This window comes from Hordeum vulgare, chromosome 1H (genome assembly GCF_904849725.1).
Source record: "Hordeum vulgare subsp. vulgare chromosome 1H, MorexV3_pseudomolecules_assembly, whole genome shotgun sequence".
Classification (NCBI taxonomy): Eukaryota; Viridiplantae; Streptophyta; class Magnoliopsida; order Poales; family Poaceae; genus Hordeum; species Hordeum vulgare.
The window spans coordinates 31,800,979-31,945,157 of NC_058518.1; the positions used below are offsets into that span (position 1 = coordinate 31,800,979).

A 144,179-nucleotide genomic window follows, 5' to 3' on the forward strand; every position below is an offset into this window, starting at 1 on the left:
ATCCTTGTACAAAAGGATTACTCCTACAATGATGATTATCCATGTTTGTGTGTCTGTAATGATGACACATGTAATCATCCAAATGATGGAGTACAAAATGAAGGATTTGGGTAAACCAAAATACCGCTCGTTAGTACAACTTGAGCACCTTCATTCATATATTATGGCATACTATGTTGTCTATATCTATAATATATCGGAGAAATTCATTGTGAACAAATCTTATCCATCCATAACCCTCATGGTAGTTCATTCTCTAGACGTAGAGAATGGTCTATTTAGACCAAGAGATGATGGAAATGAGATATTGGGACTGAACGCTCCATAAAGCCATTGGATCCACCAAACACAATTGGTTGGTACTCAATAATATCTTTCGATATCTCCAAGGCATCAAACATCTTGTCCTGGTTTTTCAGTTTCACATAAATGTGAACACCGATATCATTGGATACATCAATCAGATCCCCACTATGTCAGGTCATAAACAAACTTAGTGTTCCTACTAGGTGTGGTATCCCTCTCTTGAAGAGTCTTCGAAACAGACCTCATGGCTACATCCACCAACCATTATCTCAACGATAATGTTTCTTGTGTTCCCCGGATGCAAACAGGTTACATAATAAGCAATACCACTATATTGCATATCTTGCAAGTCAAATCATGCGACTGATTTGTTCATCGGGTCTCTACCAACTTCTATGTTCCAGAAATGTGTTCATGGAATTGGTATGTGACGGCTTCGAATTTTGCAAGAATCAGGGAGAGTATCTTCCTGAATTGTTCCTGTTCAATGCATCATATTATACTCTTTTTTCCTTCGTGAGTTTACTTTACAGGTTCTCATAAAGGTTTTTAATGAGGTAATATCAACACAAGATCGTATGTCATACTTTCAGTTTTCCCCACTCGGGTTCTTAGGAAAGTATATACGACATATTTATTGACCTCTTAATTCTATGAGTTTTCTCGTATTGAGTTAAAAGACAATAACCATTATATGTTGCATCATTTTCTTCTTATTTTTCCAATGGGTTTGAAGGAGTTTTAGCAACATATCAACAACTATCTCCTTATATTTTCCCACAGGGTTTTTGAAGGAGAATCTTTATCAAGATGAAGTCTGCTCACAAAATCAAGCATTCATTAGGGGGAGTGTTAGAATTAATTAACTAATGTTAATTAAGGGATAATCCCTGCTTTCTTACATCTGCCGCGTCGGTTTCTACCAAATAGCATCTCCCTGAACAGACACCTTTCTACTAGTGTCTCTTCCTTTTGTATAAATAGCAGAATCATCTAATAAAGAGTAGAAAGTTTTCGTTTAACAAGGAGAACTCGTCCCGCAAGCCAAAGACTTTTGGGCACATAAAGGAGCTGGAGGTCAAGCCTGCGATGTTGGAGGCCAGTTGGGGGCCTATTGAGGGAGTCCGGGACTAAGAGCAACTCTAGCAGACCCCGCAAAATGGTCGGCCCGTAAAAAATCTAGCGACTATACGGGTTTGGGCTCATTTTCCTGTCAGAGCAGACACTGCAAACGCGGCCCGACCTGAATTTTTTTATGATGGTCCATAAACGCGACCCCTTGACCGGTATAACTGCGGGTTCGACCGCTCAATGCGGGTTGAAACCCTATCCCTCCGCCGCCGCGAAAAGCCCCCCCTCACCGCCGGCGCCTCCAATCCGTCGCGTTGCGCCTCCATTACACCACGTAGCCGCTCCAATCCACCGCCGCGCATGGCCAGCTCCGGTAGCCGTAGGAACGACGACCCCGAGAGGGCTCGTCGCGCCAAATTCGACGCCGCGCGTAAGCGCGCCGCCCGCCGGTACACGCGTTGGGGCCTGACGCCGCCGCAGTCGTTCCTCCATCGCGAGACAGAGGAGTACGAGCACGCGCGCGGCCGCCTCTTCTCCGGCAGCAGCTCAATCGAGGCATCGAGCTCCCGCTCGTCCTCCTCCGTCCCACCGGTGAAGAGGGAGCTCGAAGAGCTCCCGTCGATGAAGATGGATCCGGAGGCCGAGGCGGTGCCGGAGAATGTGCCGGGCCGTCGTCGGACCAGAGGACTTCCTCCCTCCCGCGGAGGCGGATAGCCTCCTGCCCGTGCTGCTGGCGCGGAGTGCACGAGAGGCGGAAGAGGACCAGCAGCGTCGCCTGAGGGAGGAGGAGATCGACACCGTGCTCTACGAGAAGGGTGTCGCATCGGCCATCTCCTTCGGCCACAAGGTGGAGGAGTGGCGCCGCGAAGCTACTGCGCAGAAGCACATCTACGTCGAGCTCTCCTCCGACGAGGACGATGAGGACGACGACTGAATGTAGGCTATCTACTACTGCACGAGCTCGACTCCGTTGAGCTCCATTTTGCGTAGTGCGGTAGTATAGGTAGTAGCTCTCGTGAGCTCCGATGAGCTCCAGTAGATGATGTCCCCCTCTAGTACTGAACGTAGTGTTGTATGACCATGAATGTAGTGTTGTATGATCATGACTGTGGTTCTGAACATGCCTGCGAATGTTTATTTTTCAAATTATGTAGTTTCATTATGCAGGTTCTGTTCTGCAATGCAACTTTTTGTCCCGCCAAACCCCACTTCGTCGAACTGCAAAACGCGTTTGCATGTCGTGATTATACAAGGTCTGCTAGAGTTGCTCTAAGAGGTCCTTGGACCGCCTACTTATTTCCATCGGCCAGACTTTTGGGTGTGACGCCCTCGGCTTAATCGTACGCTAATCATACACGCAAATGCGTACGATCAAACCCAAGGACTCACGGGAAGATATCACAACACAACTCTAGACACAAATAAAATAACATCAGCTTCATATTACAAGCCAGGGGCCTCGAGGGCTAGAATACGAAAGCTTGATAAGCACACGAGTCAGCGGAAGCAACAATATCTGAGTACAGACATAAATCAACATGGGGTGCCTTAGAGAAGGCTAGCACAAAAGATACAATGATCGAACGAGGCGAGGCCTCCTGCCTGGGAACCTCCTAACTACTCCTGATCATCAGCGGCCTCCACGTAGTAGTAGGCACCGTCGGGGTAGCAGTCGTCGGTGGCGGGGACCTCCATCTCCTGGGCTTCATCATCTGGTCGCAGCAAACGGATCAAGGGGACAAGGGGGGAGCAAAGCAGCGGTGAGTACTCATCCAAAGTACTCGCAAGTCTTACATCAGAACTATTCTAATGATGCACCAGTATCAAAGAAGGGGGTTATATGTGGACTGACTGCAGCAATGCGAGAATAGAGGGAGAAGGCCTAGTCCTATCGAAGACTAGCATCTTCAGAGTCTTGCAGCAATAGACGAGAGTAGAACAGGGGGTAAAACATTAATAGTCATATTGTTGCAGCAATATTAAAGTGAGGTCACGCCTAAAGATCCTCCCTCGACTCCCTGCGAGGAAGCAATCCCGAGGCAAACTAATTCCAGTTAAGTAACAATTGTAGTTGTAAAAGATCGGGGCACAACTCCAAGTCGTCCTGTAACCGTGGACACGGCTATCCGAATAGTTAATTTTCATCCCTGCAGGGGTGCACCACATGTCCCGTCACGCTCGATAACACTCTGGCCGGACATACTTTTCTGGGTCCTGCCCGGCCTCGGAATATCGACACGTCGCAGCCCCACCTAAGACTAATCAGAGAGGCCAGCCCGCCGGTCTAAATCCTAAGCACAAAGGGTTCATGGGCCCAGTTCCCCTTCACGCTCCTGCACGTGGCGTGGGCGGCCGACGTCAGTCCTAGCATCCCTTAATCACAAGCGCGATGCATCTCGGGACCACTCGGGCGCGCGCCGCTACACTGCTGGCATCTGAAAAGCTTCGGCTGATACCGCGACGCCGAGTACCCATAATTCTTCCCGCGTAGCCGGTTAGTGCGAAAAGGTCTCCGACCAACCCAGATCAAATACCCAAATCCATTAGCATTTTAATTAGGCCAGCAACACAGTCTCGCGGGAATCCACCCGTCTTACAACTAATCACCGAAGATCCCAGTAACATGGTCGAGTAACTGTGTGGTCGTAACATCGGGGGGAATCCGAGGTATCACCCTCGTTGGATTCCAAACGATGTACCCGTCAAGGTGGGCTTAGAGGAATCACCCTCGGGGGTCCCACACTCGCGGGGTGGCACGACAGAGACGTCATCGGGAATGGTGAAAGAGGAATCACCCTCGATAACCACGACCGACTAGCTATACTACAGAGATATCATCAGGAGTACTTAGCGAGGTGTCACCCTCGGTACCCGACAGTATCCCTGTAGCGTCGTACAACGAAGGGGGGGTGAACGTGCTGTGTCGGGTCTGGCTCGTCGATCAGAGATCGAGATTTGAAAACAAGCGGGGCAACTGATCTACGGGGTCAGAGGGGATGACTGCTCCACCTATACTAAGCAGGTTAAAGGTACAGGACTGAAAGTAGCAGTTCATCAAAAACAGGCTATGCATCAGATATAGGAGCTAACTACAACAGTAGCAAAATACTAATGCAAGCAGTAGGAAGAAAGACATAGGCGATATAGGAATGATCAAGGGGGTGTTTGCTTGCCTTGCTGCTCTGCGGCAAAGGACTGATCGGCAGGGTCGTAGATGTACCCGGCAGCAGCGTCAATCTCGGGGTCTACCGGTAAGAAGAGGGGGAAGAAACAATAAATAAAGCACCAATGCAACACAAGGCATGACATGAAAAGATGCAGGCTAGACATGAGCTAACGTAGCAACATCCGTCATAGACGGGTCGGAAGAATATCTGACGATATTTTCCGGGTCTCGGGCTACTACCGGTTACACTGGAAACGAAGGAAAAGTTCCAAGTTTGCTATGCTAGGGACGCGTGACAGACGAACGGGCCGTGTATCCGGGTTCGTCTCGCTTTGCTGATCAACTTTCATGTTGAAATTATTTTGATCTGACTTAAGGATTATTTAATATTAATTTTCAAAGTTTTATTAATTATTTAGGAATTAAAAACAAATTTAAAATATTTAATAAAATCCTATTATGACATCATCGCGATGTCATGCTGACATCAACATTTGACCGGTCAACTGACCAGCGGGTCCCGAACGTCATAGGCACAAGTTTTTATTAAGATTAAATATTTATTAATCAGATTAATTCAACGAGGGACCCACGTGTCATACTCCAATTATGTTAATTAATTATTTTAACTAATATATCTATTTATTTATTTATTTAAGAAAAACATTATTTTTATTTATCGCGTGGGGCCTCCCCGTCATAGACAGCGGGTGCATTGGCCCCACCGGTAAGTGGCCTAAGGTTATTTTCTCATTTATTTTTATTAGATACCTAACCGTGCAAATACCGTATTCCTCTAAATATCCATATACGCAAATACATACATTGCATATCATACTTACATGCATACATACATACATACATACATACGACATCTAATACATCTCTTGTTTCTTTTTATTTTCTCTTTCAACACTCATCTCTCTCTCTCTGTTACCAGAGAGACAGAGAAGTCTCTCTGCTAACACAACCTAGAGGAACCAAATATTCAAATCCTCCTACCGGAGTCTACCGTCGACGGATCGAGGCCCCGTTTGCCGGAACGGAACCGGGACGGCGAGGAAATCGACACGGTGGGAGGAGCCCGAGGAGGGGCTCACCAACCATGACGTGACGGCCCGGTGAAGCCGGAGTTCGCACGAAGGTGACGGTGGAGACGGCGTGGAGGCGGTGACGGTGACGGTGACGATGGTGGTGACGTGCCGGCGAGGGGGAGCCGGTCGGATCCGGCGAGGAAGAGGCGTAGGGGAGGCCCGGTGGAAGAGGGGCTCGCCGGCGTGGTGAAGGGGCCGAGGGAGGCCGGCCGAGGTGGAGGCCGAGGCAGCCGGGGCCCCCTGCCGGCGGGGTGGAGGCCGAGGGGCGGGCGGCTCGCCGGCCAGGAGGATGAGGGGCCGCCGGAGAGGAGGATGAGGGGAGGGGTCGCCGCGGGAGGGAGGGGCCGTGAGGTGGGGGCCGCCGGGAGAGGAGGGTCAGTGGAGGGAGGAGGCCGGCGGGGGAGCTCGCCGGCGGGGGGGGAGGCCGCCGGCCGAGGGAGGGGGCGAGGTGGAGATCTGGGGCGACGGGAGAGGAGGGAGAGGACGGCGACGTGGGAGGGAGTTGGGGGCTCGGCAGGGGAGGGGCGGTCTCGGTTGGTGTGGGGGGCCGAGAGAGAGATCCACGGGATGGGGAGGGAGTGCTGTCGGTGGGTGGGGTGGGGCCCCCCACGAGGGGGGGGGCTAGCGGCGGCGGTGGGAGTAGCGAGGGAGGGGCTCGCCTCTCGCTAGGGTTTGGCGGGAGGGGGCGCGGGAGGTGGCCGGCTAGGCCTTGAGCCCAATTGGGCCAGGGGGCTTGTTTCCCTTTTTTTTTGATTTTTTTTATTTTGTTTTCTCTTTTTTTTTATTATTACTTCTTGTAATCCCTTTTATTATTCTATTCTTATTTATTTTCTTTCATAATTTATTACTTATACTTTTAGTCCTTTCTATTGTTCATTTATTTTCATTTACTATATTTCTTTACTTATTTTGTTAAAGTCCCTTTCTTAATATATCGGGATCATCAATGATTCCTAAAGTACCCGACTTGATATTTATAATCTGTTAGGGAATCTTTATAACTCCCCGACGTTGTTATCTCAACAACACAAAAATCTTTTCACGTTTGACTTAATCCCGAAGCTTCGAACTATGATTCGGTTTCAACCATCACGAGAACATTGATAAAGTTAACGGTGACGTGGCATCATTAGCGCAGGATCACTGTAGCTTAATTACAATAATCACTGTAGCAAAAGTCGAGGGTGTCACAATTCTCCCCTACTAACAAGAATTCTCGTCCCGAGAATTAAGAGGTAGAGGGAAAGAGCCCGGGGTATTCATCACGAAGGTGATCCTCGCGTTCCCAAGTGGCTTCATCTTCAGAGTGATTTGACCACTGCACCTTAAGGAACTTAGTGACCTTGCGACGAGTCTTACGTTCAGCTTGGTCGAGAATGCGGACCGGATGCTCTTTATAAGAAAGGTCTTGTTGTAGCTCAAGCATATCGTGATCCACTGCTCGAATAGGGTCCTTGAAGCAGCGACGGAGCTGAGAAACATGGAAGACATCGTGAACCTGAGAAAGGTTCGCCGGCAGTTCCAATTGATAAGCCACTCTTCCACGCCTTTCGAGAACAGTGAAAGGACCAATATAACGAGGAGCTAACTTGCCCTTGATTCCGAAACGGTGTGCACCCCTCATTGGTGTGACACGAAGATAAGCCTTTTCGCCAGGTTGATAGACCATATCTTGATGATGACGGTCATACTGACTCTTCTGACGAGACTGAGCAGCCTTCAGATTCTCATGAATAATGCGGACTTGATCTTCGGCATGTTGAATAATATCCGGACCGAAGAGTGATCGTTCCCCAGTTTCTGACCAATTCAGAGGAGTCCGACACCTTCGCCCATACAATACTTCGAAAGGGGCCATCTTCAGACTAGCTTGATAGCTATTGTTGTAAGAGAACTCGGCATACGGGAGAGATTCCTCCCATTTCTTACCGAAAGAAATGACACAAGCTCGAAGCATGTCCTCGAGAATTTGGTTGACTCGTTCAACTTGTCCCTGGGATTGAGGATGAAATGCAGTGCTGAAGGACAGATGAGTCCCCATAGCCTTCTGAAAACTTTCCCAGAATTTTGAAGTGAACAAGCTGCCACGGTCCGAACTGATTACCAACGGAATACCGTGAAGTGAAACAACTCTGGACATATAAAGATCTGCCAGTTGAATAGCATTAATCGTTTCTTTGACGGACAGGAAATGTGCAACTTTGGACAGTCGATCAATGACGACAAGAATAGCATCATTACCTTTCTGAGATCTGGGAAAACCAGTGACGAAGTCCATTTCAACGTGGTCCCATTTTCACTCGGGAATAGAGATAGGTTGCAGAGTTCCAGCAGGCTTTTGGTGTTCTGCTTTGATACGCCGGCATATATCACATTCTGCCACATAGCGTGCAATGTCTTGTTTCATATTGGGCCACCAGAATCTCTGCCGGATGTCTTGGTACATCTTGGTACTACCCGGGTGAATAGACAATGGTGTGTCATGAGCTTCTTCCATCACCTTCCCAGTCATCCTGAGATTTTCCTTCTTATTTGGGACGAATAGGCAACCCTTGAAATACAAGGCGCCACCTTCATCAACAGTGAAAAAGGAGGGTTTACCCTTTGCAATATAGCTCTTAATCCTGTCGACATCATCGTCAAAGTTTTGTATATTCTTTATGGAGCTCACAAGATCTGGTTCAACCACTAGGTTACTGAGGGAACCCTGATTAACAACACGGAGGTTCATCTTTTGATACTCTTCAGGAGATGGAACAAGGTAACCCTGAGGAACAATGTGGAGGTTCAGCTTACGGAATTCCTCTTGCAAACGATCGTGAACCTGATGAACCTGGAGGTGGTTGCAGTATGACTTGCGACTTAAGGCATCAGCCATTACATTAGCCTTGCCAGGGGTATATGATATACTACAGTCAAAATCTGCTATACGCTCCATCCATCTTTGTTGACGCAGGTTCAGCTCCGGTTGGGTGAACAAGTACTTCAAACTTTGATGGTCGGTGTAGATTTCACAGCGATTACCGACAAGGTATTGTCGCCATTCCTTCAATACATGAATGACTGCGGCAAGCTCGAGATCATGAACTGGGTAGTTCTCTTCATGAGCACGCAGTTGACGTGAAGCATAAGCGATCACCTTGCGATCCTGCATTAGGACACAACCTATTCCTTGACGAGAAGCATCACAGTATATGACGAAATCCCTTTTCGTATCTGGAGGAGCAAGTACTGGAGCGGACGTCAGTTTGTCCTTGAGTGCCTGGAAACTTTCCTGGCATTTATCAGTCCATTCATACTTAACACCTTTGTGAAGCAGGTTGGTTAAGGGCTTCGCAATCTTGGAGAAGTTCTCGACGAATCGACGGCAATAGCTGGCGAGTCCGAGAAAACTTCTGACTTGCTTGACATTCTTCGGGGGAGTCCAGTCAAGAATAGCTTGAATTCATTCGGGGTTGACCGCAATACCATCCTTGGAAATCACATGACCAAGGTAAGTCACTTCGTCTAGCCAGAACTCACATTTGGAATACTTCGCTTAGAGTTTATGCTCCCGAAGCTTATCCAGTACAAGACGAAGATGTTCAGCATGCTCTTCTTTGTTCTTTGAAAACACCAGAATATCATCTAGATATACCACGACAAATTTGTCGAGGTAGTCCATGAATATATAATTCATCAATCGAGAGAAGGTTGCCGGTGCATTGGTTAAGCCGAAGGACATGACGGTGTACTCGTATGATCCGTATCGAGTAACAAAGGCGGTCTTTGGAATATCCTCCTTGCGAACACGGATTTGGTGGTATCCCAATCTCAAGTCGAGCTTAGAGAAAATGGTGGAACCAGCAAGTTGATCATACAAATCATTTATCCGAGGGAGAGGATATTTGTTCTGAATAGTGGCCTGGTTGATAGGACGATAGTCTTGAACCAATCGATTTGTCCCATCCTTCTTCTTAACAAAGAGAGAAGGTGCTCCCCAAGCAGAGGAACTCGGACGGATGAAACCCAGACGGAGCGAGTTTTCAATTTCTTGCTTAAGTTCAAGGAGTTCATGTGGTGGCATTTTATAAGGACGCTTGGCAATAGGAGTGGTACCGGGTACCAAGTCAATGACAAACTCGACAGCTCGAGCAGGGGGAATCCCCGGAAGTTCTTCTGGAAACACATCTTGGAACTCTCGGACCACTGGAATGTTTTCAATCCCTTCAAGAGGCGACGCATTTAATGCATTCAAAGCATACAGCCGTGCCTCAGCATTACGGACGAGATGCGCATGGTAGCTTACTAGTTCATCTGAAGGGTGTAGGAGGTGGACGGTCTTGGTGGCACAAACGATCGATGTCGTATGAGCTTTCAACCAGTCCATCCCCAATATGAGGTCAATGTTGGATGACTTTAGTAGGATGGGGTTGGCAAGGAATTCTAATCCTTCAATTTCAACTGGAACATGGGGGCAAACCACAGAGGTTCGGCATTCGCCCCCAGGGGTGTTTACCACTATCGGGATGTTCATCTCTTCGCTCCTAATGTCATGCATGTATGCAAAATTTTCCGACATAAAGGAATGCGATGCTCCTGTATCAAACAATACAGAAGCAGGTACTGAGTTAACGAGAAGTGTACCCATCACGGTAGCAGGCTGGTCTTGAGCTTGACCCATATCAATGTTGTTGGCCTGACCACGAACATAAGCAGGCTTAGTGTTGAAGTTGCGGTTCTGGTTGTTGCCACGGCCAGTTGCGGGAAGTGCCAGCTGATTCGGATTCTGCCTGCAGTCTCTAGCACGGCGACCTGGACGGCCACACTTGAAGCACAGCCCGTCCTCAGGACGGGAAGGAGGAACTCGAGGCGGTGGAGCTGGGAGCCTCGGCTGCCTAGGTGGTGGAAGAGGCAGGCGAGGTGCAGCATAGGACGGCCTCGGAGTAGGAGCAGGTGCATGGTACATGTTGTTGGGAATCCAGATCTTCCGCTTCTGTGCAGATGAGCCCGAAGATGAGCCCATGTCACGGTTGCGCTTGCTGCTATCTTTGTATTCCTGCAGACCAGTCTCAACCTGAATAGCCTTGTTCACCAGGGTGGCGAAATCAGCATAGTCCTGAACGAGGAGTGTCAGCTTGATATCAGGGTGGAGGCCTTCACGGAACTTCTCCTGCCTGCGTGCATCAGTCGCAATGTCTTCTTCAGCATAGCGAGATAATTCCAGAAATTCCCGCTGATAAGCATCCACAGTCTTGTTGCCGTGGACTAAGTTGCGGAACTCACGCTTCTTCCGGTCCATGATTCCCTGGGGAATGTATCGAGCACGGAAAGCAGCCTTGAACTCTGCCCAAGTGATGATAGTTCCATCGGGCTGAGAGCATCTGTGGCTGTCCCACCATTGAGCAGCGGGACCCTTCAGAAAGTAGGCGGCAAAGTTGACATAGCTCGCCAGGGGCACATTGGCAGACTCTAGCTCATAGGAAATGTCACGGAGCCAGTCATCAGCATCTAGAGGCTGAGTTGAGCTACGGTAGATCGCAGGGTTGAGACGGCAGAAGTCTTGCAGTGTCACGCCTTGTGGTTGGTTCATGTTTGGCCTTTGGAACTGATCCATGAGCCCTTGCATAAACTGGCGGTTCAGCTCAAACTGTTGGATCATCCCCGCCATATACTCAGGAGGCGGGGGTGGTGCATCGTTGGTAGGGCCACGCGGGCGGCCAACTGGTCTAACCATCCTGTTAAATATTTAGCAGGGGTAGTTTAGCTTAAAGTAATTGAAAGGCATCGCACGCATTCATGAAGTAATCAAGCATAATGAAAGGGAAATGCGATAGATACTCCATAGTAGTTCAGTTCGACATACAGACCCATACATAAGTTCGATTACAGACTAACGATTAAAAACTCGAAATTTGGCGATAGCCCGGACGCATTTGACGATACCCTGGACTCACTAGGCGGCGCGCAGGCATGCGGTGGAAGAGTACCACAACGAGATGTAGCGATAAGGCTACATCAACGTCGGAGAGGACGATCGAATCTTGGTAGCTGGCGGTGATAGAAGGTAGGGACAGGACCCTGTGTCCCGTTGTGACTCTGGTGAGGGTATCGCATCCAGTCGAGCAGCTGAGGTCCAAGTGTAGGGGTTCTACCCCCAACATCAGTCCACTCGAGAGCTGATGGTAGCTCTGTCCTGCTCGGCTCGCGGATGCGCATAGGTGGAACCCTCGGATAGTGTGATGGCTGTAACTCTGTCAACGCGTCGTAAAGACGAGCGCGCGTAGCATACAACTCCACAGTCAGAGCTCGGAAAGCACGATCCATTGCCTCAGTGTACTGCACCAGAATACGCGCGTCGTACCGACGCGTCACGTAGGGGGCGCAGACAGCGACGTAGGAACGGTCGCCGCGCTCCCGAACGTCAGAAGCGTAGGCAGTGAGATCAGACCCAGTCTCATCCCCAGCAGGAGCATGCGGGATGTATCTGAAAGGGCTCTCCTCCAGGTGAGGGTACGCTCCACGGAGACGGGTGATGGCGATGTAGGCCGCATCATGGACGGCCATCTCGACCGACACTCCAATACCACAGAACACGTGGCGCTCGAGGGTCTCGCCGCCCCTCTGGTCGAAGATGCGAACCTCAGCCTGGTACTGGTACTGGTTGTACTCGCGGAAATCCTCGAACACAGTGTACTCGGGGTACCAGCGATATCCCAGCCTGGTCAGGAGATCGACCAAAATGGCCGGGAACCCAGTCGTCTCGGTGGCCTGCGTCAGGCGCACGTGCTGTCTTGCGGGACGCATCTGAAATTAAGATTGACGGATGTCAATGACAGTGTGTGTAATACATATTCAGGAGAAAAAGAGTAGATAGTCCAGCGCTCCGGATTGATGTGATTCGAGAACCTAATGTTAGAGTTAGTAAAATCTTTGACCCGAAAGAGAAGAGAAAGTAGAGCCCAGAGTATAGGAAAGGAGTAAAAGATACTAATACCACCCAATTGAGATGTGGGCCCGTAAGCCACAACATCAGTGTTAGTAAAGTTTTCCAAACACTAGACTCAACTTCGGCCAAGGAGTTGGGAAGGGGGCTACCTACAGGCAGTTGGCTCTGATACCAACTTGTGACGCCCTCGGCTTAATCGTACGCTAATCATACACGCAAATGCGTACGATCAAACCCAAGGACTCACGGGAAGATATCACAACACAACTCTAGACACAAATAAAATAACATCAGCTTCATATTACAAGCCAGGGGCCTCGAGGGCTAGAATACGAAAGCTCGATAAGCACACGAGTCAGCGGAAGCAACAATATCTGAGTACAGACATAAATCAACATGGGGTGCCTTAGAGAAGGCTAGCACAAAAGATACAATGATCGAACGAGGCGAGGCCTCCTGCCTGGGAACCTCCTAACTACTCCTGATCATCAGCGGCCTCCACGTAGTAGTAGGCACCGTCGGGGTAGCAGTCGTCGGTGGCGGGGACCTCCATCTCCTGGGCTTCATCATCTGGTCGCAGCAAACGGATCAAGGGGACAAGGGGGGAGCAAAGCAGCGGTGAGTACTCATCCAAAGTACTCGCAAGTCTTACATCAGAACTATTCTAATGATGCACCAGTATCAAAGAAGGGGGTTATATGTGGACTGACTGCAGCAATGCGAGAATAGAGGGAGAAGGCCTAGTCCTATCGAAGACTAGCATCTTCAGAGTCTTGCAGCAATAGACGAGAGTAGAACAGGGGGTAAAACATTAATAGTCATATTGTTGCAGCAATATTAAAGTGAGGTCACGCCTAAAGATCCTCCCTCGACTCCCTGCGAGGAAGCAATCCCGAGGCAAACTAATTCCAGTTAAGTAACAATTGTAGTTGTAAAAGATCGGGGCACAACTCCAAGTCGTCCTGTAACCGTGGACACGGCTATCCGAATAGTTAATTTTCATCCCTGCAGGGGTGCACCACATGTCCCGTCACGCTCGATAACACTCTGGCCGGACATACTTTTCTGGGTCCTGCCCGGCCTCGGAATATCGACACGTCGCAGCCCCACCTAAGACTAATCAGAGAGGCCAGCCCGCCGGTCTAAATCCTAAGCACAAAGGGTTCATGGGCCCAGTTCCCCTTCACGCTCCTGCACGTGGCGTGGGCGGCCGACGTCAGTCCTAGCATCCCTTAATCACAAGCGCGATGCATCTCGGGACCACTCGGGCGCGCGCCGCTACACTGCTGGCATCTGAAAAGCTTCGGCTGATACCGCGACGCCGAGTACCCATAATTCTTCCCGCGTAGCCGGTTAGTGCGAAAAGGTCTCCGACCAACCCAGATCAAATACCCAAATCCATTAGCATTTTAATTAGGCCAGCAACACAGTCTCGCGGGAATCCACCCGTCTTACAACTAATCACCGAAGATCCCAGTAACATGGTCGAGTAACTGTGTGGTCGTAACATCGGGGGGAATCCGAGGTATCACCCTCGTTGGATTCCGAACGATGTACCCGTCAAGGTGGGCTTAGAGGAATCACCCTCGGGGGTCCCACACTCGCGGGGTGGCACGACAGAGACGTCATCGGGAATGGTGAAAGAGGAATCACCCTCGATAACCACGACCGACTAGCTATACTACAGAGATATCATCAGGAGTACTTAGCGAGGTGTCACCCTCGGTACCCGACAGTATCCCTGCAGCGTCGTACAACGAAGGGGGGTGAACGTGCTGTGTCGGGTCTGGCTCGTCGATCAGAGATCGAGATTTGAAAACAAGCGGGGCAACTGATCTACGGGGTCAGAGGGGATGACTGCTCCACCTATACTAAGCAGGTTAAAGGTACAGGACTGAAAGTAGCAGTTCATCAAAAACAGGCTATGCATCAGATATAGGAGCTAACTACAACAGTAGCAAAATACTAATGCAAGCAGTAGGAAGAAAGACATAGGCGATATAGGAATGATCAAGGGGGTGTTTGCTTGCCTTGCTGCTCTGCGGCAAAGGACTGATCGGCAGGGTCGTAGATGTACCCGGCAGCAGCGTCAATCTCGGGGTCTACCGGTAAGAAGAGGGGGAAGAAACAATAAATAAAGCACCAATGCAACACAAGGCATGACATGAAAAGATGCAGGCTAGACATGAGCTAACGTAGCAACATCCGTCATAGACGGGTCGGAAGAATATCTGACGATATTTTCCGGGTCTCGGGCTACTACCGGTTACACTAGAAACGAAGGAAAAGTTCCAAGTTTGCTATGCTAGGGACGCGTGACAGACGAACGGGCCGTGTATCCGGGTTCGTCTCGCTTTGCTGATCAACTTTCATGTTGAAATTATTTTGATCTGACTTACGGATTATTTAATATTAATTTTCAAAGTTTTATTAATTATTTAGGAATTAAAAACAAATTTAAAAGATTTAATAAAATCCTATTATGACATCATCGCGATGTCATGCTGACATCAACATTTGACCGGTCAACTGACCCGCGGGTCCCGAACGTCATAGGCACAAGTTTTTATTAAGATTAAATATTTATTAATCAGATTAATTAAACGAGGGGCCCACGTGTCATACTCCAATTATGTTAATTAATTATTTTAACTAATATATCTATTTATTTATTTATTTAAGAAAAACATTATTTTTATTTATCGCGTGGGGCCTCCCTGTCATAGACAGCGGGTGCATTGGCCCCACCGGTAAGTGGCCTAAGGTTATTTTCTCATTTATTTTTATTAGATACCTAACCGTGCAAATACCGTATTCCTCTAAATATCCATATACGCAAATACATACATTGCATATCATACTTACATGCATACATACATACATACATACATACATACATACATACATACATACATACATACATACGGCATCTAATACATCTCTTGTTTCTTTTTATTTTCTCTTTCAACACTCATCTCTCTCTCTGTTACCAGAGAGACAGAGAAGTCTCTCTGCTAAGACAACCTAGAGGAACCAAATATTCAAATCCTCCTACCAGAGTCTACCGTCGACGGATCGAGGCCCCGTTTGCCGGAACGGAACCGGGACGGCAAGGAGATCGACACGGTGGGAGGAGCCCGAGGAGGGGCTCACCAACGGTGACGTGACGGCCCGGTGAAGCCGGAGTTCGCACGAAGGTGACGGTGGAGACGGCGTGGAGGCGGTGACGGTGACGGTGACGATGGTGGTGACGTGCCGGCGAGGGGGAGCCGGTCGGATCCGGCGAGGAAGAGGCGTAGGGGAGGCCCGGTGGAAGAGGGGCTCGCCGGCGTGGTGAAGGGGCCGAGGGAGGCCGGCCGAGGTGGAGGCCGAGGCAGCCGGGGCCCCCTGCCGGCGGGGTGGAGGCCGAGGGGCGGGCGGCTCGCCGGCCGGGAGGATGAGGGGCCGCCGGAGAGGAGGATGAGGGGAGGGGTCGCCACGGGAGGGAGGGGCCGTGAGGTGGGGGGCCGCCGGGAGAGGAGGGTCGGTGGAGGGAGGAGGCCGGCGGGGGAGCTCGCCGGCGGGGGGGAGGCCGCCGGCCGAGGGAGGGGGCGAGGTGGAGATCTGGGGCGACGGGAGAGGAGGGAGAGGAGGGCGACGTGGGAGGGAGTTGGGGGCTCGGCAGGGGAGGGGCGGTCTCGGTTGGTGTGGGGGGCCGAGAGAGAGATCCACGGGATGGGGAGGGAGTGCTGTCGGTGGGTGGGGTGGGGCCCCCCACGAGGGGGGGCTGGCGGCGGCGGTGGGAGTAGCGAGGGAGGGGCTAGCCTCTCGCTAGGGTTTGGCGGGAGGGGGCGCGGGAGGTGGCCGGCTGGGCCTTGAGCCCAGTTGGGCCAGGGGGGTTGTTTCCCTTCTTTTTTTTTGATTTGTTTTATTTTGTTTTCTCTTTTTTTTATTATTATTACTTCTTCTAATCCCTTTTATTATTCTATTCTTATTTATTTTCTTTCATAATTTATTACTTATACTTTTAGTCCTTTCTTTTGTTCATTTATTTTCATTTACTATATTTCTTTACTTATTTTGTTAAAGTCCCTTTCTTAATATATCGGGATCATCAATGATTCCTAAAGTACCCGACTTGATATTTATAATCTGTTAGGGGATCTTTATAACTCCCCGACGTTGTTATCTCAACAACACAAAAATCTTTTCACGTTTGACTTAATCCCGAAGCTTCGAACTATGATTCGGTTTCAACCATCACGAGAACATTGATAAAGTTAACGGTGACGTGGCATCATTAGCGCAGGATCACTGTAGCTTAATTACAATAATCACTGTAGCAAAAGTCGAGGGTGTCACATTGGGTCCTTCTATCATCGCTATTGGACTACGGACAAATAAGGTGGTACTGTATTCAAGATGAACTCTTTCAAAGACTTGACGTGTATTCCAAGGCCACGTAGTGATCGACATATTCCTTCCTTGATGTAACCGACGTTGTGTAACCCAAACAGCCCCCCCCCCGACCCCCACCACGTATCTATATAAACCAGGAGGCCTTAGTTCGTAGGGTAGATTTAGGCTCATTACTATTACGGTTTAGACCACAACATCCCATCTCGAGGTAGATCAACTCTGTACTCTGTGCAACCCCATTAATATAACAAGAGGAGGATGTAGGATTTTATCTCCATCAAAACGGTCCGAACCTGGGTAAACATCGTCTCCCTTGTCCCTTGTTACCCATCGATCCAAGATCCATAGTTCAGACTGCTTACTCGAGATCTATCGGTTATGACACGGACAAAGACCGAATGCTTAGCAACTTAAACAAAGAAAAACTTACAGTCTTCATGTCAGGGAATAATAGATAAAAAAGCTTGGAGCCTTTTGAGCTGACGAAAATTACTCAAATAATTTGTCATAGGAACTTCAAGTCAGGTAGATATGGATTTCTTTTTCTGAGATGGGAGATGTGAAATTTAGTGGGAAATAGAACACTTAATGATAAACCAAACATCACTTTCACCAACATGTCCCCACTGTCGAGATTTCATAATGCAAGCATTTCCCAAATTGTTAAATAGACATACAAAGGAACAAAGATATGCCCCATACACGGTACACCCCCTGGGGTTTTCCATCTATGGGTTACATAGTAAAACTATTCGGCATTAAGTGAGAATAAAATGAACTACAAGTAATCAACCTATGCACTAATTGCTTCGGAATTTAATTATGCGACTGTGGTGGGGTTACATTTACTATACCTTGTGAAAATGTCGGGAAGAGATGAAGAACACCACAGAGGTAGCACGAGCGAGTAAAAGTTAGAGCGGGATGGGCGACCACATGTTCATCGACGAGACATGGCGTGTCAGGACATGCTGCAAATCTGTAGCACCAGTAGGGCTTGCGTGTTGGAAATATGACCTAGAGGCAATAATAATTAGTTATTATTATATTTCTTTGTTCTTGATAATCGTTTATTATCCATGCTATAATTGTATTGATTGGAAACACAATACTTGTGTGGATACATAGACAAAACATTGTCCCTAGTAAGCCTCTAGTTGACTAGCTCGTTGATCAAAGATGGTCAAGGTTTCCTGGCCATAGGCAAGTGTTGTTAGTTGATAACGGGATCACATCATTAGGATAATCATGTGATGGACTAGACCCAAACTAATAGACGTAGCATGTTGATCGTGTCATTTTGTTGCTACTGTTTTCTGGGTGTCAAGTATTTGTTCTTATGACCACGAGATCATATAACTCACTGACACCGGAGGAATGCTTTGTGTGTATCAAACGTCGCAACGTAACTGGGTGACTATAAAGATGCTCTACAGGTATCTTTGAAGGTGTTCATTGAGTTAGTATGGATCAATACTGAGATTTGTCACTCCGTATGACGGAGAGGTATCTCGGGGCCCACTCGGTAATACAACATCACACACAAGCCTTGCAAGCAATGTGACTTAGTGTAAGTTGCGGGATCTTGTATTACGGAACGATTAAAGAGACTTGCCGGTAAACGAGATTGAAATAGGTATGCGGATACTGACGATCGAATCTCAGGCAAGTAACATACCGAAGGACAAAGGGAATGACATACGGGATTATATGAATCCTTGGCACTGAGGTTCAAACGATAAGATCTTCGTAGAATATGTAGGATCCAATATGGGCATCCAGATCCCGCTATTGGATATTGACCGATGAGTCTCTCGGGTCATGTCTACATAGTTCTCGAACCCGCAGGGTCTGCACACTTACGGTTCGACGTTGTTTTATGCGTATTAGAGTTATATGGTTGGTTACTGAATGTTGTTCGGAGTCCCGGATGAGATCATGGATGTCACAAGGGTTTCCGGAATGGTCCGGAAACAAAGATTGATATATAGGATGACCTCATTTGGTTACCGGAAGGTTTTCGTGCATTACCGAAAAAGTTTCGGGCTCATCGGTAGTGTACTGGGAGTGCCGAGAGGGGTGCCGGGGACCATCAGGAGGGGTGTCACGCCCCAAGGGGTCTCATGGGCTATGGGAAGAGATAAACCAGCCCCTAGTGGGCTGGAATAAGTTCCCACTAAGGCCCATAAGGTTTGAGAAGGAAAAAACACAAGGTGGAAAGAGTTTCCAAGTGGGAAGGCGGAATCCTACTCCAAGTAGGATTGGAGTAGGACTCCTCCACCTCCAATTTCGGCCAAACCTTTAGGTTTTGAGTCTGCCTCCTCCCCTCCCTCCCTCCTATATATAGTGGGGTTTTAGGGCTGATTTGAGACAACTTTTGCCACGGCAGCCCGACCACATACCTCCACGGTTTTACCTCTAGATCGCGTTTCTGCGGAGCTCGGGCGGAGCCCTGCTGAGATTAGATCACCACCAACCTCCGGAGCACCGTCACGCTGCCGGAGAACTCATCTACCTCTCCGTCTCTCTTGCTGGATCAAGAAGGCCGAGATCATCGTCGAGCTGTACGTGTGTTGAACGCGGAGGTGCCGTCCGTTCGGCACTAGATCGGAGCGGATCGTGGGACGGTTCGTGGGACGGTTCGCCGGGCGGATCGAGGGACGTGAGGACGTTCCACTACATCAACCGCGTTTCTTAACGCTTCTGCTGTGCGATCTACAAGGGTACGTAGATCAGAAATCCCCTCTCGTAGATGGACATCACCATGATAGGTCTTCGTGCGCGTAGGAAATTTTTTGTTTCCTATGCGACGTTCCCCAATAGTGGTATCAGAACTAGGTTCATGCGTAGATGTAATCTCGAGTAGAACACAAAAAATTTTGTGGGCGATGTTGTGCGTTTTGCTGCCCTCCTTAGTCTTTTCTTGATTCCGCGGTATTGTTGGATCAAAGCGGCTCGGACCGACATTACTCGTACGCTTACGAGAGACTGGTTTCATCGCTACGAGTAACTCCGTTGCTCAAAGATGACCGGCGAGTGTCGGTTTCTCCAACTTTAGTTGAATCGGATTTGACCGAGGAGGTCCTTGGATGAGGTTAAATAGCAATTCATATATCTCTGTTGTGGTGTTTGCGTAAGTAAGATGCGATCCTACTAGATACCCATGGTCACCACGTAAAACATGCAACAACAATTAGAGGACGTCTAACTTGTTTTTGCAGGGTATGCTTGTGATGTGATATGGCCAACGATGTGATGTGATATATTGGATGTATGAGATGATCATGTTGTAATAGTTAATATAGACTTGCACGTCGATGGTACGGCAACCGGCAGGAGCCATAGGGTTGTCTTTAAACTAACGTTTGTGCTTGCAGATGTGTTTACTATATTGCTAGGACGTAGCTTTAGTAGTAATAGCATGAGTAGCACGACAACCCCGATGGCGACACGTTGATGGAGATCATGATGATGGAGATCATGGTGTGACGCCGGTGACAAGAAGATCGTGACGGTGCTTTGGTGATGGAGATCAAGAAGCACATGATGATGGCCATATCATGTCACTTATGAATTGCATGTGATGTTAATCCTTTATGCACCTTATCTTGCTTAGAATGACGGTAGCATTATGAGGTGATCTCTCACTAAAATTTCAAGAAGAAATTGTGTTCTCCCCGACTGTGCACCGTTGCGACAGTTCTTCGTTTCGAGACACCACGTGATGATCGGGTGTGATAGACTCAACGTTCACATACAACGGGTGCAAAACAGTTGCACACGCGGAACACTCGGGTTAAGCTTGACGAGCCTAGCATGTGCAGACATGGCCTCGAAACACATGAGACCGAAAGGTCGAGCATGAATCGTATAGTTGATATGATTAGCATAGAGATGCTTACCACTAAAACTATTATCGACTCACGTGATGATCGGACTTGAGATAGTGGATTTGGATCATGTACCACTCAAATGACTAGAGAGATGTACTTTTTGAGTGGGAGTTCTTAAGTAATATGATTAATTGAACTAATTGTCATGAACATAGTCTAATGGTCTTTGCGAATTACGATGTACCTTGCACTATAGCTCTACTGTTTTTAATATGTTCCTAGAGAAAATTTAGTTGAAAGTTGATAGTAGCAAACTTTGCGGACTGAGTCTGTAAAACTAAGGATTGTCCTCGTTGCTGCGCAGAAGGCTTATGTCCTTAATGCACCACTCAGTGTGCTGCACCTCGAGCGTCGTCTATGGATGTTGTGAACATCCGACATACACGTTTCTGATGACTACGGGATAGTTCGGTGCAAAATACTTAATGGCTTAGAAGCGTGGCGCCGAAGACGTTTTGAAACGTCACGGAACATGAGTGATGTTCTAAAGAGATGAAATTGTGATTTCATGCTTGTGCCCTTGTTAAGAGGTATGAGACCTCCGACAAGATTCTTTGTCCATGAAGTAAAGGAGAAAAACTCAATCGTTGAGCGTGTGCTCAGATTGTCTGAGTACGACAATCACTTGAATCAAGTGGGAGTTAATCTTCCACATGAGATAGTGATGGTTCTCCAAAGTCACTGCCACCAAGCTGTGAGAGCTTCGTGATGAACTATAACATATCAAGGATAGATACAATGGTCCTTGAGAGATTCGTGATGTATGACACTGCGAAAGTAGAAATCAAGAAGGAGCATCAATGGTTGATGGTTAGTAAAACCACTAAGTTTCATGAAAGGCAAGGGCTAGAAGGGATACTTCGTGAAACAGCAAAACAGTTGCTGCACTAATGAAGAGACCCAAGTCTAAACCCGAACCCAAGTCTAAGTGCTTCTGTTATGAGGGGAACGGTCACTGAGGCGGAGCTATCCTAGATGCTTGGTAGATAAGTAGGCTGGCAAAGTCGAAAGTAGTACATTTGATATACATGATGTTGATGTGTGCTTTACTAGTACTCCTAGTAGCGCGAGGGTATTGGATACCGGTTCAGTTGCTAAGTGATTGGTAACACGAAATGAAAGCTACGGAATAAACGGAGACTACCTAAAGGCGAGGTGACGATACGTGTTGGAAGTGTTTCCAAGGTTGATATGATCAAACGTCGCACGCTCCCTCTATCATCGGGATTGGTGGTGAAACCCAAATAATTGTTATTTGGTGTTTGCGTTGAGCATGAACATGATTGGATCGTGTTTGTTGCAATACGATTATTCATTTAAAAGAATAATAGTTATTCTGTTTGCTTGAATAATTACCCTCAATGGTTTATTGAATCTCGATCGTAGTGTTACACATGTTCATAATATTAGTGCCAAAAGATAAAAAGTAATAATGATAGTACCACTTAGTTGTGGCATTGCCACTTGAGTCATGTTGGTGTAAAATGCATGAAGAAGCTCCATGCTGATGGATCGTTTGGACTCACTTGATTTTGAATCACTTGAGACATGCAAAACATGCCACATGAAACAAGTAGAGTAACTTGTTGGGAGTAATGCATTTTTGATGTGTGCGGTCCAATAAGTGTTAAGGCACGAAGTGGATATCATTATGTTCTTACTTCACTGACGATTTGAGTAGATACAGGAGTATTTACTTGATGAATCACAAGTATGAAATGTTGAAAAGTTCAGAGCTATTTTAGAGTGAAGATCATCGTGACAAGAGGATAAACAGTCTACGATATGATCATAGAGATGAATATCTGAGTTACGAGTTTTGGTACACAGTTAAGACAATGTGGAAATTGTTTCGCAGTTCATGCCACCTGGAACACCATAGTGTGATTATGTGTCTGAACGTCTTAGCCACGCCCTATTTGATATGGTGCATACTATGATGTCTCTTATCGAATTACCACTATCGTTTATGGGTTATGCATTAGAGACAACCGCATTCACTTTAAATAGGGCACCGCGTATTTCCGTTGAGATGACACAGTATAGAATAAGGTTTAGAGAAATCTAAGCTGTCGTTTCTTGAAAGTTTGGAGCTGCGATGCTTATGTGAAAAAGTTTCAGTCTGATAAGCTCGAACCCAAAGTGGATAAATGCATCTTCATAAGATATCCAAAACAGTTGGATACATCTCCTATCTCAGATCCGGAAGCAAAGTGTTTGTTTCTAGAAACGGGTTCTTTCTTGAGGAAAGGTTTCTCTCGAAAGAATTGGGTGGGAGGGTGATAGTACTTGATGAGGTTATTGAACCATCAATTCGAGTAGTGTGTAGCAGGGCACAGGAAGTTGTTCCTGTGGCGCCTACACCAATTGAAGTGGAAGCTGATGATGGTGATCATTGACCTTCGGATCAAGTTACTACAAACCTCGTAGGTCGACAAGGTCGCGTACTACTACAGAGTGGTATGGTAACCCTGACTTGGAGGTCATGTTGTTGAACAATAATGAACCTACGAGCTATGGAGAAGCGATGGTGGGCCCGGATTCCGACAAATGGCTGGAGGCCATGAAATCCGAGAGAGGATCCATGTATGAAAACAAAGTGTAGACTTTGGAAGAACTACTTGATGGTCGTAGGACTATTGAGTAAAGATGGATCTTTAAAAGGAAGACAGACGACGATGGTGACAAGTCACTATTAAGAAAAGCTCGACTTGTCGCAAAGATGTTTCTGACATGATCAAACAATTGACTATGGTGAGACTTTCTCACTCGTAGCGATGCTAAAAGTCTGTTAGAATTATGTTAGTAGTTGTTGCATTATTTTTGAAATATAGCACATAGGATGTCAAAACATTGTTTCCTCGACGGTTTCCTTGAGCAAACATTGTATGTGATACAACCAAAAGGTTTTGTCGATCCTAAATATACTAACAAGTATGCAAGCTCCAGCGATCCTTCAATGGACTGGTGCAAACATCTCGGAGTTGGAATATACACTTTGATGAGATGATCAAAGATTTTGGGTTTGTACAAGGTTTATGAGAAACTTGTATTTCCAAAGAAGTGAGTGGGAGCACTATAGAATTTCTGATAAGTATATGTGGTTGACATATTGTTGATCAGAAGTAATGTAGAATTTCTGTGAAGCATAAAAGGTTGTTTGAAAGGAGTTTTTCAAAGGAATACCTGGATTGAGCTACTTGAATGTTGAGCATCAAGATCTATGGAGATAGATCAAAACGCTTAATAGAAGTTTCAACAAGATGCATGCCTTGACAAGTTTTTGACGGAATTCGAAATAGATCAGCAAAGAAGGAGTTCTTGACTGTGTTGTAAGGTGTGAATTTGAGTAAGACTCAAAACCCGACCACGGCAGAATAAAGAGAATAGACAAAGGTCGTCTTCTATGCCTTAGCCGTAGACTCTAAAGTATGCCATGCTGAGTACCGCACCTGATGTGTGCCTTGCAGCAAGTCTGTTAAGAGGTACACAGAGTGATCCAGGATTGAATCACTGATCAGCGGTCAAAGTTATCCTTAGTAACTAAATAGACTAAGGAATCTTTCTCGATTATGGAGGTGGTTAAAGAGTTCGTCGTAAAGGGTTACGTCGATGCAAGCTTTGACACTAATCCGAATAACTATGAGTAGTGAAACGGATTCGTATAGTAGAGTAGATATTTGGAGCATTTTCGAATAGCACGTAGTAGCAGCATCTATAAGATGACATAAAGATTTGTAAAGAACGCACGGAGCTGAAAGTTTCAGAACCGTTGACTAAAACCTCTCTCACGAGCAAGACGTGATCAGACCCCAGAACTATATGGGTGTTGGATTCGTTGAAATCACATGGTGATGTGAACTAGATTATTGACTCTAGTGCAAGTGGGAGACTGTTGGAATTATGCCCTAGAGGCAATAACAATTAGTTATTATTATATTTCTTTGTTCATGATAATCGTTTATTATCCATGCTATAATTGTATTGATTGGAAACACAATACTTGTGTGGATACATAGACAAAACACTGTCCCTAGTAAGCCTCTAGTTGACTAGCTCGTTGATCAAAGATGGTCAAGGTTTCTTGGCCATAGGAAAGTGTTGTTAGTTGATAACGGGATCACATCATTAGGAGAATCATGTGATGGACTAGACCCAAACCAATAGACGTAGCATGTTGATCGTGTCATTTTGTTGCTACTGTTTTCTGGGTGTCAAGTATTTGTTCCTATGACCATGAGATCATATAACTCACTGACACCGGAGGAATGCTTTGTGTGTATCAAACGTCGCAACGTAACTGGGTGATTATACAGATGCTCTACAGGTATCTCCGAAGGTGTTTGTTGAGTTAGTATGGATCAAGACTAGGATTTGTCACTCCGTATAACGGAGAGGTATCTCGGGGCCCACTCGGTAATACAACATCACACACAAGCCTTGCAAGCAATGTGACTTAGTGTAAGTTGCGGGATCTTGTATTACGGAACGAGTAAAGAGACTTGCCGGTAAACGAAATTGAAATAGGTATGCGGATACTGACGATCGAATCTCAGGCAAGTAACATACCGAAGGACAAAGGGAATGACATACGGGATTATATGAATCCTTGGCACTGAGGTTCAAACGATAAGATCTTCATAGAATATGTAGGATCCAATATGGGCATCCAGGTCCCGCTATTGGATATTGACCGAGGAGTCTCTCGGGTCATGTCTACATAGTTCTCGAACCCGCAGGGTCTGCACACTTAAGGTTCGACGTTGTTTTATGCGTATTTGAGTTATATGGTTGGTTACCGAATGTTGTTCGGAGTCCCGGATGAGATCACGGACGTCACGAGGGTTACCGGAAGGTTTTCGTGCATTACCGGAAAAGTTTCGGGCTCATCGATAGTGTACTGGGAGTGCCGAGAGGGGTGCCGGGGACCATCAGGAGGGGTGTCATGCCCCAAGGGGTCTCATGGGCTATGGGAAGAGATAAACCAGCCCCTAGTGGGCTGGAATAAGTTCCCACTAAGGCCCATAAGGTTTGAGAAGGAAAAAACACAAGGTGGAAACAGTTTTCAAGTGGGAAGGTGGAATCCTACTCCAAGTAGGATTGGAGTAGGACTCCTCCACCTCCAATTTCGGCCAAACCTTTAGGTTTTGAGGCTGCCTCCTCCCCTCACTCCCTCCTATATATAGTGGGGTTTTAGGGCTGATTTGAGACAACTTTTGCCACGGCAGCCCGACCACATACCTCCATGGTTTTACCTCTAGATCGCGTTTCTGTGGAGCTCGGGCGGAGCCCTGCTGAGATTAGATCACCACCAACCTCCGGAGCGCCGTCACGCTGCCGGAGAACTCATCTACCTCTCCGTCTCTTTTGCTGGATCAAGAAGACCGAGATCATCGTCGAGCTGTAAGTGTGCTGAACGCGGAGGTGTCGTCCGTTCGACACTAGATCGGAGCGGATCGTGGGACGGATCGCGGGACGGTTCGTGGGACGGTTCGCGGGGCGGATCGAGGGATGTGAGGACGTTCCACTACATCAACCGTGTTTCTTAACGCTTCTGCTGTGCGATCTACAAGGGTACGTAGATCGGAAATCCCCTCTCGTAGATGGACATCACCATGATAGGTCTTTGTGCGCGTAGGAAATTTTTTGTTTCCCATGCGACGTTCCCCAACATTGCGGCCTCCACACGATTCCGGCGTTGACAGGCTCGTCGGCAGGGGGTGCGTCCTTCACGCGGTTCCGGCGACGAGCTCGCCCTCCACTGCCGCCCTTCTTCGTCTACCTACCAGCGTCGCCCTGCTCTGTGACCTCCCAGCTCAGCCTGGACGGAACGAGCGGTCTTTTGGACCGGCTCGTGGCCCGCACGGTCCAGGCCAGCTCGTGGCCCGCTCGGTAAAAAATACAGCCGGTCCGGTCCCTGAAAAACAGCCCGAAAAATTCTCGGTCCGGTCCGGTTAAAGCTCGGACCGACCGAGAGAACCGACGAGCTTTGCTGGCGGCATGGCTGGGACGTGGCCGGGGCGCGGTGAGCACCATGTGGGGCTTGGCAGAGCGTGGCGAGGGCGTGGCGGGGCCATGGCAAGCCCATGGCGAGAGCGTGGCAAGGCAGGCGTGGCGAGAGCTTGGCAACGCAGGTGTGGCGGGGGCAAGAGCGGGGGCGAGAGCACGGTGTTCGATCGCCGGAAAAACTTCTGTGTTTGTCTCCCTCTCCTCCGGTCGTGTCTCCAGCGATCACCGTCCACTCGCGATTCCATTTTTGCACTGACAATCGTGCCATCGTGTTCAACGACGCCGGCGCACGGTTCATCGACGCGACGGCCGACGCAAGCTTGCCAGCATCCTCATGCAGCTGACCATGGGGGACAAGCTGCTGAGCATGTTCCCGAGCTGCCACGGCACCCACTAGCTGCATCTGCGTCCCCACGACTCAGCCTGGACGTACGCCTCCTCTCCATCCCTAACTCTAACCTGGTTCAGTCTAGTGTCCCTGCTGCTGGTGGCTGGTGGTGGTGGATGTAGTCATGTAAGAATCTGTTTGTGTAGAATCCGGTGGTGGTGCATGAATGTGTTTGTGTAGAATCTGGTGGTGGTGGTGGTGTATAGTTGGATGCCCATTGCTCTCTTTTTCTGAAGAAAACGCTGCTGATGTAATTGGTTCGGTGGTCAAATACGCTGTCGCTGTCTCTTTTTTCTAAAGAAAACACTGCTGTTGTAATTGGTTCAGTGGCTAAATATGATGCCGCTGTCTCTTCTTTCTGAAGAAAATGTTGCATTTGTACTTTATTTGCTCTCCAAAATCAACACATACCTAAACAACAGCTAACTAGAACTTAAAGTGCAGCTAAATAGGATTAAACGGTAGCTGAAACTGATTCTAGAATCGGTCCATACGGTTCAGAAAAGCTTGACAGAGCCAGCTCTAAAACGGTCCGGTCACTGGAAAGCAGCCCGCTGGAGAGCTCGGTCCGGTCCGGTCCGGACCGCCGGACCGGACCGGACCGTGTCGAGGCCGACTCCCAGCCATGACCGCAACACATAGAGTTGTGTCGCTGGCCCATCGCTCCTCCCCTTGGTACTCCCTCTCCTCCCCATCGGATCCACAAGGATGACGCACGGCAACGTCTGGATAGGTGGGCGGAAATAACCACCAAGCATCAGTGCGTAGACCATGGTGGCAAGGAACGATGCAGGCAATGTTGTTTTGGAGGATGCAGCATGGCAGACGATAGGGAGGCAGCTCGACGAATAACTATGTATACATTCCGTTTCAACGTTAGTGATTTGGCAAGGTGAGAAAAGACATGTAATTTCTTTTATTAGGAAGATTATGATTGTGATTCAATAGTATAGATAATGAAAGAAAATAAATGGCATAGTGCACGGGATTTACGATTTGTTATTGTTGACTAGTTGATTTTATTTTGGAAGGTTAATAGGAAAAATCTTCGCTCTACTTTTTAGGAAGGTGGTCTCACATATATGGATGATTTTTTATTTTTTGTAGTTACTTAACTGATTCAGCACCTGCCAAAGAAAGCATGAAGAAAAAATGAAAGGAGAATCGGATGAATTGATCCGGTTTTTAGTGGGCGGGGAAATCGGAAGAGATGGTGGGAGGTGAGGCAAAATTTTCCTTAAAATCCATTATTTGTTTCCTAAAACAAATTGCATTGATGAAACGGATTAATTGATTTAGATAAGTTAGGAAAGATATTTTAAAATATGTTATTTATTTCCTGAAAATCTGCTATTTGTTTCCTAAAAATATGTTTGTTTTCTAAAACAAATTGCAATAATTAGATGTATCGATTGATTTGAATAACTTAATAAGAAAGTTAGATCCGTAATTTTTTATATGTTAGGAAAGTGTTGGTTTCTAATAAAAGAGTCGGAAAAAAATAAACCGATAGACCACGATAGGAGGGGTGGTGGGAGGAGAGGTGGAAAAAACCGAACAAAAAAAATCCCTCGATGCTATTCTACCAACTGAGCATTTAAGAGTAAAGATAATGCAATTGTCTCAAAAATAATACAATTTCATAACTCTATATAAGTTGGTTCTTTACCCGCTCCCTAATCACTCGTGACACCTAAAATAGATTGTGCACGTCATAAATGTTTTTCATGCTTATGGATTTTTACATGCCATTTAATTAGTAGGAAAGATTGTCAATGTTCATGTTCCTGAGTTCTGCACGTAGTCCAAAATTTTCACTTCCAGATGAAGATCACCAATGATCCGTGTATGCACATATATGTGTAATTATAAATTTGGTGTGCTTGTAACAGCTTTTCAAATGTATAATAATTATACATAACAATGTGCACGGCTACATAGATTTTTTATCATTTTACTTGAGGACAACTTTCAAGACTAAAATCACAAATAATAAAGAAACTATATATAGTTGTATTGTTGTAGTGTTAACAGAATCAGTTTTCATGTTTAATATGGCATATTGCGAGGTGCATATGGACGAAATTACTAATTAAAAAGTACTCCTTTAAAAATAACTCCACAATTTCAGGTTACGACAAGTGGCGCACTGCATGTGTGTCACTTATCGCAATCTGAATTTTTTCTTTTCTTCATAGATTTATATTTTCAAAATGTTTTAGCTCCTAAACCGTGCATCCAAATTTTGAACCGTTTTTATTGTTGGATTCCTTGCGTCGAGATCTTCAAAACTAGATCCCATGTAGATTGGTTTTGACGAACTTGTTTTCACGAAAAAACCGGACGAAAAAAATCGAACAGAAACACAATGCCTATCGATAGAGAAAAATAAAATTATGATTTTTTTTCATTTTCAAGTGCCATGGTCATGCCTCTCGTGAAGTTAAAATTATGCCTTCTGTGGAAGTAAAACCGTGTCTCTCGCGAAAAAAATAGATCATTTCCCTTTCTGAGAGAGGCACGATCATGTCTCTTGTGAAAGTAAAACCGTGTCTCTTATAAAAAAATAGAAAACATATTATTTTTTCCTTTTCGAGAGGTATGGTTGCATCTCTTATAAAAACAAAATTGTACCTCTAGCAAAAAAAAAATTGTACCTCTAACGAAAAAAACAAAAAATATGTTTTTTTTTTCAAAAGACACGACCGTGCTTTTAAGAATGAAAACCCGTGTCTCTCATAAAAATAAAAAATACATATTTTATGCAGGTTTTTTTAAAACAAATCGCCGAAAAACTAAGAAGGACCATTGAAAAACGGGAACACAAAAAACCCAAAAAAAAAATCAATTTAAAAAACCAAAAAACGCATGCGAAAGTAAGTAATAATAAAATTTTAAAAAAATGCTCAGAACATGACACATGACGACGGCTGAAAACACGTCAAATTACGATGCGTGAGAGTGATCATTAAGAAGCTTTCGAAGGAGTGCTCCTCAACTCAACTAGTTGCTCTCGCATACCGAACTCCCTTCTGCAGATTGGAAGCCGGTCGTGCCGCAATAGCTTTTTTTTTTTTTACAATCATGGACCAGTAGCTAACTAGCAGATCTAGTCATCACCTGTTTCCAGCTGTTCCGGGAACTTTTTATCTAGAGCTCGGTCGATTCTAAACCTTCGGTCATTTTTTTTCTATCTTTTTACCGGTTGTTTCAGGTTTTTCTTTCAATTTTTTCTCCATTTTCTTTTTCTATTCATGAACTTATTTAATCCTCCTGATTTTAGTCTATGGACATTTTTTACATGTGATGAACATTTAGAACAAATGCAAATAATTTTTTATATTTAATTGTGTGAACAAATTTTACGTATTATGAACATTTTTCAATTGGCACCGAGATATTTTATATATTTTTTCTATAAGCAACGCACAATATTTTTATATTTCATGAGTGGGTTTTCATATGGCATGAAAATATTTTTAAATGCGTGAAATATTTTTAGAATGCTATGATGTTTTAGAAAATAACGGGAACAAAATATATTTTCAGATTTTTTCTAAAAATATCAAAAAAATCTAGATAAATATTTTCAGAATGTCATGATATTTTTTGAATGGCACAAACGTTTTTAAAAGCCATGTAAAGAAAGTTTTTTATTCCCAGAAATATTGTTTCAAACTTGTGAACATTGTTTCTCAACGCCCGGAACATACTTTTAAAGAAGTGAACATTTTTAAACATCAGGAATATTTATTTGAATTATACAAACTTTTTTATAAAGCAAACAAAAGTTTACATTGACATTATTTTTAATACAGAATCAACAATTCATGTATTCATGATGAACAATATTAATTCATGGATAAACATTTGTTAATACATGATAAACATTATATAGTATTAGTAAAGTCAAAATAGTCTCCCAAATATTGATTTATTAGAACATTTTAAAAAATAGAAAAGGAGGCTGAGCCCCGGCCTCTGCATGGAGTGATGCATGCAACCATCTTTATTACTTATTCAGCAAAGGTCTGACAAATAGATACATCAAACCATCTGAAACCCCCTCTCACACCTACATACCGTGATAATGTGGAGTGCTCTCACTATCCATATCTAAATCCGGTGTCGTCTTCGATCCATCCACATAACATATCGGAACTCACAGCCGGTGCAGCAGACCTAAAGCGTACACCACATGCACACGTTTTAGAAGCCGTCATCATCCTCGAACCGTTGAACCATCTTCAGGAGAGAGATCCGCATAATCCTTGTCAGTCCAGCCATCCATCGACGCCACCACGGCGCCCAACGGCACCACCTCCCCGCGCTCGTCCATCCAAACGCGAAGGCTCGGTAAGATCTGTCGTGCGTAGCACCTGCCAACCAGGCATGACAAAACGTAGCACCTGTCGGCCAGGCATGACCTGACATCACCACTGAAGCTCCGTGCAGGACGAAGACGCTCCACCTCCCGCCACCGTCTTTCAGCACTGCTCCACAAACGATGCTCCCTAGAGAGGAACGAGACAGCAATGCCGCCATCATCCGATCTGGAAATCCAGATCCTAGGGTTTCCCCCGGAGCAGGACGAATGGATCAACAGTAGTTACATAACGAAGCCTTCATCAAGGTAACGGCTCAGAAAGCCGCCATCGTTCGCCGTCGGCACGGTTTTCACCGGCAACCATGTCTCTCCATCATCAGACCCGTCATCCCCGACGGAGGGGACGCCGCCACCACCATGGTCCCAGGTAAGCCGTCGCCATCGGCACCGCCAAGACCGGATTAGATCCGGCCAGCAAGCACCAGGAGAAGGCACCCGGAACCAGGCTGGCGCGGTGGATCATGTTGGATTACCAAGCGACCTGGCCCCGGGAGCCGAAGCCGCCGCCACCCCCGGGCGCCGTCGTCTAGGCTCTGGAACCTCGCCGCCACCAGGAGCCGCCGGCCAAAGCCACCACCTCCCGTGGGCCGTCGTCCAGGCCTGAGACCCCGCCGCCACCGGTAGCCGCCGCCCCTGGAATGAAGCTGCCGCTCCGGGAACCGCCGCCCCGGAAGCCGCCGCCGTCAGGCGCAAGATCCCCGCCGCCCCGGGAACCGCCGCCGTCCAGACGCAGGGTCCCCGCCGCCACCTTCATCAAGGCCACAAGCCAGTGCCGTGGCTCCCTCTGGCAGCGGCGGAGGAGAGGGAGAGAGGGGGGAAACGCGACGGCGGCGGTGCTAGGGTTTCCCCCGAGTCGCCAGGGAGGAGGCGACGCGGGGGACGCGGCGGGTGATATGAATCTGATTGCAGAACATTTTTAAATGTGTATAGAAAGGAAAAGAATGGAAAAGGTGAGCAAAGCTTAGTACAACTAGCGATTACCCAGGAAAGGAAAACAGAGAAAACTAGTGATCAATCTCTATTGAATGGGTAGGCCGCCATGGATAGGCTTTTTTTTTCTTTTCTTTTTTTGTATAGATGAACAAGGGATTTTATTCAATGTTCAAAACAGCGAGAATACAAATAATATCTGGAGGAATCCCTAGCCACAAATGGTGGCCCACCGAAAGCGACGAAGCTGCCTTTGCCAAAGCATGAGCATCGTAATTCGCTTCCCTATTCTCGAAACAGAAAATAACTTTTAAAAAGTCTTTGATTTTGTCTTTTATCTCGTCAAGGACCATTGAAAAAGAGGACTGTGCGCATACAATCTGAGGTGACCTGCATACAATCTCAGGTGCCATCGTGGGTGGGTGTTGTTGGCTTTTGATCCCGTAGACCAAATTACGTGGAAGCTATACACGAACGTGGAAAGCTAGCCAACCAACCAAGCAAGCAGCTTGATGGATGTAGCAATACACACACGTATACACTGCTTGCGATCAATTGATCGATCGTCTCGACGGCTCGGAACTTAACTCAGCAACTTAAGCTAGATAGATGAAATACTTTGTACTGCTTTGATCTGATCTTACAAGAGCTGGGTAGGCGCATATATATATATATGCTAAGCATAGGCTACTGTTAATCCTACTCGATTTGCAATACTACTAATCCTACTCGGTTTGCAATACTAACCAAAATAGGACACATGTGTACGTTTAGACTACAACTAGGTTAATTACTACATTCACCTCCTTAACCTTGTTGATGTGTCTTCATTGCTTGGACTCCGACTTTCTTCCTCATCTCGATGAACTTCTGTCGACCGAGGGACTTGGTGAAACTATCGGCAAGCTGGTCCTTCGTATTCACGTGCAGAACTTCTATTATCCCTTCCTCAACGCACTCCCGGATGTGGTGGAACCGGGTATCTATCTGCTTGCTCCTTTCGTGATGAACCGAATTTTTGCACAATGAGATTGCAGCTTGGTTGTCGATCTTCAATGACACCTTCTGCACCTCCCGCTTTGCAAGAATAGCTAGGAGTCTTCTCAGCCAATCTGCTTGACAAGCCGTCGTGCTTGCCGCTATGTATTCTGCCTCGCATGAAGACAGTGCCACCACCTTTTGCTTCTGAGAATTCCAGCTAATCGGATTCGGGCCAAGGTAGAAAACCATGCCCGTTATGCTCTTTCGGTCATCAACATCACCTGCCATGTCGCTATCTGAATATCCACGAAGGACCAATCCTTCCTTTTCCTTTCTGTACGTGCAGCCAAGATTAATTGTGCCTTTCACATAGCGTAGAATTTGATTGACCGCGCTCATGTGTTCGGTTGTCGGATTCTCCATGAAACGACTCACGATCCCGACTGAATAAGCCAAGTCAGGTCGGGTATGCATCAAGTATCTTAGGCTACCCACAACGCTTCGATACATTTGGTGTCCACCGGCGGATTTGAGCTACGCTTGCTCAACTTGTGACGTTGGTCCATTGGAACTTGTGTCGCGTAGCAATCTGACATGCCACACTTGTCCAATAACTTGACTGCGTAAACCGATTGACATAGGGAAATCTCTCCGGAGCTTTGCTTCACTTCGATGCCCAAGTAATAGCTGAGTAATCCCAGATCACTCATGCTAAACTTGTTCTTCATTTGCGCCTTGAAATGTTCAATTTCTTGTACGCTATCTCCGGTGATAATCAGATCGTCGACATAAACTCCAACTAGCAGGTTTGAGCCTTTGGAGTTCTTTGTATAGACTGCGTGCTCGAGGGGACATCTCTTGAACCCGAGCGAGACCAGACTTCGGTCTAACTTTGAGTTCCAAGCTCTTGGCGCTTGCTTCAACCCGTAAAGTGCCTTTTTGAGCTTGTAAACTTTCCCTTCTTCGCCTTTCTTCTCGTAGTCGAGGGGTTGTTCCACGTACACTTCTTCTGTGAGATCGCCGTTGAGGAAAGCGGATTTAACATCCATATGATGAACCTTCCAACCCTCTTGTGCTGCCAAAGCTAGGAGCACTCTCACCGTCTCGATTCGAGCAACCGGTGCAAACACCTCATCATAGTCAACTCCTTGACGTTGAACGTAGCCCTTTGCAACGAGCCTTGCCTTGTACTTCACAATGGCACCGTGTGTGTCCTTCTTTAACTTGTAAACCCACTTCAAACCTATCGCCTTTTGGTTTAGAGGACGGGTTACCAAAGTCCACGTGCCATTGCTCTCAATCGCCTTCATCTCCTCATCCATGGCGTGCGTTCAGCTAGGACTTTTGCTCGCCTCTACGAAGTTCGCCGGCTCCTCAACTCCGAACAGACATAGTCCGGAGTACTCGAGCGTAACTGGCTTTGTGTACTTGTAGACTTTCTTGAGGGTCTTGTAGCGACGAGGCCCTGAGGAGTCCGTTGTGGCTTGCGAAGGAGGCGACACAAATTCTGTCGGTGTTGATGCACTTGAGGAAGACGGCTAAGACCCTGGTGTGTCATCGACATCCGTGTCGTCGGCGTAGTCGTCGTGACCGTGACCATCATCTTGATTGTCGTCGTCACTATGCGCCTCGTTGTCGATGTTGTCGTCGAGATCTCCGCATGTGTCGTGCGCGGCGTTGTCGCTATCTCCTTGCGACCTATGCGCGTCGTCGTCGGTGTCGGCACCATGATGATCACTACCATTGTGGTCACCTTGGTTGGGCGTCTTGCCAACCACCTGGACATCCTCCCCTGCATCATCATCAGTTGGAAATTCAACCGTGAATATGTTACCGTTTGGAGCACCGTCGGCTGCTGCACTCCAATTCCACACTTTGTTTTCTTCAAACACGACGTCGCGTGAATTCCGTAGATGCTTGGTTTGTGGATCATAGAAGCGGTATGCCTTGGTGCCGGAACTCCTCTCGTATCCGATGAACACCATCTTGGTGCTACGATCGGCAAGCTTTGAGAGATGCGGCTCCGCCGTCTTCACATGTGCCACACACCCGAACGTCCGTAGATGAGACACATTCGGCTTACGTCCGTAAATTGCTTCATACGGAGTCTTGCCGACCACCGCCTTCGTTGGAGCCCGGTTGAGAAGATAGACCGCCGTCGAGACAGCTTCTCCCCAAAAAGTCCCCGACAGGTTCTTGATCTTGAGTAAACTCCTTGCCATGTCAACGACGGTTCGATTGCGCCTTTCAACGACCCCGTTTTGCTGCGGCGTGTAAGGTGCCGTGAGGAACCTTTTTATGCCAATCTTCTCGCAGTAATCGTTGAATTCGTTCGACGTAAACTCTCCGCCGCGATCTGTCCGTAGAGCGCGAACCTTCAACTTGTGTTCCATCTCTGCTGCAGCCTTCAGCTTCTTGAATGCTTCAAACGCCTCATCTTTAGACCGTAGGAGAACGACCCACATATATCTCGAGTAGTCATCTACCACAAGGAAGAAGTACTTCTTTCCTCCGTGAGTTGCCAGGGTGATAGGGCCACATAGATCACCATGGAGCAGCTCGAGTGCATCACTTGCACAATAGGTAGACTGAGCAGGGAACAGCCTGCGGTGCTGTTTTCCAACCAAGCACCCGTCACATACTCGATCAACATGGTCGATAACTGGCATCCCTGATACCATCTCCATCTTTGACATCTTCTTCAAGGCGTAGAAGTTAACATGTCCAAATCTAGCATGTCATAACCACGAATCATCATCACTCTTGGCGAGCCAACACTCCGGTTGAGATTGATCAAGGTTGAGGATATAGAGCCTGTTCCGTGTGCGACTAACACGAGTTAGCACGTTCCGGAGGTTGTCAAAGATCGTCATCACTCCGTTCTCGATATCCACCTTGCATCCATTCTCGTCAAGCTTCCCGATAGAGATGGTGTTGTTGTGAAGCCGTGGGATGTAGTACACTCCGGTGTGTATGCGATGTTCGCCTGTGAGACCCTCGAAGAGGACAGATCCTTGCCCACAAATCTCCACATTTGAACCATCACCAAACTTGACCGAGCCTTCAACATCATATTCCAACTCGAGAAATTTCTCCTTGCATCCCATCATGTGGTTACTGGCACCCGTGTCGAGATACCACGACACGTTGTGATCCCCGAATAACTTAGGTGTCACATTCTTCTAATGAAGTAGCACCTTCCGGCTTGGTTTCACAACCACTCTTTCAGCGAGATCACAAACTTTGGCCATCAGAAGACCTGGACCTTCATATTCCTCCTTTGCCAAATTTGCCTTGATCTCCCGCTTGTCAGGCTCCGGACAATTCTTTGCAAAGTGACCCATCTCGTTGCAGTTATAGCACTTGACCTCGGACATATGCAAGTTCCGTTGCTTCCGCCCTTTAGATTGGTCTGCCTTACCACGACCTTGTGGTTTGCCTTTTCCTTTGCCTTCTCCGGTTTGTCCGCCGCGCGTTGCGTTGCTTGAGCCTTCGTTGCCATCACGCCTTCCTTTGCTACTTGGGGACTCCCAATCTGCACGCGAGTACATGAGTTGGTCACTACCTCCTCCGTTGCCTTTTCGACAGCCACGAGCATTCTCTTCCCACGTCTGCAGGCGTCCGATCGCCTCTGTTATGGTCATGTCATCGATGTCGTAAAGCTGCTCGAGCGTGCCGATGATGTATGTCAATTTATCAGTCATCGAACTAAAAAATTTCTCCACAATCTCGGTCTCCTCGAGCTTTGAAAAAAAGCGCGCGGATCTCTCCCACCAGAGTAGTAAGACGCATGGCGTAGTTGTTCACCGATTCAGTTTCCTCCATCTGTAACTTGTGAAATTGGCGCTTCAGCACTTGTGCCCGAGCCTTGGTGACGCGATCTTCTCCGATCCTCATCTCCTTGAGTGCGTTCCACGCCTCTCTTGCCGTCTCGAACTCCGCCAATGTCATTAGCACGGAATCCGGCACGGACTGGGCTATGGCGGCCATGGCACCTTCGTCGGACTCGTCATCGACGTCGTCGCCCGTGATTGCCTGCCACACTCGAAGGTTTCGGAGAATAATCTTCATCTTCACCACCCACACGCCATAGTTGACGTCGGTGAGCATCGGGTACTGGATGGGGATGTTGCGATGCGCCTGGACATTGGCGCCGCTCGTTCCTTCACCACCGTTTGCTGACTTGACGCCCTTCTTCATCTTGTCGCCGTTCTTGTTCGCCTTGGCACTGCCGTTGCTGGACTTGACCAACTCAGCGTCGCTGTCCGTCATCGTAGATCGTAGATCGTCGAGACTCTAGATACCAATTGTTGGCTTTGATCCCGTAGACCAAATCACGCGGAAGCTATACACGAACGTGGAAAGCTAGCCAACCAACCAAGCAAGCAGCTTGATGGATATGGCAATACACGCACGTATACACAGCTTGCGATCAATTGATCGATCATCTCGACGGCTCGGAACTTAACTCAGCGACTTAAGCTAGATAGATGTAATACTTTGTACTGCTTTGATCTGATCTTACAAGAGCTGGGTAGGCGCATATATATATGCTAAGCATAAGCTACTGCTAATCCTACTCGGTTTGCAATACTACTAATCCTACTCGATTTGCAATACTAACAAAAATAGGACACACGTGTACGTTTAGACTACACCTAGGTTAATTACTACAGGTGTTAGACAACGCCATGCATATTTAACGCCCACGACACTGGGTACAGAAAAAACGAGCACCACCGGTCGAGACTAAACAGGCCCTTCGTATGTGGCGCCTTCAGCGCCGGTTAGGGGAACCGGCGCCTGCAGCGCGCCTCCTCATGGGCCGACCCATGTAGAATGCTTTGTTCATTAAAAATCGAAAAAAAGTTCATAGAATTTCAGAAACTTTAGATTTGCGAAAAAGTTCAATGATTATGAAAAAAACCTCACCGATTTTTGAAATATATTCATGGATTTTAATAAGTTTGCAGAATTCGAAAAAAAACATTCATTAATTTTGAAAAACGTTCACGAACTTTATATTATGTTCAAAGATTTTCGAAAACGTTCACCTATTTAAGAAAAAGTTGATAAATTTCAGAAAAAGTCACCGATTTCAAAAAAAATTATCGTTTGGAAAAAGGTTCATGGACTAAAACACAGACAAGATCTCTAGACGGGCCGGTCCATTGCGGAACTCTGCTGGCGCCGGTTAGCAAATTTTGACTGTAACCGGTGCCCGTGGCTTTAAATAGGGTTTGCGTCGTGTCTGATGGTTTTTTCTTGCATTTTCCTTTTTAGTTCGAATTTAAGTTTTCCTTATTATTTGTTTATGTTTTCAAATTTGTATTTATTTCATAAATATATACTATTTTCAAAATTTATTCAATTTGTTTGCATCTGCGAACATTTAAAATTCACATACATGTTTTTTTATTTTCCCAATATTTTGAAACATTCATGAATAATTTTACAAATTAATGTTTATTCTTTGAATTTTCTATATCTTTAGAATTTCAAAAAAATATTTTAATAACTCTGAACTTTTTTTAAATTCGGAATATTTTTCAATTTCGTGATCATGTTTTGAAATACTTTTAGAAACTCGGAATATTTTTTAAGCTAGATATTGTATATTAAATGGGTAGATATTGTTTAAATTAATGAACATAGTGTAAAATTCACGAAGATTTCTGTAAGATTTTAAAGTGAACGCTGATAAAACTGCCTAAAAACTATCTGAGCACATACACCATGAAGCACTACATGCACATTTGTTACTGGGCCAGCCCATTAGAGCTGGAACTTGTAAGCAGGTGCCCTTTCGTAAGCTATGTTTCGCGCTCAGGCGACATAATATAGCTAGATATATAAATCGACTCTTCGTCAGGCGCCATGGACAACATCACGGCGCCGTCATGCTACGATGCTAGCCCAAGGCCGCTTTGCCTCCCTTATATCCTACCGTATCTTGATCGAAGACTAGTTTAAGGTATATCTTACACATCTTAATACTAGTTGCTAGAGCTTTTTATGAACTTATGAGATCTACCAGTCTGGTTAATTAGTACTCTATGACGATGATTATTTGCACCAAACTAGATAGATTAATTTAATTTTGTTCATCAACTATAACGTGTACAAGGAAATAGATTGATTTCCTGATTATATGTGTTTCAAAATAATATTAGCCCTTGTGAATGAAAGGGTTCTGCATTAATATTATGCAATGGTTGTATCTTGTATGCATCAAGATCCTGGGTCATCCTCTAGAGAGATTTCTTTTTAGGATTTGGTAGATTCTCCCCCCCCCCCTCATGTTTGAATCCTGGTTCCGCCTATGTTCGTGCTATGCTGGAAACATCACTCTCTAATAATTAAGGGGTACCTTTGCAAAAGTCACTCCCCACTTCCTCCGGTGATGACAAGTGGCACAATGCATGTATAACATTGGTCACAAACATGAAATTTTTGTGTTTTTCGTATTTTTTAGAAAGTTTTATCTCTTGAACTGCGCATCCAAATCACGAACTGTTTTACGTTGTGTTTCTTGCATCGAAATCTTTAAAATCAGATTCAATGAGATTTATATGATTTTTTTCCCAGAAAACAAATCATGAACCGAAAACAGGAAACCGAAAAAAATGGAAATTAAAAAAAAGGAAACCAAAATGACTGCAAACAAAAGAATTGGAAGCACATTTTTTTCACTTTTCGGGAAGCACAATTGTGTTTCACACGGAACCACAGTTGTGCTTCACCAGCAAGCACAACTTTGCTTTTCACTTTCCGAAAGGAAGCACATGGGTGCTTCATCATGTTTGTGCCTTTCAGAAACCACATATGTGTTTTCACTTTTATCGAGATGCACAACTGTGAAAAGAACGGATGTCTTTCAGCGTGTACTGCAATTATGCTTTTCACCTTTCAGGAACATAACTTACCCACGGTGTGTTTCACGACAGAAAAAATAATATTTTTTGTTTCTTTAAGAAAACCTAGAAAAAAACATGCAAATTTCAAAATCCCCAAAAAACAATGTGTGTAGAAACAGAAAAATTGTACTCCTGTGGGTGCACCCAATACGCGATATGTGGTGACGACAGGCTCACCATTTCACTTCCTATATGCCGCTCTAAGCGGCAAAAAAGTCAGGTTTTCGCACAGGCAGTCTCCAACTGGGCTGGCCTAGCAAAAAATAGAGCGCTGTAGCTAAAATACATTCCACGGGAACTGGAACCTAGAACCTCATGCTATACATGACACGGTACAACCGTTTGAGCCTTAAAGAACCAACAAGCAGAGCAGAACTAAATTATCTATGAAACTCAAACAATTTCCAATTTCACACAAAAAAAAGAAAACTAAAATATTTCCGAAAACCAAGAACACCTTTCTTGGAACTGGAACTTTTTTTGAAATTCAAAAGGTAAATATGAATACTCCTTAACGAATTTGAAAACATGAAACATTCTTTGAAATTTGTGCGCAAAATTTGAAACGAGCGCAGAGTCAAACGTTTTTAAAATTTTGAACGCAACACTAATTACCAAATTTTTTATTTTTTAAATATGCACATTTTGAAACCGAGAACAATTTCAAAAAATCTTAAACAAATTTGGTTTAGCAAACAATTTTAGAAAGCATGAACATTTTTTGAATCTTGAGAACAACATATTGAAATGATCAAGAACTTTGAAAAAACCCAACCAAATTTGGAAGCACGAACTTTTTTGTATCTTGAGAACAAATTTTGAAATCAAGAACAATTTTCAAAAAAATTGAACAACTTTGGAAAGGCAAACAATTTGTAAAGCATGAACATTTTTTGAACTTTACGAACAAACTTTTGAAACGTAGAACCATTTTGAAAACTCCGAACAAATTTGGAAGCATGAACAAATTTTTAAATCACGAACATTTTTTGAATCTTGAGAACTAGTTTTAAAAATGAGAACCATTTTGAAAAATGCTGAACAAATTTGGAACCGCGAACAATTTTTTAAAGCACAAACATTTTTTGAATCTTGAGAATAAATTTTTGGAACAGTTAACAATTTTGAAAACCCTGAACAAATTTGTAACCGTGAACAATTTTTTAAAAGCACAAACATTTTTTGAATGTTAAGAACAAGTTTTAAAAGCACAAACATTTTTTGAATGTTAAGAACAATTTTGAAAAATCCTAAACAAATTTGGAAACGCGAACAATTTTTTAAATCATGGACATTTTTTTAATCTTGAGAACAAAATTTTGAAAAGTAGAACAATTTTGAAACCCCGAACAAATTTGGAAGCGTGAACAATTTTTTAAAAGCAAGAATTTTTGAATCTTGAGAATAAGTTTTAAAATTTGAACAATTTTGAAAAATCCTAAACAAATTTGGAAACACGAACAAATTTATAAAGCACGAATTTTTTTAATCATGAGAGCAAATTTTGAGACGGAGAACAATTTTGAATAGCCCGAACAAGTTTGGAAGCGTAAACAATTTTTTAAAAGCACGAACATTTTTTGAATCTTGAGAACAAGTTTTAAAAATGAGAACTTTTTTGAAAAATCCGGAACAAATTTGGAAACGCGAAAAAAAATTAAAGCACGAACATTTTTTGAATCTTGAGAAAAAATTAAGAAAACCAGAACATTTTGATAAAAAATATTTCAAAAAAACAAGAATCTTTTTTGAAATTGCATAACATTTTTTTAAAAATCTAGAACATTTTTCGAAAAGGAATTTTTTTTCGAAATTGAAAAGCAATTTTTGAATCCCGAATATTTCTGAAAAATCAGAAAATTTCCTGAAAATCAAGAACCTTTTTTTCAAAAAAAAGTAGAAACATTTTCCGAATTTGAAGAACATTTTTTGAAAACCTGGTACATTTTTGGAAAATCCCGAAGTTTCTTTAAAATTTGAGAACATTTTACGAAAAAAAATTGAAACAGAAACAATTTCTGAATTTGAAGAACGTTTTTTAAAAACCCAGTACATTTTTTGAAAATCCAGAGTTTTTTTCTAAAAAACAAATGTTTTTCCGAACTTGAAGAACAATTTTTGAAAATCCTGAGATTTTTTTGAAAATCTAGAACATTTTTTGAAAATCCAGAACTTTTTGAAAACAGAAAACAAAATAAACAAAAAAGAATAAAGGAAAAGTAAAAGAAAAAAAGAAAAACTGGTTCAGGGAACCTTCTAGAAATTTCCCAAAACCGGAAAAAAAACCGGCTAAGAAAGTCTAAAAGGTTTCCAAAACCGGGATCCCCTCAATGGTAATGGACCGGCCCAGATTGCGTCTCTCCGTGTGCGAAGCCGCGACTTCTTGACACAAAGCGCGGCAAATAGCGTTTTCCTGCTCGGACTCCCTCAAAAGGGGTACTAGTTAGTGAGTTGGCACCCGGTCTGCTCTATTAGGCTTTAGCCGTCCAATGAACTAGCCTAGGAAAATGAAATGAATAGCAATCAGTCGGCGACAGGATGAAGAACATTGCTAGATCATGTGGTCGCGTTTGTTGGAAACATGATCTTCATTTTATTGGTTCATCATGCTCCTGTGGAGGCCAAATTCACCGTTTTGACCTTTTTGCAATAGTTAAACCGGATCTGACCCTTTTGCTACCGTCGAAGCCCTTGGCGATAGAGTATAACAACCTACCGCCGAGGTCCCTCGTGATAGGGTTGCACGCCTACCGTAAAAATAATTCTAAGTTACAAATACAGTGCGCGCATGTGCCAACCGCCGGACCCCCTGGCGGTAGGGTTACATGTGCTACCACCAGCCGCTCTGGCGGTAGGACCTTTCCTAAGGCCAGGGTCCGCGGCGGTAGGTTGTCATACCCTACCGCCAAGGGCTTTGGCGATGGCAAAAATGTCAGATTCGAAAAAAATCAAGATCAGTTCCGGCTTAACTATCGTGAAAAGGTCAAAAGAGTGAATTTTGCCTTCCCTCGAAGTTCAATGGCGGCATGCCACCAGCGCCTCTTCAATCACGCCTCTTCAATCATGTCAGGGACTAGAGGCACAAGCTCTTTGCTCTCTTGGCCTCTTGCTCTAGGAATCACCCATCGTCGTATAGGTAGTATCTTCATGTCATTATGAGTCTACAAATCTACCGAACAATGATTTTTTATGAAAAGGGATTTCCCTTCGAGCCATTTTTGTTAAAACGAGGCAACAACATCGACCAAACTATGTTAGTTGTTAATGTTCTAATTTCTGAAATTGTAACTATATATTTATTTTTCTTGGCAATTTTAAGTGTTATAATGTTTCCTATGAAGCATTTGTTGCAATTTGAGAAAAGGAAAAGAAGAAAAAGGAGAAAATCAATTGACTGAATCACCCGGCGACTCATCTTGTCGACTTCACTCTAGAGCCCTACAAAATATAAAGCCAACACTCGTAAAAATTATGTTATCCGAACGTGATTTGCAAGTCCAAGACCACGAGCTATAACAAATGGTCGAGCCAAACTGAATCCAAAAAAGAAACAGATGTTTAGGACTTCTACACAAGATTCTGAGTAATTTAAAATGATGAATTTAGTGAATTATACTAGTGACTCTCTAGATGAGTGTAACTTACATGCAAACCTGCTTGAATTCGATTGAGAGTATCTCTGTCTATAATCCAAATGGCATATATACTTGGCATAAACATCAAGTGCAACCTCTACACCACAAAATTCATTTCCAGACCCTGGGATCCATAAATGACTCAAAAACTATCAAAACACAATTAGTGTTGCCTTGGTGTGTAGGTCAATCTTCTAGGATGCAAATTGAAATAATTTGGAAATAAACTAAGTGCAAGACACACATAAACTCACAGAAGATAATACATTACTTCTATTCAAAGTATGTTCTTCACTTGCGGGCAATAATTCTTGATGCATTCTGAAGGGTCATGCCGCTATTGAGTTTCTTGCTTCAAATTGTTAAAGACAGGGGAGGGTTATTCAAGGATGTAACAAAATATTTGCATCCTATGGTTGTTGCAATATTTTTGTATTTATATCTATCTCAAATAAAATGGAACCAAATACAACATTCAGGTCTTGAATAGAAGGCAGACATCCTGTTCATCTGATTATATTGACAAGTAGAATAAGAGCAACTCCAACGGGACGACCTATTTCGTCCCCAATTGTCAGTTTGGGTCTGCGCGGACAAAAGTGATGGCCCAACGCACGGACCCATTGCCAAAATGCGTCCGCTTCGCATCCACGCCGACCCATTTGTGGCCTAAATTTGGGGCTGAAATGTGTCGGCGAGGACGCGAAGCGGACGCGCGCGCCCTATCGGTCAACATAATTAATGACGGCCGCCCTCTGCGGGCCCACGCGTCAGCGAACACGGTCGGCCTATTTTAATCCGAGCGTGCGGTGGGGTTCGACCTCATCTGTTTTCAGACCCCCGTCCACATCTCGCCACCTCACTGCTCCCTCTTCGGCGACCAAACCGTAGCCAGCAACCATGGCTGTCTTCTCCGCCCAAAACAAGGGCAAGTCCCCCGCCGTCCATCCCCGCACGCTCCCCCTGCTGGCGTCTTCCCGCCGGCATCGCCATCGTATCGTCGTCCCGGTGCACCAAGCACAATGGCACTGGGAGCACCGCATCCCGCTGCCGTACCCAGACGTGACCCTCCCCCATGACTAGCATCTAGATCCGGAGAGGATCCCGGTGCCATCCGTGTCGCGGTCGGCGCGGGCGCACGCGGAGGAGGTGAGTTGCTAGTGGCGGCAGCTGACATCGAAGCAGCGGCTCAACCCCATCTACGCGGCCGACTCTCCCGGCTGGGAGGTATGGTTCGCGCTCGAGCACGAGGAGCAGTGCCGGCACGACGTGCGCGACGTGCAGTCAGGCCCTCCGCCGCCCTCGCCCGTCGTTCGCGACGAGGACCAGGAGGCGGAGGCCGCCTACCAGGCGGCGCCGGCAGCCGCACTCCATGAGAGCGAGGAGGAAGAGCGTCGCAAGGCCGAGGAGGAGGAGGCGGCGTACGAGGTGCAGCTCGCAGAGGCCACCACGCTGTCCGCCGCCGGCGACTGCGTCGTGCCCCCACCGCCAAAGATCGAGTCGCAGCCGGAGGTCTACCAGTGGACCGGCTGCCTCTGCGAGTGGGTCAATGCGACGCCCATCTGGTTGGGCGCGATACCGCATGAGGAAGCCGCCTACCTCCAACATTGGAAGGCACGGAGCATGGTGGAGGAGGGCGCCGACGGCCAGCGGCAGATGGCGCTGGAGCATCGACTGGAGCAGGAAGCGGAGGCGGAACGGCCGGAGAGGGAGGAGGAGGAGCGCACCTGTGCTGCGCGGCCGATATCGCCAGCACAGCCCGCGCCGATTGGACAGACGACAGAGGCACGTCTCGCCCCCGACATCAACGTTGTGTGGAACACGACATTTCCCTGGGTCGACCCTGCGTCGAAGCTGATCGACCTCACCGGCCTCGACGTCGACAATGACGACGCCTAGGCGAGCGCGTTGTCTCGTATTTTATGTTTAATTAATGTAATGGAGACGCGTGGACTCTCGTCGGCCTTCGTGATCGGCTTTAATGTTTAATTAACATTTATTTTTATTTTTAAAAATATTTGCATTTTTTTACGGTTGTCAAAATAAATTGACCAGCATTGGGTGCATGCGCCGATCCAAACGCGGAAGCGGACGTTCTTATCCGACGGACCGACCAAACGGATAAAAGATAAACATATGCACGGTCCGTTTGGGTCGTTGCAGTTGCTCTAACAAACTACAAGATACGTTAAGTAGACTGGTCTATTTACAGGACACTAGTAACAGTGCACGTGCAACGCATGTATAATCGAATAATGTGGGATGAAAACAATGGACTATAAAGCTAGCCAAGATTTTACTTGTAAGCCTAACGTTGTAATTCGCGTTACACACATATGTATTGTATCGTCAGTTTCTGTCCCATCTTATGTCAAAACTTCAGTTCAATCAGCTTGGCTAGCATGTTGTATATCGTTCTTCTTTCCGGTCAAATGAGTTGTTGTTTAGTTGTTGTCTCCCTCGGTTGCTGTTTGTTGTCTCGGCAAGATAAGCTAGCCCAGAGTTTACCTGTAATCAAGCCTAATGTATGTTGTAATGCATGTGGAAATGGAACCGACGACAGACATGTGCACGTGCGTTGCCACGAAATAGAAAGAATATTCATAGATAAAACGCTTGTGTACAAATAAATGACATGGCCCACACACTCGTAACCCTCGCAATGCATATTCGCTCCTCTACTTCAGCCACTATGAGGTTCTTCAACCCCCCCCCCCCACACACACACCCTGGTGTCCATCGCCATTTCTTCCGTGCGTCTCCTCCCAATCTCATCATGCCATCATTTTCGTATACCCGGTTTTTCTCTTTAGTTTTGATGACTTCTATTAGATGTCTTCAAACCCTGCCCTAACTCTTTAGTCCGAAAGTATATCTGAAAGAAAATATAGTCTCCAAGAATAAGTAACATCTTTGCACACTATCCATTTCCAATAGGCTAACAAAACGTCCCCTCACCCCAAACCGTCCCTCCCCTTTGTGCTATCGCGATCATATATTTCCGCTATCATGATCATATATAGATGTTAACAATCATATGTACCAAAATTCAAGCCAACCAAGTGGACACAAAAATTGTATGATTTGAACACCAATCTAAAAGATACTGAAACCTAGAAATTAAGAGAATCATTGTGGAACTTCATTGTATCCATACCCCGAAAGTCCACGTGCATGAGAATAGAGACAATCTACTTTAAAACAATGGGTGCTTAACCTGTATTGGTCCTTGCGCAGACGGATAACTAATCCTCTAATGGATATATTAACAATTCAAACTTGAGAAAGAATAGATACATAGGGGGGGTAATAACTGACCAAATATTTTTGTATAGTAGACTATCAAAAGTACCTATCCCTATGCGGCTATGCAGAATCAACTCGGTTCAATCAATGACCGAAGGGAAAAGAGTCCATCGATACAGCAAAAGCAATGCAATTGAAGCTGGAGCAAAAGCACCACCAGATAATCACATCAAACAATTAGCTTGTGGAGAACTGTCAATACTTCCACGTTAGTTATTAAAGATGTCTGACACAAACAAATGTTCTTGGTTGTAGATTTTCTAAAATAAGGAGTAACAATTAATCAATGATGATGAAGCTACCGACAGTATCATCTTTATTACCTTACACTGACCCATACTAAGTAAACTCACCAGGAAATGAAAGAGCGTATTTGGGCTCTATGAATCAACATTCTTAAATAGAAAACAAATATAAGTTTGAGTGAGAAATGAATACTTCTCTACATTTAGTTTTGTACAAAGATGAAAAAGGAAACATACATGCATGTGGCATATTAGTCTCTTTGGGTGGTCACTGAATGTCTGAAACATGTTCTCTGATATTCCATCTTGCAAATCAGTCTAAATTTTTGACTCTAATGCAACATCTAAAATCCTGGTTGATGGAACTCCTTCATATATGCATCTAATACTCCTAACATCAACTGTATTGAAAGTAACAGTCCCATGTTATATGCAAAACAAATTGCAGAGTGCAGATCCATCATGAAAGTAGTTTTCTCTCTGTATGTTTCTCTTAAAACTAAGCAAGATACAAAAAGAAGGAAATAAATGCTTGTGATTAGGAAAATGACGCACTAGGGGGGGGTATATAGACACAAAAGATCAAACGATGCAAAATAACTGGAGGAACACAATATGAATCCTGAGATCAGCTACATTGTTACCAGGATGATTCTCGCGGTGACAGGTGGGCTGGTCGAGTATGTGATCGTCTTCCTAGAATCCCAGTCATCAAGGATGTCTGAATGTTCATCCTGTCATTTAATTTGGTCGATTGTTGAGCCATGAACAAAAAGTATAACTGAATAATTACACACGTCATGATTGTATTTTGATATGCTTATAAGATAACACCTGTACCTCTCACATACATCCAACTATGGGTCATCATAAGGTTCATGTTCCTGCAAAAGAATAGGAAAAACAATGAGCAATGTAATCCGAAGAAGGAGAAGATCAACAAAAACTACAGGAAATAAAAAACAACTAGGTGCCATGTCAAGATCCTTAATCAAAAGCGAACTATATATATTAGTTCAATATAAACGGCAATATGAAAAGCATACTGATTAGGAAGCATTAGTTAAGCCAACATATGATTTCTCCTTCCTGACTACTTTATCCTTTCACATTCAGCTCCTTGAGCTCCTCCTCTTTGTCACATGTATCTTGGAAAAGTAGTCATCATGAAAGCTTTAGATGGAGTACAAGGGGATTTCATTAGCTTTAGAAAAATTCTAGTACTCCCTCCGTCTCAAAATAAATTCTAGTACTAAGCTTGAGACAGTTATTTTGGGACGGAGGGAGTACAAGCGAGCGTTCCAGTAGAAGCAGATTAGTTTTGGAATCCACACCATACACAAATTAAATTCTATTTCTGTTATATAACTTATTAAACCTTAGCCAACTTCATTGCATGCTTGCAAAGGTTTCCCTTCCTTGACCAGCTACAGTCACACAATGCAAGCTCAGAGCTTGGGTTCAGAACAGCATGGGACTTCTCCTTGTGTTTCTGGCAGACCACTCTAGCACAATTGCCTTCAATTACAATATCAGAATCTAGAATTTGCAATCCCTGCTGCCATGGGTTTGGGCCGGTTTTCCACTCACTCCTCCAGTAGCGAGAGAAACTGTCCTTCCCAGAAAATTCATCCAACCAATAGTAAGAGTGAACCTTTGTACCCAACTTGTGAACCAACCAGTCTGCACGTTGGTAGATGCTTTCATCTGCCTCATTCAACAGCCGAAGTTTTAGCAGGTGGTGGTACCTCTCAATTGTTGAAGCTACCTCAGCAGTAGCCAACGGGTTGGTCTTCAAGACGCTTGTCCATGCCCCTGGAAGATATTGAGATTAAAAAGTTGGATAAGAGAACTTATCAAATAACTTGTAACAAGTAAAATCCAGGTACGGCCAGAAAAGCAAGGTACATGGACCAACCAAGTCTTGGAAACCATAGAGCTTTGAAGTAGTCTACAAAGCCCGAGCAATCAATAAAATCTTCCAGGAAGGCCTGAAATAATTCTATATCACCGTTTCCTCTGCAGATGCTGGATATTGCCTCCCCAAGTCATTTAGACATCATTGAACGCCTCTCAAAATCTGAACACTTGTTCATCATTTTTTTATGCCAAGCGTGACGGACACGCCATAAGGAAATCAACACCGGGCACAGAAACACTTCCCTGTTCAGCAAGCAACATACTCAGGCACCACAAACCCAGGAAGCAGTACACTGGTAGAGAAGCATGAGTTACCTTATAGTGCGCACATCAGTCAATGGATCATCAATAATGAAGCCACCCAACTGCCATGTCGGGCCTTTTGTACGAACTCGATCATATAGAGCACCCATCCATCTATGTATTTCACCATGTGTAAAATTGAGAGTTATGATCCAAGCAACAGGAATTGCATTTTTCTGCTGGTCGAAAACAAGGATGCTATGTACAGGATACTGCAAAATGGCAAACAACGATACTACTATGAAATCAAGCAAACTAAACAGCTATGAAAAAACAAAAAATGAACCAGATGACATTGACAGACCTTTAACTTGTTTGTTCCAAACTTTGAATCGGAAGCCAGTAAACTGCGGTTGTCATACTGAATCATCTGCTGTAGCTGCCAATCTGTCTGAATGCCCAGGACAAAGGTATCATTATCGGAAAAATATTCAAATAAAAATACACAGTCCTGGTTATTTTCGACCCACCTGTTCATACTAACAACATCGTCAAGCCTGTCGGCACCGTCCCCCGACGCCACTGGCAGCGCACCAACGTATCGGAGGAACGCCTCGCCGCGGAGCGCGTCCCGGGCGAAGCCGGCGTCCACGGCCGTGACGGACGCGCCTCTGCGAAGGCCGGAGTTTTCGAACACTTGCCCCTTGGCGGCGGCGCCGCCGCACCCACATGAGAGGCCGGCGTCAACGCGGCGCGCGACCTCGGCCAGCGCGCCGTCCAGGGCGAGGGCGAACTCGACCTTGCAGTTGCTCCTTAGGCCGACGCCGGCGAGGCGCGGGAAGTCATCGCGGAGCGGGGTGAGGTTCGCCGCGCCGGCCCACACGAAGGAGCCGTCGCGGCCCCGGTCGCCCGCCGCTCGCGCAGCGCGAGCCCCAACGCGTCCGCCGGGTCGAACACCTGCCCCGGCCACCGCGGGTAGCCCCTGACCTTCGCCCACACCATCCGGGGCGGCGAGAACCCGGAGCCCTCCTCCTCCTCGAACGCGCAGCCGTAGCGCGCGCGCCCGCGCCGCTCCTCCTCGGGCGCGACCGGAGGCGGCTTCCTCACCCGCCGGCGGCGTGGGGTGGTGTTGGCGAGCAGCATCTCCGCCACGTCCGCGTGCATGTGGCGGAGCCTCTCGTCCTCGATGTTCTTGGAAGCCGTCGGGGCTCGCTCTGGCGCAAGAGAGGAAAACATGGCGTCGAGTGTTGGGAGGCCGAGCGGGGGGGGGGGGGGGGGGGGGGGGGAGGCGGCGGGCGGGGCGAGCAGGCGGTGGGCGGGGCTGAGTAGGTGGAGGGCGGCGGGCGGGGCCAGAGGGCGGGGCGAGCAGGGGAGAGGCGGCGGACGAGGCGGGCAGGCGGAGGGCGGGGTTGAGCAAGGGAAAGGCGGAACAGGCGACGTGCGGGGCGAGCAGGCGGAGGGCAGGGCTGAGCGGGGGAGAGGCGGTGGGCGGGGCGAGCAAGCAACGAGCGGGGCGAGCGGGCGGGTGCGGAGAGGGGAGGGGAGGAGGCGGACGGGGAGGGGGAGGCGGAGGCGACGACGATGGTGCAGGCCAGGGCGTCTGGCTGCCGTTAATTCTTCCTAAATTTCTGTAGTTGATTGGCTCTTTTTTTTCGGGGAGGTGCAACACTTGTTCGCTGTAGGAGGAGGTGGAGCACGGTCAGCCTTAGTTAATTTGGTAACTGCACACCGTCGGGCTGAATGGATGGTGGAAGGCCGTTAGATTGTAATTTGTTGACTAATTATATGGTGGTGATTGGTGTTTGTTTTTGTGGAGGTAATAGTTGTGTATACTTAGAGAAGTTTTCGTTTGATCTTTTATTAGTAGTATAGAAGATGAAACACACGTGCTACCACATGGATGCTAGCGTTGGTCTATTTCGTCCGGCACGGATGCTAGCGTTGGTCTATTTCGTCCGGCCCCCCACTCGAGATAGTGTGAAAATCCAAGAGGATAAAGGAGTAGGTGGGGGAAACTAATGGGAGTCATTTATACATGTTGCATAAAAAATGTGTAAAATTAATTGGTTACTTCAACACAAAATATTGTTGGAAAATCTGGATTTAAGAAGAACATTATTACATAACATTTATAACCTACACAAAAATATCCAAATGCGCAGAAGCAAAAATAAAATATCAAAATGAATTGAATGAAGAGAAAAAATATATAATTTAATAAAAAACAATAAAAGACTACTATTACTCGCATTGAAAATATAGATACTGATTTAATGAAAAAGAAAATCTAGACCAAAGAAAATATTAACTAAGGATATTTACAACTTACATTGAAAATATATAAATTGATCCAGTAAATAAAAAATTGGGTTTACGAAACATATTAGTGAAGGGTATTTGTTGCTATATGCAAGAACACACACAAAATATGAATTGGTTCATTAAAAGGGAAAATGTAGGATTTAAGAAAAAAGAAAGGTACTTGCTGAAAAGTATTTGAAATGTCGCCATGTACGTACAAACAATATGTATATTGATGCAAGTTTTGTAGAGGCCCTTAGCGTTGCGAGGGTCGGGGTTAGTTATCAGAAACCATACACGAGAAGTTATAATTTCCTCTTGGGATTATATTGATGCCTGCTTTAGCGTCGAGGAATCAGAACTTAGTGCGACCGTTTCTAGTCTTTCTATCGGTATCACACTTCACACGCCCATAATTTTGAAAACTCGATGTTCTTTTGAGGCTTCCATTCTTGTAGATGATAATTTGGACGGGTCAAAGCTTGTTGATCTAAAGAAGGAAGCGTTGAGTGCCTTCAAGGTGATGATGAATTTTAAAATCTTCAAGATTAACATGAACGCTGATATGGTGACGCATGAGATTCCATGGTCAGGAAACCACGATCATCTATTGATTAACGAGTTAGTCAAGTAGAGGCTCACTAGGGACATGGTATGATCTATGTATTCACACATGTATTATGGTTTTCGGTTAATACAATTATAGCATGAACAATAGACAATTATCATGAGCAATGAAATATAATAATAACCATTTTATCGTTGCCTCTTGGGCATATTTCCAACAGTATACTTAACCATTCTAGTGAGGTTGTCAATCTCACATAGCTTTGTGAAATGATCGATATGGTTGACTAGAGGGAAGGAGTGAATAGGCAACTACCAATTTTTAGCTCTGCACGTTGCTGCGGAAAACTTGTTAAAAACATATGGATAAATGTTAGAAAAAACTAATGGTAATGAAAAAATATTATAAAAATGTCTTGCTTAATTACCTAGAAAAAAATCATGCATGAAGATATGTTTTGCATGAAGATATTAATAAAAAAGTAACTTATAACTACATGCATGACTTGATGATGTGGCATTGTTGCATGGAGAGGAAAATTGGATAGTGGGTTCTAGCTATTTAAGAATAGAAGATTAGGGTTAGTAACAAAAGGTTCTCTAGATAAACAACTAGGTGAGCAACCTATATGAAGCTAACAATAACAACGATGAGTGCAAGCAAGAAATACCACACAACAATAATAAGTACGAAGTAAAGGTAACAGATAACCACAAGTGGAACCGGAGGAGACGAGGATGTGTTACCGAAGTTCCTTCCCTTTGACAGGAAGTACGTCTCTATTGAAGCAATGTGGAGGCACAATGCTCCCCAAGAAGCCACTAAGGCCATGATACGTCTCTAACGTATCTATAATTTTGATGGTTTCACGCTATTATCTTGTCAAACTTGGGATGTTTAGCATTCCTTTTATTTATTTTCTGGGACTAACTCATTAACTCAGTGCCAAGTGCCAGTTCCTGTTTTTTCCATGTTTTTGACCCCTTTCAGAGGAGATTTTGAAACAGAGTCCAAACGGAAGAAAATTCCCGAAAAGATTTTTTCTGAAACGGAAGAAGATCGGAGGACTCGGGAGCCAAGCTAGAAGAGCCCCAGGGCCCCCACAAGCCCCCACCCCGCGGCCAGGGAGGCCGCGCCATGCAGGCGTGTGGTCCCCCTGGAGGTCCCCTGACCTAGATCTTGTGCCTATATATTCCCAAATATTCACAAAAAATCAAGGGAGCATCGTGATCACTTTTCCGCCGCCGCAAGCTTCTGTCTTCGCAAAATCCCATCTGGCGCACGTCATGGTGCCCTGCCGGAGGGGGGATTTGGACACGGAGGGTTTCTTCATCAACACCATGACCTCTCCGATGATGCGTGAGTAGTTCACCATAGACCCACGGGTCCATAGCTAGTAACTATATGGCTTCTTCTCTCTCTTGGATCTTCAATACAAAGTTCTCCATGATCTTCATGGAGATCTATCCGATGTAATCTTCTTTTGCGGTGTGTTTGTCGAGATCCGATGAATTGTGGATTTATGATCATATTATCTATGAATCTTATTTGAGTTTCTTCTGATCTCTCTTATGCATGATTTCATATCTTTTTAATTGTCTTCGAGTTGTGGGTTTTGTCTGGCCAACTAGATCTATGATTCTTGCAATGGGAGAAGTGCTTGGTTTTTGGTTCATACCGTGCGGTGACCTCACCCAGTGACAGAAGGGGTAGCGAGGCACGCATTGTGTTGTTGCCATCAAGGGTAAAAAGATGGGGTTTTCATCATTGGTTTGAGATTATCCCTCTACATCATGTCATCTTGCTTAAAGCGTTACTCTGTTTGTCATGAACTCAATACACTAGATGCATGCTGGATAGCGGTCGATGTGTGGAGTAATAGTAGTAGATGCAGAAAGTATCGGTCTACTTGTCTCGGACGTGATGCCTATATGCTAGATCATTGCCTTAGATATCGTCATGACTTTGCGCGGTTCTATCAATTGCTCGACGGTAATTTGTTCACCCATCGTAATACTTGCTATTTTGAGATAAGCCTCTAGTGAACACTATGGCCCCCAGGGTCTACTCCACACCATATTTTCAGCCTTACACTTTTTTACTTCATTGCACTTTCCACCTTCAGATCTCACTTTGCAAACAATCTTGAAGGGATTGACAGCCCCTTTGAAGCGTTGGGTGCAAGCTTGTTTGTGTTTGGCGGGTACTCTGGACTTGACGAGACCCTCCTTTTGGATCGATACCTTGGTTCTCAAACCGAGGGAAATACTTACTGCTCCTGTGCTGCATCACCCTTTCCTCTTCACGGGAAAAACCAACGCAAGCCCAATCTCCGTCAACGTGTCAATTTCTAGCGCTGTTGTTTGAGAAGTAGCAGGCCACCGTATTATCCTCATGCCCTCACACAATACGAGATGTCGTGATTCCACTAGTGGTGCCCTTGAAGGCGGCGACCGAACCTTTGCAAATAAGGTTGGGGCTATCTCCACACAAAGCTTGGAGGCTCCCAACAAGACCATGAAGCTTCACCACAATGGAATGTGGCTCCGAGGTGACCTCAACCGTCTAGGGTGCTCAAACACCCAAGAGTAAAAAGATACGCAAGGCATTAGTGGGGGGAATCAAATATCTCTTGGTGGAAGTGTAGATCAGGGCCTTCTCAACCAATCCCTAGAAAATCAACAAGTTTGATTGGCTAGGGAGAGAGATCGGGCGAGAATGAGCTTTGCAGCAACAATGGAGCTTGGGAAGGTAAGAGATAGTCTTCTTGGAGAAGAAGACCTCTTTATATAGCGGGGAGAAAGAATCCAACTGTTACCCCCAGTCATAGCCCGAGCAAAGTGGTACTATTGCTGCTACGAGCGGTACTACCGCTGCTAGGAAGGGTACTACCGCATGATAGATCCACCAACCACGGAAGTAAAAAATTACTTTCGTGCCTAACACCGCTGAGGCTGCGGTAGTGCAAAAGTCCAACCCAGTAGTACCGGAGGTACTACCGCTGGTACCTGCGGTACTACCGCTGGCAATTTGCACAGACAGGGGAAACAAACTGGAGCTCTATTGAAGCGAAGGAAAGGTGGTGCAAAAGAACAGATGTGAACATGCTGATTCCACCCTAATCTTTCCGAAGAGGACCCCCTTTTAATAGTACGACTTTCCTATGACTCAAATCCACCAAAAGAAACGTAGAAAGCAACCGACTTTGATAGACTCCAAGGGGCACCGAATCGTCTTGTGCCTAGACATGAATAATCTAAAATGCTCAATGCACATGATTAGTCCGCACAAGCATTGTCATCAATCACCAAAACTACTTAAGGAGAAATATGCCCTAACACTTTGGTAATTGCATCAAGATATAAGTGTAAAATGTAGTTGAAATTATTTCTATACTTTTAGAATAAATATGTGATAGCCTGGCTTATTAGGGATGATAGACTACTCATATCAATAAGGAATTCCTTCTTTTCCGGGATCCCATTCAAACAGAACTCTCAGGTTAAGCGTGCTCGGCTTGGAGTAGTTGTAACGACCACCGACGGGTGTGTCTGGGGCGTTACAAAATAGCTACTATAAGTAAAAATGCATATAAAAATAAAGTTGTGTGTGTCCTAATGAGGAAAGTTAGACGGTGACACATAAAAATAAGCAGACATGTGTCTAAGGAATAGTTAAACAATCATAACATGTTTTGTGACAATATTATATAGGTAATGTGTAAAATCCATGGAATGACATCCATCTATATCTATGGCTAATACTCCACCCAAGTGACCGATATTAATTGCAGACATAATTATTAAGTGATAGTATAAAGCTTCTACTCATTAAGATGACATATAAATGATATAATTTCCCCCCTTGACCTAACTCATCACCGTGACAAAGATTCAACTATCTTTATCCTTAGTGAGGTAGATACGTCTAAGGTTTTGCTCTCACACCGTCATTGAAAGTACCTCACAAATAGAGATCTACTCCATCTAATGCACAACACTCTGACTGATGATCTTTAATCTAAGCTCGTCAATGATTAGACTATCGAATCAGAGAGCAATATACATCTAGAACTCACACAAGGAACATGAATAACCTCATCATAAAGTTATAATTCATCATGTAGAAAATATATTCTCTGCATAGTTTACGTCTCGAGGATCACAATCATGTTGGAAGTCTCATGTGACAATCATCTTAGTATAAATATTTTATGGGTCTAAGTTGTACAATCCATCTTTGCTTGCAACCTTTCGTACTAACAATCTATACATACACTTAGCACCAAGCATGATTAGTCCTCAATTCACATGTCATTTGCACAAAAAATTACTCACAGGAACAAATGTTGCAAGTAGAAGCTCCTGCTAGAAACTTCACGCCTTCCAATAGTGATGCTGCTAGTGGTAACAATAACATAAATAATAGCATGTGTTCTCACAAAATAGGTGATGCCAGATCTACCGACAGGGAATGATCAGAGAAAAGCACCATGACAAGCTCTAGTTACTCCATCTCGTGGGAATTTATCTCGCACTAGTACTAGCCAATGTGTTTAGGATTTCCTTGACCAGGCATCTGATCACAATCCAGGTCCTTTTCTTGGGTCACAACTAAAAGACAAGTTTCCTACCTCTTTGCATACTGCCAGGCATGATCTTCTGAATTTGGTTGTGGCTGATTAACCAAGTGATAAGAAATGCTTTAACCTGCTCAGAAAGGTGAGGTAGGGGGTTAATCAGGGCAATTCAGTTTTGAATCTACTAACCAGGATCTGATGAATGCTCACGAATCCCCCAAACAAGAGGTTTTAGAGGAAACAGTGAGTATCCCCCTCTTCCACGAAAGGAGAAAAACTGGAGCCATGTACAAGATGTCAAGCAGAGTGCAAGGTTTGATAACAAAGGAAAAAACAATGATGGCATTGACGCAGGAGTACAAGAAGTTAAAGAGCCCGGAGACCACCAAAATAACAGAAACTTCTCATATCTCCTTCAGTATTATTCAAATGAGAAGTTTCATTATGTTTCTCATATTGTAGGAGTTGTTGTTTCTGAGTCCTAGCCGAACAACTTTTAGCTGAACCTATTCTTGTAGCTAATAATCTGGATACTCCAGATATGGAAGACCATTTAGGTGACTCCAATCATCCAGTTCTATTTAGAAACAAAATTAGGAGTTATGAAGAGAAGACACTATCTAATAGTAGTGCTAATGATTTGTTAGATAGTGAAGATCTTTGGTACAAGGTATGTAATCATAGATGGGGCAAGCACTCAAAGAAATGGTTTTTAATTGAATATTTTATTTCGGGATGTTAGGGGTGTTACTGCCCCTGGTAGAAAGTCTCTAGTTATAGATACTTTATGGAAAGTGGATCCTTCAATTGTAGGGTTCAGGAAACCAAGAAAGATAACTTTAATGATTCTTGTCTTAGAGCCTTAGTTAGTGGTAGAGATTTCAGTTAGGGATCTCCCCTGGCGAAGGTCTCTGCAGGAGGGATCCTGGTAGGTATAGACAATAGTGTGTTTGAGGTTGTCTCTTGGGACACGAAAGAGTTTTATGTTTCTTGCTCTTTGATTTATCTACCCAATAAAACTAAATTTAAAGTAATTAATGTCTATGACTCACCATATGAGAAGGGCAAGGATGATTTTCTCTCTGGGCTTCATGTTCTTTTATACCTAGCCAATCACCCACCCTAGTTGGTGGTGATTTTAATCTTGTTAGATCTGCAAACATAAGAGTAACGATATAGTTGATCCTAGATAGTGTGATATGATTGAAAAGAAATTAAGATGTCTGGTAGACAATTCACGTGGGCTAACAACCAAAGAGATTTGATTATTTCCACTTTTGATGGATTATTCTTCAATGCTGAGTTAGATATGATGTTTCCTTTAGCTTCTTCCATTTTTCTCCCTAGGGTTGGTATTGATCACACACTAATAGTTTGGTGTTACGGTATTGGTTTTTATCCTAAATCTAGTACTTATAGATTCGAGAAATGGTTATTCCTTAGAGAGGACTTCAAATCCCTTACTGAGAAAACCTCGAAGGAGCTTAGTAAAGCGAATCTGCTAATGATAGAGGGTAGAACAAAGTTTGAAGACTCGAGAAATTTACTAAGAGCATCTCCAACAGGCGTCCAAAAACTGCTCCGCGCGCTAAAAGATTCGTTTTTTGGACGCCGGACTGCTCCAGCAGAAGCTGCAAAACGTTGCGCGCGCTTAAAAACGCTATCGCGCGCAGCATATTTGGTGCGCCGGCTTGCGTGCGCAGCAAACTCTGAGCGGCTGCAGATGGGACCGCTGGATCGGGCTGGATTGGGCGCCGCACTAGCGCGCGTCTGTTGGAGATGCTCCGGTCCCCGCGCTTCAAAACTGCTACAGTGACGAGCTAAAAAATTTATTGGACGCGGATTTTTTGCGCTGCCGTTGGAGATGCTCTAAGGGGTGGAGCATTAACATTAAGGTTGAAATTAGGAAGATTCAAAAGAGCCTTATGGATCAATATGATGCTTTAGTTATAAAAGCTAGAACTATTGAGCTTTCTCCAGTCATCAGAGTCTTGCTGCTAGAGGAAGGGGTGGCGCGACTCTCATCCTACCAAAGGAACGGGTGGCATCGACAATCTGCTCTAGTCGTCAGCGTCTTGCTCCTGGTCCTGGAGGAGCTGGGAGATGGTGAGGTGCATGGGGCATTAGTGATTGAGCTCTTGGGAAAGACGAGGGGGGGGGGAGATCCAGAGGGCGGCCAGCTCACACGGTGCTACCTCTGGCAACCGGATGCACTAGCTCACAAGGCGGCGGCGGGAAGGGGGGTGGGGGGGGGGGGTGAATCGGGAGCATGACGGCGCCGGGCAAATGCCCAATCCCTTATCGAGTGGGGACGCGTGTTATGCGGGAGAGGCTAGGAAGACCTGATTTTGACAGTTTTGCCTAGAAGGTTCCGGGCAATTTGTTGCTAGATTTCCAATAATTTGCTTGTGAGAGCGATAAATCAATCCAAAGAATTAATCGCGAAGATAAGGCATGACCTTACCAGTCACCCATGGAGTAGCAATAAATTAGGTGATTAACCGTCACATCGACCGATATTTTAAACGGTGCAAGAAGCTACAAAGTACAGCTCCTAGTAATTAAAACTAAGAATTACAAACAGAATCTCTCAATGCACCTTTTCCGTGGTAAACGCTTTAGAAAGACGAAATTCTTTAAGGCCTTCAACAACAACAACAACAACAAAAAATACCGCAATTGGACCGAAGCAACGGCACTGTCACTTGTACACCTGCACGAACTTGATCAAGAACTTCTTAATAACAAGTCAACTTAAAGATATTACACATCACGTGTTTGTGGCCACACGGCGCAGAAAACAGCGCGAGATTTGATCGATCCATGCGTCTACAACTCTACATGCATCGCACCTGGCCGCGTTCGTTGCACACGCGCAGGTATACGTACGTGCTGCTGCTGCATGCGGAGCGTAGCTACTCGTACCGAGGCGGGAGTCCACCGACTCCGACCCTAGCTGGCGGTCCGATCCGGCAACCAGCTGGGCGCGCATCGGGATCCGTGACGCCCACGCCGCCACGCATAAAAAGCCCCAAGCCTCCACACCACCGATCGAAACCCTCCGCAGAATCCCCGTAGGACTCGAGCCCGTGCCGCGAAACCTTACCTCCGGCGGCGAGACGCTCGCTGGCCGGCGGCGAGACGCTCACCCACGCACGCACGCACGCGCGATGGCGGCGGAGGTCCTGCGGTACGTGCAGGCGGCGCTGGCGGACGAGGCCGGGTGCGCGGACGCGCACGCGGCGGCGCTGGCGACGCTCTGCGACGCGCTGGCCTTCACCCACCCGGACGTGCTCCTCGCCGCCGTCGACGTCGCCTACTTCGCGGCCCGCCTCCCCGCCTTCCTCGCCGCCGGCCAGAACGACCTGCCCGTCTTCGCCGCGCGGGCCATCGCCGAGGCCGTCGACATCCTGCCGCAGTGGGCCGCCGTCTTCCTCCAGCACGGCGCCGTCGAGGCCCTCCGCGACCGCCTCCTCGCCGCCGACAACATCGAGCTCGCCGAGGAGGTACGTACGTTCCCAACTGCCGATGCACACTATATATTGTTCCCGCTCATTGATTAGTTGCCGACGTTGATCCTAAACCCCCGGCTTAAACCCTACATGCAATCACGGATTTCCTTTAATCGGCATCACTGTTTTAAATCCATCTTCTTCACTTATTATTAGTACATTATTACAGTACATGGCTAACAATTTTGAAAGAAAATACAGTTCTTTCTTGAAATCATCATAAACATAGTAGTGAAGAAAATAATCGGAAATTTATCTGGTGGTGGTATTATTACTACTTACTCACTCCGTCTGGCTTCTTGTGTCCCGGCCGGCAGTGCCTCCGAGCTCTGGACGAGATATCCCAGGAATGCCCGGACGAGTGCCTCCGCCTCGGCGTCGCCGCCGCCGCGCTGCACTTGTTCGACTTCCTCTCCGCCAGCAAGCAGGTCAGCCCCCCACTCCCTCGCCGCAAACCTTGCACCGCCCCGTGCGTCCCGCTTGCTGCTCTGCTCACCAGCTGTTTGTGACAATGCCGACAGAAAATGGCGCTCAAGATCGTCACCCAGCTCGTCCAGGAGTGCGACGACGCGGACGTGCCCAAGGCCATGGAGGCCGCGCCGGCGCTCTGCAACCTCCTTCAGTCCTCCGACAACTCGGTACGCCCCTGCTTCGTCATGAGTGTGTTGTTTCCCTGCTTTTAGAAGAAGCGGCTGTTCTGATGCGTCATCGGTCTCTGTGGACGCCAGATACTGGGGTCTGCGCTCTCTTGCCTGGGGATGCTCGCCGCCGATGCACACGGCAAGGCCGAGCACATGGACAGGCTCTGCGAGTCCAAGGTGGTCGACACGGCCATGGGACTGCTGGACAAGGACGGGTGGAAGATCCTCGACGACGACACTTTACCGGTGTGTGCCATGATCCTGTCTCCTCAGTCACCACCAGCTTTGCATTTTGTTTTACCACACTTGCCGTCTCATCTTTCACGAATTAAGGACTCATTGATGAATCGCCATGTGTGGCAGGGCATCCTTGCGCTGCTCAAGCATATTGCTTCCGTTTCTGAGAAGGCTGTGAATTCCCTTTTCGACCTGGGCGTTTGCGATTTGCTCAAGCAGATGATTACTTGCTACAGCTGCTCGCCCAGTGGCAGCGATAAGGTACTACACTCGTCCTCGTTGTATTTCCTCGGCGTGCGGGGATTTCGTTGCCATGCAAATCCCTACCACTGACACTGTTGATTTCCAAACATCAGTTGGAGATGCTTGTGGAGCTCCTCTATCAGCTTATGCAGCCTCTTGGAACATCTGGACAGATGAATGACACCACGGAGCAAAACGCGCATGTTGACCAGCTTGCTAGCATTGTGACCCTTATAACACAGGTATGACTCCCTTGACAATTTGGCATACGTTTCAGTATCCTAAGGAAAGGAACTGTCCCTTGACGTACATATTTCTGCACTCCAACATAGGTTGCAAAATGTGGTGCGCTATCATCGGTTTGCTACAGGTGCGTTGTTGTCATCGGCAACATTGTTGAATTAAGCACACCTACTTTCCTGGTGGGATTACAGAAGACTGCAAATCTCTCGAGGTAAAAATTTGCAACAGCTGTTGTCTTTATAAAGATTTTGGATAAGTCTGAAACATGACATTTATTGTCTTTTTTTCTGTTCTTGTATCAGCTTTCTTACCTGTATGTTGGCCCGGAAGAACCGCCATATCGTGTTCCAAACGCTCGAAGTTTCAAAGACCCTCCTGAAAAAACACCATCAGTTTTTCTTCGAGAGCTTTACCAAGGAGGGTGTAAAGCATGCAATTGGGACCATACAAGCACAAGAAAAAAATAGAAACTCCAGTGAGAGGTTGAAAAGGAAAAACAATACGCAAGAATGGTGTATGTGCTTTGATTTGGACTTGGATTCTTCCTCGACAGACGGGTGCAAGATTGAGAACAATGCTATCTTGAATCTTGCAGAAGAGATAAAGAAAAGCTTTGTTGTCGTGAAAGCAAATAAGAAATCTCCACATAGGTTTGGGTGTGTTATTAAATTCGTCAGAGATTTCTTTGCTAGGCTGAATCGTCATGCCTTGACGGTTCTCACCCAGGATCCGGATCTCTGCAAAGAGTTGTCTGATATTTCAAGGAAATTTCTATCAGATGAACTTCCAAGTACCTCTACTTTTGCGTTTGCAAAGAGCGGATCCGCCAAGTATTTAGTAGATTATCTCTCCAACAGGGCATACTTGAAGTCAAACCTCAATAATTGCGAGGACTTAACAGAGCAGCTTAAGGAAGTGCAACATCGATTGCAGAAGTTCACCCATTTGGCACTTAAGGTGTCCAATGGTAGCTCCGTGAAGCCCCTTGGGATTTTGGTGGATAAGCTGCTAGACGCTCTGCACATGTCTTATGAAAGTTTTCCTGTAATACTATCTGATCATGGACAGCGTACCCGTGAGAGCACGATGATTCCTCTGAGGCATTCAAGAACCCAGGAATCAGAATCACTGGATATAAAATTTGTAAAGGCGCGCAGGGAGAAAGTGTTGCGCAGTTATGGTGGTGTTCTCCCGGTTAGTCTTTCTTCAAAGCCAGGTGAAATGGAAGCAATCCTCTGGCCTGTGATTTGTTCCAAGGGGAATGCGCAGGGATCCTCGAGATTGATGTTCTCTTACAAAGGCACAAAACTCCAGCCATCTGCAACAATTTTTGAGTCACTTGTGCGTTTAATGAATGCAGGACAGTCCGATATTGTGATTGACTCGTCTTTTTGGGATGAAGAGTACAGAATATCATATAACAGAAACAAAAGCGAGAACATCCCTTCTACGAGTTCCTGTAATACTCGGTTATTCGCCGTGCAGGAAAAACTTGAACAGTCAATTGTAAAGGACCCGTTTTTCTGTAGTCTATTCCTTGGGAAGCTTCCTGGCGATGTGGATGAATCTGATCCATCCTACGACTTGTTATTTACGCTGAAAGTTCTGGAAGGTCTTAATCGTTTTTCATATCAGCTGTCAATGGATCAGCAGATATGCAAATTTGCTGAAGGCTACCTCCAGAATTTGGATGACCTGAAGGTGACAATCTCTCCGATTCCACAGCATCAGTTCATGAGTAACCTTCTGACAAATAAGCTGGAGCTACAAATGCAAGAGAGGTTGTTTGAAGATGGGCTGGTACCCTCGTGGTGTGTCTATCTGGCGGAAACTTGCCCCTTCTTATTGTCCTTCAGTGCACGGTGGAAGTACTTTTGCCTGACAGTGCATCGCTCATTCATGGGAGATGAGACAAGTATTCCGGATGGTTCAAGTACTCCAGATGAGGAAAGTGCTGCGCCTGATGAGGAAGAAGAGGAAAGTGATGCTCAAAACGAGGCAAGTAAAAAGACCAGGAAGCACAAAGTAACGCGAGATAACATACTTGAAAGTGCTGCCTCTATGATGACCAAACATGGGTCAAGCACCAAAACCATTGAGGTGGTATTTGTAGGAGAGGTTGGCACTGGGCGAGGCCCGACCTTTGAATTTTACAGTACTGTTAGTCATGAACTTCAGAGGCTCGGGATTGGGATGTGGAGAGGCGATAATAATGCTCGAAAAGCAGGAGAAGCTGGATTCGTTCGTTCTAGCTTTGGGCTGTTTCCACAGCCATGGTCCTCAGTAGGCACTTCAACACGGGGGATCGAATTATCTGACGTGGTAAAAAAGTTCAAGCTTCTTGGACATGTTGTAGCCAGAGCCCTTCTTGATGGAAGGATCCTGGACATCCCGCTCTCAAAAGCATTCTACAAGATCATGCTTGGCCAGGTACTCTCTTCAGCAATCATCCAATAACTGTTTATCCACTCCCTCTTCTTTGCTCAATTGCATCTCCTTTGTTCTGATCATGGATCTTACTTTTGTTTCAGGAGCTTGATATCTACGATATTCCATCATTTGATCCTGAGCTGGGCAAAACTGTACTGGAGTTTCAAGCACTAGTTAAAAGGAAGAAGTTCTTGGAGAAATCTTCAGAGAAGACACCCAATAGGAATGCAGATTTGTCATATAAAAATGTGAGACTGGAAGATTTGTGCCTGGACTTTACTCTTCCTGGAAATCCTGATTATGAGCTTGTTCCTGGAGGCTCAGAAAAGATAGTGACACTTGAAAATTTGGAGGAGTATGTAAATTTGATAGTTGACGCGACGTTGAAGAGTGGGATTGTGAAACAGGTCGAGGCTTTCAAGTCTGCAGTTAACGAGGTCAGTTTTCTGTTTGAATAACTAGATCAAACATATTTCATCTCTCTTTTCTAAAGTAGACAAGTACTGACCCGTTTTGACAACTTTCAGGTCTTTGCTCTCAAGACCCTTAGAATGTTCGACGAGGAAGAGATGGAGCGGATACTCTGTGGTGAACAGGATTCTTGGGCTGTAAGCATACTTCCCCATTGTTTCTTACTTTCTTATCTTCATTGCTACAAAGAACTTTCCGCTTAATGGTTCCGAGTCTGACTTGATATGCTTCTTGCAGTCAAGCAAACTTGAAGATCACATTGAATTCGAGCATGGCTACGATGCGAGCAGTCCACCAATAAAAAGTGTAAGTAGAGCGGAGACACAAGCCTCTCAAACATTCGTCTTTTCAACAGCTAATAATAGAGAACTGAAAGATGCTAATACTCAATAATCCATTGGTGCAGTTCCTGGAGATCTTGCGGGAGTTTGAAAGAGAGGACCAGCGGGCATTCCTCCAATTCACCACCGGAGCTCCTCAGCTCCCACTTGGTGGCCTAGCTTCACTCGATCCAAAGCTCACCGTCGTCCGAAAGGTTTGCAATCCTCTTTCTCATAAGAAACTACTCTAATAGGACAAAAAGTAAGATTCCAATGATCTGAACAACATTCATTGTGTTCAACAGCAATGTGACGGCAACATCGACAACGAGTTGCCAAGCGTCAACACTTGCCGGCACTTCATCAAGCTTCCTCCTTACTCCTCGAAGGTACCATGAAAACAAAACAGACCCTCCCATGCATGTACTCGGTAGTTACTTAATAATTCTGCAAGGATGTAAACCCGGGACGATTTCTCACCCATCTGTGTTTCTTGGTCGCAGGAGATAATGTTAATGAAGCTCAAATACGCTCTGGCTGAGGGTTTAGGCTCCTTCCACTTGTCATGACAAGCGTCAGAACTAAGAAGTGGTAGTTGCATAGTACATACTAGATAGAGTAGAGCATTTTTTTCTTCTTCTTTTGATCTGTTGGTGTTTCTGGCCGGGGATTGGTTGCCCTGAATATGCGACTCCAATTTTCTCCCCTCCAGTTAGATCATTGTTGTACAGCCCACTTTGATTCTTTCGAGTCGATGTATGTAACGTGATATCTTGCAACCTCCAAGTTGAGAATGTATTGATGCTGTTTGGTTATCAAAGTTTACACAAATGATTACTGTCTTGCTGTTTGGTTAATTCGATTCGTACACATTACTGAATTATCGCTCGTCATCTGCAAGTTAATTCCTCTAGTTTACAGACATGATTTGCTCTGGTCTTGTTAGCGAATTTGGGACGCAAAAAGGGCCCATCGTCTAACGGTAAAGACTGAAGGCCTCCTCTTGGAGCCGTCTCAAAGATGTTGGTGGAATTTGGGATGAATATATGAAACGTACTATCAATTGAAGTTTGTAATCTCACATTTGTTTATAAAAAAAAGTAAAGAGCATGGGACCAATTTACCAGACTTTCTAATATGCATAAACACGGACTCTGCTATAATAATTTCAGATGGAAAACTGAAGGCAGCATGTTCATCAATCAATCAGGAACACACAAATCAAAGCAACTTTCTGCTGCGAATTTCGTAGCTCGAACTGTTCCAAAATCAGAACATTATATATATATATATATATAAAGCATCATCAACTTATATGTCTTTGCACCACAGGTAACTCACTAACATAGTCAACAAACAACGCTGCAACTGCTGGAAACTACTACACCAGTCCATGTTCCTGAACTTTTTCCTGCTACAGGCCATATCAACCTATCCAACTTCAAAACTTGCTTGCTTGATTTGAGCATGTAAACTCTTTCATTGCCTCCTCCTATCCAAAATATCCTGCAAGAGGAAAAAACAACATTGATATTTGATAGTGAGTGACATGGGTCAGGAAGTGGTGCAATGTCATGGATCATCAGACAAGAGAAACTACATTGCCAGGGATGAGCAGAAGAAACCTGAGTGATCCCCCAAAACAAAACCCCATAGCCAGCTAATGGAGAGCTTCATCATCAACATCAACAAACAGGTGATTCATTTCATCGGTGTTCATTGGGCTCTGAGGAAAATCAGCCGGCGGGCGAGCCGACAGCGAGTGGGCGAGGCGGTAGCTGACCAGGTTCGGGCTCAGGGCGCGGATCTTCTCTGCGCGTGAGAACGCCGCCTCGGCATCCAGTTTCCTCTCGAAGATCACCACGGAGACCGTCGAACCTTCCGGCCTGGCTTCCACCACAGGCCCAAACTTGCTGAAGATCTTGACGAGGTCACTCGCCGGAGGGACGGTGTCTGGGCCGGTGAAGTTCAGCGCCAGCCCGGTCAGCGAAGGCTCATCATCCTTGTTGAGGCCACAATTCTTCAGATTCACCGAAGGAGCAGCATTGGTATGATCAGCGGCAGCAGCGCTGGTGCACCTTGTCATCGTCACACCTGCATTCGCCTGAGGATCGGCTAGTCTGCGGGTCACCGGCGACAGCGACATCCGGCGCGCAGCCAGGCTCATGAGCCTCCCCATCTTCGTGGTCGTCTGGTGAGACACGTGCCGTGGCCTTGCTGGCTCATAGTTCTCCAGCTCCAAGGGGTTTTCCGCGCTCTCGCTTGCGCTGGCGTCGCAGGTGCAGTCCCTTGACATCTTCCGTTTGCCCTTCGGCCTTCCCCTCTTGGCGGCACGGCGTGCCGGCGTGCCCTCCATGATGCCGTCGGCAACGTCGCCCTTCGGCCTTCCCCTCTTGGTGGCACGGCGTGCCGGCGTGCCCTCCATGATGCCGTCGGCAACGTCGCTCTTCGTCCTTCCCCTCCTGGCGGCACGGAGTGCCGGCGTGCCCTCCATGACGCCGTCCGCGACACCAATGCCATGGCAAGCCGTGTACACGGGGAGGCCACGGGTGCCCCTCCACCGGGTGAAGGCCGTGAGCTGCGCCGTGGCGACGGTGAGCTCGAGCCTGTCGGCTCCCTCCAACGGCGCGACAGCCAGCGCGGAGACGTACTCCACGAACGCCTCGCCGCGGAACGCGTCCCTGGCGAACCCCGCGTCCACGACCGCGCCGTGCGCGCCCTCCCGTACGCCGTCGTTGTCGATCACCTGCTTCTTCTTGGAGACGCCGCAGCCGCACGACAGGCCGGCTTCCACGCGGCGCGCGACCTCGCCGAGCGCCTCGTCGACGGCGGAGGCGAACGGGGACATGGTGGCGCGGGCGCCCCAGAGCTGGACGTGGGCGCGGTCGACGGCGGCGAGGCGCAGGAACCCGTCGCGGAACGGGCGGAGCGACGCCGCGGGGCCGGACACCCACGCGAACGTCTTCTGCCAGAAGTTGGCGACCAGGACGGCCCCGTCCTTCCGTCGCTCCACCAGCGCGAGCGGCGACGCGTCCGCCGCGTCGAACACCTGCGCCGGCCACCACGGGTGGCCCTTCACCTTGGACCACACCAGCCGATGCGGCGCCAACATCCCCTCCTCCTCCTCGAACGCGCAGCCGTACCGGGCGCGCCCCTCCTCCTTCGCCGCCTGCTTCTTGGTCCTGGCCCGCCGGTCGCGTCCCTCCTGAACCACCTCCGCCGCGTCCGGGCGCAGGGCCCGGTGCCTCGACGAGCGGACCACGGCAGTCCCGTGCCCCTGGTCGACGATCTTGGCGCCCGCGCCCGCGCCCTCCTCCGGCTCCAGAGCGGACGCCATCCGACCCGCCACCAGCGCGCGCGTCCTCTCGTCGCCTCTTGTCGGGAGGGAGAAGGAGGGGTCCTCGCCGCCACCGGAGAGCGTGCAGAAGTAGGCCATGGACGGGGGCGGAGACGGAGGGGCTCGATCGGTTGGGGTTTAGGGCGGAGTTCGAGGCGACGAGAAGAGATCGACGGCAAAACCGCAATCTTGGAGTTGCGGGGGACGACGGAGGAGGCGCTACGTGAGCGAAAGGGCAGCAGTATATTTTCCTCTTCTCTTTCCAAAAGAAAAAAGGTTTCTCCTTTTGAAGTTTTCGTTTCCTTGTATGTAGAGTGCAGATGCCATTTTTTACTGCCTCTGATTTTACCATTATCAATCTTGGAGTTTTCGTTTCCTTGTAGTAGTAGTACTATGAACATGCCATGCATTCATTTTGAGGTTTGAAAGCACAAGATTGCTTTCCATTATGATCAAGTGATATACTCCAATATGTAATGTACCCGATCAGTCAGGTTGTCATCAAGCGGATCAAGCTGTGAATTTTCCAATTTTGAACTTTTTATAGCATGATATTTGTCACATGGTTATTCCCTACGTGTCATTGGGGTTGTTGTGGCATGGTGATATACCCATCATATACAGTTGTTGCAGTGTTGCGAAGGAATCACACCAGAGGCGGCTGGGCTACCAATCAGCAAAAAGATGGGAAGAAATCGGCCAGAAACCCCACAACAACAAAAAACGGTAGAAACTGCCACCTCTGATCTCTTTGTCTGCACCTGCTACTGCTGTACCTGGTCTGCTGGTTGCCTGGCACTAGACTTCAGCACGCCCTTGCTCCCAAACGCCAAGCTCCATGACAGCAAACCAGCAATCAACCAACGGCGAAATAGTGGTGCTTGGGTGAGATTCCAAACGTTTTGCCAATAGCCTAGTCCTTGGTTTTGCTTACAATGTGGTGCCATCTAAACTTGAAGATCATCTCTCTTTCAAACATACACTTCAAAACAAAATGACATCTTCTTCACAAAACCGTTGTATCTTTGGTTCGGTGAACCGTATTTGCCTGCTGTTAGCTTGACGTTAGGGCATCTCCGACACGGTTCACCAAATCCCCTATATGTATTTGAAATCTCTTAACCCGGCCCCAAACCGAAGGGAGGGGGGCAGCTCTTGCAGTCAAGCAAACTTGAAGATCACATCGATTTTTTGCACAATCCGACCCTCCTCATGTGTTCTCCGCTCATGGAGACCGCTAACGCTGGGGCGACTCCTCCATCGGTCCACCCATCCGTTTTCCTCCCTAGGAAAACGAAGATTCAAAGCCGAGCCTCATCTTTTTTTAAGAGCGAAGGCACATGATCGGCCTTAGAATAGACCCTTACTTCAAAAACAATACTTCAATTCAACCTTAATTTGAAGTTGTGCTGTTTATTTTGGATCGGAAGGAGCAGAATAAAAGATATAAAAAAAATTAGGCATCCAAGATGCTTGGGTGCATGCATCCTAGCACACCGGAGCATCTTGGATGCCCAAACATTTGAGATGTGTTCGGATTTTTTTCTCCAATTTACGGTTCACCGAGATCAAATGAGCTTGGACGCTTGTCTGGATTACCACTGGTACACCAATGACCAGGGTTTCTAATATGGATAACAAGTATCTAAACACATGGACTGGTATAATGATTCCAGACAAAAGTTGAACATAGCATTCAAACAAGTTTCTGCTAGATATATAGGATATAAAAGCATCATAGACTTAGATGTATTTGCACACCACAGATAACTCGCTAACATAGTCATTAAACAACAATTTGTAGAAGACAGGCCAAAAAGATGTAACTGTCTAACTGATGTGTATGTGGTGCAGCTACCTCACGTCCACATGGATGCAACACGACTGACTACTTGCCAAACCTAAGATTCAAAAATCTCCTTGCTTGATTTGAACATGTAAACTCTTCCATTGCCTTCTCGATCCTCATATGCAAAATAACTTGTGAAGAAGAAAGAACAACATCGACATTGAGTAACACAAGAAGAGAAGTGCCACAATGTTGTATGAGGCAGACAAGAAGAAGACTACATTGTCAGGGATGATGAGGAGAAAATTTTCTTTTGATCAGCTAATAGGAACTCACCCGCAAAAAATAAATTAATTGGAACTGAAATGAAATTAATCAATAATCCGCTGAATTACCATGGTATCTACTCCCTCTATTCCTAAATATTTGTTGTTGGGGAGAACTAGACTAGTTCTCTCCAACAAGTATTGTGGTACAGAGAGAGTAAGATGCATAATAAGTCTCTATACACATGGACTGCTATAATCATTTCACACAAAGAAATGAACACAACATGGAAATAACTTTCTGCTACAAATTTCGTAGCCCGAATGACCCAGCTTATAATGCAGATAATACAACACCATTCCAAATGGATAGATATATAGGATATAAAGCATCATCGACTAACATGTCTTTGCACCACAGATAACTCACTCAACACGAAGTAAGTGAAACAACATTTTGTATAGAAGACAACCCAAAAAGATGTAACTGGTGAGTGATGCTACTACCTCACCACCCCACATGGATGCAACATAATTGACTACTTGCCGAACCTAAGATTCAAAAATTTCTTGCTTGATTTGAACATGTAAACTCTTGCATTGTCTTCTCATATCAAAGTTGCGATACTTATTTTGGATCGGAGGGCGTAGTAAAAAGATTAAACAAAAATAAAAAATGGGTTTATATGTTTTTTGATTTTTTATTATTTACTGCAGATTAGCTTGCACCCGTATACGGATTACCGCTGACACACCAATTACCATGGTTTCTAATATGGATAGGAGGCCTGTACACATGGAATGCTATAATGATTTCAGACAAAAATCGAACACAGCATTGAAGCAAGTTTCTGCTACAAAATTTTGCTGCTCAAATGACCCACAGCTTGTAATGCAGGCAATGCAGCAACAATCCAAATTCCAAATGCATAGATATATACTCCCTCCGTTTTAAAATATAAGACCTTTTAGGGATTTTACTAGAAGACTACATACGGAGCAAAATGAGTGAATCTATACTTTAAAATATGTCTATGTACATCCGTATGTAGTTTATAATACAATCTCTAAAAGGTCTTATATTTAGGAACGGATGGAGTAGGATATAAATCATAAGCGACTCTGGTGCTTTTGCACCACAGATAACGCACCAAGATGCAGCAAGTGAAACAACACTTTGTAATAGAAGACAGACCAAAAAGATGTAACTGATGTGTGATGCTACCGACTTCACCACTCCACATGGATGCAACACAATTGACTACTTCCTCAACTATTTTTTCCTGCTACAGGTTATCATCCCCTACTGATTCAAAATTTCCTTGTTTGATTTGAACATGTAAACTCTTCCATCATCTTCTCAATTCTCCTATCCAAAATAACCTGTGAAGAAGAAGAAAAACAGCATCGGCATTGAGTAACACAAGAAGAGGAAGTGCCACAATGTCATATATATATATGAGGCAGACAAGAAAAAGACCACATTGTCTGTCAGGGATGATGAGCAGAAGAAGGAACCTGAGTGGTTCTGCAAAACCAGCTACTGAAGAGCTTCGAGCGCGAGGAGGTCGAGGAGATCCATCTTATCAGCTTGATCGAGCAGGTGATCCATCTCGTCGGCGTTCATGGGGCTCTGTGGAGACTCGGCCGACAGCGAGTAGGCGAGGCGGAAGCTGGCGAGGTTGGGGAGGAGGGCGCCGATCTTGGCCGTGCCCGCGAACGCCGCCGCGGCGTCCAGGCTGCTCTCGAAGACCACCACGGCGACGGAGAAGCCCTCTGCCCTGGCCTCCACGACGGGCCCGAACCGGCTGAAGATGTCGACGAGGTCGCTCGCCGGAGGGACGGCGGTCGGGCCGGTGAAGTTGAGCAGCAGCCCGGTCAGCCGTGCCTGCTCGTCCTTGTTGTTGAGGCCGACGCTCTGTGGGGTCTTCGCCGGAGGAGCAGCCGTGGTGGCGGCGACGTCGTGCGGCGGCTGCGCGGTATGACCGGCAGCGGCCGTGGTGACTGCGACGTCGTGCGGCTGAGCGGCATGATCGGCGGCAGCAGCAGCGCTTGTGCCCCTTGTGACGGCACCAGCATTCGCCGGAGGAGTGCCGAGATCGGCTCTGCGGGTCACCGGCGACAGCGACATCCGCCGTGCGGCCCTGCGCATGAGCTTCCCCATCTTTGTGGTCGTCTTGTGAGACTGGGGCTGTGGGGCTGGCTCGTAGTTCTCCAGCTCCAAGGCGTCTTCCGCACCCTCTCTTGGCCTGCCGCAGGTGACGCACCTTGACATCTTACACTTGCCATCGGCGCTGTCGCCCCTCGGCCGTCCCCTCTTGGGAGTGCCACTGGCACGGCCACGGCGCGCCGGCGTGCCGCCCATGGCGCCGTCCGCAGTGTCGCGGATGCCGTACCAAACCGTGTACACGGGGAGGCCTCGGGTGCCCCTCCACCGGGTGAAGGACCTGAGCTGCGCGGTGGCGACGGTGAGCTCGAGCCTGTCGGCCCCGGCGAGCGGCGCGACGGCGAGCGCGGAGAGGTACTCGAGGAACACGTCGCCGCGGAACGCGTCCCTGGCGAAGGCGGTGTCCACCACGGCCCCGTGCGCGCCCTCCCGGACGCCGGGGTTGTCGACCACCTGCCTCCTGGCGACGCCGCGGCTGATGGCGCAGTCGCACGACAGGCCGAAGTCGACGCGGCGCGCGACCTCGCCGAGCGCGGCGTCCACGGCGGAGGCGAACGGGGACATGGTCTTGTGGGCGCCCCAGCGCGGGACGTGGGCGCGGTCGACGGCCGCGAAGCGCGGGAACCCCTCGCGGAACGGGCGGAGCGCCGCCGGGTCGGCCTCCCACGCGAAGGTCCGATCCCAGAAGTGTGCCACCAGGGCGGCGCCGCGCCTCCGGCGCTCCCCGAGGGCCAGCGCCGACGCGTCCGCCGGGTCGAACACCTGCGCCGGCCACCAGTGGTAGCCCCTCACCTTGGCCCACACCAGCCTGGGCGGCGCCGGGAGCGCCGCCTCGTCCGCCTCCTCGCGCTCGAACACGTAGTTGTACCGGGCGCGCCCCTCCTCCTCCGCTCCTCCCTTGGCCGCACGCGCCGGCGACGCCGCCTGCTTCCTGGTGCGCCGGGCACGGAACAGCTCCGCCACGTCCGGGTGCAGGGACCGTACCCTCCTCTCCGGCGGTGCCGAAGCGCTCCCCTGCCCCTCGCCGACGTTCTTGGCGACCGCTCCTTCCTCCGTCGACAGAGTAGCAGGCGCCATGGTCACCACCCTGTACACAACACAAGCATCGGCGGCAAGAAACGATCAGCGCGCGCGTCCTCGCCTTGCCTGTTGTCGAAAGGGGTGAGGGGGAGGAAGGGCTTGCCCTTACTTACCGGAGAGCGAGCGGCAGGCGGCCGTGGACGGGGACGAAGGAAGGAAGGAGCTCTGCGGAGACGGACGGCGACGGAGACGGAGGGGTTTGGTTGGGGGTTTAGGGGGAGGCCATATGCCAGAATGCAGTCAGTCTTATGGGGGTGATGAGACGGAGGGAAGGGCGACGTGAGCAAAAGGAAGGTGGTTGTTTTCTTTTCCAGAAAGAAAGAGAAAAAGGTTTCTTGTCTACTATGCAGATGCCTCTGGTTTTTACTGCCTCTGGTTCTGTCAGTTGGGGGGCCTTGGACTATGACGATGATGATGAACATGCCATTCATTTTTGAGTTTGGGAGCAGAGGATTGCTTCCTTTGCTGTGATCAAGTACTGCTCGTGTACGTACCCCCATCAGTCAAGTTATAATCCAGAATGTTGGCAGAGGATTGCTTCCATTACGAGTAATTTACACCACCTTTTAGCATGATATTAGTCGCATGGAACTGATGCGAGTCGACTGAAATCCACCATCAAAATGTGCGCCCATGTAGTCACATTCCTACTGTTTCTCACCACGAAAGATTGGGCTGCTGCCCTGGTGGTATATGCAGCTGTGCTTGCTGGGGATTGACATGGTGTAAAAATTCCATCAGAGCAGAGACAGGCAGCTGGGCTACCTATCCCATCAGCAAAAGACAGAAAGAAGCAATCCGTTTCAGAAGAAGGGAAGGCCTGAAAAGCGAAAGCAAGCTTGGTAGTACTCCTGTCCGTCTGCACCTGCACCTGCTGCAGCGGCCGGTCTGCTGGCAGGGTTTCATGGTGAAACGGTGACACTGTAACCGTAGCGGTGCTCTGGCCCGATTCCATACGGTGAAAATAATGGCAGCAAACCAGCGGATCAACCGACGGTGAAACGGCGACGCTCTTGTGAGGTTTTGTTTCATTTATTAAACGGTTTTACTTACTCACACACAATGGCACGCCATCAACGCTGGGGAAAAAAAATCTTGCCTCTTTCAAGCAAACAGTTCGAAAGAATGAGCAGTCAACTTTTCTAAAATTCGTAGGTATGGGTACCCTTTTAGTATGATATTGATCACATGAAATTCATACCAGTAGACTCAATCCACCTTCAAAGAAAGAAAATCACTCCAATGTCATCATTCTTACTGTTTTTTCACCACAAAACAAAAAAGCCTAAATTTCTATGCATGCGTATTTTTTTGTTTTCTACCGCATGTGTTTGCTCGCATTAAATATGTTTACACTCATCATATCGATTGGAAATAACAGATTAGACATGCATTTATTTTAGATTTTAAAAAACTTAAAAGCCATATTTTCACCGTTGAAATTCATATTGGAAATAACCGTGCATTGAAATTCAGATCCATTTTCATCGTTGAAATCTCCGCGCTGAGATCTTTAAAAACTAGATCATGCATGGGTATGTGTTGACGAAACCTTTTTATGCCGAATTTTGTGCTATATGGTGCAACTCTATTATTACATGGTGCAACTTTAATACTTCATGATGCAACTTTTTTCCAAACTAATTTCGGAGCTCCACGATCCAATTTCTATCATGAGGAGGAGGAGGAGGTGATGCGACAGGTGATGAAGGACTCCCTCCACACCCACATGAGCGCCAATGGGTGTGGGTTGGGCGCGATTTCTTACGGTGAAAATAATGGCAGCAAACCAGCGATCAACAGATGGTGAAACGACGACGCTTTTGTGAGGTTTTGTTTTATTTAAACGGTTTTACTCATACACAATGGCACACCATCAACGCTGGAAAAATCATTGCCTCTTTCATGCAAATAGTTTGAAAGAATTGCGATTTTCTTCATCACAAAACATGGACGACCGTAACCGATCTCCCTTTCGCGCCGTGCACATTCGATTCCACCATTTTTCTTCTCACGAAAATCATATACGTCAATAGTAAATCTCTAGTGGTTTTTGGCCACACAATATGAAATTAAAATAAAATTGCTAGAAAGGGGAGATTCTACACAGATCTATTCATTAGACTTTGAGCCTAATAACCAACTAAGCCACCTTTAATTGTGGCCAATTGTAGATAAGCAATGTTATTTGAACCTTTCTTGTTTCTGCTATATGAGAAAAAAAATAAAGATTGACTTGGTAACTTTGGTATGACCAGCGTGATAAGTATAGCATGAGAAACATAATAACTATATCATGATAAGCTGATAACTACAGTAGGAGAAGCTTAAAGCATGGGGCGATTATCATGTATACTGCGCATACATCACCTTGCTATTAACACAGAATTTATCGGGGATATGTTTTCAAACAACCCACCCCGGATCAAGGTTACCATGTTGTTTGTGTGTGAGTTATCGGTTTGGTCGTGCGCATGTTACCATGTTTTTATACATAATTTACCATGTAATTTTGCAAACACCCCTCGGCTCCGCAAGTCAAAAATAGTTATCATGTCTTGGTTAAGTAAGTTATCAACCGTAATGTGTGTAGATTACCATGGTAGTAGACATGAGCTACGAGGAAGGGCAGTTCAATAACTTTCTTCCCTAGTCAAAAAATTACCACACTTCTGCTAACTAAATTATCAGCTCTGTTTTGCGTATATGACCATGTTAAATTTTCATATAAGTTACCGGTGTATTTTGTCAACAACTTTTTCTTGGGTCAAAAGTTATCACGATGTTTGCGCGCGATTATCAACCATGATGTGCGTGTATTACCATGTATTTACATGGAAGTTATCGGGATATGTAATCCACAACTCACCCATCTCGGGGTATGTTTTAGTAATGCACTAGCAGCTCTTGTGGAAATAGAAGTAGCCTAAACTGTATCTGAGCACTAGCGAGATATTAACCCAGATGGCTAGCAAAAGTAGGACTAAACCACTAGGTACAAGGTTTGATTTCCGTTGTCTTTATTTTTTGCGAGAAAAAATAATAGCGAAGAAAAACAAAGAAACAGAATCGGATATACTACGATTTTCAAGAAAAGAAAATAAAAATCAGTAAAATCGATACTTAAACGAATCAGGGATCGAACGGATCTGTCGTTAATGTCGAGTCGACTCGACGTTAGCTTTCTTGATGTATCTTTGGTTCAATGACCTTCACTTTGTGTGTGTGTGGCCTTGGTTGAATGAGCTTCACTCTATGTGTGTGTGGCCTGTTGTATCTAAGTTTACCCACTTTGCATTACTCGCGGTTGTAGCTATCTATCCATGCAACTGGTTTCCCTCTCAACCCCATGATGGTCCAAACGAGAGCTTTTCTATGTCCCTCTCAATCCAGAATGGGCAGTCAACTTTTCTGAAATTTACACGTACGGGTATCTTCATGATATTGATCACATGAAATTGATACAAGTAGACTCAATCCACCTTGCGCTCTGTTAATTTGGAATAGGTGTAAACTTATACATCCGGATTTAATCTACAAATGTATATTACCGGTCGTGGTATGATTTCCTGCCAAAATAAAAACAACCATCCGAGGTCTATAGCAATTATACACCTGTATTGAAACCAAACAGACAATCCAAACGCACCCTTAAAGGAAGAAAAACACTCCAATGCCATCATTCTGTTTTTTCACCATAAAAAACCTAAATTCTAATTAGTGTACGCGCACTAATTCATAACAGCGAGCAGCCCCTCCGACACACATGCATGTGTATTTTTTTTATCTTCTACCGCACGTGTTTGCTCGCATTAAATATGTTTACACTCATCATATCAATTGGAAATACTCCCTCCGTCACAGTTTATAAGACATGCACGTATACCTAGGTCGTCAATTTGACCAACTGAATGAGAGACATATATTACAAAAAATATATCATTAAAAACTTTAGATGTACTATTTTGTAATGATATAATTTTTATGTTAAACAATATATTTTATTTAAGTTAAATTGACGACCTAGGTACACGTGCACGCCTTATAAACTGTGACGGAGGGAGTACTAACAGATTCGACATGCATTTATTTCAGGTTTCCAAAATTTAAAAAATCACATCTTTTAAAGCGTGCACTGAAATTCAGATTTTTTTTCACAATTGAAATCTTCGCGATGAAAGCTTTGAAAACTAGATCATGTATGGGTATGTTTCGACGAAACTTTTTTTATGCCAGCTTTTAGGCTATATGATGCAACTATATTACTACATGGTGCAACTTTAATACTTCATGGTGCAACTTTTTCCAAATCTAATTTTGAAGCTCCATGATCCAATTCCTATGACAAAGAGAAGGAGGGGAGCTGATGCGGCAGGTGATGGAGGACTCCGTGCACACCAACACGAGCGCCAATGGGTGTGGGTGGGGCTTGAGGAGATGCTGGTCCTCTTCACGGATGAAAATGTCGCCATTCCTGAGCTGGAGATGGACGTCAAGGAACAGGCCATGGAGGAGCCAGCCTTCATGGTGGATTCCACCACCGGCGTCTGGAACCCTCACATGGTTGGCCACCGCATCGAACATGGCCGACTGGGTGGGTGTCGAGCCTTGGGCACCCACGCCCCCCAGGATCATCGTCCCCGTCGCCTGAGGAGGTGGTGCATGCGCCTCCGGCTATGCATCCACCACAGGCGCCGACGCCACACCTACTGATGCCTTCGCTGTATGTCGACCTCACTATGGACGACGACGACAATGGCATCGACGACGGCCACGGGCGGTGGTGACACTATTTTTTTAGTAATTTTATACTTAAGCAGCCGTGGACTTTTTAGGATATAATAATATATAATAATTTTTTATCTTTGTATTATAAAATTTGTGGTCATCTTCTTTTTAAATTCGTCCCATGCGGACGATTTGGGATACGGCCCGTCCAAAACTCGACAACAACATTCGATTTTATCGCCTCAGACGAAGGTAAGGCCAACTCCACCGTACGACCCAAAACGTTCGGGTGTGTCCGTTTGAGGTAAAATGGACAAAATAGACGACCCACCGCACGAGAGCATACTCACTTTTTGCCATGTCCATGTCCGTTTCTACGCTATTTCCAGACCAAAGTTGGTCTGGGTTTGGTGCCAAAGCGGACAGAAAACGTTCGCCTTCGCGTCCTCTTCGTCCGCCTGTGTCCGCGTCTGGCCCACATGTCACTCTCTCTCCCCATCTTTTCTCCTGTGACCACCATGCGCGGCGAGGCAGGGGCGGGGCGCAGGGCGCGGGAGCGCGAGACGGCGCGCGAGGCGGCGTGCGGGGCAGGGCGGGGGCGGGGCGGCGCGCGAGAGCGGCAGCGGCAGGGCGGGAGCGCAGGGGCGGGGCGGCGCGCGAGAGCGGCAGCGGCAGGGCGGGAGCGCGGGGCGGGAGCGCGAGGCGGCGCACGGGGCACGGTAGCGGCAGGGCGCGGGACCGTCCGGATCTGACCAAGCTTTCAGAAATGGGGTAACAGCGTTGGGTGGAAGGACTTTGTCCGGCCTTTGTTTGGTGTTCGGTGTTCTTTTTTCTATCGTAAACGGACAAAATGCGGAGGAAACCGGACGTCCATTTGAGAGTTGGCCTAATCAGGACGAAACGCTAGTGGTGCTTTGGAGTTGGCCTACCTGTGGCATAGACGCATGGTGCTATGCGGCTCTGGCAGTGTTGCCAAGGATTGATCACACCAGAGGCAACTGTGCTACCCACGAGCAAAAGTGGGAAGAAGCCAAAAGAAGAAATCCGTCCGTTTCAGAAAAATGGGAAGCCAGAAAGCAAAAGGCATGCTAGAAACAGCCACCTCCCAACTCCTGTCTTGCGCCTGCTGCTGCTGCTGCCGGTCCGCTGGTTGGTTGGTTTGGTTCATGGACCGATGGGTCATGGCACCATGTCAGCAATCAGTCCATGGTGAAACAGTCGATGCTTTTGTGAAACGTGTTTCCAACACCCCAGCCCTCGGTTTTTACTCTACTTGTTACAGTTTCACATCAACAACGCTTGGAAGATAAAAGAAAACTGTGATCGATCTTCTTCACCAACCAAACCAGCTGCCATTGCCGTGATGTGTGTGTGGCCTGCTGTTGTCTTTGGTTCAATGAACTGAACTGTTGGCTTGCGGTTGGAGGGAGCTCTGTCTTTGCTACTGCCGGCTCTCTCTCTCTCTCAACCCCACGGTACAAACAAAGAGAGCTTTTCTTTCTGGTTTGTTTCTTTGTCCCTGGCCAAAGCTGATGAGCTTTTGATTGATCCGCTGCTGCACAAGTTCAGACATGTTCTGCACAAACATCTGCTTTATATACATACCCCCCACCCACCCGATCAGATCAAAGCTCTTCCACATTGCTGCCCTCGTATCTTCTCTCTCTCTCTCCCTCACACACACTAGTTGTGGCTTCTTGTCAGGTTGTGGCGTAGTAGCCATGGAGGCCATGCCCATGACTGCCACCATGTTCAAAATTGGGCTGCAAAGCGTGTCTGCTTCTGCATTCTTTTATCAGAGTTCTGGAAGGCAGCAGCAATATGATCCTCCTTCTTGATCGAAGCAATATCACAATGCAACACAACTTGCAAAATTACAAAACAAAATCACTATCCTAGCTCGATGAAATGACGGCTGTTTGGTTCAGTTATACCTTCTCCAACGATGCTCCATGCATGTCAGTTAAGTGCATGTAAGTTTCATGGAAGATAACGAGTGACCATTTGTCACTGAACCACATACAAATGGACGATAAACTTCAGATGAACCAACTTATGTTTACTGATCTCGAATGCTGTTTTCCACACGACGAAAAGAGAACGAAATGCAGACAAATGCCATGAACGATGACCAGATGCGCTAACACACACGCATCTGAAGGCGAAGCTTCAACTAGAGATCATCTACTGTCGATCCTACTGCATCATCAGCCGGTACACGAGCAGAGCGATGACCATCAACTGCAGGACGATCACGCGATCCTTCCACCTGCTGCTGCTCACCATCGTCTCATGGGGTGGCGCCTCGGAGGAACACTCCGATTCCATGGCATCATCGTCGTCACCGTCGTCCTCAGAGCCCGAGTTCTCCTCCTTCGAGCTGATGCAGCTCGTCATCCTCCACCTGCCGGGATCGCCGGCCGAGTCCTCGCCTCCCGTCGATTCTGTCATCATCTTGGCGGCGGCATCCATGGCGGCTTCGGTGGTGTCGTCGTGGGTGTCGGTGTGCTCGTCGGGGACGAAGGTTGGGGAGGCGGCACTCCACTGGGCGAAGGCCCTCGGCTGCGGCGTGGCGAGGGCGAGCTCGGTTCCGGCCTGCGGCGTCAAGCCCTTCGCTGACGCGTAGTAGTCCACGCTCGCGTCGCCGCGGAACACCTTCCGCATGAACGCCGCGTCCTCCGCCGCCGCCACCGCCGCGCGCGCGCACCTCGTCATCGTTCGGTTGGCCGCGGAGAACACCATGGCGGAGCCGACGACGCCGGCAACGCCGTCGTCTTGTCCCGCTGTCCTTGTTCTCTTGGGGGTTGTTGCACGGCGTGCACGCGGCGTCGCAGAGAGCACCATGCTGTCAATGGCGCCGTCGTCTTGGCCCCTTGCCCTTGCCGTCCTCTTGGGAGTTGCAGCACGGGCTGCACGCTCGGCGAACACCAAGGCGTTCTTGCGTCTCCAGCGCTTGAACGCCTCCAGCTGCGCCGCGGCGACGGCGTGGTCAAGCCTGTCGGCACCGTCCCCCGGCGCCACCGCCAGCGCGCCGACGTACCGGAGGAAGGCATCGCCGCGGAGCGCGTCCCGGGCGAAGCAGGCGTCCACGGCCGCGACGGACGCGCCTCTGCGAAGGCCGGAGTTTTGGAACACTTGCCTCTTGGCGGCGGCGCCGTCGCACCCGCAGGAGAGGCCGGCGTCGACGCGGCGGGCGACCTCGGCCAGCGCGCCGTCCAGGGCGAGGGCGAACTCGACCTTGCAGTTGCTCCGGAGGCCGACGCCGGCGAGGCGGGGGAAGTCGTCGCGGAGCGGGGTGAGGTCCGCCGCGCCGGCCCACATGAAGGAGCCGTCCCCGAAGCACGCGACGAGGGCGGCCCCGGCCGCCCGCCGCTCGCGCAGCGCGAGCCCCGACGCGTCCGCCGGGTCGAACACCTGCCCCGGCCACCGCGGGTAGCCCCTGACCTTGGCCCACACCATCCGTGGCGGCGCGAACCCGCCCTCCTCCTCGAACGCGCAGCCGTAGCGCGCGCGCCCGCGCCGCTCCTCCTCGGGCGCGGCCGGCAGCGACCTCCTCGCCCGCCGGCGACGTGGGGTGGTGTTGGCCCGCAGCATCTCCGCCACGTCCGCGTGCATGTGGCGGAGCCTCTCGTCCTCCACGTTCTTGGAAGCCGCCGCCGCTGCCGCCGGGGCTCGCTCTGGCGCAAGAGAGGAAAACATGGCGTCGAGTGTTGGGTGGGAGGCCGAGGGGTTTGGATGGTCAAGTACTCGACTGGTTCCACTTCCTGCCTTGGTTTCGAAATTTGAAAATTGCCGTGTCGGTATTAGTAACTGGGTTGTGGCAATAACTATTTTTGACTTGTGAGACACACCACTAACGTCAGATTTTGAAGAGCATGGTAAATCGATTTGCTTTTTTCTACGGCAAATTCAGTTTGCGTGAAGATGATAAGTTCAGTTTGCGAGTACATCAATTTTCTGGTAAGAAAAATGAATTGAGGCGGATTTGCCATGTGTGCCAGATAAATTTGTCATTCTCGACGAAGAAAATTGCCATAAAAAAGTTTGATTTGTCCTGGACAAAATTATGATGTCCGATTTGTAGTGGAGTTTTTTTTTACTAGCAAAAGGACCCGTGCGTTGCAACGGGAGAAAAAAATACCACACACTTTTAATCTTTCTATAATCATTTTAATTTATTAAAATAATAAACTAACTAACTAATGTAGTCAGTCCTATCCTATTTTGTTGAGAAATCAACCCATCCATTGTTAATTCCATCATGATGAGAAATTGAATAGGACAAGCAAAGCAAAACAAAGAGGCTACGTGAATTGATCAATGGAGTGTTATCTTATTTCACTCATGGGGTAGAAAATGTGGGATCAGATGACAAACTCAAGGTGGTGTTTCATTCTCTGTCTCTACAACAATACAATCTTACATTCAATACATTCATTCATCAGCAAACAAATCCCCACAAAACAAAATTTCTTACCGGTGCTTGGCACACGGTTGGAGGCATGGGGAGGGGATCTCACCAGATGATGAGTTTCTGCCGGAGGAGGGCATACGATGAGGGGAGCAAGGGTTAGGCGCCTCTATCTGGCCATAAGGAGTTGTCGTTGCCGCGCCATAACCTCGGAGTTCCCCGTGTGAGCCATGGAGGCCCGCCTCCACCTGCAAGTACTTCGCTCCGCCGCGCCGCCGCCGTTCTGCATCGAGCAGACGCATCATCCCCAGTCAATGTAGCTGTCGCGTTGATTTGATCCAGAAGCTGTGCTCGAGCGCCGAAACGGGGGCAGCAAGCGGGCAGAGGTACGGCCGCGGAGGTGGGTGGGTTGAGATCGACAACAGTGGTGGTTGAGGTCGGCCGCGGCGGCGAGTGATGTGGCAGCGGCCTAGGCACACGCCAGGGTGGACCAGGGTCGACGCGATCCGCTCGAGCGCCGCAACGGGGGCAGTGAGCGGCGAGAGGTACGGCCGCGAAGGCGGGTGGGTTGAGATCGGCAGCGGTAGCGGTTGAGGTCGGCCGCGGCGACGAGTGGTGTGGCGGTGGCCTGGCACAGGCCAGGGTGGCCCAGGGTCGACGGGAGCAGGCGATGCGTACGGGTATAATTTTTGCAGCGAATCGTTTTTTCCTTTTACGTTGCAGATAAATGATGGAGCGCGGGTTTAATAACAAAAATTATAGGGTTTTTTTTATAAAAATATCGCGATGGGTTTTCCGACGGAAGCAATAACCTCTTTATTATTATAGGTATAGATGTTTGAAACTTGATCATATTAGTAAAGACCTACGATACCGCGTTTGACACGCTCTATCGGCTTCTTACACATGATCATTTGGAACGAACGTGTCAAAGATTATGCTGCCATAATTTATGGTGGTGATAAGGAGAATCATTTATGGGGTGAGAAATAATACAACTATGAAAACAAATACATCTATATATTTTCATGAACGTTTGATGAATGACATGAGAGCAAGGACAATAGTAGAGCCGGCTCCCGGAGCTCATGTCATGTCATCTATAGTCTATCTTATAGCAAACATGTACAATAGTTGGTTATAAAAATGTATACTACTTATTTATTATATGACCCACCTTTCATCCTCACAAAGTAACTAAGAGCACGTGCTAGAGCTGACTTTTAATTAAGAGACCGCTTACCCTCTCTCTCTTCCAACTAAGCAAAAGTATACTATTATATTCCTTATAACCAGCTGACTCAGTTCTATTGTATTTCCTCTGAAAAGTCAACAAAATTAGCATATTGTAGAGTATCTTCGTATTCTCTGAATTGAATGCATTATAAGACGAAAAGAAGAAACATATAGTACGATCAGATATTTCTCATAATGACTCAAGATAATAAATCGATTTGCTATTTTTTATGGTAAATGGATTTGCTATTTTCTATGGCAAATTTAGTTTGCGTGAAAATGATAAATTCAGTTTGCGAGTACAACAATTTTCTGGTAAAAAAATGAATTGAGGCGGATTTGCCATGTATGCCAAATAAATTTGTCATTCTCGACCAAGAAAATTGCCACAAAAAAGTTTGATTTGTCTTGGCCAAAAATATGATGTCAGATTTGTAGTGGAGTTTTTCTTTTTTATGTCCGAAACTTGATCATATTAGCAAAGACCTATGATACCACGTTTGACACGCTGTTTCGACTTTTTACACATGATCATTTTGGAATGAACGTGTTAAAGATTATGCTGCCATAATTTATGATAGCGGTAAGGGGAATCATTTATGGGGTGAGAAATAATACAACTATGAAGACAAATACATCTATATATTTTCATGAACATTTGATGAATGATATGAGAAGTCAACAAAATTAGCATACTGTACAGTATCTTCATATTTTCCGAATTAATGGGTTATAGGATGAAAAGAAAAAACATGTAATAAGTCAATATAATATAATCTGGTTGTGTGTACTAGAAGAGCACCAGAGCGTAAATAACACCAAAAAATTCACCCTAAGTCATGAGCCTTGAGGTGTTAATGCACCTACATTGCTATTTTCTTGCATTGTCCAACATCATCCATTTTTTTGAGAATAACCAAAGATGTACAAAAAATGACATGGTCTATGAGAAGGGCATAATACACGGGATATTCGTTTCGAAACTAGGGTCTAGATGATCACTAAATCCTGTCCGAACACATTCACCAAGATGCATGCAAGCTCATGCATCATGTCCAAACACATCCAAAATACACATTCTATTAACTACTCCCTCTGTTCCGTATTATTTGTCGTTGGAGAATTCTAGTTTAAATTTTGGCATGTACAAAATATTTCTCTGTTTCCGAAACTACCTTCACTCACTCAGCTCCGTCACTCGCTCGCTCGCCCACGCCGTCACTCGCTCGCTCGCCCCTACCGAATCCCTAGCCTGCATCGCCGTCCCCTCGCCTGCATCGTCGGTGCCTCTCCCTCGCGTGCGTCGCTGACGCCTCTCACTCGCCTGCATCGCTGCCCCCTCTTCCTCGTCTTCGTCTCCGGCCCCTCTCCATCGCTTGCGTCGCCACCGCCTTTCCATTGGGCGGCTGGATCCGGAGGGCCTTCTACTTCCTCGCCGACGAGGAGGTAAAGAAGAGCTAGGATGGCGGTGGGGTGGCGGCAGTGGAGGGGGTGGGGATGTGTTTGGCGGTGGAGATGCAACTGGAGCAACGACGTCGAGCATAGAGCCGGCCGAGGTCGCGGCCCTGCGGCAGGAGGTCGGCGTCGAGCCGGTCGAGGTCACGGCCCTGCGGCAGGAGGTCGGCGTCGAGCTGCCGGCAAAGATGCAGGCCAGAGTAAAAAAGGTCTCTTTTTCCCCTTTTCTTGTCATCGCCATTTGTTTTGGCAAACAAAGATGCAGGTGGAGTTAATCAACGCTTGTTTACCTGCTACTCCACTTTGATTAAGTACTCAAATGCATCACCATCTTGTAACTTCCACTAAAAGAGTCATCGTCATTTGGTAAACAAAGATGCAGGTGAAGTTAATCTTAACTTACACCAAGCACCAAGGGCACCCTTCGCCAAAGTCCTCCACAAACTTTGGAAGAATGGCCACCAATTCCACCAAGGGCACCGTTCCACCACATACCTCCCGGATTGTATTAAAAATGGAAAAACCTGCAACAAGATCATTTAAGTTAAGCACACAAGACCTGGGAGTCAAACATCTACAATACACATATGTAATAACAGAGAACACCAAACACTAGTTTGAAAAGACTGATGTGAACCCAACAACTGCTACTCCGAAAAACAGTCAAACAAGACCATTCAAGTTAAATACTGTTGGAAATATGCCCTAGAGGCAATAATAAAATAGTTATTATTATATTTTATCTTTCAAGATAATCTTTTATTATCCATACTATAATTGTATTGAATGGAAAAGTAAATGCATGTGTGGATATATAGACAAAACAATGTCCCAAGTGAGCCTCTAGTTGACTAGCCTGTTGGTCAAGGATGGTTAAGGTTTCCTAGCCATAGACAAATGTTGTCACTTGATAACGGGATCACATCATTGGGAGAATGATGTGATGGAAAAGACCCAAACTATAAACGTAGTATATGATCAGTGTTGTCACTTGATAACGGGATCACATCATTGGGAGAATGATGTGATGGAAAAGACCCAAACTATAAATGTAGTATATGATCATGTCAGTTTATTGCTACTGTTTTCTGCATGTAATGTATCTGTTCCTATAACCATGAGATCATGCAACTCCCAGACACCGAAGGAATACCTTGTGTGTATCAAACGTCGCAACGTAACTAGGTGACTATAAAGGTGCTCTACAGGTATCTCCAAAGGTGTCTGTTGGGTTGGCATGGATCAAGACTGGGATTCGTCACTCCATGTGACAGAGAGATAACTCGGGGCCCACTCGGTAATACAACATCACAAACAAGCCCTGCAAGCAATGTGACTAAAGAGTTAGCCACGAGATCTTGTATTACGGAACGAGTAAAGAGACTTGTCGGTAACGTGTTTGAAATAGGTATGGCGATACCGACGATCGAATCTCGGGCAAGTAACATACAAAGGACAAAGGGAATGATATACGGGATTGTGTGAATCCTTGACATAGAGGTTCAACCGATAAGATCTTCGTAGAATATGTAGGATCCAATATGGACGTCGAGGTCCCGCTATTGGATATTGGCCGCAGAGTGTCTCGGTCATGTCTACATAGTTCTCGAACACGCAGGGTCTGCACACTTAAGGTTCAGTGACACTTTCGGTATAGTTGAATTATTTATGTTGGTAACCGAATGTTGTTTGGAGTCCCGGACGAGATCCCAGACGTCACGAATGCCTCTGGAATGGTCCGGAAACAATGATTGATATATAGGATTGTTGCATTTGGCTTCCGGAAAGATTTCGGGCATTACCGATAAACTACCGGGAGTGACGAATTGGTTCCGGGGTTTTACCGGGAGGGGCCACCCACCCGGGGGAGGACCTAATAGGCACATGGGTGGCGCACCAACCCTTAGTGGGCTGGTGAGGCCAGCCCAATAAGCCTATTTCGGCCAAGGCAAAAAAAAAGAAAAAAAAGAAAAAAAGGAAGGAGGTGGACAAGAAGGAAATGACTCCTCTACCAAACCGAAATGAAGGAGGAGACCTTCCTCCTTGGCTCGGCTGAACCCTCCTACTTGGAGTAGGAGGCAAGGCAGCCTCCCTCTTGTTCCTCCTATATATAGTGGAGATTTGAGAGGGTTTTTGCACCTCAAGCCTTTGTGCAAACCTCTTTCCCTCCACTACTTCGTGACACCTCATAGCAAGATCGGTACGACATGACGTAGCCCTGCCGGAGTAGCTCTACCATCATCACCACCACGCCGTCGTGCTGCCGGAGAATTCAGCTACCTCTTCGTCTCTCTTGCTGGATCAAGAAGGCGGAGATCGTCATCGAGCTGTACGTGTGCTGAACGCGGAGGTGCCGTCTGTTCGGTGCTAGATTGGGACGGATCGTGGGACAGCGGCGATTTGGATCGTGAAGACGTTCCACTACATCAACCGTGTTTCTTAACGCTTCCCGCTTAGCGATCTACAAGGGTATGGGGATCCGATCTCCCTCTCGTAGATGATCATCACCATGATAGGTCTTCGTGTGCGTAGGAAATTTTTGGTTTCCAATGCAACGTTCCCCAACAGTGGCATCATGAGCTAGGTTCATCCGTAGATGATATCTCGAGTAGAACACAAAAGAGTTTGTGGGCGTTGATGTTCAATTTGCTGCCCTCCTTAGTCTATTCTTGATTCAACGACATTGTTGGATTGAAGTGGCCCAGCACTACAAAAAATATGTCAACTAACGACCTTCAATATTGGTCACTGAATGGTCATTCATTTCCATTTGTGACCTTTTTATGACCAAAAACAGAATGTCTAAAGCTGAGGGTCTTTAATGAACTATAACGACCTTTTTTCTGGATTGGTCATAGGATTTTATGACCAAACAGAAGGTCGTAGGTTTAACGACCAAATGATTTGGTCACTAGCAATCTGCCCGCACCACGTCAGATCCACCGTGGCAGGCCGACGTGGTAGAATTATGACCAAATGAAAAGGTCGTAAATAAGATTCAGGCCGGTCCATTCCGGTCGTCTACATGGACCGTGCCCAATAATTTGGCCTTTTATTTTCTGGGATAGAATCTTTTACCGAGCAGGTTTTTTATTAGTCCACTTTTCTTTTGGGCCTTGGCCTACTCTTTTTAGTCCAGTTCTTGTTTGGGCCTTGGCCTACTGTTTTTTAGGCCCAAGCCTTTTTAGACAAATTCTAATTTGGGCCATGGCCTACTCTTTTTTAGGCCCAAGCCTTCTTAGTCTATTTCTTGTTTGGGCCTCGGCCTTTTTGCTGTCCAAACTAACTTTAGTGCCCAAACAAAATGGTCCAAACAAAACTTAAATAATTGACAACTTCACAGGTGCACAGCTTCACAAAATACTTCATGAGGTTCACAGGTTCAAATAGAGCAAGACATTGTTTCATCACCAGAATGACCAATCAAGTGGGCTACAACTTCACAGCCGCCATAGTTGCTTTCTGCCTTGTGACTCTATCAGGTTCATCAGGTTCCAGGATCCTCTTTGTTTGTCCTGGAGGCGGGGCCATCACCCTTCCTGGAGGCATTGCAGCAGATGCTTCTGAGCTCTTCCTCTTCTTGTTGTCTGTCTTCTTAACACCAGGCCTCTTCGTTCTAGATTCCTTTAGTGCCTTGTATAAATAGCACAGAAAAAATTAGATCACAAGATAAATATGCGAGCACAAGGAAACACAGAGCATACAAGAACCCGAACCCTCCAAGCAAGACAGAGTTTGCACCTTAACAGTCTTGTGCACTACAACTTCATCCTCCTTAGGATTGTACTCTGGGTCATCACTGATAACTCCACTACCTTCTTTAACCCCATTAGTTGTACCTTCTTGTACATCATTTGTTTTCCTAATCATTGACGCTATTGCATCAATGCCAAGGGACTGGAATATTCGATTGTTCCTCATCATATTTCTAGCCCTAACCTTCTCGTACTCGATGAGAGGATGCTCATCTTTGCAAGGCAAAGTAAACATAATTATTAGGTTAATTGTTGGAATGCATGGAGAGACAGCCAAACATATCTTACGATATTTTATTATCATCTAATCCTACTTATTCAGCTAAGGAAGAGTAACAACACAGAGGCACAACTAAGCCAGCTAATTCAGATTACAGCAATACATTTGCATAATAAAATCTGATAGTATTTTACATCACCAGCCTCCAAGATATTTTACTTAGCATATTACATTTAACTTAGCATATTAAGACACATTTTATAAATCTGACAGTATAACCACAAGGAGCAACTTGCATACCACTGGTTGGCCTCGGGTTTGACCTTGTCATCCTTGACATGGATGATCTTGAGGTGGTGCTTGCAAAATAGAATAAACAACAATCAGATACAACAGGGATAAAGTAAAATTATGCACTTATATCAATAAAGGAAAACATTTAGACGAGCATGCACATACATGTAATACATGTGAAGCAAACTTGTTGGATCAACAATATAGTGATGTAGTTAATGCATCAGTACTAATACATGTAAAACACTTGGACCAGCATGCACATACACGTGTAGCAATGCACATACAGTTAATGCATCAGTACTAAATTGACAGTTGAAGCAAGCAACTAAATTGAAGCACTTGTACTAGCATGCACATACAAGTGTAGCAATGCATCAGTATTAAAACATGTGAAACATGAGGTAGTAATGTACTAAACTGATAGTTGAAGAAAACTATATATGTGAAGCAATGCATTAACTATTTACAACAATTACTTTTATGTTTTAACTTGCAATTTTATCCATGTACCTGCAATCATCTATAAGCAAAGTAATTACTCAACTGTATCCCTAATGGAGGCAAACATATGCATTCATAGCAACTGGTTGCCCAACATTTGGTGAATAAAGAAGCAAGCAGTGTGCAAGCAAGCAAGCAAAGTGCATAAGTGCTACTAATACAAGCAAGCAAGCAAGCAAAGTGCATAAGTGCTACTAATACAAGGAAGCAAGCAAAAGAAGTGCTACTGATAGAAACAAGCATAGTGCTACTGATAGAAACAAGCAAGCAAGGAAGAGAATTGAAGAGGAGCAAGCAAGCAAGTACTGTTGATACCAACCCTAGTAGCTTCTTCTCCAAGTGCTACTGATACAAGCAAGTATTGCTGATGGAAACTCTAGTTAACCATGTATGCTAGCAAGCAAGCAAGCCATACTAGTCAAGCAACATGAACATGAACCCTAACCCCATGAAGCAGACCACCAGAGGGGGATAGAACGGACCACTAGGAATAAATCCCATGAACATGAACAAGAACCTCCAAGAGCTCCTAGATTGACTGAATCCTAACCCTAGATCGACCAGGTGGGGGATGTACCCCCATTTGTTACCCATCACAAATGCAAGACCCCATGATCTAGCCCCATGACAACTATAACCCTAACCCCATGAATCTACAGAACCACGTGAGCGGACATATTTACCCCATGAACCCTAACCCTAACCCCATGAATGTACCGAACCATCTCCATTGATCCAGCCCCATGAACCCTAAAAGAACACATGAGGGGGATCTATCAAACCCTAGAAGATCTACTAGAAGAACACATGAGGGGATCTATCAACGGGAGATGGGTCGAGGGGAGAGGTACCTATCATCGTCGACTGTTGATTATGTAGATGTACCCGCTATCGTCGTCGATGTAGTCGTAGCCGTCGACATCGATGTAGATGTAGCCGTCGTCGTCGATGTAGATGTAGCCATCGACATCGTCAATGTAGACGTCGTCGATGTAGATGTAGCCGTCGACGTTGTCGATGTAGTCGTCGTCGGGGAGAGGGGCGGAGGGGCGACGCGGAGCAGGGGAGGGGCGGCGGAGTGGGGAGTGGAATGGATCCCGCGTGGGTAGTGGGGAGTGGAATGGAGAGGGGAGTGGGAGAGGGAGTGGTGGGTCCCGCGTGGTAGCGGGAGAGGGAGTGGAGGGAAATTTTGGTGGGGTGAGAGGGACAATTTGGTGGGGTGGGAGGGAAAATTTTCACTAGTTTTTTAGGGTTTGGAGGCAGACTTTTTCTTTTTCTTTTTTATAAACATTGTAGAAATAATGGTTAAAATCATACCAAATATTTCAATAATACATCGGTACTCAAATTTATATATCTTTTCTAGTTGGCAGGTCACATGTGATGATGCGACACGAAGGTTTCCCATTTTTTTGATTTGTTTTGAATTTTTCATGGCCATTTCAAAATGCGGTCGAAACGACGGGCATGACCGTTCCTACCTAGTGGTTGAATCTTGGAAACCTTTTGGAGTTTCTATGATTAAATAGATACTTGTGTACCTAGAAATGATTTTTGGAAAAAATAAAGAGCAAACTATAAGGCAGCCGCAGTTCAAATTTGACCCGCTTCCAGCTGATTCGACATAGATTTTTCTTTTTCACGAGAGATGGATAAAAGCTTTTGACACCCATTAATTTTGTCAATTTTACATTAAATATGGCCTAGTATGTTAGAAAAATGATTTGGACAGATTTTCAAACAAATATATGGTAGGTCCTTCACAAAAAAACTCATTTCGGGCACTTGAAAAATGAAAAATGAATTTTTCATACAAGGAAGATGAAAACTTCCTTAATAAACATTGTTTGTCATTCCAACATGCACCATTATGCAAAATATGAGACCATTTCAACAAACTATGCCATGAATATGGCCATGAGATTGATCATGTGGCTTGAAAGCCACGAATCTTCACACATGATAGCTCATTTGTGTGAACACTTTTTAAAAATAATTGTCGTATTACAAGTTTATTATTTTACATGGTAACTTTATCACATATGATGACACAATGCAAAGGTTTCCCACTTTTTTATTGTGTTTGAATTTTTCATGCACGTTTCAAAATGCGGTCGAAACGGCAGGCATGACCGTTCCTACCTAGTGGTTGAATCTTGGAAACCTTTTGGTGTTTCTATGATTAAATAGATACTTGTGTACCTAGAAATGATTTTTGGAAAAAATAAAGAGCAAACTATAAGGCAGTCGCAGTTCGAATTTGACATGCTTCGAGCTGATTCGACATAGATTTTTCTTTTTCATGAGAGATGGATAAAAGCTTTTGACACCCATTAATTTTGTCAATTTTACATTAAATATGGCCTAGTATGTTAGAAAAATGATTTGGACCAATTTTCAAACAAATATATGGTAGGTCCTTCACAAAAAAACTCATTTCGGGCACTTGAAAAATGAAAAATGAATTTTTCATACAAGGAAGATGAAAACTTCCTTAATCAACATTGTTTTCCATTCCAACATGCACCATTATGCAAAATATGAGACCATTTCAACAAACTATGCCATGAATATGGCCATGAGATTGATCATGTGGCTTGAAAGCCACGAATCTTCACACATGATAGCTCATTTGTGTGAACACTTTTTAAAAATAATTGTCGTATTACAAGTTTATTATTTTACATGGTAACTTTATCACATATGATGACACAATGCAAAGGTTTCCCACTTTTTTATTGTGTTTGAATTTTTCATGCACGTTTCAAAATGCGGTCGAAACGGCAGGCATGACCGTTCCTACCTAGTGGTTGAATCTTGGAAACCTTTTGGTGTTTCTATGATTAAATAGATACTTGTGTACCTAGAAATGATTTTTGGAAAAAATAAAGAGCAAACTATAAGGCAGTCGCAGTTCGAATTTGACATGCTTCGAGCTGATTCGACATAGATTTGTCTTTTTCATGAGAGATGGATAAAAGCTTTTGACACCCAACCATTTTGTCAATTGTACATTAAATATGGCCTAGTATGTTAGAAAAATGATTTGGACCAATTTTGAAACAAATATATGGTAGGTCCTTCACAAAAAAACTCATTTTGGGCACTTGAAAAATGAAAAATGAATTTTTCATACAAGGAAGATGAAAACTTCCTTAATCAACATTGTTTTCCATTCCAACATGCACCATTATGCAAAATATGAGACCATTTCAACAAACTATGCCATGAATATGGCCATGAGATTGATCATGTGGCTTGAAAGCCACGAATCTTCACACATGATAGCTCATTTGTGTGAACACTTTTTAAAAATAATTGTCGTATTACAAGTTTATTATTTTACATGGTAACTTTATCACATATGATGACACAATGCAAAGGTTTCCCACTTTTTTATTGTGTTTGAATTTTTCATGCACGTTTCAAAATGCGGTCGAAACGGCAGGCATGACCGTTCCTACCTAGTGGTTGAATCTTGGAAACCTTTTGGTGTTTCTATGATTAAATAGATACTTGTGTACCTAGAAATGATTTTTGGAAAAAATAAAGAGCAAACTATAAGGCAGTCGCAGTTCGAATTTGACATGCTTCGAGCTGATTCGACATAGATTTGTCTTTTTCATGAGAGATGGATAAAAGCTTTTGACACCCAACCATTTTGTCAATTGTACATTAAATATGGCCTAGTATGTTAGAAAAATGATTTGGACCAATTTTGAAACAAATATATGGTAGGTCCTTCACAAAAAAACTCATTTTGGGCACTTGAAAAATGAAAAATGAATTTTTCATACAAGGAAGATGAAAACTTCCTTAATCAACATTGTTTTCCATTCCAACATGCACCATTATGCAAAATATGAGACCATTTCAACAAACTATGCCAGAAGATCAACAACTTGTGGCAGTGTTAATAGGCCTTTCACTACCCCAAGATTTGGTGCTGGAGGTTCATCATCATTTGCTCCTGCCACAAGATTTGCTGGTGGAGATTCATCATCATCTTGTGGAGGTTCATCAGCTGCTCCTACACCAAGAAACCATTCTGGCTGGATGACATTTTTTACTGCCAGTGGAAACCATGAATAATGATGTGTATTCAAAGTATCTTCTGGTTGTATGATCAGTACTAAGTGATGTGTGATAACTGATCAATACTAAGTTCTATGATGTGTATTTGCTGGTAGTAACTGATGTGTGATAAGTATTAAGTGAATTTGCTGGTTGCTGGTTCTATGATGTCTTTTTATGTGTGATTGATGGTCATGATCTGTTTATAGCAACAGGTTAGGACACTTCATTGTCATGGACACTTCAATACATAATACAACAAATTAAGAGCTCTCTTTAGCTAGCAGATTTCACATAATACAACAAATAACATATACCAGTCTAGTTATCTTTAGCTAGCAGATTTCACATAATTTTCATGGGCACTTAAAGACATTTGCAACAAATAAGAAGTCACTTAAACCAATCTATGAACAATAAAATACAACAAGTAAGATCAACCAATCTATCAACATACTTGGGTTGAACAAAGATAAAGTCACTTAATCATACACATATAATTAAGAGATTCTTCTCATCTTGCATTACAACATTGCTACAAAAGAGCAACACACCAACAATAGCATAGTACAGTTACAAACATAGTATAGTGGAGTCACTTAATCATACATAATATAGAGATTCTGATCATCTTGCATTACAACATTGGTACAAAAGAGCAACACAGCAACACAACAACACATCAACCATAGCATAGTGGACTTCATCTTCATCTGATCAGCTCATCCATCCAAAATGTCCCTGATCATCTTCCACTTCTCTTGGTTCTTCTCCAATGCCTTCAACTCATCAGCAATCTGGATCTTCAACTCATCCCTGCGTTTAATCAGATTCTCAATTCCTTTCTTCAGACCATTAAGTTTGTCCTCAGATTTTGACAGTTTATCAACCTGAAGCTTTAAATTGTAGTTCTCTTCAGTAAGCTTCTCCTTCTCCTTCAAATGATTTGCCTTCTGGGTCCTAATGACCATGCCTTGAGCTTCTGCAAGGTTGAGCAGTTGATTCACATCTTCTACTAGTTTGTCATAGTTTGCATCAAGATTTCTTTTCTCCTCTGTGAGGTGGTGAATTTTCAGTGAATTCTCCAAATTATCATCCCTCCTAGCACTCTTGCTGTCTTCCAACATTTCCCACATTTTTAACAACACATTTTGCATTGTGGGAGGCCACTCTTCGTCTACCCAACCAACAAAACCACAGTTTTGAGGTGGCTGCAATACAAAATAACTAGTACTTCAGCAATACAAAATAACCAAAAAATAACAAGCCAGAATTCTGTAATAAACATGCAATGACAGTGCTGTAATAAATAAGCAATGACAGTGCTGTAACAAGCCAAAATCTTGTAGCTAAACTAGCAATGACAGTGCTGTAATAAACAATGACAATCTGAATATTTGAGCTAAACAAACAATGATAGTGATGTAGTAAACACTGACAGTCTGAATCTGTTGAGCTAAACATACAATGACAGTCTGAATATTTTAGCTAAACAAACAATGACAGTGATGTAGTAAACAGTGACAGTCTGAATCTTTTCGGCTAAACAAACAATGACAGTCTGAATCTTTTGAGCTAAACAAACACTAAAGAAGATAGAACTAACTGGCTGAGCATACACTAAAAATCTTCTCCCTGTCTCAAATCCTTCGAATGCTACGCGACGCTCAGGCGGCAGCCCATGCTCCAAGCAAACATCCAGGGCAGAATTCTCGATGTCCATGTAGTTTTCGTCGTCGATGCTAGCAGGGATCTAAAGAAGAACCAAGAAACAGAGATAAATCCCCAATGTGAAGAAACCGAAACCCTAAACATAACCCTAGCTCTACAAATTACCCGGTACATCATGCCGTCCGAGGAAGAGCTGATGTCCAGGCTCGATAGGTCGTTGCTACTCTCATCCTCGTAAACCATGGCGCGGCGGAGGTGGTGGCGGCCGACGAGCTTCGGTGACGAGGGGGGCAGAGCGCGAGCAGAGAAGAATAGCTGATGCGGGAAGGAGTAGACTGGCTCGGTCGACCAGGTTCGAGCGAGACACAAAGACCGACTGAACCGGTTCGTGCCGAACCATTTGTTTTTTTGAAGGTGTCTATGCCATTTTTTTTGTAAGATGTCCCGGACGGGATGTTGTAGGAAGTTTCACATCATATAAAGATGGAACTGCCTCCGGGCGCATCGTCTCCATCGTCGCCTCGTCTCCCCTCCTCCCACTTCGTCTTCTCGCTCTCTCCCGTCGCACCATCTCCCCGTTGCTCTCGTCTCCCACACCCAATAGAGGGAGCTCGTCGCGCCGTCGCCATTGCGGATCTTGAGAAGGAGGTGCCGAAGCAGGAGGACATGACCGCAACCGCTGTTGCCGCTGCGGATCTTGAGAAGGAGGTGCCGAAGCAGGAGGACACGACAGCAACCGCTGTCGCCGCTGTGGATCTTGAGAAGGAGGTGCCGAAGCAGGAGGACACGACCTCGAGCGGTGCTGCGCAGGCTCACGACGATGAGGTGGGTTTTTTAGATGAGGTTTTCTGGGGTTTTATAGTTGATTCGTGGTTGAATGCTACATAGATTTATTGAGACTTGGATTTCTTTATTTTCAATCTTGATTTGTGCATGTGGATGTGGTAATGCTTCCCGTTCCCCTGCTTTCATAGTTATCGTTGATAAGCAGGAGATTTAGCATATATTCAGAGAGCAGAACACACTCTGCTTTTGCATGTGTTGGCGAACTTTTGCATTTTGTTGGCTTGAATCAATGGAATCTTTCTCTTATTAGTAAAGATTTGACCTAGGTCATGTGCTTGATATATACGAACACCCATTCCTAAATTTCGCCTAGGTCTGCCCCCTCTCTTGCATTTTATTGGGATTATTAATAAGGATTTAATAAGAGTTAGGTTTTGAATTGAGATCTTGATTGCTGCATGTGCTTAGATTTTATTATGTGCCGGATATGTTGATAGATTTGTTGTGGTTATCCCCTCACCGGGGCACGGCAGGGGCTGAGCAGCCCAATTGTGCAATATTTAAATTTTATTTTGTATAAATCAGGCTATGTATGTTCCTGAATAGGGTGGCTGATGCAGCAGCACTATGAATGTAATTAGAAGCACACTGTTGAATGCTTGACCTTTTGAATATTGTGTTACATAGTTTGTACTAATCAAATTACTTATATTGTAGGAAAAGTAAGCCGCAGGCATGAAGAGGAAGCTCGCCAAGACTGGGTTCAAGAGCCCGTATGACTCTGACTACGACGACAACGACCCGTATGAGGTAATCCCAACTATTTTAGTTCAGCGTAAGCACTATATGAATGCATGTTGGTGGGCTTTTTAATGAAATTGATGTAGAGAGTGTTTTAATGTTGTTTGTTTAATTAGATTACTGTACATGACTTTTTTCTTTGTTTATTCATTAAAATTTGGTAAATGGGAATTATGTGATGTTTGTTCATTGCATCATTCTGAATCAGAAGTGTGTGTTCTGGCTCCATAATGCCTATATGAATGCATAATGTGTTCCTGCAATTAATTTGTGTGTGCAGTATAACTCTGGAGATGACGTGGAGGATGGCAACAACGAGTCCTTCATTGAGAAGGAAGCCCAGAAGACCAGGGAGAAGGGGAAGGCAGCGTACTTCAAGAGGGGAATGTTCAGATGCCCATACTGCACCACAAAGCCAAAGCCCAAGGATGGGATTTATGAACACCTTATGTCGCATGCACGTGGTTTATCGACGAGTGCTGCAGACATCAAGACCAGGGCAGAGCATGCAGCCCTCCTGAAGGCTCTAGGTCCCATTTAGTCACCCTCCATGATCTAGATGTCGTTGTGAACTGTTTTACTTTTGCGCAAATGGCAGGTTGTTGTGAACTGTTGGAATGTTATGGCAGGTTGTTGTGAACTGTTGGAATGTTCTACTTTTGATGTTGGAATGTATTATGAGTTTATGTGCTGCAACGATCACGGTAGCTGCTTCTATTTTGCTTCACTGATCATAAAGAGTGGGTCGACTGGTTTGATGTATTGAAAAGAGTGGGCATAGAGTAGAAAACCAACAGCCTGTTCCTAGCCGAGTGGTAGATACCCAGTGAAATGAGCGCCAGGTCGTGGGTTCGAGCCCCAGCTCGCGCATTATTTTTGTCAGAAAACAACATCTATCTGAAAAGTACAGGAAACAACAGTTCTGAAAACAACAGCAACAGGCAACATCTCAATTCAGCTCTCTGATGTAGATACCAACATCAACAACTCTCTGATATAGTTAGCAACAGCAACAGCAACAACAAGAACTGTCGATGGGTGAGGTGGCCGTGGCGTCAGCACCACCACGACTGGTCACCGCTCCCGTCGGTCGCCGCCCCCATCCCCGTCGGTCGCCGCCGCCCCCGAGATCTAGATTTGCTCGTCCCTTGTCGGAAATTGGCTAAGTGTTGGCCCCTGTAGGAAATTGGCCAAGTGTTGGCCGTCCCCGTCGGTCCCACTTGTCAATGATACGAGAGACCCGCGATTTAATATAATATACCCCCAAATACCGATACCTGAGCAACAGTCCCTTTCTAGCCCAGCGGTAGCAAACACTTAGCAGAAGCGCTGGGTCGTGGGTTCGAGTCCCCGCTCGCGCATGTTTTTTTCGGGAATTAAGCGAGGCTCGCGCATGTCCCCGCTCGGTCGCCGGCCACTCACATGTGTGTCAAATGGGTCCTACCTTAGTGACAAGTAAGCGAGGCTGCTGAGGTGGCTGCGTAACCAGCCTAGTGCATTCGAACTATTTAGTAACGACCATTCATATTGGTCATTATCACCTAGAAATAAGGCAGTGCCAGGTGCTGTCCGCTTCATGACATTTTCCAGTAAGCAAGTGATGACCTTTCTAATGAAAATGGTCGTTGGTTTTTGAGGCTAGGACCCCTCCAGACAGCTTACGACCAAATGATGTCAAATGGTCATAGATTTATGACCATTCCTTTCAGTGTCACTGACAAAAGGTCGTTAGTTGACATATTTCTTGTAGTGCAGACCAACTTTACTCGTACGCTTACGAGAGACTGGTTTCATCGACTGACATGCAACTTGTTGCATAAATATGACTAGCGGGTGTCTGTTTGTTCAACTTTAGTTAAATAGCCATTTGCATATCACTGTTGTGGTTTTGCGTAAGTAAGATGCGATCATACTAGATACCCATAGCAGCCACGTAAAACATGCAACAAAAAATTAGAGGATGTCTAACTTGTTTTTGCAGGGTATGCATGTGATGTCATATGGCCAAAGACATGATATGATATATTGGATGTATGATATGATGATGTTGTAATAGTTAAATATCGACTTGCAGGTCGATGCTATGGCAACCGGCAGGAGCCATAGGTATGTTTTTAAACTAATGTTTGTGCTTGCAGATGCTTTTACTATATCGCTAGGTTGTAGCTTTAGTAGCAGCAAAGTAACGTAGCAAGGACCAGGAGGAAAGACTCGTAGGCATTGGATCGGTGATGGATGATTATGCCGTATGCTATTCATCATGCAACAGTTATAACACGGAGAGATATGTAACTAGCTCCAGTTCGTAAATGTAATGTAGGCATGTATTCCGTATGTAGTCATACGTGCTTAGGGAAAAGAACTTTCATGACATCTATTGTCCATCCCTCCCGTGGCAGCGGGGTCCTAATGGAAACTACGAAATATTAAGGTTCTCCTTTTAATAAAGAACCGGACCAACACATTAACACTTGGTGAATACATGAACTCCTCATACTATGGTCATCTCCGGGAGTGGTTCCGGCTATTGTCACTCCGGGGTTGCCGGGTCATAACACATAGTAGGTGACTACAACTTGCAAGATAGGATCAAGAACACACATATATTGGCGACAACATAATAGGTTCAGATCTGAAATCATGGCACTCGGGCCCTAGTGACAAGCATTAAGCATGGCAAAGTAGTAGCAACATCAATCTCAGAACATAGTGGATACTAGGGATCAATCCCCGTCAAAACTAACTCGATTACATGATAGATCTCATCCAATCCATCACCGTCCAGCAAGCCTACGATGAGATTACTCACGAACGGTGAAGAGCATCATGGAATTGGCGATGAAGGAAGGTTGATGATGACGATGGCGATGATCTCCCCTCTCCGGAGCCCAGAACGGACTCCAGATCTGCCCTCCAGATGAAGAACAGGAGGTGGCGGCGCCTCCGTATCGTAAAATGCGATGAACTCTTCTCCCTGATTTTTTCCGGACGAAAGGGACTAAATAGACCTGAGATTGGAGGCGGTGGAGCAACATGGGCCCCACAAGCCTGCCAGGCGCGGCCAGGGGGGCCTGCGCCTGGTGGGCTTGTGGGCTCCACGCTCCACTTCCTCCGCTGATTCTTGCGCAAGTATTTTTTATATATTCCACAAAAATTCTCCGTAAATTTTCAGGTCATTCCGAGAAATTTTATTTCCGCGCAAAAATAACACCATGACAATTCTGCTGAAAACAGCGTTAGTCCGGGTTAGTTCCATTCAAATCATGCAAATTAGAGTCCAAAACAAGGGCAAAAGAGTTCAGAAAAGTAGATACGACGGAGATGTATCAGAGATCATGGTGCAGCGCCGATGACGATGGAGATCACGCCAGTGCTTTGGCGATGGAGATCAAGAAGCACAAGTTCATGGCCATATCATGTCACATATGATTTGCATGAGATATTAATCCTTTTATGCACCTTATTTTTCCTAGAACGACGGTAGCATTATTGGGTGATCCCTCACTAAAATTTCAATATAAAATTGTGTTCTCCACGGCTGTGCACTGTTGCGACAATTCGTCGTTTCGAGACACCACGTGATGATCGGGTGTGATAGACTCAACGTTCGCATACAGCGGGTGCAAAAAAGTTGCACACGCGGAACACTCGGGTTAAACTTGACGAGCCTAGCATGTATAGACATGGCCTCAAAACACAAGAGACCGAAAGGTCTAGCATGAATCATATAGTTGATATGATCAACATGGAGATGTTCACAACTGAAACTATACTCAACTCATGTGATGATCGGACTTGAGTAAGTGAATTTGGATCATGCGACACTCGATTGACTAGAGGGATGTCTATTTGAGTGGGAGTTTATTAGTAATATGATTTGCTAAACTCAATTGCCTTGATCATAGTCTAAGTAATCTTTGCAAAATTTTATGTTATTGATCAATGGCTCGCGAGTAGCAACCCTGAATTTTAATACGTTCCTAGATAAAGCTAAGCTGAAAGATGATGGAAACAACTTTGTTGACTGGGCTCAAAATCTGAGGCTTATCCTCCAAGCTGGCCAAAAGCAACATGTGCTTGATGCTGCGCTAGGTGATGCACCACCCGCTACGGCAGACCAAGATGTTTTGAATGCTTGGCAAGCACGTAAGGATGACTACTCACTAGTTCAATGTGCACTTTTGTATGGCTTAGAACCGGGACTTCAAAGACGTTTTGAACGTCATGGAGCATATAAGATGCTCGAGGAGTTGAAGTTTATCATTGAGAAGAATGCTCAGATCGAGAGGTATGAGACCTCCGATAAGTTCTATGCTTGCAAAATGGAGGAGAATTCGTCTGTCAGTGAACACGTGCTCAGAATATCTGGGTACTCTAACCGTCTAGCTGAGCTAGGAATTGAACTCCCACAAGAAGCTATCAATGACAGAATTCTTTAGTCACTGCCACCTAGCTATAAGAGCTTCGTGTTGAACTATAACATGCAAGGGATGAATAAGTCACCCATCAAGTTATTTGCGATGCTGAAAGTCGCTGAGTCGGAAATCCAGAAAGAACATCAAGTGTTGATGGTCAATCAGACCACTAGTTTCAAGAAAAACGATAAGGGAAAGAATGGTAACTCCAAGAAGAGTGGCAAAGCTATTGCCCCTCCGACGAAGAAACCCAATGCTGTACCTAAGCCGGAAACTGAGTGCTATTATTGCAAGGGGACAGGTCACTGGAAGTGCAACTGCCCCAAGTATCTGGCCGATAAGAAGGCGGCCAACTCCAAACAAGGTATATATGATATACATGTTATTGATGTGTACCTCACCGGCTCTCGTAGTAGTGCCTGGGTATTTGATACCGGTTCTGTTGCTCACATTTGCAACTCAAAACGACAACTGCGGAATAAATGAAGGCTCGCAAAGGATGAAGTGACGATGTGCGTGGGAAATGGTTCCAAGGTTGATGTGATCGCCGTCGGCACGGTCTCACTTCAGTTACCATCAGGATTAGTGATGAACTTAAATAATTGTTATTTAGTATTGCGTTGAGCTTGAACATTATATCTGGATCTTGTTTATTGCGAGACGGTTACTCATTTAAGTGAGAGAATAATGGTTGTTCTATTTATATGAGTAATATCTTTTATGGTCATGCACCCAATGTGAGGGGTTTGTTCATATTGAATCTCGATTGTAATGACACTCATATCCATAACATTGAGACCAAAAGATGTAGAGTTAACAATGCTAGCATCACTTTCTTGTGGCACTGGCGCTTAGGTCATATTGGTGTTAAATGCATGAAGAAACTCCATGCTGATGGACTTTTGGAGTCACTTGATTTTGAATCACCTGACACATGCGAACCATGTCTCATGTGCAAGATGACTAAGACTCCATTCTCTGGAACAATGGAGCATGCAAGTGACTTTTTGGAGATCATACATACTGATGTATGCGGACCAATGAGCATAGAGGCGCGCGGATATCGTTATTTTCTCACCTTCACTAACGATTTGAGTAGGTATGGCTATATCTACTTGATGAAGCACAAGTCTGAAATGTTTGAAAAGTTCAAACAATTTCAGAGTGAAGTTGAAAATCATCGTAGCAAGAAGATCAAGTTCCTACGATCTGATCGAGGAGGTGAATATCTGAGTTACGAGTTTGGTGCTCACTTAAGACAATGTGGAATTGTTTCACAGTTGACACCACCTGGAACACCACAGCGCAATGGTGTGTCCGAACGTCATAATCGTACTTTATTAGATATGGTGCGTTCTATGATATCTCTTACCGATTTTCCATTATCATTTTGAGGCTATGCATTGGAGACAACTACATTCACTTTAAATAGGGCACCATCAAAATCCGTTAAGATGACACCATATGAGCTATGATATGGCAAGAAGCCAAAGTTGTTGTTTCTTAAAGTTTGAGGATGTGATGATTATGTCAAAAAGATTCAGCCTGAAAAGTTGGAACCCAAAGCGGAAAAGTGCATCTTCATAGGTTACCCAAAAGATACAGTTGGGTATACCTTCTATGTCAGATCCGAGGGCAAAATGTTTGTCGCTAAGAACAGAGTTTTTCTTGAGAAAGAGTTTCTCTCGAAAGAATTGAGTGGGAGGAAGATAAAACTTGATGAGGTTGCAGAACCTGTGCTTCAACAGGATGGTGGCACAGGGCAGAAAGAAATTTCTATCGAGGCAACACCAGTTGAAGAGGAAGCTAATGATGATGATCATGAAGCATCAGATCAAGTCACTGTCGGACCTCGAAGGTTGACAAGAGCACATACTACTCCTGAGTGCTACGGGAATCCTGTCTTGTCAATCATGTTGTTGGACAACAATGAGCCTGTGAGCTATGGAGAAGCAATGGTGGCCCCAGATTCGAACAGATGGTTAGAAGCCATGAAATCCAAGATAGGATCTATGTATGAAAACAAACTATGGACTTTGAAAGTATTACTTGAAGGTCGCAAGGCTATTCAGAACAAATGGATCTTTAAGAAGAAGACATACGCAGACGGTAATGTGACCGTTTATAAAGCTTGACTTGTGGCAAAGGGTTTTTTCACAAGTTCAAGGAGTTGACTACGATGATACATTCTCACCCGTAATGATGCTTAAGTCCGTCCAAATCATGCTAGCAATAGCTGCATTTTTCGATTATGAAATCTGGCAGATGGATGAAAAACGGCGTTCCTTAACGGGTTTCTTAAGGAAGAATTGTATATAATGCAACCTGAAGGTTTTGTCGATCCATAGAATGTTGAGAAAGTGTGCAAGCTCCAGCGATCCATTTATGGACTGGTGCAAGCATCTCGGAGTTGGAATTAGCGCTTTGAAGAGGTGATCAAGGCGTTTGGGTTTATACATTTTTTTGGAGAATGAAGCTTGTATTTACAAGAAAGTGAGTGGGAGCTCTATAACGTTTCTAATATTATATGTGGATGACATATTGCTGATTGGAAACAATGTAGAGTTTTTGGAAAGTGTAAAGGATTACTTGAATAAAAGTTTTTCAATGAAGGACCTAGGAGAAGCTGCTCACATATTGGGCATAAAGATCTATAGCGATAGGTCAAGGCGCTTAATAGCTCTTTCACAAAGCACATACCTTGATAAAGTTTTGAAGAAGTTCAAAATGGAACAATCCAAGAAGGGGTTCTTGCCTGTGTTACAAGGTATAAAGTTGAGTAAGACTCAACGTCAAGTAACTGCAGAAGATAGAGAACAGATGAGTGTCATTGATACGTTCCAAACGTATCTATAACTTTGTTTGTTCCATGATCTTTTGGGTGACATTGCTATATGTTTTGCTACACTTTCATACATTTTTACACATATTTGGATCAACCTACTAACTCAGTGCACCCAGTGTCATTTTTTGTCTGCTGATGTCTTTTTTGCAGGGACTTTTATGTTGGAAATGCCCTAGAGGCAATAATAATTAGTTATTATTATATTTCTTTGTTCATGATAATCGTTTATTATCCATGCTATAATTGTATTGATTGGAAACACAATACTTGTGTGGATACATAGACAAAACACTGTCCCTAGTAAGCCTCTAGTTTACTAGCTCGTTGATCAAAGATGGTCAAGGTTTCCTGGCCATAGGCAAGTGTTGTTACTTGATAACGGGATCACATCATTAGGATAATCATGTGATGGACTAGACCCAAACTAATAGACGTAGCATGTTGATCGTGTCATTTTGTTGCTACTGTTTTCTGCGTGTCAAGTATTTGTTCCTATGACCATGAGATCATATAACTCACTGACACTGGAGGAATGCATTGTGTGTATCAAACGTCGCAACGTAACTCGGTGACTATAAAGATGCTCTACAGGTATCTCCGAAGGTGTTCGTTGAGTTAGTTTGGATCAAGACTGGGATTTGTCACTCCGTACGACGGAGAGGTATCTCGGGGCCCACTCGGTAATACAACATCACACACAAGCCTTGCAAGCAATATGACTTAGTGTAAGTTGCGGGATCTTGTATTATGGAACGAGTAAAGAGACTTGCCGGTAAACGAGATTGAAATAGGTATGCGGATACTGACGATCGAATCTCAGGCAAGTAACATACCGAAGGACAAAGGGAATGACATACGGGATTATATGAATCCTTGGCACTGAGGTTCAAAGGATAAGATCTTCGTAGAATATGTAGGATCCAATATGGGCATCTAGGTCCCGCTATTGGATATTGACCGAGGAGTCTCTCGGGTCATGTCTACATAGTTCTCGAACCCGCAGGGTCTGCACACTTAAGGTTCGACGTTGTTTTACGCGTATTTGAGTTATATGGTTGGTTACCGAATGTTGTTCGGAGTCCCAGATGAGATCACGAACGTCACGAGGGTTTCCGAAATGGTCCGGAAATGAAGATTGATATATAGGATGACCTCATTTGGTTACCGGAAGGTTTTCGTGCATTACCGGAAAAGTTTCGGGCTCATCGGTAGTGTGCTGGGAGTGCCGGGAGGGGTGCCGGGGACCATCAGGAGGGGTGTCACGCCCCAAGGGGTCTCATGGGATATGGGAAGAGATAAACCAGCCCCTAGTGGGCTGGAATAAGTTCCCACTAAGGCCCATAAGATTTGAGAAGGAAAAAAACACAAGGTGGAAAGAGTTTCCAAGTGGGAAGGTGGAATCCTACTCCAAGTAGGATTGGAGTAGGACTCCTCCACCTCCAATTTCGGCCAAACCTTTAGGTTTTGAGGCTGCCTCCTCCCCTCCCTCCCTCCTATATATAGTGGGGTTTTAGGGCTGATTGGAGACAACTTTTGCCAAGGGAGCCCGACCACATACCTCCACGGTTTTACCTCTAGATCGTGGGACGGATCGCGGGACGGTTCGTGGGACGGTTCGCGGGGCGGACGAGGGACGTGAGGACGTACCACTACATCAACCGCGTTCACTAACGCTTCTGCTGTGCGATCTACAAGGGTACATAGATCGGAAATCCCCTCTCGTAGATGGACATCACCATGATAGGTCTTCGTGCGCGTAGTAAATTTTTTGTTTCCCATGCAACGTTCCCCAACAATATGGGTGTTGGATTCGTTGGAATCACATGGTGATGTGAACTAGATTATTGACTCTAGTGCGAGTGGGAGACTGTTGGAAATATGCCCTAGAGGCAATAATAAATTAGTTATTATTATATTTCTTTGTTCAGGATAATCATTTATTATCCATGCTATAATTGTATTGATTGGAAACACAGTGCATGTGTGGATACATAGACAAAACACTGTCCCTACTAAGCCTCTAGTTGACTAGCTCGTTGATCAAAGATTGTCAAGGTTTCCTGACCATAGGCAAGTGTTGTCACTTGATAATGGGATCACATCATTAGGAGAATCATGTGATGGACTAGACCCAAACTAATAGACGTAGCATGTTGATCGTGTCATTTTGTTGCTACTGTTTTCTGCGTGTAAAGTATTTGTTCCTATGACCATGAGATCATATAACTCATTGACACCGGAGGAATGCTTTGTGCGTATCAAACGTCGCAACGTAACTGGGTGACTATAAAGTTGCTCTACAGGTATCTCCGAAGGTGTTCGTTGAGTTAGTATGGATCAAGACTGGGATTTGTCACTCCGTATGACGGAGAGGTATCTCGGGGCCCACTCGGTAATACAACATCACACACAAGCCTTGCAAGCAATGTGACTTAGTATAAGTTGCGGGATCTTGTATTACGGAACGAGTAAAGAGACTTGCCGGTAAACGGGATTCAAATAGGTATGCGGATACTGACGATCGAATCTCAGGCAAGTAACATACCGAAGGACAAAGGGAATGACATACGGGATTATATGAATCCTTGGCACTGAGGTTCAAACGATAAGATCTTCGTAGAATATGTAGGATCCAATATGGGCATCCAGGTCCCGCTATTGTACATTGACCGAGGAGTCTCTCGGGTCACGTGTGCATAGTTCTCGAACCCGCAGGGTCTGCACACTTAAGGTTCGACGTTGTTTTATGCGTATTTGAGTTATATGGTTGGTTACCGAATGTTGTTCGGAGTCCCGGATGAGATCACGGACGCCACGAGGGTTTCCGGAATGGTCCGGAAACGAAGATTGATATATAGGATGACCACATCTGGTTACCGGAAGGTTTTCGTGCATTACCGGAAAAGTTTCGGGCTCATCGGTAGTGTACTGGGAGTGCCGGGAGGGGTGCCGGGGACCATCAGGAGGGTTGTCACGCCCCAAGGGGTCTCATGGGCTATGGGAAGAGATAAACCAGCCCCTAGTGGGCTGGAATAAGTTCCCACTAAGGCCCATAAGCTTTGAGAAGGAAAAAACACAAGGTGGAGAGAGTTTCCAAGTGGGAAGGTGGAATCCTACTCCAAGTAGGATTGGAGTAGGACTCCTCCACCTCCAATTTTGGCCAAACCTTTAGGTTTTGAGGCTGCCTCCGCCCCTCCCTCCCTCCGATATATAGTGGGGTTTTAGGGCTGATTTGAGACAACTTTTGCCACGGCAGCCCGACCACATACCTCCACGGTTTTACCTCTAGATCGTGTTTCTGCGGAGCTCGGGCGGAGCCCTGCTGAGATTAGATCACCACGAACCTCCGGAGTGCCGTCACGCTGCCGGAGAACTCATCTACCTCCCCGTCTCTCTTGCTGGATCAAGAAGGCTGAGATCATCGTCGAGCTGTACGTGTGCTGAACGCGGAGGTGCCGTCCATTCGACACTAGATCGGAGCCGATCGTGGGACGGATCACGGGACGGTTCGTGGGACGGTTCGCGGGGCGGATCGAGGGACGTGAGGACGTTCCACTACATCAACCGCGTTTCTTAACGCTTCTGCTGTGCGATCTACAAGGGTACGTAGATCAGAAATCCCCTCTCGTAGATGGACATCACCATGATAGTTATTCGTGCGCGTAGGAAATTTTTTGTTTCCCATGCGACGTTCCCCAACATTTTACCCCAATTTACCGAGTCCCAAAAATCTCGAGAAAAATATATAAAAAACAGCGTGACGGAAGCTTCAAGAGCACCAAAGGTGGGCGAGAGGGGAGCCAGGCGTCGCCTAGGCGGCCTCCCTGCGCGGCCTACCCTTGGCCGCACCCACAGGCCGCCTGGGTGGGGCCCACCTCCTCTGGTGCCCTACCTTGGCTCCTATTTTTACCCCCGTGGAGAAAGGGACAAGAGGCAGAGAAGAAAAAGAAGAAAAAAGTGCAATGCTAGTGCTAACCTGTCTACTCATGATGGTGACTCTGACAGTAGTAGTGATGTCATCGTAGTATCAGACAGACGGTCAACTAAAACTGAAGCATGGATGTTGGATTCAACTTGCTCTTTTCATGCGACTCCCAACATGGAGTGGTTCTCTTCGTACAAGTTTGGTGAGTTTGGTTTCGCCTATGTGGGCGATAACACTTGTTATCGTGTTGCTGGAATTGGTGACATCAAAATCAAGATGTTTGACAGAGTTGAGCGGATGCTTCGGGGAGTCAGGTATGTCCCAGGGCTAAGGAGGAATCTAATTTCGCTCGGTGTTCTTCATGATGGTGGTATGGAATTTCGTTGTGATCGGGATGAGAAGACCATGGAAATCATGGAAGATGGGGTGACCGTGATGATAAGAGAGAGGACGGCTTCCCATCTTTACAAGTTGCAAGGGAGTACTATTGCATGTGGAGTCATGAAGAGTGGAGCTGCGGGAGTAGCTGTGGAGTCTCACTGTGGCGGTGGGTTAGACCCGTCGGGTAGCTCTAAGTAAGCTACAAAGAAGACAACCCAAGTCCGGAGTACATGTAGGCTCGACGCATGAACGACTTCTAAGTGGTGGAGAATATTCGCCAAGGTGGAGTTTGTTATATTTCTGTCGAATATTATGTACGCAAGGGGTTACGTGGACTTGGAGTTGTAATTGGTGTGGATAGGTACGAGTCGTGTAGTAGTCGGACACGTTGTATCCTAGGCCTCTTATATATCGAGGGGCATCACACGTTGTAGCCCATGACGACCGGATAGCAATAGGTACGCGGGGGAGTCGGCAACTTTTGCTGTCGACCGGGAGACCGGTGTTGCGGTATCTTGAGGAGGAGCGTCCGTAGTCCTACCTCCGGGATGTAGCTATATCGATAAACCTCGTTAACAAATATCGTGTCTCGATGTGTTGTCTATGATCTTGCATTATCGTTTTATTCTAACAGAACCACATACAAATGGACGATATACTTCAGATGAACTAACTTATGTTTAGAGATCTCGAATGTTGTTTTCCGCACCAACCAAAAGAGAAGGAAATGCTGGCAAATGACATGAACGATGAGCAGGCGCGCACACACACGCATCTGGACGCGAAACTTCGGCTCGAGATCATCTACTGTCGATCCTACTGCAACATTTTTTGTTGAACCGAAGACTTCCATATAACATTTCAAATAGACCTTTCACCACTTGGTTCAGAACTAGAAGCACCTTCAGCGAAAGAGATGTTATGTTCGCATGTAGCAACGATGTTATCTAATCTCCAACGATGCTCCATGTCAGTGCAGTGCATGTAAGTTTCATGGAAGATGACCAATGATCATCTGTCACTGAACCACGTACAAATGGACAATAAACTTCAGCCCGATCGACACCTTCACAAAATACTACTACAATAGCTCGATCAGATGAACTCAGTTTTGCTTAGTGATCTAGAATGCTGCTTTCACACCAACCAAAAGAGAACGAAATGCAGGCACATGAACGAAACGAGTAGTACTAATTAAGTGATCAAAGATGTCAGGTCAACTGACCCAATGCTATCATACCACCAGCTACGTCCCTGGCGGAGCCGGCGACATCGTCGGCTTGTCCCGCTGGCTTCGCATAGAGCTCCATGCTGTCAATGGCGACATGGTCTTGGCCCCTTGCCCTTGCCGTCCTCTTGGGATTGGGAGTTGCAGGACGACTTGCACGCTCGGGGAGCACCAAGACGTTGTTGCCTCTTGTTAGATAAAACGAGATCAACGAGACACGAGAGACACGGATTTTTACGTGGAAACCCTTGCGGGAGAAAACCATGGACGCACGAAGGCGCAATCACTATGAGGAGGAGTATTACAAGCACGAGACGACATGCCGTCTTTAGGTGCGACTACATGGAGTATATATGAGGGGCAATACATAAGAGTCCTTGGAGGACAAGTAAACAAGTTGTACTCGTACGCGTCGGTACCAACGCAAAGGCCCACACCGATTGTACTACGTCTAGTCCAATACGGTAGAATTTGGATCACAATTTAACAATCTCCACCTTGAGCCAAATTCCCTCCAGTAGTCGAAGAAAGTGAATAACTCCATCCAAATCAGCTTAAACACCTCGTGCGTCAAAGTCCATAGGACTAGTGAGAAATACCAACTAAGCCTGAGCAAAGCTCAAACTTATTGGTAGGAACTGGCTTTGTCATCATATCAGCTGGATTATCATGAGTACTTATCTTGCATACCTTCAAATCACCTTTAGCAACAACATCTCGAACATAGTGAAATCTGACATCAATGTGTTTTGTTCTCTCGTGATACATTGGATTCTTTGTAAGATATATAGCACTTTGACTGTCAGAAAATATGGTAGGGCAAGATGAATCTCCACAAAGCTCAGCGTACAAACCTCTCAACCAGACAACTTCTTTGCATGCCTCAGAAATAGCCATATACTCGGCATCAGTAGTGGGACAAGCCACAATAGACTGCAAAGTTGCTCTCCAACTCACAGCACAACCACCAATGATGAAAACATAACCTGTGAGCGATCTTCTCTTATCCAAATCACCAGCAAAATCAGAATCGACAAAACCAACAAGTCCATCTCCAGTTTTCCCAAACTGTAAATAAGCATTAGAAGTACCTTGTAGGTATCTGAAAATCCACTGAACTGCATTCCAATGCTCTTTTCCAGGATTAGCCATGTATCTACTAACAACACTCAGTGCATAAGATAAATCCGGACGAGAACAAACCATGGCATACATAAGTGAACCAACTGCACTCGAATAGGGAACTCTAGACATGTACTCAATATCTGCATCTGACTCAGGACATAAGGCTGATGATAATTTGAAGTGTGCAGCTAACGGAGTACTTACTGGCTTGGCATTATGCATATTAAAACGACGAAGAACTTTATCAATATATCCCTTCTGACTGAGATATAATTTTCCAGATGGTCTATCTCTGGATATTTCCATGCCAAGTATTTTCTTTGCTGCACCCAAATCCTTCATCTCAAATTCATTACTCAATTGCTTCTTTAGTTCATCAATCTCTGACATGCTCTTAGCAACAATTAACATATCATCAACATAAAGGAGCAAATAAATAGCTGAACCATTGACAGTTTTCAAATAAACACAGCTATCATAATTAGACCGATTGAAACCTTGAGAGAGCATAAAGGTGTCAAATCTCTTGTACCACTATCGAGGGGATTGCTTCAATCCATAAAGAGATTTCTTTAACTTACAGACAAGCTTTTCTTTTCCAGGAATAACAAAACCTTCAGGTTGTTCCATATAAATATCCTCTTCTAATTCTCCATGTAAGAATGCAGTTTTAACATCCAATTGTTCAAGCTCAAAATCATTCATGGCAACAATACTAAGTAAAGTGCGAATAGAGCTATGCTTCACAACAGGAGAAAAGACTTCGTTATAGTCAATACCTGGAATTTTGCTATAACCTTTAGCAACCAACCTTGCTTTATATCTTGCCTCATCATTAGGAGAAACACCTTCCTTTATTTTGAAAACCCACTTGCAACGAATAGGTTTCTTCTCTCTAGGTAATCTTACTAAATCCCAAGTGTCATTCTTTTCAAGTGATTCTATCTCATCATGCATAGCAGTCATCCACTTATTACTATCACCAGAAATAATAGCCTCGGAATATGAAGAAGGCTCATCATTACCTTCAATTTCTTCTGCAACAGATAAAGCAAAAGAAACAATATTGCACTCCTCAATTAACCTCTCAGGTGCATTAATACCCCGCCTAACTCTGTCACGTGCGAGATTCCAACTGGGTGGAACAATAGGCTGATTTGGAGTGACATGTTCATCATCAAAGACGGGTTCATCATGTGCATCAACATTTTCCTTATCAGAAATATCACCTGAATCGATAACATGCTCCACCTGAACAGTAGGCTGCTGAACAGTAGACTGTTGTTCACTCTCAACTTGAACATTAGTAGATGCAACATCATGTAACATAGCAGATTCATTAAAGATAACGTTCCTGCTAATAACAATCTTTTGTGTTTCAGGATTCCACAATTTAAAACCTTTAACACCAGATTTGTAACCAAGAAAGATGCACTTAACAGCCCTAGGCTCCAACTTCCCATTATCAACATGAGCATAAGCAGTGCAACCAAAAACTCTCAACTGTGAATAATCAGCAGGTGAACCAGACCATACCTTAATTGGAGTTTTCTTATTAAGAGGAATAGATGGTGAACGGTTGATGAGATAACAAGCAGTGGAAGCGGCCTCAGCCCAAAAACGCCTATGCAAACCTGCATTGGACAACATGCAACGGGCTCTAGAAATAATGGTCCTGTTCATACGCTCAGCAACACCGTTTTGTTGAGGAGTATAAGGAACGGTGTGGTGTCTGACAATGCCTTCAGACTTGCAATAATTCCCAAATTGCTTAGAACAGAATTCCATACCATTATCAGTGCGAAGTATTTTTACCTTCTTTTCAGTTTGTCTCTCAATCATAATCTTCCACTCCTTAAAAGCTGAGAAAGCTTGCCATTTATGCTTCAAGAAATAAGGCCAAACCTTTCTCGAATAATCATCAATAATAGTCAACATGTAACGAGCACCACCTAATGACCTTTTGCGAGATGGTCCCCATAAATCAGAATGCACATAATCAAGAATACCTTCAGTTGTATGAGTCGAAGTGTTGAACTTCACCCTCTTGTGCTTGCCGAAGATACAATGCTCACAAAATTTCAATTTACCAGTTTGGTATCCTTTAAGAAGACCTCTCTTATTTAACTCTGCCAAACCAAGTTCACTCATATGTCCAAGACGCATATGCCAAAGGTTAGAAGCATCACAACCAGAATTCTTTGAAATAACTGGAGTAGCGTTACCTGAAACGGTAGAACCTCGAAGGTAATAAAGACCATTGGTCGGGCTTAAGTCACCTTTCATCACAATGAGAGAACCTTTGGTGACCTTCAAAACGCTATCTCCACCTGAATACTTGTACCCCTTTGCATCAAGGGCACTCACAGAGATAAGATTTCTCTTCATCTTCGGAATGTACCGAACATCTGTCAAAGTTCTGATTGTGCCATCAAACATCTTGATTCGAATGGAACCAATGCCTTCAATCTTGCATGGTGAATTATCAAAACCCAAAACGGAACCAGTAGTAGTAGTAGAATCAAAAGTAGTAAACCAATCTCTATGCGGGCACATATGAAAAGTACACGCAGTGTCAAGTACCCACTCATCATTGGTCTCAGCACATCCAGCAATAACAACAAGAGCATCATCGGAACTTTCATCACGAGCAACATTAGCAGAATTTTCACCTTGTTTGTTACCTTTCGGTTTGTATGTGCCATTCCTCTTTTCCTTGTTCTGCAACTTGAAACATTTTGAGATGTCATGCCCGTCTCTCTTGCAATACCTGCAAGACTGCTTCTTGTCTCTAGATTGCGACCGGCCCCTCTGGCCGTTCTTACTTTTGTCACGGTTTCCATTATGTGAGCTCTTCTCCTTTGTCCTGCCACGAACAGATAATCCCTCGGCTTGGGATGAACTCGAACCATCATGAGGCACCATTAATTTTATCTTCTCCTTAGAGTTCAAAGCTTCATAAACTTCATTAAGCGTGAGAGTATCACGACTGTATAATATGGTGTCTCGAAAATTGGTATAAGAACTTGGCAGCGAACAAAGTAACATTAAAGCAGTATCTTCTTCATCATACGTAACCTCCATTGCAGCTAGATCAGATATGATCTCTTTAAATTCTGAAATATGATTCAAAACATTACCTCCCTCAGGTAATCTGTGCATGAATAATTTTTGCTTCAGATGCATCTTGCTGGTGAGATCTTTTGTCATGCAAATCCCTTCCAACTTTAACCATAGAGCGGCGGCAGTTTTCTCGCTCAAAACTTCCTGCAAAATATTATTATGCAAATGGAGTTGAATTTGTGACAAAGCCTTACGATCCCTTCTTTTCTCCTCAGCAGTCCAATCCTCAATTCTATTCTTCCCAAAACTATCCAGTGCATCATCGTAGTCGGCTTGCGCCAACAACGCCCGCATCTTGACTTGCCATAGGGTAAACCTTGTGTCACGGTCCAGCAGCGGAAGATCGTACTTCATGGATGCCATGAGTAGATAAATCTGTGTACACAAAGTAGTACAAGCCGGTAGAAAATTCTTGACAGAATTAATATGCGGAACAAAGAAACTAGAACAATAGCACCTGGTAGCTTCGGTTGTGGATGTAGCAATTGGAGAGAAAAAGACAAATCTGAACTAGTAGCCCAGCTTGATCTTCACGTGAGAGAAATAAACCAGTTCTAGATTCCGATGGATTTGATCTCGAACGACTGCCTCGGCGCACAGGGAATAGCGACGGCTCTCGCCACTTGCGATTTGACGCAACGGCGCAGCGGAAACTTGTAGGCGGCGCAGCAGCGGAATTTAATTTCCTGTCTAACTCGGCTTCTCGCAGCAACGATCCAGCAGCTTCCGGCTGTAGCGCGCCTCGTTACGAATTTGTATGCGTGTGTACGAACAGAGCTCCTGTCGGTCTCGGCTTCGTACAGCGGCGACAGAAATCAATCCGGCTTCAGATCGGCGGGTCGCCCGACGCGGCGGCTGCGTGGGAAACCCTAACTCTCTCGGCTCAGACGAATCTCGTATCTGTAGAACCTCAGCTCTGTATACCACTTGTTAGATAAAACGAGATCAACGAGACACGAGAGACACAGATTTTTACGTGGAAACCCTTGCGGGAGAAAACCACGGACGCACGAAGGCGCAATCACTATGAGAAGGAGTATTACAAGCACGAGACGACATGCCGTCATTAGGTGCGACTACATGGAGTATATATGAGGGGCAATACATAAGAGTCCTTGGAGGACAAGTAAACGAGTTGTACTCGTACGCGTCGGTACCAACGCAAAGGCCCACACCGATTGTACTACATCTAGTCCAATACGGTAGAATTTGGATCACAATTTAACACCTCTCCACCGGTTGAACGCCTCCAGCTGCGCTGCGGCGACGGCATGGTCGAGCCGGTCGGCACCGTCTCCGGGCGCCACAGCCAGCGCATGGACGTACTCGAGGAACGCCTCGCCGTCCCGAGCAAAGCCGCCGCTCACCGCGGCGTCGGGCACGTCTCTGCGGAGACCAGTGTTATGGAAGACCTGCCTCTTGGCGGCGGACCCGCAGCCGCAGGACAGGCCGGCCTTGACGCGCCGGGCGACCTCGGCTAGCGCGTCGTCTAGGGCGGGAGCGAACTCGACCCTGTTGTTGCTCCTTAGGCCGACGCCGGCGAGGCGCGGGAAGTTGTCGCGGAGCGGGGTGAGTTCCGCCGCGTCGGCCCACAGGAAGGAGCGGTCCCCGAAGCACGCGACGAGGGCGGCCCCGGTTGCCCGCCGCTCGCGCAGAGCGAGCGCCGACGCCTCCGCCGGGTCGAACACCTGCCCCGGCCACCGCGGGTAGCCCCTGACCTTGGCCCACACCATCCGGGGCGGCGCGAACCCGGAGCCGTCGTCCTCCTCGAACGCGCAGCCGTAGCGAGCGGTCTCCACCTCTGGCGCGGCCGGCAGCGACCTCCTCGCCCGCCGGCGACGTGGGGTGGTGTTGGCGCGCAGCATCTCGTCCGGGGCAAGAGAGGAAGACATGGCGTTGAGCGTTGGGAGGCCAAGGGGCGCGGTGATGGGTGGGAGGGGCGGGGAGAGCTCTGCAGAGAAGGGCACGGAGGCCGAGGGGTTCGGCTGGTTAGGTTTTCGGACAGGTGCGCTGCTTCTACCGCGCGTCCCGTGGTCAAGTAAGTACTCAAGTGGCTGTTGGCTTCTCTTCCTCCCGTGCGTTTTGAAATTTGAAAATTGACGTGTTGGGTTGTGGCATAACTATTTTTAACCTGTAAGACACATTACTAACGCCACATTTTAAAGCATGGTAAACCGAATGTTTTTTCTATGCCACTAGTGTCATCAAATAATGTTTATAATAATTGTCATCAAATAATGTTTATAATAATTTTGTAATATTTACATCTGTTTTAATCTTACATACTTAATTACCAATCATATTGCATGGGTGAAAAAAAAACTATATCAATAAATAAATGAAATACACACACAAAATGTTTAAGATGAATGAATTCATATATTCTAGATGAGCCATTTATCTTATATGGTGAACTTTTTAAATAATAACATTGTTATAACAATACCGTTCAAAAAAAGTTATGACATTAATTGATCATGTAAATATATAAAAATTCTAAATATACAAAATATTTATGAGTATATATATATATATATAATATATTACTAATCAAACTTCTCTACTATTAAAGCAGGATCGAACGTCGTGATGGTTCGACCACCTCTACTGATAGTAAGCATGCACGTGTTGTTGGGGAACGTCGCATGGGAAACAAAAAATTTCCTACGCGCACGAAGACCTATCATGGTGATGTCCATCTACGAGAGGGGATTTCCGATCTACGTACCCTTGTAGATCGCACAGCAGAAGCGTTAAGAAACCAGTGGATGTAGTGGAACGTCCTCACGTCCCTCGATCCGCCCCGCGAACCGTCCCACGAACCGTCCCGCGATCCATCCCACGATCCGCTCCGATCTAGTGCCGAACGGACGGCACCTCCGCGTCCAGTACACGTACATCTCGACGATGATCTCGGCCTTCTTGATCCAGCAAGAGAGACGGAGAGGTAGATGAGTTCTCCGACAGCGTGACAGCGCTCCGGAGGTTGGTGGTGATCTAATCTTAGCAGGGCTCCGCCGAAGCTCCGCAGAAACGCGATCTAGAGGTAAAACCGTGGAGGTATGTGGTCGGGCTGCCGTGGCAAAAGTTGTCTCAGATCAGCCCTAAAACCCCACTATATATAGGAGGGAGGGAGGGGAGGAGGCAGCCTCAAAACCTAAAGGTTTGGCCGAAATTGGAGGTGGAGGAGTCCTACTCCAATCCTACTTGGAGTAGGATTCCACCTTCCCACTTGGAAACTCTTTCCACCTTATGTTTTTTCCTTCTCAAAGCTTATGGGCCTTAGTGGGAACTTATTCCAGCCCACTAGGGGCTGGTTTATCTCTTCCCATAGCCCATGAGACCCCTTGGGGCTTGACACCCCTCCTGATGGTCCCCGCCACCCCTCCCGGCACTCCCAGTACACTACCGATGAGCCCGAAACTTTTCCGGTAATGCCCGAAAAATTTCCATTAACCAAATGAGGTCATCCTATATATCAATCTTCGTTTCTGGACCATTCCGGAAACCCTCGTGACGTCCGTGATCTCATCCGGGACTCCGAACAACATCCGGTAACCAACCATATAACTCAAATACGCATAAAACAACATCGAACCTTAAGTGTGCACACCCTGCGGGTTCGAGAACTATGCAGACATGACCCGAGAGACTCCTCGGTCAATATCCAATAGCAGGACCTGGATGCCCATATTGGATCCTACATATTCTATGAAGATCTTATCATTTGAACCTAAGTGCCAAGGATTCATATAATCCCGTATGTCATTCCCTTTGTCCTTCGGTATGTTACTTGCCTGAGATTCGATCGTCAGTATCCGCATACCTATTTCAATCTCGTTTACCGGCAAGTCTCTTTACTCGTTCCGTAATACAAGATCCCACAGCTTACACTAAGTCACATTGCTTGCAAGGCTTGTGTGTGATGTTGTATTACCGAGTGGGCCCCGAGATTCCTCTCCGTCATACGGAGTGACAAATCCCTGTCTTGATCCATACTAACTCAACGAACACCTTCGGAGATACCTGTAGAGCATCTTTATAGTCACCTAGTTACGTTGCGACGTTTGATACACACAAAGCATTCCTCCGGTGTCAGTGAGTTATATGATCTCATGGTCATAGGAACAAATACTTGACACGCAGAAAACAGTAGCAACAAAATGACACGATCAACATGCTACGTCTATTAGTTTGGGTCTAGTCCATCACATGATTATCCTAATGATGTGATCCCATTATCAAGTAACAACACTTGCCTATGGCCAGGAAACCTTGACCATCTTTGATCAACGAGCTAGTCAACTAGAGGCTTACTAGGGACAGTGTTTTGTCTATGTATCCACACAAGTATTGTGTTTCCAATCAATACAATTATAGCATAGATAATAAACGATTATCATGAACAAAGAAATATAATAATAACTAATTATTATTGCCTCTAGGGCATATTTCCAACAGTCTCCCACTTGCACTAGAGTCAATAATCTAGTTCAGATCACCATGTGATTTCAACGAATCCAACACCCATATAGTTCTGGGGTCTGATCACGTCTTGCTCGTGAGAGAGGTTTTAGTCAATGGTTCTGAAACTTTCAGATCCGTGCGTTCTTTATGTCATCTTATAGATGCTGCTACTACGTGCTATTCAGAAATGCTCCAAATATCTACTCTACTATACGAATCCGTTTCACTACTCATAGTTATTCGGATTAGTGTCAAAGCTTGCATCGACGTAACCCTTTACGACGAACTCTTTAACCACCTCCATAATCGAGAAAAATTCCTTAGTCTATTTAGTTACTAAGGATAACTTTGACCGCTGATCAGTGATTCAATCCTGGATCAATCCGTGTACCTCTTAACAGACTTGTTGAAAGGCACACATCAGGTGCGGTACTCAGCATGGCATACTTTAGAGTCTACGGCTAAGGCATAGAAGACGACCTTCGTCTATTTTCTTTATTCTGTCGTGGTCGGGTTTTGAGTCTTACTCAAATTCACACCTTACAACACAGTCAAGAACTCCTTCTTTGCTGATCTATTTCGAATTCCTTCAAAAACTTGTCAAGGCATGCATCTTGTTGAAACTTCTATTAAGCGCTTTCGATCTATCTCCATAGATCTTTGATGCTCAAGTAGTACGCGACCTTGTCGACCTATGAGGTTTGTAGTAACTTGATCCGAAGCTCGATGATCACCATCATCAACTTGCACTTCAATTGGTGTAGGCGCCACAGGAACAACTTCCTGTGCCCTGCTACACACTAGTCGAAGTGATGGTTCAATAACCTCATCAAGTTCTATCACCCACCCACTCAATTATTTCAAGAGAAACCTTTCCTCAAGAAAGAACCCGTTTCTAGAAACAAACATTTTGCTTTGGGATCTAAGATAGGAGATGTACCCAACTGTTTTGGATATCCTATGAAGATGCATTTATCCGCTTTGGGTTCGAGCTTATCGGACTGAAATTTTTTCACATAAGTGTCGAAGCCGCAAACTTTCAAGAAACGACAGTTTAGATTTCTCTAAACCTCAGTCTATACTATGTCATCTCAACGAAATACGCGGTGCCCTATTTAAAGTGAATGCGGTTGTCTCTAATGCATAATCCATAAACGATAGTGGTAATTCGATAAGAGACATCATAGCATGCACCATACCAAATAGTGCGTGGCTATGACGTTCAGACACATCATCACACTATGATGTTCCAGGTGGCATGAACTGCGAAACAATTTCCACATTGTCTTAACTGCGTACCAAAACTCGTAACTCGGATATTCATTTCTATGATCATATCGTAGACAGTTTATCCTCTTGTTACGACGAACTTCACTTCGAAACAGAATTGAACTTTTCAATATTTCAGACTTGTGATTCATTAAGTAAATACTCTTGTATCTACTCAAATCGTCATTGAAGTAAGAACATAATGATATCCAGTGCGTGCCTCAGCACCCATTGGACTGCATACATCAAAATGTATCACTTCCAACAAGTTACTATCTTGTTTCATCTCAATGAAAACAAGGCCTTGCTCATGTGGTATGATTTGCATGTCACTAGTGGTTCAAAATCAAGTGAGTATAAAGAACCATCAGCATGGAGCCTCTTCATGCAATTTATACCAACATGACTCAAGCGGCAGTGCCACAAGTAAGTGGTACTATCATCATTACCTCATATCTTTTGGCACCAATATCATGAACATGTGTAACACTACGATCGAGATTCAATAAACCATTGAAGGTGATTATTCAAGCAAATAGAGTAACCATTATTCTCTTTAAATGAATAATCGTATTGCAATAAACATGATCCAATCATGTTCATGCTTAATGCAAGCACCAAATAACAATTATTTAGGTTTAACACCAATCCCGATGGTAGAGGGAGCGTGCGACGTTTGATCATATCAACCTTGGAAACACTTCCAACACGTATCGTCACCTCGCCTTTAGCTAGTCTCCGTTTATGCCGTAGCTTTCATTTCGTGTTACTAATCACTTAGCAACCGAACCTGTATCCAATACCCTCGTGCTACTTGGAGTACTAGTAAAGTACACATCAACATCATGTATATCAAATATACTTCTTTCGACTTTTGCGAGCCTTCTTATCTACCAAGTATCTAGAGTTGCTCTGCCTAAGTGACCGTTCCCCTCATAACAGAAGCACTTAGTTCTGGGCTTGGGTTTAATCTGGGGTCTCTTCATTAGTGCAACAACTGCTTTGTCGTTTCACGAAGTATCCCTTCTAGCCCTTGCCTTTCTCGAAACTTAGTGGTTTTACTAACCATCAACTATTGATGCTCCTTCTTGATTTCTACTTTCGCACTGTCAAACATCGTGAATCGCTCAAGGATCATTGTATCTATCCTTGATACGTTATAGTTCATCACGAAGCTCTCACAGCTTGGTGGCAGTGACTTTGGAGAACCATCACTTTCTTATCTGGTAGATCAACTCCCACTTGATTCAAGCGATTGTCATACTCAGATAATCTGAGCACACGCTCAACGATTGAGCTTTTCTCCTTTACTTCGTGGACAAAGAATCTTGTCGGAGGTCTCATACCTCTTAACAAGGGCACAAGCATGAAATCACAATTTCATCTTTTTAGAACATCTCTTATGTTCCGTGACGTTTCAAAACGTCTTCGGTGCCTTGCTTCTAAGCCATTAAGTATTTTGTACTGAACTATCGTGTAGTCATCAGAAACATGTATGTCGGATGTTCATAACATCTACAGACGACGCTCGAGGTGCAGCACACCGAGTGGTGCATTAAGGACATAAGCCTCTTGCGCAGCAACGAGGACAATCCTCGGTTTTACAGACTCAGTCTGCAAAGTTTGCTACTATCAACTTTCAACTAAATTTTCTCTAGGAACATATAAAAACAGTAGAGCTATAGCGCAAGCTACATCGTAATTCGCAAAGACCATTAGACTATGTTCATGACAATTAGTTCAATTAATCATATTACTTAAAAACTCCCACTCAAAAAGTACATCTCTCTAGTCATTTGAGTGGTACATGATCCAAATCCACTATCTCAAGTCCGATCATCACGTGAGTCGAGAATAGTTTCAGTGGTAAGCATCTCTATGCTAATCATATCAACTATACGATTCATGCTCGACCTTTCGGTCTCATGTGTTCCGAGGCCATGTCTGCACATGCTAGGCTCGTCAAGCTTAACCCGAGTGTTCCGCGTGTGCAACTGTTTTGCACCCGTTGTATGTGAACGTTGAGTCTATCACACCCGATCATCACGTGGTCTCTCGAAACGAAGAACTGTCGCAACGGTGCACAGTCGGGGAGAACACAATTTCGTCTTGAAATTTTAGTGAGAGATCACCTGATAATGCTACCGTCGTTCTAAGCAACATAAGGTGCATAAAGGATTAACATCACATGCAATTCATAAGTGACATGATATGGCCATCATCATGTGCTTCTTGATCTCCATCACCAAAGCACCGACACGATCTTCTTGTCACCGGCGTCACACCATGATCTCCATCAACGTGTCGCCATCGGGGTTGTCGTGCTACTTATGCTATTACTACTAAAGCTACGTCCTAGCAATATAGTAAACACATCTGCAAGCACAAACGTTAGTTTGAAGACAACCCTATGGCTCCTGCCGGTTGCCGTACCATCGACGTGCAAGTCGATATTAACTATTACAACATGATCATCTCATACATACAATATATCACATCACATCGTTGGCCATATCACATCACAAGCATACCCTGCAAAAACAAGTTAGACGTCCTCTAATTGTTGTTGCATGTTTTACGTGGTGACCATGGGTATTTAGTAGGATCGCATCTTACTTACGCAAACACCACAACGGAGATATATGAATTGCTACTTAACCTCATCCAAGGACCTCCTCAGTCAAATCCGATTCAACTAAAGTTGGAGAAACCGACACTCGTCGGTCATCTTTGAGCAACAGAGTTACTCGTAGCAATGAAACCAGTCTCTCGTAAGCGTACGAGTAATGTCGGTCCGAGCCGCTTCGATCCAACAATACCGCGGAATAAAGAAAAGAGTAAGGAGGGCAGCAAACGCACATCACCGCCCACAAAAACTTTTGTGTTCTACTCGAGATTACATCTACGCATGAACGTAGCTCATGATGCCACTGTTGGGGAACGTCGCATGGGAAACAAAAATTTTCCTACGGGCACGAAGACCTATCATGGTGATGTCCATCTACGAGAGGGGATTTCCGATCTACGTACCCTTGTAGATCACACAGCAGAAGCGTTAAGAAACGTTGTGGATGTAGTGGAACATCCTCACGTCCCTCGATCTGCCCCGCGAACCGTCCCGCGATCCGTCCCACGATCCACTCCGATCTAGTGCCGCACGGACGACACCTCCGCGTTCAGCACACGTACAATTAGACGATGATCTCGGCCTTCTTGATCCAGCAAGAGAGACGGAGAGGTAGATGAGTTCTCCGGCCCGAGCTCCGCAGAAACGCGATCTAGAGGTAAAACCGTGGAGGTATGTGGTCGGGATGCCATGGCAAAAGTTGTCTCAAATCAGCCCTAAAACCCCACTATATATAGGAGGGAGGGAGGGGAGGAGGCAGCCTCAAAACCTAAAGGTTTGGCCGAAATTGGAGGTGGAGGAGTCCTACTCCAATCCTACTTGGAGTAGGATTCCACCTTCCCACTTGGAAACTCTTTCCACCTTGTGTTTTTTCCTTCTCAAAGCTTATGGGCCTTAGTGGGAACTTATTCCAGCCCACTAGGGGCTGGTTTATCTCTTCCCATAGCCCATGAGACCCCTTGGGGCGTGACACCCCTCCTGATGGTCCCCGGCACCCCTCCCGGCACTCCGAGTACACTACCGATGAGCCCGAAACTTTTCCGGTAATGCACGAAAACCTTCCGGTAACCAAATGAGGTCATCCTATATATCAATCTTCGTTTCTGGACCATTCCGGAAACTCTCGTGACGTCCGTGATCTCATCCGGGACTCCGGACAACATTCGGTAACCAACCATATAACTGAGATACGCATAAAACAACGTCGAACCTTAAGTGTGCAGACCCTGCGGGTTCGAGAACTATGCAGACATGACCCGAGAGACTCCTCGGTCAATATCCAATAGCGGGACCTGGATGCCCATATTGGATCCTACATATTCTACGAAGATCTTATCGTTTGAACCTCAGTGCCAAGGATTCATATAATCCCGTATGCCATTCCCTTTGTCCTTCGGTATGTTACTTGCCTGAGATTCGATCGTCAGTATCCGCATACCTATTTCAATCTCGTTTACCGGCAAGTCTCTTTACTCGTTCAGTAATACAAGATCCCACAAATTACACTAAGTCACATTGCTTGCAAGGCTTGTGTGTGATGTTGTATTACCGAGTGGACCCCGAGATACCTCTCCGTCGTACGGAGTGACAAATCCCAGTCTTGATCCAAACTAACTCAACGAACACCTTCTGAGATACCTGTAGATCATCTTTATAGTCACCCAGTTACGTTGCGACGTTTGATACACACAAAGCATTCCTCCGGTGTCAGTGAGTTATATGATCTCATGGTCATAGGAACAAATACTTGACACGCAGAAAACAGTAGCAACAAAATGACACGATCAACATGCTACGTCTATTAGTTTGGGTCTAGTCCATCACATGATTCTCCTAATGATGTGATACCGTTATCAAGTCACAACACTTGCCTATGGCCAGGAAACCTTGACCATCTTTGATCAACGAGCTAGTCAACTAGAGGCTTACTAGGGACAGTGTTTTGTCTATGTATCCACACAAGTATTGTGTTTCCAATCAATACAATTATAGCATGGATAATAAACGATTATCATGAACAAAGAAATATAATAATAACTAATTATTATTGCCTCTAGGGCATATTTCCAACACGTGCAACACACGTCCTAACAAATATAAACGTTAATAACCGTGGTATTATTGGATATTGTATATTTTTTCTATAATTTTGAGAAATATATTGTTAACTGCAATACCACTCGAGCACACAATATTGAGACGGTACTATCTAACACACATCATACACTAAAATACTATTTGTTTGAAACAAAGGCTCCAATATATATTTCAGCCATTGTTTAGATCATAAATATCGTTATGGAAACCCTACCGGTCCAAGGTTTAAATCATGAAAGAGCCATACCTTTAAACATCCAGCAAAACATATCTAGAGAGTGAACTTCCAGTCCCATATACCATTACAATAACAAAAATTCTGTAGAAATAACCATACTACTCAATAGCAATGGATACCACCTAACAAATGCTCTCATAGTCGTTAGAAATCAGGGCAAGGACTACTATTTTAGCAAATTAATCCGAATCCATAGTTTCATACATATAACAGAGGTAAACACACATCCCGGGAAGACAATCTCAACAGGATTGACAACATGAATTCGTCACCACTCCTGAGCGTGCCAACAATAGGATCACACAACCCAGAAGCTGCAAAGAGAATTGACAAATCAGTGTATTAATCTTTACGAACATACATCACTGACATAAAATTCCACATATAGTTCCGGTGTGGAGAAGCTTCGTAAGATCTGGCACAACCCCTTGGCCTTGCTTTCCGTGATCGAGGGTTGAAAAGATATTGTCATTTTCTAAGGTCGTTTCCCAATTGAATAAGCGTTGCGCAAAACCACTTTCACCCTTAGTTTCTGATAGTTCACTAATTTCTACTTCCACACACGACCGGGCACAAGTTCCTTAGTTGTCCAGTGTATTGGCTAATCACAAATGCAACTCAGTGGACATGGAGTATGTGCCTGAAGTGAGGAGCATATCAAATTTGTAAGATTAACCGATACGTTTCTGGACGCAATTATAAATTATCAGAGTCCCTGAGTACTTCGACATGCATCAGCCCAATTTACAAAAGAACACAGGGAAATAGTTTGAAGCTAGGATGCTGCAGAAAATATGTTTTGTTCTGTAAAAGAGATGATGGTACGACAAACACTATTATAGACTCCAAGTATGATGATGTTTGGTTCAATGTTTATCTTCAATGTCAAAGAAACTTCTTAAAAAACATATTGTACGTTAACAAAAAATTCTCCAGGGACTTTAATTATTTTGGGCAGAAGATAAAAATTATTTAATTAAATATTTCCTTGGACAAATCACCAATTAAAAACATATGTAAACATACTTATATACTAATATATGGGATAAAACGAAATCATGTTTCATAGAATAGAGTTTAGGAGATGATGGGCATTGGCAACAGCTTAATTTATGCATTGCACGATGAACACAAAACATTCCAAAAATCTATTTTTAGACGTTGTACTCCTGATGTCTTGTACAAAAGCAGTAACACATAAGACCATTTAGGCTTGCATGGAAAAAAACAGTTCAGAATTAAGGCCTCAAAGATTACAAGGAATTGAGGAAGGCATACCAAAGATGACAAGACCTTCTAGACGCCATGCTTCTTCTATCCATTCCCTAGCTAATCATGGCTTCACAAAACCTGAAATTCGATATCACATTTCTTTCAACAATTTGTGAAACTGCATTCATGTGAATGTATACATCTCAAATTTCTTAGGACAGTTACAATTGCCATTGGACAAGCAAGTATCAGAAGGGGGTGCGGGGTGGCAAGGTGAGATGCACAACGCATCGATTGTTAAGAGGGATCGAGAGGCATTCAGGGGGGTTGGTGGACTTTCAGGTGGCCGGGAAGCAGCGGGAGGATGCAGGCCAACGCGGGAGGAGTGAGATGTGGGGCGTCGTGAGACGGACGGTGCTGCTAGATGTGGGTTCTTATCTAATCAAATTCCATCATACAACCAGAACAGAATTAGAGAAAATTTGTTTAGGTACATCACATGGACCATCCAACACGTCCCAATTTCGCAAAAAACAGGCATATCGTCAACAAGCTCTCACAACACTGCTCATGAGGCTCTAAACTCTGAATTTGAGTGTGTCTTGTACTGTAATTGTTCAGCTCATAGAGATAGCCCTTGTAGGATCATAGATTCTATAGGCTGTAGGCATATGTTGCAGGCTATGTAATTCACGATGTAATTGACTGAAAATTTGGCACCTCTCCCTGTTAAAGAAAAGGTTGTCATGTAGAATAGTGGTATAGAAATTGTAAGATCAAAGGAACTACAAATTACCAAGAAGAAGAAATAATAAGTGTGAACCAGATCAGTGTCACCCTTGTGACGTACTCGCCTACACCCTTCCAAAAGTAATAATCAAAGCAAGCGGCTGCAGATTCAAAAAGGAAGTGCAGGTGCATAGTTTGAGTTCTCTTGCATTTTTTGGTACGAAGAGAGAAAAATATGATGATAGGTTACAGAAAAACAAGTATACCAAATTAAAGGAACACATTTTTTATTTGCAAAGAAAGCAACCAGGCAACTATGCAATTTAAAGGAACACATTTAGTTTTATTCTAACCTGGATCCAAGAGGACATCAAATGCATGAATCCAGTGTGGTGACACTGTCACGGAACAGAGGCAACATTCGCAGCAACTTGACAGAAAGATACGTTGTCCAACACACCGTATCTTAACAGTCATGTACTTGAACCAGTTGAAAATTCGTACTAAATGATTCGTCATTTCTTAATAAAAAGACAGACAAATGACGATCTCTTAATATGCTCAATAGAAAAGCATTGCCAAACAGAACTCCACTTGTGAGTCTAAAATATTATGAGACTGCAAGCGACGAATAGCTTTCCATGTTCTACCCCCCCCCCCCCCCCCCGAATCAGATCCCAGCAAGTGGTGTTGATTGAGCCTACATGAGAGCGAAATCTCATTATAACTCATTGGTAAAACATAGACATATTCTGCATCTACTAATCCGAGTGCTATCATACAGAGACAAATAATAATTTATGAACTCTTGCCAAATGAGGATGCTAAACATAACACTATATTCCTCTTGCAATGCAAAAAATTTCAGTGGTTCCTAGAGTTTAGAAAGCTCGGAAATACTATGCATTCATCCATTCCCAGAGTTCCTGTGAAAAAAAAAGAACGAGCATCTACTTGCAACCTCACATTTGAACACTTAGATTGAGTGCACATGCTTTGAACCAGAAAAATCAAGTGTAGTAACATAACTGCGGACAGGTAAGGTCACCACGCACCTGGGACCATGATCTCATGGAGAAGGTGTTTGACATCAACCAGCAACCGGGATCCCTTGTCCGACCAACCATACAACACCATCAGGTAGACCGCGACGGCGAGAGCGTGCGGACAGATTTCTTCCACCTCCCATCCACTCTTGTCTTTTTTTCGCAGCCCTCCTAGACAGTCCTCTAGCCACCACCTGGCCCTAGAGAGTAGGCCATGAAGCCGAGGGCATCTCACTGCGGGGGCGGAAAAGCAAGGAAAAGGAGAGGGGCGGCAGCGCGAGGAACCTGTCGTCGTCATCGCTGCCATCGCTGTCGTCGCTCCTTTCCCCATAGGCGGAGGCACCGGAGCGGATATATCGAACCGCAGGTTGAAGTTGTAGCGGTGCACAGAGCCCACGCTTCTTCTGACGCCACCGATCAACCTGTCCTCGTCCGGCACGTCTCGCACCGACCTGTTCAGGCACGCGGCGCGGCCCGCCGTCGTGACGTTCCACGGGGCGCATTGCGCCACCGCGTGCAGCGAGCCGTTCGCCCCGAGGCTCCCACTCTCCGTGGCCAGCATGCGCCCGGACCCTGAACCCCCGGCGGCACGGGGCACCAGGGGCCGCGCCAGCTCGACCAGCGCCCCCACGTGAAGATGAATTCAGTTTACATGAAGATGAATTCAGTTTACGAGTACGGCAATTTCTGGTAAAGAAATAATTTTTGGCGGATTTTCCTTGTATGCCAATAAATTTGTCATTCTCCACGAACAAAAATGCCACACAAAAGTTTGATTTGTTATAGAAACTAGCACCCGCCAATCATCTTTATGCAACGAGTTGCATGTTGGTCGATGAAACCTGTCTCCCGTAAGCGTACGAGTAATGTTGGTCTGGACCGTTTCAATACAACAATACCGCCGAATCGAGAAAATACTAAAGAGGGCAGAAAATCGAACATCAAAGCCCACAAAAAATTTTGTGTTCTACTCAACATTACATCTACGCATTAACCTAGCTCATGATGCCACTGTTGGGGAACGCTGCATGGGAAAACAAAAAAAATTCTACGCACACGAAGACCTATCATGGTGATGTTTATCTACGAGAGGGAGATCGGATCCACATACCCTTGTAGATCGCTAAGCGGGAAGCGTTAAGAAATGCGGTTGATGTAGTGGTACAACTTCATGATTCAAATCACCGTCGTCCCACGATCCGTTTCCGATCTAGCGCCGAAGGGACGACACCTCCGCGTTGAGCACACGTATAGCTCGATGACGATCTCTGCCTTCTTGATCCAGCAAGAGAGACGGGGAATTAGATCAGTTCTCCAACAGCGTGACTGCGCGTCGGTGATGGTGATGATCTATTCCTGCAGGGCTCCGTCCGAGCTCCGCAGAAAACCGATCTAGAGGAAGAAATATTTCCGGAGACTAAATGAAACCATCCTATATATCAATCTTCGTTGTCGGACCATTTCGGAAACCCTCGTGACGTTCGTGATCTCATACGGGACTCCGAACAACCTTCGGTCACCAACACCTATAACTCAACTATACCGAAATGTCACCGAGCCTTAAGTGTGCAGACCCTGCGGGTTCGAGAACTATGCAGACATGACCTGAGACACTCCCCGGTCAATATCCAACAACGGGACCTGGATGTCCATATTGGATCCTACATATTCTACGAAGATCTTATCGGTTGAACCTCTGTGCCAAGGATTCATATAATCCCGTATAACATTCCCTTTATCCTTCGGTGTGTTACTTGCCCGAGATTTGATCGTCCGTATCTCTATACCTATTTCAATCTCGTTACTGGCAAGTCTCTTTACTCGTTACGTAATACAAGATCCTGTGACTAACACTTTAGTCACATTGCTTGCAAGGCTTATACGTGATGTTGTATTACCGAGTGGGCCCCGAGATACCTCTCCGTCAAACGGAGTACAAATCCCAATCTTGATCCATGCTAACTCAAAGGACACCTTCGGAGATACCTGTAGAGCACATTTATAGCCACCCAGTAACGTTGTGACGTTTGATACACACAAGGTATTCCTCCGGTGTCAGTGAGTTACATGATCTCAAGGTCATAGGAATGAATACTTGACACGTAGAAAACAATAGCAACAAAATAACACGATCACATGCTACGTTCATAGTTTGGATCTTGTCCATCACATCATTCTCCTAATGATGTGATCTAGTTATCAAGTGACAACACTTGCATATGGTCAGAAAACCTTAACCATTCTTGATCAACTAATGAGTCAACTAGAGGCTTACTAGGGACATTGTTTTGTCTATATATCCGCACATGTATCTATGCTTTCATTCAATACAATTATAGCATGGATAATAAACGATCATCTTGAAACAGGAAATGTAATAATAACTATTTTATCATTGCCTCTAGGGCATATTTCCAACAGTCTCCCACTTGCACTAGAGTCAATAATCTAGTCTCACATTGCTATGCGATTTACATTGGAATGAATCTAACACCCATACAGTTCTGGTGTTGATCATGCTTCGCTCATGGAACAGGTTTAGTTAGCGGATCTGCAACATTCAGATCCATGTGTACTTTGCAAATATTTACATCCTCTCCTTCGACGTAGTCGCGGATGAGGTTGAAGCGTCATTTGATGTGTCTGGTCTTCTTGTGAAACCTTGGTTCCTTTGCTAGAGCAATGGCACCAGTGTTGTCACAGAACAGAGTTATTGGATTTAGTGCGCTCGGCACAACTCCAAGATTCGTCATGAACTGCTTCATCGAGACACCCTCCTGAGCTTCCTCCAAGGCAGCCATGTACTCCGCTTCACATGTAGAATCTGCTACGATGCTTTGCTTGGAACAGCATCAGCTTACCGCACCCCCATTAAGAATAAATACGTATCTGGTTTGAGACTTAGAGTCATCCGGATCAGTATCAAAGCTTGCATCGACATAACCCTTTACGACGAGCTCTTCATCACCTCCATAAACGAGAAACATTTCTTTAGTCCTTTTCAGGTACTTCAGAATATTCTTGACCGTCGTCCAGTGATCCACTCCTGGATTACTTTGAAACCTGCCTGCCGTACTTATGGCCAGGCTTACGTCCAGTCTTGTGCACAACATTGCATACATGATAGACCCTATGGCTGAAGCATAGGGGATGGTACTCATCTTTTCTCTATCTTCCGCAGTTACTGGACATTGAGTCTTACTCAACTTTATACCTTGTAACACTTGCAAGAACCCCTTCTTGGACTGCTCCATTTTGAACGTCTTTAAAACTTTATCAAGGTATGTGCTTTGTGAAAGTCCTATTAGGCTCCTCGATCTATCCCTATAGATCTTAATGCCTAATATGTAAGCAGCTTCTCCTAGGTCTTTCATTGAAAAACATTTGTTCAAGTAATCCTTTACGCTCTCTAAAAACTCCACACTGTTTCCAATCAGCAATATGACATCCACATATAATATTAGAAATGCTACAGATCTCCCACTCACTTTCTTGTAAATACAAAATTCTCCAACCACTTGTATAAACCCAAATGACTTGATCACCTCATCAAAGCGCTTATTCCAACTCCATGATGCTTGCACCAGTCCATAAATGGGTCGCTGGAGCTTGCATACTTTGTTAGCATTCTTCGGATCGACAAAACCTTCGGGTTGCATTATACACAACCCTTCCTTAAGAAAACCATTACGGAACGCCGTTTTGACATCCATCTGCAAGATTTCATAATCGAAAAATGACGTCCGTGTCCGTCTTCTTCTTAAAGATCCATTCGTTCTGAATAGACTTGCGACCTTCAGGTAATACTTCCAAAGTCCACACTTTGTTTTAATACATAGATCCTATCTCGGACTTCATGGCCTCTAACCATTTGTTGGAATCCGGGACCATCATTGCTTCTTCATAATTCGCAGGTTCATTGTTGTCTAGCAACATGATAGATAAGACATGATTCTCGTACCACTCAGGAGCAGTACGTGATCTTGTCGACCTGCGAGGTCCGATAGTAACTTGATCCGAAGCTTCATGATCATCATCATTAGCTTCCTCCTCAAACGATGTTGCCTCGACAGAGATTTCCCTCTGTCCCGTGCCACCATCTAGAGGGAGTTGAGGTTCTACAACCTCATCAAGTTCTATCTTCCTCCCACTCAATTCTTTCGAGAGAAACTCCTTCTCAAGAAAAGCTCCGTTCTTAGCAACAAACACTTTGCCCTCGGATCTGAGATAGAAGGTGTACCCAACTGTCTCTTTTGGGTAACCTACACAAGATCAGAGCATATCTTCTAGGATTTGATTCACTTTTTCTACTTGACCACTTGATTGAGGATGGAAAGAAGTGTTAAAAGATAGGTGAGTCCCCATGGCATTCTGAAAACTTTCCCAGAAGCGAGAAGTAAAAATACTTCCATGGTCTGAGTTAATCTCCAGAGAAACACCATGAAGAGACACTATTCGAGAGATATATAACTCTGCTAGCTGGCTAGCTGTTATACTCTCACGAACTGGAAGAAAATGAGCTACTTTGGAAAGACGGTCAATGACCACAAAGATAGCATTATTTCCTTTCTTGGTCTTGGGAAATCCAGTGATGAAATCCATGCTGACTTTATCCCATTTCCATTCAGGAATAGCTAAAGGTTGAAGGGTGCCAGCAGGCCTTTGATATTCTGCCTTAACTCGACGACAAACGTGCAGTTAGCAACGAACTCAGCAATTTCTCTCTTCATGCTAGTCCACCAAAACCTCTGGCGTAGGTCCTGATACATCTTAGTACTACCAGGATGAATGGTGAGAGGAGAATCATGAGCCTCCCTAAGGATCAACTGCCTGAGATGTGGATACTTAGGAACCACAAGGCGATTCTGCAAGAACACAACATCTTGATCATTCATGGAGAATTCCTTAGCGTTTCCGCTAATAATATTCTCCTTGATCCGTGATACACCCTTATCACGCTTTTGGCCAACTATGATTTGATCCCTAAGAGTAGGTTTTGCCACCAGGTTAGAAATGAATCCTTGAGGAACAATGTGAAGATTTAACTTCCGACATTCCTCATAGAGATGTGGTTGACCTCGTTGTAGCATCAGATTGTTACAATAAGACTTACGACTTAGTGCATCAGCCATAACATTGGCCTTCCCCGGGGTGTAAGTTATCCCTAAGTCATAATCTGTGGTCAAGTCAACCCACCAACTTTGCCTGAGCTTCAAATCCGGCTGGGTGAAGATATATTTCAGACTTTGGTGATCAGTGAATATTTCGCAATGATTACCAAGAAGGTAATGTCGCCAGGTTTTAAGTGCATGGACTACAACTGCAAGCTCAAGATCATGTGTGGGATAATTATCCTCATGTGGACGCAACTGTCGAGATGTGTATGCAATCACATGACGATCCTGCATGAGAGTGCAACCTAATCCTTGTCGCGAGGCGTCGCAATAGATAACAAAGTCCTTAGAAAAATCTGGTGGTAGCAACACAGGTGCGGAAGCCAGGCGTCTCTTCAGTTCATGAAAACCATGCTCACACTATGGTGTGTACTCGAACTTTTTATCTTTCTTGAGGAGTTCAGTTAGAGGTTTTGCAACCTTGGAGAAATTCTCGACAAAGCGGAAACAATAGCTCGCTAGACCAAGAAAACTCCCAACTTGCTTAATCGATTCAGGTTCAGTCCAATCAAGGGCGGCTTGAACTCTCTCGGGATTGACAGCAAAACCCTTACCAGATATTACATGGCCTAGATAGGTCACTTCTGGTAACCAAAATTCACATTTTGAAAACTTGGCATATAGGCGATGCTCTTGAAGTTTCATCAATACCAACCTTAGAAGCTCGGCATGTTCTTGTTCGTTCTTCGAGTAAATGAGAATATCATCGAGGTATACCACGACGAATTTATCCAAATACTCCATGAAGATTGAATTCATCAAGCGAGAGAAGCTGGTTGGGGCATTGGTTAAACCGAAGGACATGATGGTGTACTCGTATTGGCCATAACGAGTGACAAAGGCCGTTTTTGGAATGTCCCCGTTCTTGATCTTGATTTGATGGTAACCCAACGTCAAATCTATTTTGGAGAAGACTGAGGATCTAGCGAGATGATCATACAGATCGTTGATCCTGGGGAGCAGATACTTGTTCTTTATGGTGACCAGGTTAACTGGTCGATAATCTACAACCATCCGGTCCGTTCCATCCTTCTTTTTGACGAAGAGGACGGGACAAGCCCAAGGAGAAGAGCTAGGACGAATGAAACCTTTATTCAAGGCCTCATCTAGTTGCTTCTTAAGTTCGGCTAGCTCCAATGGTGCCATCTTATAAGGTCTTCTCGCTATTGGGACAGTTCCTGGAACAAGGTCTATCACAAACTCTACATCATTGTCAGGTGGAATTCCTAGCAGTTCTTCTGGAAAAACATCCGAGAAATCACGGACTACCGGAATGTCTTCAAGTTCTGGAAGAGGATTTGCATTGAGAGAATAGAGTTGGTATTTGGCAGCTCGAATAGATACATTAACTATCTCACACGAGGGATGGGTAAGCTGAACATTTCTAGAATGAGTATCAATCTTGGCATAATGAGCTGACATCGAGTCCATACCCAAGATGATATTGATATCCGAGGATTTCAGGGCTATCAAAGATGCTAGAAAAACTAGCCTGTCTACTAGGATTTCATTGTCATAGCTTATCCTAGAAGTTTGCCATTTACTACCATGGGTTTGGACAACTAATGGGATTGACATATCACAAAAGGACATGTTATGCAACTGTGCATAACTTTCGGAAATGAAGGAAGGAGATGACCCAGTGTCAAAAAGGACAGACGCTGGGTGATGATTGACAAGGAGCGTACCCAAAATGACGTTGGGATCCTCTTCAGCTTCTTCTGCTGAAACATAATTCACGCGGCCATGTGCAGGAGTTGGCTTCACATAGAAACCTTTGCCCGACTTGCCTTGCCCAACGGACTTTCCCGGTTGCTTGGCACCTATATTCCGGGGACACTCTCATGAGTAGTGCCCTGGTTCTCCACACTTGTAACAGATCACCTAATTGGCACGTGGTGCAACATTGCTAGCTGGACCATGCTGCTGGCTACGCCTATAGGGATTTCCTTGGCAAATATGCAAAGGATTCCCCCGCAACCTTTGAGCCTTGCGTTGGTGTTCCCTTGAAGAGGAAAGGGTGATGTAGCATAGCGGCGGTAAGTATTTCCCTCAGTTTGAGAACCAAGGTATCAATCCAGTAGGAGGATCGCGTCAAGTCACAAGTACCTGCACAAACACAAAGAGCTTGCACCCAACGCTATGAAGGGGTCGTCAATCCCTTATAGATTATTTGCAAAGTGAGAAGTGAAAGCAAAAAGTAAACAAAGGAAAGTAGAAGTAAAAGCGGAGATGATAATTGTGAGTAGACCCGGGGGCCGTAGTGTTCACTAGTGGCTTCTCTCATGAAAGCAAGTAGACGGTGGGTGAACGAATTACTGTCGAGCAATTGATAGAACCGCAGAAAGTCATGACGTTATCTATGGCAATGATCATACATATAGGCATCACGTCCAAAACAAGTAGACCGATACTTTCTACATCTACTACTATTACTCCACACGTCGACCGCTATCCAGCATGCATCTAGTGTATTGAGTTCATATGAACAGAGTAACGCCTTAAGCAAGATGACATGATGTAGATGGACAATCTCAAATCTATGATGAAAGCCCATCTTGTTACCCTTGATGGCAACAACATGATGCGTGCCTTGCTGCCCCTTCTGTCACTGGGAAAGGTCACAGCACGGTATGAACCCAAAACCAAGCACTTCTCCCATTGCAAGAATCAGAGATCTAGTTGGCCAAACAAAACCCAAGACTCGGAGAGACTTACAAGGATATCAAATCATGCATATAAGAAATCAGCAAAGACTCAAATATAATTCATAGATAATCTGATCACAAATCCACAATTCATCGGATCTCGACAGACACACCGCCAAAGAGGATTACATCGGATAGATCTCCATGAAGATCATGGAGAACTTTGTATTGAAGATCCAAGAGAGAGAGAAGAAGCCATCTAGCTACTAACTACGGACCCGTAGGTCTGAAGTAGACTACTCACGAGTCATTGGAGAGGCAATGATGTTGATGTAGAAGTCCTCCAGCTCCAAAGTCCCCTCCGACAGGGCACCGGGAAGGGTCTCCAGATGAGATCTCGCGGAAACGGAAGCTTGCGGCGACGGAAAAGTGGTTTCGTGGACGCCCTTATTTTGTCTGGGACTTTAGGGAATATATAGGCCAAAGAGCTAGGGCAGGGGAGCTCTAGGGGGGCCACAAGCCTGGTAGCCGCAGACCCCCTGGCCGCGGCTACAGGGCTTGTGGGGTCCCTGTGGGCCTCCTGCCATGGCCCTCAAGTCCTCCGATCTTCTTCTGTTCTAGAAAAATTCATTTCGGGGATTTTTTCCGTTTGGACTCCGTTCCAAAATCAGATATGAAAAGAGTCAAAAACACAGAAAAAACAGGAACTAGCACTTGGCACTGAATTACTAAGTTAGTCCCAAAAAAGATATAAAAGGTATATAAAACATCCAAAGTTGACAAGATAACATCATGAAACCATCAAAACTTACAGATACATTTGAGACGTATCAAGCATCCCCAAGCTTAACTCCTGCTCGTCCTCGAGTAGGGAAGTTATAAAGAATGAATTTTTGATGCTTTCATGCTAGCTAGCATAGATGTCCTTTTTAACTCCTCTTATGTGACATGAATGTTCAGATCCGTTAGATTCAAAACAATAGTTTGCTATTGACGTGGAGACAATAATACTTCAAGCAAACTAGCAAGGTAATCATGAACTTTCAAAATAACAAGGCCAAAAGAAAGTTATCCCTACAAAATCATATAGTCTGGCTATGCTCTATCATCCTTGCACAACGAATTTAAATCATGCATAACCTCGGTATTGGCCAAGTAATTGTTTTCACACCTTTACTTTCTCAAACCTTTTCAACTCTCACGCAATACATGAGCGTGAGCCATGGTTTTAGCACTATAAGTGGAATGGAGTATGGTGGAGGTTGCAAGGCAAACAAGGAGAAGATGGTCACATCGACTAGGCATATCAATGAGCTATGGAGATGCTCATCAATAGATATCAATGTGAATGAGTAGGGATTGCGATACAAATGATGCACTAGAGCTAAGAGTATGTGAAAGCTCTTAAAGAAAACTGGTGGGTGTGCATCCAACTTGCTTGCTCACAAAGACCTAAGGCAATTTTGAGGAAGCCCATCATTGGAATATACAAGCCAAGTTATATAATGAAAATTTCCCACTAGCTATATGGTGGTGACAAAACGAGAGACTCTCAATCATGAAGATCATGGTGCTTAATAAGCACAAGTGTGGAAAGATAGTAGCATTGTCCGTTCTCTCTTTTTTCTCTCATTTTTTTGGTGGGCTCTTTGGCCTCTCTTTTTTTGTGGGCATCTTTGGCCTCTTTTATTTCATCACATGGGACAATGCTCCGTCAATGCTGATCATCACACTTACAACTCAAAACTTAGAGCAATGATGACTCTATATGAAATGCCTTCGGTAGTGTACGGTGACAATGATCTAGCATGGCATAGACATCAATGGAAACATCATGCTAGCTATCTTATGATCATGCAATGGCAATGTAGAAGCTGCGGCACATGTCATGGTGGTAGTTGCATGGCAATATATCTCGGAATGGCTTTGAAAATGACATAGTAGGTAGGTATGGTGGCTGTTTTGAGGGAGGCTAATGGTGGTTTTATGCACCGTCGAAACTTGCACGGCACTAAAGAAGATAGTGATGGTGGAAGGTGAAAGTGCATCTAAACCATGGACTCAAAATTAGTCATGAAGAACTCATATACTTGTTGCAAAAGTTTTAGTAGTAATCGAAACAAATCATGCAACACATACTCCTAGGGGAAGGGTTGGTAGGTATAAACCATCGCGGGATCCCGACCGCTACACAAAGGATGACAATCAATAAACTAATCATGCTCAGACTTCATCATATAGCGGTTCACCATACATGCATGTTACGGGAATCACTAACTTCAAGACAAGTATTTCTAGATCCACAACACCTTACTAGTATAACTTCAATATTACCACAACCACAACTCAAAACTAATTGAGATGAATCAAACTTCTCTAACTACTCAATGCACATGAAGATGGAATTTTTCATATCACTTTGGATAACTACCCCTTTTGAGACTACTTTCATAGCATAGATCAACTACCATGCCACGCACTTCCGTGCTCTAAAAGATAGAAGTGAAGCACACAGAGCAAAATCAACTAGCTCAAAAGATATAAGTGAAACACATGTGAGCTGAATTGCCTAACCAAAGGATATAAGTGAAGCTCGACAAAATCACGGTGAGTGCATGTCTCTATCTCTAGGTGTGCAGCAAGGAAGATTGTGACAAAAAAAAATAAAAGACTCATATGATACAAGACGCTCCAAGCAAAACACATAACATGTGGTGAATAAAAATATAGCCCCAAGTAACATTACCGATGGATTGAAGACGAAAGAGGGGATGCCTTCCCGAGGTATCCCCAAGCTTAGGCTTTTTCGGCATCCTTGAATCAACTTGGGGTGCCTTGGGCATCCCCAAGCTTGAGCTCTTGCCACTCTTTATCTCTTTGTCCATAAGAACTTCACCCAAAACTTGAAAACTTCACAACACGAAACTTAAACAGAAACTCGTGATATCATTTGTATAAGGAAGCAAATCACCACTTCCTTAGGTACTGTAGCAAACTTAAATTCTACTTATGTTGATGTTGGGTTACTGTATTTTCAATCTTCCATGGCTAATACCCCCCTATACTATCCATAGTTTCATCAAAATAAGCAACCAACTCAACAAAAACAGAATCTGTTAACAGCAGACCAGTCTGTAGCAATCTGTATACTTCGTATACTTCTGGTACTTCAAAAATTCCGAAAAATTATGACAGTCTGAAGAATTTGCGTAGAAATCAGAAGAAAAAAGAATAAACTCAAAATCTATCACAGAAAAAAATGAAAATTCTATTCGTGAGCAGAAAGTTTCTGTCTTTTCCAGCATGATCAAACGATCATCCCCAAGGCTAATCATAACGGTTTGAATAGGCACAAATGCAAAAGAAACACAAAAAACACAATCATAACAGAATTATGAAAGTGTGGAAAACACAAAACAGAAATAAAAAGGATAGATTCGTTGGATTGCCTCCCAACAAGCACCATTGTTTAACGCCCTTAGCTAGGCATAAGGTGATGGAATCACGTATAGTCATCTTTGGTGCTCAAACCATAAGTAGTGTGATCATTTATCATCTTAAGATCTTCATCTTTATTGGGTCACTCACCACTAGCTTTAGGAACAAAAACAGACTTGATGATCTTTTCGAGAGTGAGATTTGGAGTATTTTGCACAGCGGCAAAAGCGGAACCCAAGTTGGTTATGACATCTTCTAGTTTGCCAATTCTAGAGGAATCCTTAACTATAGGTTCCTTCTCCCTTAAATTTTTCAAAACCATTCCCACTTTGGATCCGTACTGAGTAATTTGATTGTGGATCTTTCTATCCAAATCCTCAGTAAGTTCAGTTGTGGCAATTTTGTTTTCAATGGCGTCAAGCCTTTGCATCACGTGTTCCAAGGCCAAGGTAGTTCCATTAACCATGACCGGGGGTGAGCCTACCAAATTCATGATAGCTCCATAGGAGTCAACAGTATGGCTGCCCAAAAAATTCCCCCCTATGATGGTATCAATAATATACCTATTCCAAGGAGAGATTCCAACATAAAAACTTCGAAGAAGAACGGTAGTGGATTACTTACGAGTAGATCTACTTTGAGCATTGCAAATCCTGTACCAAGCGTCCTTTAAATTTTCTTCCTCATTCTTCTTGAAATTGAGAACTTCGTTCTCAGGGGTATCGTTTGGAGTGGTGGGTCTAGCCATTGATGGACTATCCCACACACAAACGAGCAGGAAGTAAGCGAGTGAAACAGGCAAAAGAGAACGACAAAAAGGCAAACGAAAACGACAAAGGAGAAAGGCAAATGAAAACGACAAATGTGAAGTGGGGGAGAGGAACACGAGAGGCAACTGGCAAAAAAGGTAAATGCAAGAGATGAGTTTGTGACACTTACTTGGATAGATCTTGACTTGATCTCTCCCCGGCAACGGCGCCAGAAATCCTTCTACTGCTGGCTACGCCTATTGGGATTTCCTTGGCAAATATGCAAAGGATTCCCCCGCGGCCTTGGAGCCTTGCGTTGGTGTTCCCTTGAAGAGGAAAGGGTGATGTAGTAGAGCGGCGGTAAGAATTTCCCTCAGTTTGAGAACCAAGGTATCAATCTGGCAGGAGGATCGCGCCAAGTCACAAGTACTTGCACAAACACAAAGAGCTTGCACCCAACGCTATGAAGGGGTTGTCAATCCCTTATAGATTGTTTGCAAAGTGAGAACTGAAAGGAAAAAGTAAACAAGCAAAGTAAAAGTAAAAGCGGAGATGATAGTTGTGAGTAGACCCTGGGGCCGTAGTGTTCACTAGTTGCTTCTCTCATGAAAGCAAGTAGACGGTGGGTGAACGAATTACTGTCGAGCAATTGATAGAATCGCGCAAAGTCATGACGTTATCTATTGCAATGATCATACATATAGGAATCACGTTCAAAACAAGTAGACCTATACTTTCTGCATCTACTACTATTACTCCACACGTTGACCGCTATCCAGCATGCATCTAGTGTATTGAGTTCATAAGAACAGCATAACGCCTTAAGCAAGATAACATGATGTAGATGGACAATCTCAAATCTATGATGAAAACCCATCTTGTTACCCTTGATGGCAACAACACGATGCGTGCGTTGCTGCCCCTTCTGTCACTGGGAAAGGTCACCGCACGGTATGAACCCAAAACCAAGCACTTCTCCCATTGAAAGAATCATAGATCTAGTTGGCCAAACAAAACCCAAGACTCGGAGAGACTTACAAGGGTATCAAATCATGCATATAAGAAATCAGCAAAGACTCAAATATAATTCATAGACAATCTGATCACAAATCCACAATTCATCGGATCTCGACAAACACACCGCCAAAGAGAATTACATCGGATAGATCTCCATGAAGCCCTCCAGCTCCAAAGTTCCCTTCGGCAGGGCACCGGTAAGGGTCTCCAGATGAGATCTCGCGGAAACGGAAGCTTGCGGCGACGGAAAAGTGGTTTCATGGACGCCCTTATTTTTTCTGGGATTTTAGGGAATATATAGGCCAAAGAGCTAGGGCAGGGGAGCTCCAGGGGGGCCACAAGCCTGGTAGCCGCGGGACCCCTGGCCGCGGCTACAGGGCTTGTGGGCTCCCTGTGGGCCTCCTGCCTTGGCCCTCAAGTCCCCCGATCTTCTTCTATTCTGGAAAAATTCATTTCGGGGATTTTATTCTGTTTGGACTCCGTTCCAAAATCAGATCTCAAAAGAGTCAAAAACACAAAAAAACAGGAACTGGCACTTGGCACTGAATTAATAAGTTAGTCCCAAAAAAGATATAAAAGGTATATAAAACATCCAAAGTTGACAAGATAACAGCATGAAACCATCAAAAATTATAGATACGTTTCAGACGTATCAGACCACAATAGGTCTTTGCTGGAGGGTTTGGTCTGGTTCGCCTGAGGCGCCACATAGGATGGCCTCGGGGTATATCTTGGCGGCAGAGAGCTATACGGAACCCACAACCTGTGTTTTGGAAACGCGGAACCAGATGAGGAGCCAGAGTCGCGAGAGTGCTTCTTGGTGGCTTCATAGTCGGTATGATCAGTCTTGGCACTGATCACCTTGTTGGCAAGAGCTTGAAAACTTGTACATTCATGGAGGCGCAGGTCACGACGTAGTTTAGGGCTCAGACCCTTGCGGAATCTTGCTTGCTTCTTGGCATCAGTTGACACCTGTTCAGTTGCATAGTGAGCGAGATTACCCAACTCGCGGCTATAAGCATCCACGGTCAACTTTCCCTGGGTGAAGGCACAAAATTCCTCTCTCTTACGGTCCATCACACCCTGTGGAATGTGGTGCAGATGGAAGGCTGCACTGAAATCTGCCCATGTGGCTGCTGGTCCGGCACAACGCATAGCTTCAAAATTCTACCACCACAGATTGGTGGGTCCTTCCAGAAAGTACGCCGCAAAGGTCACCTTGTCGGCCTTAGAAACATTGGCAGAGCGAATCTTGCGCGATATACTACACAACCAGTCATCAGCGTCGAGAGGATCGACGGAGTGATCGAACTTCGGGGGATTCAGCTTCATGAAGTCATTGAGGGACACTGCGTCATTTCGCGGCTGACGAGCCGTATTTTGCTCAATACGTTCTAGCAGACGGTTGGTCTCTCTTTTGTTTCTTTCCGCCTCGAGCATAACTTCCGCCAGAGAAGGCGGGTGAGGCAATTCCTCCTGTGCTGCCTGACTACCCTCTCACTGCTCATGGGTAGGGGCACGGTTCAGCCTGGTGAACACCATCGTGGCAAACAAACTCCCATCTTAGACTAATATCAACATCAATACTAGCTATGGATTAAGAATGCACTGAACACATGGAATGCGGAAATGAACATCCGAACAACATGGTAACAAGCAACAACTATATATACACCATGGTTCATACACACCATTACATAGTTCAGTACAACCTCAAACCGAAGAGCAAACTACTGAAAAGATGATACCACTCATCAGAGGCTTTCCGAGCTTCCAATACATTATTTATCTATGCCTCCGGAATTCATCTTACGACATAAACGTACCCCACAAGACACATAGGACTGTGGAAGTACAACTACTACCATACTATTCTTCCACTCACGGTTCAGGCATCCGCATAAAACATCTCATAAAGGTTGCCTCCATGGACTGGGAGCTCAACCTGAGGATCAGGAAATACTCAAGCCTGAGACCCCTGGGAACCGTAAGGACACGGGTGTGGCCTTGGTCCCGTGACTGGTGGTAGTAGAGGTCCCCGAAGAGGGGTGACTCCTCCTATAGAAGGCCAGTCAACATGAGCTGGAAGATGGGTCCTAACAGGGTTCAACATCTCCATATCTCCATACCCTCTCTGAACTACACATGCCAGCTGTGTCAAAGCCGTCCACAAACGGGCACGTGTAGCATAGAGCTCCATACGAAGGGCACGAGCATCTCTGTCTCTATTCTCTAACATCTCAGCGGTGGACTGCAACAGCGGATCCTCCATAGAGGAATCAAAGTAGACGCCACTGAGGTATCCTTCTTCTCCTGGCTGAGAGGTGGGAACATAGCAGAACTCTGAATTCTGCAGTAGTGCATGGCTCTCATGATGGTCAACATTGAATAGGCAGCATCTTGTACCGCCATGTCAACAGTAACCCCCCATCCATAAGACCAATGGATTGGCTCCTCGGCTCCAGGGTAATCTGGGAATACCCTAACAGTG

At 45.3% G+C, this 144,179-nt stretch overlaps 3 protein-coding genes and 1 long non-coding RNA gene across 5 annotated transcripts; 1 reads left to right on the forward strand and 3 right to left on the reverse strand.

Moving 5' to 3' along the window:
- Positions 1-46,867: 46,867 nt before the first annotated feature.
- On the reverse strand, positions 46,868-50,383 carry LOC123405874. Of its 2 annotated transcripts, none has more exons than XR_006611987.1 (7): positions 50,348-50,383; positions 50,182-50,268; positions 49,890-49,991; positions 48,701-49,817; positions 48,495-48,538; positions 48,291-48,388; positions 46,868-46,978 (listed from the first exon to the last, which is right to left on the reverse strand). It is a non-coding gene; the product is annotated as an uncharacterized LOC123405874 (long non-coding RNA). The 2 variants fall into 2 exon arrangements; XR_006611984.1 differs by lacking the exon at positions 46,868-46,978 and adding an exon at positions 47,201-47,669.
- A 10,052-nt stretch (positions 50,384-60,435) lies between these two features.
- LOC123396087 (E3 ubiquitin-protein ligase UPL4-like) lies at positions 60,436-66,193 on the forward strand. The gene is made up of 14 exons (XM_045091127.1): positions 60,436-60,775; positions 61,015-61,205; positions 61,299-61,415; positions 61,506-61,664; positions 61,782-61,916; positions 62,012-62,140; positions 62,231-62,352; positions 62,444-64,571; positions 64,673-65,008; positions 65,099-65,179; positions 65,280-65,348; positions 65,449-65,577; positions 65,668-65,751; positions 65,866-66,193. The coding sequence occupies exons 1-14, from the start codon at positions 60,436-60,438 to the stop codon at positions 65,929-65,931; spliced, it is 4,086 nt and encodes a 1,361-aa protein (XP_044947062.1). The 3' UTR covers positions 65,932-66,193.
- A 470-nt stretch (positions 66,194-66,663) lies between these two features.
- Positions 66,664-68,798, reverse strand: LOC123396096. Its single transcript, XM_045091136.1, has 2 exons — positions 66,988-68,798; positions 66,664-66,868 (listed from the first exon to the last, which is right to left on the reverse strand). Exon 1 carries the CDS (start codon positions 68,796-68,798, stop codon positions 67,023-67,025), a length of 1,776 nt encoding a protein of 591 aa, XP_044947071.1. The 3' UTR covers positions 66,664-66,868; positions 66,988-67,022.
- A 3,199-nt stretch (positions 68,799-71,997) lies between these two features.
- On the reverse strand, positions 71,998-73,998 carry LOC123396102. The gene is made up of 2 exons (XM_045091150.1): positions 72,273-73,998; positions 71,998-72,137 (listed from the first exon to the last, which is right to left on the reverse strand). Exon 1 carries the CDS (start codon positions 73,996-73,998, stop codon positions 72,295-72,297), a length of 1,704 nt encoding a protein of 567 aa, XP_044947085.1. The 3' UTR covers positions 71,998-72,137; positions 72,273-72,294.
- Between the last annotated feature and the right edge of the window lie 70,181 nt (positions 73,999-144,179).

Bases quoted from the DNA above. Each gene is read 5' to 3' on its own strand.
- LOC123396087 (XM_045091127.1), top strand. From the start codon at position 60,436: ATGGCGGCGGAGGTCCTGCGGTACGTGCAGGCGGCGCTGGCGGACGAG. The intron at 62,353-62,443 runs GTAAAAATTTGC...TTCTTGTATCAG, and splicing joins AAGACTGCAAATCTCTCGAG to CTTTCTTACCTGTATGTTGG. The intron at 64,572-64,672 runs GTACTCTCTTCA...CTTTTGTTTCAG, and splicing joins ACAAGATCATGCTTGGCCAG to GAGCTTGATATCTACGATAT.
- LOC123396096 (XM_045091136.1), bottom strand. From the start codon at position 68,798: ATGGCCTACTTCTGCACGCTCTCCGGTGGCGGCGAGGACCCCTCCTTC.
- LOC123396102 (XM_045091150.1), bottom strand. From the start codon at position 73,998: ATGGCGCCTGCTACTCTGTCGACGGAGGAAGGAGCGGTCGCCAAGAAC.